A 108288-nucleotide genomic window follows, 5' to 3' on the forward strand; every position below is an offset into this window, starting at 1 on the left:
TCACATACTTCAACGAAGATCAAAGATTCCACAGGCTACAACTAAGACCCTGCAGAGCCAAACACATAAATATGTTTTAAAAACCCGACAGTGACATTGGTGTTTACTGCACCTGTTGGTTGTGTGTTAGTCACTCAGTCATGTCTGACTCTTTGCCACCCCATGGGCTCCCCACTGGGTTCCTCTGTCCTTGGGATTTTCCAAGCAAGAATACTGGAATGGGCAGCCATTCCCTTCTCCAGGGGATCTTCCCGGCCCAGGGATGGAACCCGGGTCTCCCGCATTGCAGGCACATTCTTTACCATCTGAGCCAGCAGGGTTGAGGCTACACTGTCCACAGAGTGGTTCGCCTGAGCCGTGGCATTTTCCACATGGGGACACGTGGTAGGTTACACTGCCTGAGGCCATACTATGGGGCCACACTGTTCACATGAAGACTCCCGCTGCTGCTTGAGGTGACCCTGTCTACATGCTTACCTGCACCATACATGTGAGGTTTACCCTGGGATGGGAACTGACCCTACTGCTAGAGGAATTCACACCATGTTAAGCAGGTGATGCTGCCTCTGTGGCAGCGCATACTGAAGAGGGAACAAGTCATTTGTACGGAGTACACCTGGTTTATTTGTTTCCTTACCATCTGTACGGGGCTCACACTGTTTATGAGGGTTACACTGTCTCTGTGGGGTTTATACCATTTATGTAGGTTGCCCTGCTATATGGGTCCACCCGGTTTACAAAGTTTGGATGGAATTGTTCGAATGGAGTTCGGATCACTTTATGAAGGTGAGCATATCTGGACAAGGCTAACAAGGGTCATGCTGTTTAAACTGGAGTTCATACTGTTTTTGAGCATTACAATGTTTATTGGGGCTCTACACTGTCTACGCAACAGTCGTACTGTATATGTGCTTTACATCTGTCACAGACACTCTGTATGGGTTCTGACTGTCACCTTATCCCATCTGTTTTCGGACTCAGTTCACTTCAGCAAGTACATATTACCAGCCTACTCTATGACTACAGCCTACTCTTTAACGGTGACCACAGCCATGAAATTAACAGACGCTTACTCCTTGGAAGGAAAGCTATGACAAGCCAAGACAATGTATTAAAAAGCAGAGACATCACTTTGCCGACAAAGGTCTGTACAGTTAAAGCTATGATTTTTCCAATAGTCATGTACACATGTGAGAGTTGGATCATAAAGAAGGCTGAGCACCAAAGATTTGATGCTTTTGAATTGTGGTGTTGGAGGAGACTCTTGAGAGTCCCTTGGACAGCAAAGAGATCAAACCAGTCCATTCTAAAGGAAATCAATTCTGAATATTCATTGGAAGGACTGATGCTGAAGCTGGAGCTCTAACACTTTGGCCAGCTGATGTGAAGAGCTGACTCGCTCGAAAAGACTCTGATGCTGGGAAAGATTGAAGGCAAAAGGAGAAAGGGATGACAGAGGATGAGATGGTTAGACAGCATCACCAACTCAATGGACATGAATTTAAGCAAACTCCAGGACACAGTGGAGGACAGAGGAGCCTGACCTGCTATAGTCTATGAGGTCGGAAAGAGCTGGACGTGATTTGGCAACTGAACAACAGCTCTGTGATGGACCTTGGTCTAGGCACTGGCTTAAGACTTTGTGGTTCCCGTGCAGGGGGTGCGTGTTGATCCCTGGTGGGGGAAATAAGATCTCACATACCGGATGGTACAGCAAGAAAATAAAAGGAACCCGCAGGGTCTGGGAAGGGGCCTCCAATATAATAGTGGTCAGGGACTTCCCTGGCAGCTTAGTGGTTGAGAATCCATGCTTCCAGTGCAAGGGGAGTGGGTTCAATCCCTTGTGGGACAACTGAGATCTCCATGCCACACACTGTGGCCAAAGCATATAGACATACATATAGGTATATATCTGGGTTTCCCAGGGGGCGCTAGTGGTAAAGAATCTGTCTGCTAGCGCAGGAGATGCAAGAGGTGCAGATTCAATGCCTGGGTCAGGAAGATCCTCCGGAGTAGGAAGTGGCAACCCACTTCAGTGTTCTTGCCTGGAAAAATCCCATGGACAGAGGAGCTTGGTGGGCCACAGTCCATGGGGTCGCAGAGTCAGACACAGCTGAGTGCACTCACACAGATAGTTACGTATCTATATCTATGTAGTGGTCAGGCATAGTACTGGGAAGATGGTGTTTGTTTTTTAATATTTTTAGTTTTATTTAAAAATTTTTGGCCTTGCTGTGCGAGTTGCAGGATCTTAGTTCCCTGACTCGCCCTCAGCAGTGAAAGCTCAGAGTCCTAAACACTGGACCACCAGGGAACTCTTGAGAAGGTGGTTTTGGCGTAGAAACCTGAACGGAATGAGGGACAGAGCTATGCAGACTTCTGGTGGAAGAGCCCTCAAAGCAGATAGAAGAGCATGGGCAAAATCCCCGAGGGAGGAATATGCCTGGCAAATTCAAGAAATAGCAAAGAGGCTGGAGCTCACTTGGGAAAAGGGCATTGCAGGCAAGAAGTTGTTAAAGCCTCCCAGGGAGTGGAGGGGCTGATGGAGGGTTTGGGGCGGTAAAGGGATGTCATTTGGTTGACTGGAGCACTTCTACCTGCCAGTGGAGCACAGACTATGGGGACGAGGCAGCAGGGAGACCAGTGAGGAGTCACCAGACCAGGGGGATGGTGGGGGATGTGTGTGGGGGGAGGGTGACTGAGTCTGAAAAAGCTGAAGGAAGACCTGATGGGAGGAGTTCCCTTCAGACTGGATGTCAGAGAAGAGAAAGGAGTCAAGGATGACTCCGAGGTATTCTACCTGTGCAACCAGGAAAATGGTGCTGCAATTTCCAGAGATGGGGAAGATTGGGGGTGAGGTCACTTTGGGGGTGCTCTGCTGCTACTGCTAAGTCGCTTCAGTCGTGTCTGACTCTGTGCGACCCCATAGACGGCAGCCCACCAGGCTCCCCCGTCCCTGGGATTCTCCAGACAAGAACACTGGAGTGGGTGGCCATTTCCTTCTCCAAGGCATGAAAGTGAAACCTGAAAGTGAAGTCACTCAGTCAGGTACGACTCTTAGCAATCCATGGACTGCAGTCCACCAGGTTCCTCGGTCCATGGGCTTTTCCAGCCAAGAGTACTGGAGTGGGGTGCCATTGCCTTCTCCGTGGGGGTGCTCTAAGAGATCTTTTTTACTTGGAAAACTTGAGAAATCTAAATGGAGATACCGATGAGGTGGTTCAATGTGTGAGATTGGAATTTGGGGTAGAGTCCTGAGATGGAGACAGAAATTTGGGTGTAATCAGCATAGTATATGGTGTATAAAACCATGGGCCTGGTGGAGATTGTCAAAGGAATGTGTGTAGATGGAGAAGAGAAGAGGACCTAGGACTGAGTCCTCGAGTCCTTCAGCATTTCAAATCAGAGAGACCAGCAAGGGTGATAATCTAATGGGGTTACATTTTCTGTCTGGCAATGGCTACACAGTTTAGGTGGCTTCACTCTCTAAACAGGGGTCTCCTACCTCTGGGATCCGTCTAATGCCTGATGATCTAGAAGCTGATGTAATAATCACAGAAAAAAGTGCCCAATAAATGTAATACGCTTTAATCATTCCGAAACCATCCCCCTCTCCCCCATCCATGGAAAAAATTGTCTTTCATGAAACCCGTCCCTGGTGCCAAAAAGGTTGGGGACCGCTGCTCTAAACAGTGTGGGTGGGGCCCGCTATTTCTAAGGGAATGGCAATGTTCACAGAGTAATGGTGGTTCGTCACTGTTCATAGGGGCGATGGGTGGGCGATGATTATGATTTTTATCATCCACACGGTCTCCTTTCCAGGCGTGACTCTGTGAAGGGTTGTGACTTCTGTAGGGGTAGGTTCTGTAGGTTCTGTCCATGCCTTTGCCTGACAACAACAGGATAACTGTTTTATCTGTGTCAGGACAGTAAACTGGAACGAGAACTACTAGGTCCACGGGAGTGGGGTGTCTCCTCACTGTCCAGACAGAGGTGTTTTCTCCACGGAGCGTTACCCTGTTCATCCCGGGCACCTCTGAGGTCTGGGAGAGGCTGTGCTTTTTACCAGCCTCAGGGGCATTTGTGAAGGCTTTCTGGGGAGAGTCGGGGGAGGGGTTGGATCCTTGTCCACTGGAGTTCACACGGTCTTGGTTGCATAGTATGTCTTCAAGGATTGACCAGCGGTGAGAGTTCTCATCACAAGTTCACAACCTCTGGGTGTTTCACACAGTAATTGTGGGGTTCACCATTCCTGGGGGTGGTTTCCAGTGTTCACAAGGCAACTGAACTATCCAACACAGTCCACACTTCCATGGTGCAGTCGTGTTATAATATCTGTGGACATGTCATTTTCATCAGCGGTTCCCATTCTCTGTGGATGGTTGAAAGTCTCCCCTGAGGCACGCCCACCATCCATGACTGTGTTTCACAGAAACTGTGGGATTGAATTATCCAGCTGAGTCAGGGTAGAATTCTGCCATTAACAGGCAATTTCACTGTCCATGCTTGTGTGTTTGCTGCCTACAGTTGGAATCTCTAGGCTTACATTGTCTACAGGTTATGCTGCTCACTTCTGCTAATTATCACCAGTATTTATTGCCTACTTATCTCAAATCTCTGATTTCTCATAATAACCTAATCATTAATACCCCCATTTTACAGATGATGAAGCTGAGGCTTAAAAAGATCAGTTCACTTGCTCTATACAATCTCTCTCACATACAGGAAATAGCAGTTTGGGTTGCCACCCTGGTCTCCGTCTTCTGGTGGGAGTATAGAGGTCTCTGAGGCTGTAGTTTGGATCTATTATCTTTTAAACTTGGCGTCATCTTTTTCTGAGGGGTGGGGCAGTAAAAGACATAATAAACTATACTGGTTAAGGGTGGTGATTTTGAATTGGATAGACTGGATTTGAATCCTGGCTCTGACAGTTTCTGAGCCTTGCTTCATTAATCTGTAAATGGGGCTAACAATAGGAATTCCCTTCTTTGGGGTTTTGTGAGGCTTCAATGAGAAGATGTCCCGACAACGCTTGGCCCAGCGCCTGGCACATCATGAGCGTTAGCAATTCGGGAGCTGTTATGATAACAATGATGATGGTTATTATTGCTGGACCACACTGCTCCCAGAGGGTTACAATATCCATGGGGGAGCTGCACTGTCCGTAGGCAAGGTTACATAATTCCCCAAGGGGGTGATGCTTCCTGGGAGGCCCTGGTCTCCCCAGGAAGAGGCCTGAGACTTCTTCTGAGGCACTGCTCAGGGACTGCCCTAAGGCCTCTAGGAACCCACCAAAGGAGGGTGGGCTTGAAGCCCTAAGCACCCATAACCTAACCCTTCAGGCCTTTCCTCTCTATTCACTTCTCCCTATCTTGGTTTCACTCTCTCTGAGCATCTCCTCCCCAACCCCCTTTCCTCTCTTTTGGTACCTCAGAGTCTTTTCTGAGATTGTTTCTAGGATCAGCCTGTGAATATAACTGCTATTTGCCCTCTACTGTTGGCCATCTGATCATTGCTGATTTCCTGTTTCCCGAAGCCTCAGGCTCCATCCATTCCTCCCAGCTGCAGAGAACAGACTTAACACATCCCTACGCACTGGCCTTCATCCTTAAGCCCTGCCTTCCTCTCTCCTGGTGACCCCTTAGTGTCCCTGGGGAGCACATTTGTTCAGACTTTGGTCACCCCCTCGCATCCTGGCTCCACCCCCGGAACCCCCCTGCCCTGGAGGTGGAAGTGGGGGTACCTCCGGCGCCAGCGTGTTCCCAAGACAGCTGCAGTCGCAGATGGGGGGGCGGCTCTTGCGTGCTTTCTCTCTGGTCACTTCCTCCCCAGATGGGACTGGGGCTATCTGGAAGGCCAAGACCCTATCCCTGGAGGAGCGGAGGAGGCAGCCGCCTCCCCATTTCCGACACTGGGAAATGCTTCCCACCCATTCCACCCCACCCCTGGACAGCTGCCCCCAGTCAGGCTCAGGGTTGGAGGGGGTGCGCATGGTAAGGCCAGCCTGGGAAATGTGGTCTGGATCATCCTCCGAGGTCTTGACCCGACGCCCCCCCCCGCCCCCCCCCGGCCTCCTGCAGAGAAAGTTCTGCCTCTTCCGAAAAGGTCCATACTCCTCACAAAAGTTTCTGACACTCATCATAAGGTATCCCCCAACCCCTCTTACAGGCTTTCAAAGAAAATGTGGACCCCGCAGTGGGCAGGAGAGGAGGAGGAGGGGCGGCAAGTCGCGGATCCTGAGGACTTAAAGTTATCTTCAGACTTGGAGCCTCAGAGAAAGGTCATGACCCCCAGGACCCCATCCTATCCCAGTCTCTCCTTCTCTCCTCCCCCGTCGCGCGGCCCCTTTAAGCCTAGCGCCGGCCGGTCCTCAGTGGCAGCGCGCCGGCGAGTGTGTGTGTGTATGTGTGTGTGTGTGTATGTGTGTGTGTGTGCGTGCGCGCGCGTGTGTATGTATGTGTGCCTGTGTGTGTCTGTGTGAGTGCGCTGGGAGGGGGCGGGCACAGTGTCTCCATGGCGACGCGGCGGTGACGTCGCCGGCCGGGGGGCGTGGGCGTCCCGGCCCCGGAGTGCGATATTAACCCGGGAGGCGGCGGCGGGGAGGGGAGAGGCTCTGAGAGGCGAGGCCGGGTGAATCGGCGAGGGCGGCCCGACGTGCTCGGGACGGGACGGGGCAGCGCGGGCGCTGGGAGCTGCGGCCCGGAGTCGGGGCGCCTAGCCCCGGGCCCCCCAGCATGAAGACCCCGGCGGACACAGGTGGGGGCGGGGGCAGCACGTGTGGGGGAGACTTGTTGCCCCGGGAAACCAGGCGGAGAAACTTTGGGGGGGCTGAAGGGTTCTGGGGGAGCCCGAGTGTTCCCCAGTTGCGGGGGACCCCCCAAGCACTCGAGACCTGTTGCTTCTTGCGGTGCGAGCGGGGGTGTGCACCGGGCCCCCAATTCCTGGTTCTGGGCGCAGTGGTTGGGTGCTGCGAGTCCTGGTTCTTTCCTTGCCTGGACCCCAAAACCTGGGCTCTCCCTGACACCCGGGATCACGGGGGTGGCTGGGTTCCTCCCAGCCGCTCTGTCACGTTGCACTCCGGGGGCCGGGACGTGTGCGGGGTGTGTGTGGGGGGGCGCTATCCACAGGGCCCGCTATTCCCGGTTCCGCGCTGCACGGTCCGGCCCTTGACCTTCACCGCGATGCGTGCCCCGCACCGGCTTAGAGGGGGATACGGGATGGCCTCTAGGAGGAGGGCGTGAGTGGGGAGCCCGGGACTCGGGGTCCGGGCTGCGCCGCCCCTCCCCCGCCCGTCTCCGCCGGCTCCTCGCTCCCCCGCCCGCGCCGAGTCGCAAAGTTCCAAAGCGCAGCCCGAACGTTCGAAAAAGGAACTTTTTGTTTCCGACCTTAGAACGCGCGGCTTTAAGGTCGCTCCGGAGAGACCTGGGATCCCTCCTCCCTCGCCGCGGGGGACCTGGGGTTGAGGAGGGTGGGGAAGGTGGGGGGGACGCGGAGGCTCCCCCCCCCTCGTTCCCCCTCCCTCATCCAGCTCTTCTCTTTCAACCGGCCGTCTCTTCCCTCCGCCCCCCTCTTCCCCGCCAACTTGCTCCTCCTTAAGGGACCAAGGTTCCCCTCCCCCCCCCCTCGGTCGGCGGGCGGGGGGCAGCAGGATTAACCCCCCCTCCCACTCGGACTTTCCCCCTTCCCCTCCCCCGCCGCCCCCCCCCGGGCTCTCCCAGGCTGGACTTTGCGCCCGGGCGCGCTGGGGGAGGGGTCCCAGCCGCCCCCTGCCCGTCTACCCCGTCGGAATCCGGCCCGGGGCGGGGACGGGGGAGGGGGAAGGGGGCCGGGCGCCGCTGTTCAAACTTGTTTCCTTCCCCCGGCGGCGGCCGCGGCTACGGCTCCTGTGTGCGGGTGTGTGCCCCGACCGGCCCACCCACCCCGCCCCCCCCTCGCTGGGCGGGTGGGGGCGGCTCTTAAAGGGCTCCGAGCCGGGCTCGGGCGCCTGGGGATTGGGGGCCGAGGAGGGGGCTGGGTGTGGGCAGGGGCTCGGAGTGCAGTAGGGTCAGTCACGTGCGTCCCACATACTCTCTGGCTCCTAAAGGCTCCAGGGCCGCTGGGCCTCGGGGGCAGCCGGAGCCTCCCTTCGCCGGAGGAGGGGGCCGAGGGACCGAGACAACCCCGCCTCGTCTTCGCTCCCTGCTATGGGCCTTCGCCTGGTGGGACCGGCTGGGCCGCTCCCCCATCCCAGTCTTGGGGCCGCGCCGTGTGTGGGTTCTCTGGCTGGGGGAAGGGGCGGGAGCCTCTTCTGGCCTCCCGATGGGTCCATGGGTCCATCTGCCTCCTGGCTGGCCGCTGCGCGCCCCTCCATCCGATCCTCTATCCCGGCCCCACTCTCCTCTGCCGCGGCTGTTTCCCACTTCCTGTTTTCTTCCCGGCCCTGGCGCCACCGAGGGCTGCCTGGAGTGGGGGAGGTGGTGGGGCCCCCCAGGAGGCCGGCGTGTTCTTCCTCTACCACTGCTCCTCCCTTCCGACCCCCATAGTCCTTTTGAAAAAAGTTTGGGCAGTTAAGGTGAATTTGAGGGGTGCCCGAGAATTCTGCACCCCGCGCCCGCCCCCCCACGCCCAGGTTTCCACAGTCTGTCTGGGAGATTCCCTACCCCGCCTGTGTGGGATCCAGGTGTGTCTTCTGGGGCCCCGCCATCCCAGCCCTTCCTGTCTGCTGCCTCTTCTCCACCCTGTCTGGCAGTGTCTTCAGTTCTTCTGTCAGCTGCTCTGTCTCTGCCTCACTGTCCCCCCCCCCCCCCCCCCCCGTGCCCCGGAGGTCCTGCATCCCCAGGCTTTCTTGGTGTAGGCCGGGTGGTTCCCTGTTTTAAGCACGTGGACTCATACACAACACACACTCACACATGCTCCCCTTGCCCGTGCCTGGCTCCTGGCTCCAAAGCCTGGGGAACAGAGCCCCATTGAGACACCCTGACGTCACCCCCCATCTTCCTTCTCCCCCCAAAGCTGGGAACAGGCCCTCATGTATGCCGTGTCCGATGAGGAAAGCTGGCTTTGGGGTTGGCCTGGGAAGGCGGAGGGTCCCTGCCATGAGTGGGAGCCAGGGTCCTGGCCCCGGGGTGAGGTTGTTCAGGGAGGGGGCTTAACTAAGGGGGCCTGGGTCAACCCCCAGAATGCAGCCTGAGGCCTTTCCAGAGCCCCCACCTCCCTTCTGAGTTCCCTTTGTGTTGCATGTAGTCTCTCTCACTCCTTCTCTTCTGCAAAGTTTATTTTTAGCCTCCTGCTCCCCCGCTCCCAGGACTGTCGCTGCACACACGTTGCCTGGTTACCGGGACAAGGAGGCTGGGGCGGGTGGGCTGGGAAGGGTGGCTTTAATTTTGGGGGGAGGGTGGAAATCAGTACACCCTCCCAACCCTAGACTGATGTCTCAGGGGCTTCGGCCCCCGCCCTGAGTCCAAGAGCCAGATTGGGGCTTGTTGGGGGTGGGGGCGGGGGCGTGAAGCTTGGTGCCATGAAGGGAGACAGGAGTTTTTTGGAGAAGGTTGGCGGGTACATGAAGCAGGCGGTCTCTTGGGTTCCCAAGAGCCTCTGGGCCCTGAACAAGACTGTTGGACCTGGTTCTCTAGCAGGGTGAGGATCAAGGGGTGAACACCTGGATTCCCAAGAGAGGGATGGGGCTGTGGATGTTGGGGTCCGTGGAAGGTGCTGTCAGGGGCTGTCACTTGTGAATGGAGCAGGAACTGCTGGTACAGGACCCTGGGTCTGTGACCAGCTGAGGTCATGTGGTCATATCCCTGGAGCCCTGAGGGACTGACTGGAGGCTGGGATTTTTGAATGGGGCAGGGACCAGGTGGGGAATGCTGGCCATCCCAGTCTGCCCAAGGCCAGGGGTCAGGGTTTAGAGTCAGCTCTGATTTAGAGGGAGTGGTCCCTTTGGGACCAGGAGCTGCTGATCCCCAGCGTCCCCATCGGGAAGGCTCCCCTGTTGGATTCCAGACTTGGGTGGGGGCTTTCAGGGAGATTCCATGTTGCCTCAGGTTGGGGTGGTGCTGTCTTCAGCTGGGGTTTGAGCCAGGGCCATGGAAGAAGGCTGGCCCTTGCAGCCTGACTGGGACTTGGGGACCCACCCATCCTTAGCTGTCCACCTTGGCCTTCTCCCTCTAGTGGCACCAGGGCTCCTGTCCTGCCTCCCCCCTTCTTCTCTTCCTCCCTTTTCCCTCCTCCCACCCCTCCATTACCGGCTGCCTTGTGCTGAATTATTGATGGCCCCTGATTACCCGGGGGTTTGGGAAATGACAACAACCGCAGCCCCCCCAACTCCCCCCACTCAGGCTGCCCACCCCCTCTAGGGACATACCAGCCCACCACCAACCTCTACCCAAGGTTAATGCTGGGGGCGGGTAGGTAGGTGGGCAGGGAAAAAGCTGAAGATGAGAAGGCAGAAGGGGGAATGGGTTGCAGCGAGCGATGCCTGTTCAGTGTTGAGGCCCTCCAGCCAGGTTGGGTCCATGTGCCCGGGTCTGGGTAGGGCAGTGCAGCACAGAGGGTCCCGGGCTTGATGGGGGGGCGCTCTCTCAGACAGTCTGGGTTTCACTCTCCAGGGAAGACAGAAGCCTCTGTGTGTGCAAGCGCTGACCTCATCGTCAACCAGCCACCGCACCCCTCCTGGTCCTTTTAAGAAAAAGAAAAAAAAAAAAACCTTCTCCTCTTGGGGGCCTAGGGTGGGAGTAAGGGCTCCGGTAGGTCTTGGGAGGGAGACAGTGTATGTTCCTAGGAGGGGAACAGAGGAGGTTGGGGGGGGCAGGGGCGTGGTAATGACTGACCCTGAATGGGAGTCAGGGTGGGCTGGGGGTGGCTAGCCCCAGCCTGCCTGGCCACGTGTGCCCCTTCCTGCCCCTCCCCCACTGGCAGCCCTGCCCGTCGGCCTGGCCTGGTGCCTGGCCCCCTGGCACTGGCCCCGGGACCCGCCGCCGACGGTTTCCTGTTTCTCCCGGTGTCGCTGGAGCAGGCTCCAGCTTCCCCTCCCCCCAGCTCCTGTCTAGCCCCCCTCACACACACAGACACGCACTGTCTCCCTCTAACCAGGTCTTGGCTTGGCAGAGGGGAGACGGGTTTCCCCATGGTAAGGGCGGGGATAGGAGGTGGACCCTGGGATGGGCCCCAGGGCCCAGACTCGGCGCCCTGACCCGGGGCTGCTCTCCTGCCTCCTGTCCCCAGGCTTTGCCTTCCCGGACTGGGCCTACAAGCCGGAGTCGTCCCCTGGCTCCAGGCAGATCCAGCTGTGGCACTTTATCCTGGAGCTGCTGCGGAAGGAGGAATACCAGGGCGTCATCGCCTGGCAGGGGGACTACGGGGAGTTCGTCATCAAGGACCCGGACGAGGTGGCTCGGCTCTGGGGGGTCCGCAAGTGCAAGCCCCAGATGAACTATGACAAGCTGAGCCGGGCTCTGCGGTGAGGAGGACAGAGGCCCTGGGGCAGACGTGGACAGCCCCCCCAACACACCAGTTGGGAGCCCCCTGGCCCGTGGGGGTAGGCACTGGGTTTGACTTCTGGCTGTGCCACATGGTAGTTGTGTGACCTCGGGCCAAGTTCTAACCCCTCTGAGCCCACGTGTCACACCAAAGCGAGAACGTGGTCATGGATGTGGCCTGTAGTCTGGCCCCAGAACTAAGGGGAGAGCTGGTCCCCACCCTCTGGACCTTGATTCCTCCCATGTGGCCCACGTTTCTCAGTCACCCTTTGCAAGTAACACTAATACAGGTCAAGGTTTGGGTTCTAGATTCGGGTCCCCTGTGACTGACCCTCTGGTGAACGGTGTTTCTGCACCCCCAGCTATTACTACAACAAACGCATTCTGCACAAGACCAAGGGGAAACGGTTCACCTACAAGTTCAACTTCAACAAACTGGTGCTGGTTAATTACCCTTTCATCGACGTGGGCTTGGCTGGTGAGTACCACGGCTGGTGGGTACGGCCTTAGAGGGAGCGCAGGGTCTACCCGAATGTCCAGGCGAGGCGGAGCGGGTGGTGGGGGGGGGCTTGACATCACGTCTTCCCTCTCCCGTCAGGGGGTGCGGTGCCCCAGAGCGCCCCGCCAGTGCCGACAGGCGGCAGCCACTTCCGCTTTCCTCCGTCGACGCCCTCCGAGGTGCTGTCTCCCACCGAGGACCCCCGCTCACCGCCGGCCTGCTCTTCGTCATCGTCATCCCTCTTCTCGGCCGTGGTGGCCCGGCGCCTGGGCCGGGGCTCGGTCAGTGACTGTAGTGATGGCACGTCAGAGCTCGAAGAGCCCCTGGGAGAGGACCCCCGGGCCCGACCGCCCGGCCCCCCAGAGCTGGGTGCTTTTCGTGGGCCCCCACTGGCCCGCCTGCCCCATGACCCTGGTGTCTTCCGTGTCTACCCCCGGCCCCGGGGTGGCCCTGAGCCCCTCAGCCCTTTCCCCGTGTCGCCTCTAGCCGGGCCTGGCTCCCTGCTGCCCCCGCAGCTCTCCCCGGCTCTACCCATGACCCCGACCCACCTGGCCTACACCCCATCCCCCACGCTGAGCCCCATGTACCCCGGTGGTGGCGGGGGCCCCAGCGGCTCGGGGGGAGGCTCCCACTTCTCCTTCAGCCCCGAGGACATGAAACGGTACCTGCAGGCCCACACCCAAAGCGTCTACAACTACCACCTCAGCCCCCGCGCCTTCCTGCACTACCCCGGGCTGGTGGTGCCACAGCCCCAGCGCCCCGACAAGTGCCCGCTGCCGCCCATGGCCCCCGAGACCCCACCGGTCCCCTCCTCGGCCTCGTCCTCCTCTTCCTCCTCTCCATTCAAGTTTAAGCTCCAGCCGCCCCCCCTGGGACGCCGGCAGCGGGCTGCTGGGGAGAAGGCCCCGGCGGGCGCTGATAAGGGCGGCAGCCTGGCCCTCGGCGGTGCAGGCGGGTTGGCCGAGGGTGCCGGGGTGCTGGCCCCGCCACCGCCACCGCCACCGCAGATCAAGGTGGAACCGATCTCCGAAGGCGAGTCGGAGGAGGTGGAGGTGACTGACATCAGCGACGAGGATGAAGAAGATGGGGAGGTGTTCAAGACGCCTCGTGTGCCGCCTGCACCCCCAAAGCCCGACCCGGGCGAGGTGCCCGGGGTTGCCCAGTGCATGCCTCTCAAGCTGCGCTTTAAACGCCGCTGGAGTGAAGACTGTCGCCTCGAAGGGGGTGGGGGCCCCGCTGGGGGCCTTGAGGATGAGGGTGAGGACAAGAAGGTGCGTGGGGAGGGACCTGGGGAGGCTGGGGGGCCCCTCACCCCAAGGCGGGTGAGTTCTGACCTCCAGCACGCCACAGCCCAGCTCTCTCTGGAGCATCGAGATTCCTGAGGGCTGTGGGCAGGGGACCCCCATTCCCCCCACCCCCATGCCTCTTTTGCTGCCTTAACCCCCCCATTACCTGGAGGTGAGGGCAGCTTTTTAGGCTCGCTCTGCCTCCTCCTCTTTCCCGTCCCCCATGTTTTGTATAAAACTTTTAATTTTTTTTTTTTTTAATGGTGAGGGTGGGTGGGTGCCCAGGGTGGGGGGCCATCCCCTTTCCCTGTGGGTTTCTAAGCTCCGGGCAAAGTGGTGGGGGTGGGAGGGAGGGGGGAGTTAAGGGGGCCACCTCCATTCTGGGGAATTTATATTTGAACTGAGGCTCCGGCCTCAAAGCCCAGGAACTTTTTTATCACAATCGTTTAGGAAGTAAAGCCTGTCTCCCTCCCTGTCCTCTGCCTCTGGTACTTCTCTCCCTGTCTATCCCCGGCTGTCCTCAGCCCCAGTCCTGCCTTCCCCGCCCCTCCAGGGGCCGTGAGTGCCTGGGTTTCTCATAGCCCCACAGGGTTGCAGCAGAGGAGGGAGGGACATTTTATGATGAACCAAAAATTCCGTGTTGGGGGGGGTTGGGGGCGGAGGAGGGTGAGGGGTGCCGCCCATAGGCCACAAATCTCTACAAGTGCCTGCTATCCCTCTCCTGGTCCCCACCCCAGTGCCAGTCCAACCCCTTCACCCCCGAGCTGCTCCTAGGACTTGCCCCATAGGCAGGCGGGTGGGGAAAGGGGTGCCCTGAAACCAAACTGGAAGCCCCCTCTGTCTCCCAGCTGGAGCCCCTGGGGTGGGGGTCTGTGGTCAAGCCTTATTCTGTATTGGGGATGGAGGGTGGGTGGGGAGGGAAGTCGGGGGCTGCTGGAGAATGTATTCAAAACAATAAAAACTTTGGACCTTTGGACGCAGTGATCTGAGTGTTGCACGCAGCCACCTCAGGGCCACATCCTTGGCCCTGAGTGGATCCATGGCCAGAGGGCCTAAGCCCATCTGAATGGGTCAAGTCCAGGCCTGGAAATGAACTGACCTTGGGGGGCACTAAACCTCTGGGCCTGGTGGTGAAGGTCTTGGGCATTCTCTGGCCCTCCTCTGGGGATCCACTCTTCCTGGGAGCACTTTTCGGCTCTTCAGTGCCAGGCCATGGCCCTTGTTCTTCTGCCTGAAATGCCTCTCTTCTCTGTGAAGTACTGTTCATTCCTCCAGGCTCTGGTGAAGGCCTGGTGCTCCTGCACTACCTTTGGTGTCCTCTCACATATCAACTCTTAGAGGTGCTTATGAGTTCATCTGGTAGTCCTTTGGTGACAGGCTTGCAGTGTCTTGCAATGTAGATCTTTCAAGGCACTTTAGTGATCTTCCCATCAACCCATGGGAGCACTCTACTAGTAAATTAAGAAGAGACTGGCTTAATTGCAGTTGCTGTTCACCTACTGTGTGCCAGGTACTTAGGAGCTGGAGTTCTTTATCTCCAAGGTGGGAGCTAGCGGCTCACTTAAATGACTTGCCTAAGGCCTTAAGCCCAGCTGGGACTTTAATGAAGTCTGTCTCTGAAATACATGTTCTTTCAACAACTTAGTTCTAAAGCCAGGATGGTTGATTCTAGACCAGGATCTCAAGTTCCTAAGATCTGAGAGGAGAGGTCATAAAGCCAGAAGCCCAAGTTGGAGAGCTTGAATCAGAGATGAAAGAATCAGGAGGAGGTATCCAAGCTGGAGGTGCTTTGAGACAGCACAAGCCATCCAGTGCAGGTGAGGTGCCTGAGGCCCAGAGAGGGAAAGGAATTTTCCAAAGGCCACACAGCTGCTAAGATAATTGAGGGCCCTGGTCTTGCATGGCTTCACCATGAAACCCCACCCTATGCAACTCGGGGGGAAGGAACTGGAAACTCCTACCCACTCATTTCATCCTCATTTCAAGCCAGCCCTGGGTGGGTGGTCCCTGATGATGCCCGTTGGCAGTGAAGAAAGGATCCAGGGCTGGGGTACTGTGAGGCTCCCGTGGAGGCCTGCAGGCAACTGCTCCCTCTCCTGGGTGATGTAAGTCACTCCCTTGGGGTGGGGGCCACTGGGCTATTTCTGGAAGTAGGGATGAGGCGTGTCTCCTGGCAACATGGATGCAGCTAAGTTGGTGGTGGTGTGATGGAGAGAGGGGGATGTCATCACTGAGGTAGGAGGGAGGACCCTGACTAGTGGTCTCAGCACCTGATTCTAGTGCCTTCAGAGCACCTCTAAACCGGATCTACCATGGAGTCAAAGGCGCTCAGCTCCAGAACCCCTCTCCAGATCAGATCACAGCGCAGCCAGATTTCTTTCCCCAAATTCTGGCTGAGTGGGATGTCACAGGTGGCCTCTGGTCTTGAAAACTCCAGCAGCTCCTCTCATCTTTAAAGTGGCCCATCTAAATCTATTCAGTTTCTGCAAGATCATACCCTTGCTCCCTTCCACATCTTTCAGGATCTCTGATACCAAGTAAAAGCTCTTTATAGATCTCAAGACACTTCCATCAATTAATTCATATTGTCAGAGACCCTCTCCTTACCTATAATCCCCAGCACTCCCTCAGTCCCCAGAAATTCCTTTCTTAGACTTCTCAACCATCCCTCACTTCTTCAGGTCCCTCAGAAATACCCTGTCACCATCAGTTTCTCACAGTCTCCCACAGACCTTTTACAGACACCTCAAGTCCTTTCTGACTTCACTCCTCTCCAGGAAGACCATTTTACCTCTTCACACCTCTGAGCATCTCTAGACACCCAGAGGTCCCTCATAGCCACTTACAAACCGCTCTAGCACCCCTCAACAAACGTTCTCATCTCGTACAGACATTCGGATAAGATTCCTTCAGACTGACTCCCTCAGACTCCCACGGACCCCCATATCCTCTGGCGGTTGCACACGTGCGGCCCACTCCGCACTTCCCACGGGTTCTGGCCGTTAAGTAACCGCCACTATTCCGCCCTGTTCTCCTGCCCTTGTAAGCCTTCTTGGTCCAGGTTAGAATTCCCCAGGATTTGGGGTTTGAGTCAGATTTTTGCTTTTGGACTCCGAGCCGCCGTCAGAGGGCAGCAGGAACTGTTTGACTGAGGGATTACTACAACTCCCAGAAGCACCCGCTCTGGACTATGCAGTGATGTAGCCGAATTCATTGCGAAGAGAGCGGAAGTGTGACTGTGCTTTGCCTTCTGGTTAATGTAGTACGAAAGGCTTCAGAGTTACTATCCGTCCTGCCCCAGGAGTCCGCTGGGAATTGCACTCAACTACAGCTTGGACGAGACTTTTTTCAAAGGGCAGGGCAATTAGAGTGATCACAGGATCTGATTAAAGTGAAGCCTAGAACTCCATTTCCCGTCATTCCACGAGGCAGGAGAAGAGGGTGACTTCATTTCAGTTACAAATACTTCCGGAACACACAGACGACACATTCACATGAACTCTTATTTCCCAGCACACACTCACACGAGCTCTGTATACACACACACACACACACACTCAAACGAACTCCGTTTCCCAGCGCGCTTTGGACTGCCGTCCTTCCGGGTATTAATCGATAAGTGGTGGCAACATAATGCGAGCACAAAACGCGAGGCTACTCTTAGCAGCCGGCTTCCTTCTTTTGGGCCTTCCAGCATCCTGTAATTTAGGAAGCCTGCGGATTCAAAGAGCTTAATGGGATGTTCAAGATAAATTGTGTTTTCATTTTTTTCAACCTTCAGTTCAGCCTCCAGGTGCAACGTACATTGTTAGGAAAAGCTAGACAATATCCGAAGACTGTATTGTCTTGAAAATCCACCGGAAACTTTGTTTCCTAAATCGTTGGCGGGGAGGGTTTTCCTTCCGGATTTGTGGAAACTTGGGAGTGTTTGCACTCCATTTTCCAGTAGTCCCTGATTGACTTCGGCTCTTTCTTGGGACCTGGCGTCAGGAGAGGAGGCGTTGAAACTTTCCGCAGTCTCTTTTAGGCGACTGCCTTTCTCCTTTCGCTCACGCTCTTTCCGGCAAACCTCAGCTGTCTTCTCACAAAGGGTCGGGATCCGGTCTGGACTATTCCCCAGCATGCTTCAGGATTACGGTGGACCCCGCCCCCTCAGTCAATGGTAAGGCCGCCTTGAACTCCATTTCCCAGAAGACACAAGGCTCGCTGTAGCAACTACCCTGAAGCCTCGGTGTTGACTACATTTCCCAGCAGGGATTGCGGCCTAGCGAACGAGGGTGGAGGAATGCTCTGCCTCTCCATTTCCTAGCCTATCTCCGGAACTGCAATATCCACTTGGAGCTTAGGAATCACATGGGACTCCATTTCCCGGCGTGCTTTGGAAGTAGCTTTATACCCGCAATGCGGTGAGGGCGTGGCGACGACTACATTTCCCGGCTTGCCTCACAGCCCGATAGCGGCGGGTCCACCGACTCCGACTCAATTTCCCAGAGTGCACTTGGCACCAGTCGACATACAACCAATAAATTAAGTGAGCGATTGGACTCCGTTTCCCGGAGTGCATCGGACCTATACAGCTCACTGACGGAGTTGCCTGAGACTACATTTCTGAGGCACACCTAGGGACGCGCGGTTGCCGCAATGGAGTGAGTGTGCGACTCTGACTCTGCTTCAGAAAGTGCTTCAGAGTCCGTTGTGGGCAATTGTCCAACTTATTGCCCGGGACTCTATTTTCCGAGGTGCAGCGAGACTCATCATCGCCGCAGCCATCTCTGAGGTCTTTGTGGACTCCATTTCCCAGCGTGCCACGCGGCTCTCTGTGAGGGCCTAGAGCGGCGACGGCGTCGCGTAGGGCCGGCGGACTGCATCTCCCAGCGTGCCCCGCGGCGGGCGCTGGGCCGGAGCCGGAGCCCGAGCGGCGCGGCCTGGAAGAGGCCGGAGCCCGGGGGAGGCGGCGGCGGCGGCAGCGGCGGGGGCAGCCCGGGCAGCCCGAGCCCCGCGGCCTGGGCCTGCGCTCGGCGCCATGAGCGGTGGCGCGCCTTCGGGCGGCGGCCCTGGGGGCTCGGGCCGGGCGCGGACCAGCTCGTTCGCGGAGCCAGGCGGCGGAGGCGGCGGCGGCGGCGGCGGCCCGGGGGGTTCGGCCTCTGGCCCAGGCGGCAGCGGCGGCGGGAAGACGTCAGTCGGAGCCATGGGCGGAGGCGTGGGGGCCTCGAGCTCCGGGGGTGGCCCCAGCGGCAGCGGCGGAGGAGGCAGCGGCGGCCCCGGCGCGGGCACCAGCTTCCCGCCGCCCGGAGTGAAGCTGGGCCGTGAGTACTAGCGGTGCCCGTGGCGGGTGGAGATCGGATCCCTGAAGCCACTCAGACGTCGATCAGGTTCTTCTTTATGCTCAGGGAGGAGCTCGAGGTCACTGTGCCTTCCCAAACTGGGATCTGAGATCTACCCCCTCCCGGAGAGAGGGATTCGGGGGGGTTACCATCACTTGGAGTGTAGAATTAGAATTAGTAATCCTCCAAAAGACAGGGTCACAGGTTCTTGTTCTTCCAGTCCCGAAGTCTTGGGTCCGTGAACCTTAAAAACAGGAATCTGATGTTCCTATCCATTCGAGAACAGATCAGGGGTCATTGTCGCTTGCAAATGGGGCTCAAGGGTTATTGTTTCTCAAGAGAACACGAATAAGATCACCACCACCCAGAGAAGGGATCTGAATTTGCTCCCCTTTAGAGCATGGGGATTTGAGTATCACTTAGAAGCAGGGATTTGGGCTTGCTGTGGCCTCAAAGCCAGGGCTTTCCAAATCTGATATCCAGATTCCCTTTTAAAACACTATCTGCCCATAATATGTAGAATTGTACACCCAATGGTGGAAATTAATGATTCCTGCTTCTTGAGGACAGATTGGAAGTCAGCATACCTTTCAGACCAAGTTCATAGTCACTAATATTCAAGAAAAGATGTCTTTCTTGAAGGGTTTCCTTTCACAGAAAACGCAATGGGGGCAGGGGCGGTTACCAGTCCCTCCCCTAGAATAAGGATGTGAAGTTATACCCATTTCATTATTCTGATGTATGATGTCATTGACTCTGGATAAATAGCTATATAGGATCCTCTCCCTCACTGGCCCCTCTGAATGGATCTGATTCATCACTGACTTCTTTTCTTTGGGGAACCTTTCACCAGTTACCGCAAGAAGAGGGATCCCTGTCCTCCAAGAATGCCACCAACTTTTGCTGCCATCGCAGAATGTTTTGGGAATTTCCTTTAAAGGACTGAGGCTAGGATAAACCCTTGATGATAGAGATCAGGTTCACCATTCTCACTATTAAGTGTTCGTCCATTAGGGACCAGTTACATACACGATGGGGTCTGGGGCTCTGAACCTCACAGGTGAGGTCAGGCCAGTGCTTTTTTCTAGCCCCAGAGTATTTGGGTAAGAGCTAATTGTCTCCCAAAAGTGAGAGTTAGGGCGCTGGCACTCCCTACGGGAAGAGTCATTCTTTTCTGTCACCAGAAACCAGTGGTGAAGTTACCAGCTGCACTTAGGGAGGACTTAAGAGATCACTGTCCCCCAAGTTGTGGGAAAGGTTAGGGCTTTACTGACATAGAAGTACCTCAGGGTTCCTGCTCTCAAGTGGAAGAGGTTAGGTCAGGCTCTCCCTAGAGAGGAGGGAGCAGAAGGCAGTTAGCTCTCATCATGGATGGATTCAACATCTGGGAGTGGTGGTGCCTCCTCACATCAGGAGGGACCAGTAATTTGCTGCTCACCAGAAGTGGAAATTAGAGGTTACCAACCCTGGCACAGCAAGAGGTTTTATGTGTCAGTATTCTCCCCTGTGGAGGAGTCAGGATTTGGGGTTCCCTGAAGGGAAGAGGGGGAAAGGAGACATCTAGGAGCCACCTTTGAAGATGGGGGAGGGACAAAGACCGTCCCCCGCCCATAAGCTTCCTGTAGAGACTCCCTGCCCTCTCACAGCCCCAGGATGGGGTGGTGGCCCGAGGGAAAAGGTCAGTAGATTGTGTGTTCCCTTTGCTCCCCAGGTGACAGTGGGAAGGTAACCACAGTGGTAGCCACTCTAGGCCAAGGCCCGGAGCGCTCCCAGGAGGTGGCTTACACAGACATCAAAGTGATTGGCAGTGGCTCATTTGGGGTCGTGTACCAGGCACGGCTGGCAGACACCAGGGAATTGGTGGCGATCAAGAAGGTTCTCCAGGACAAGAGGTTCAAGGTAGCTTGCGGGGAACGGGGATCAGGAGGTTTGACTGCACATGACTGGTGGGGGAACTCCAGCAAGAGTGCTGGACTTGGGTTTGTACAGGGGGTCTGAGCATGGGCCAGAGGAGAAGAGAGTGAGCTGTGTGGGGATGTGGATTCCAGGAGAACCCAGAGCTGACTTTTATTGGGCTCTTGTTCTTCGTAAGTGCTTTGTAGGCGAGTTTAACAGCGCAAAGATTCTCTGAGGGTAGGTGCTGTTGTTACTCCTATTCTAAGCAAGCAGAAGCTGGAAACTGAGATTCAGATAAGAGAATTGCACAAGGTCAAGTCTAGAATCTGATTCCCAAGCACTTCACCTTAACCACTGAGTTACTCTGCTACCCAGAAGAGAAAGGAAGCTGGTGGGGCTGATTCTGTCTGCGAAGGTCAGGCTCTGCCCCCAGGGTCTGGCACTTGCTGGGAGAAATCCCGCCTGTGCTGCAGATGCCTGGGTATGGGGCCCAGGCACCCCTGAGGAAGGGGTCCTTTTCCTCATTCATATATAGTGCCCTGTGAGCTGGTAGAGGCCCTTTGGATCCTGTATAGTCGGGACGTAGGAGAAACTGAGCCTGGGCTGAAGAAACCAGGTCAGAGTTTAGGTCTCGGGCAGTGAGGACTCTCAGGGGCAGGTCTTCCTCCAGGGCGCCGGTCAGAATTTGATTATAGGTAAGTCCCGAAAGTGAGAGGAGTCTGAGGATGGGGGCCTCTGAGGCCCCAGGGGGGAACAGGAGAGGCAAGAGCGCTAAGACTGGTCTTGTGGGAAGAGGCTGAGGCTGGATCTCTACTGGGAAGGTGAGGATGAGAAGCCTGGAGGCCAGGACTCGGGATCCGAGCGCCCAGATGCCTTCCGTGAAAGCATGGAGCGGCGTGGGGACTAGGGGCATCTGGATGACCCCTCCCTGTCTAGTGTTGCTCTTGCCAGGCAGGGAAGTGGGCCTCATGTGGCCACATCATGTGATTTTCAAGAGAAGCTGAAAAACTTAGATTTACATGTGAAGTCATTTGCTTTGTAAATCTGAGCAAAAAATCAAACATTTTTAAGAAGTAGGCTGCAGGAAGCACATGTAAGTGATCTGACTTTAGTTGTGTGTGAGGGGAGCTAGGGGTGAGGAATTAGGGGCTGCTCCATATGGGGCCTTGGAGCTAACGCACGGAGTGGCTGCTTGGCCCTGCCGGCAGGAACGGGAGTAGAGCTGTGGTGAGGGGTGCTCGGGAGGGGAGGTGGGGAGAGTGGCTTGTCTACTGAGGCTCTCTTCCCTTGCCCCCCAAGAACCGAGAGCTGCAGATTATGCGTAAGCTGGACCACTGCAATATCGTGAGGCTGAGATACTTTTTCTACTCCAGTGGGGAGAAGGTGAGACCTGGGTGTGGGGATTCCTCCTCCGCTTGGGCTCCACCCATCTGCCTGCCTTTCTCATGGCTGCTCGTCTCTTCCCCTGTTATTCCCCACACCTTCCTCCCCCTCTTCCTTGCCCATTTCTCATGATGCCTCACACCTCTCCTTTGCTCTCTGCAGAAAGATGAGCTTTACCTAAACCTGGTGCTGGAATACGTGCCCGAGACAGTGTACCGGGTGGCCCGCCATTTTACCAAGGCCAAGTTGAACATCCCTATCATCTATGTCAAGGTAGGCAGGCTGGCGGGCTGCGGGGGTCCCACCCACCAAGTCAGGCGCTCCAGACAGACTCTCCCGTCATTTCCAAGTTTACGCGTTGGTCTCTAGAGGCCTCACGTGCCTTGCCCTTGTCCCTACATCCCCAGAGATGGAGCTCCCCAAAGGCAGGGCATCCCAGGCCGAGGCCTGATGCAGTCAGGGAGGCAGGCTGACCAGGGCTGGGGAGGCTGCACGTTACCGGCTCGTGTCCACCCCAGGAGCCCACCGGCACCAAGCGGTGTTGGTGCGGTCAGCTCAGAATCGAGGTGGGGACTTAGAATGCAGAGGCACAATGAGGTCAGAGGCCTGGCCCGTGGAGCCCTGGCAGAGGGGGATGGGAAGGAGGCAGGGTTGGAGGAAACTTAGTGTCCATGGCACCAGGGACTCAGGCATCTTCATGGCCTGCGGAGGCTCATTCCCCTGGTGCTGTGCCCTGTGTGTTACTGTCCCTAAGGACGGATTTGAGTGAGTGACTGGGTGAGTGGGCGGGCTTCGGGATGCTGTGGAGGACAGGACCCGGGCAGCCAGCTGCACGGCGGGAGGAGGGTGGGCTCGCGTTTGCGGAGGTTGCATGGGCCGACTTTCCTCCCATTGACTTTAAGGATCCCAGGCCTAGGGGGGTGCTGTGGGACTGCACCTTCTGGGGGGGGCGGGTGGTGGTGATCTGGTCTGTGGACTGTGTCCTGGACCCAGCACTGAGCAGCTCTAGGGGTCCCACTGACTGCGACGCAGACTGCTCCAGAAGAGCTCTCAGTTTAGCAGGGTAGACAGGCGTCATCACAGAGAACTATAAAACTACCAACATTGGCTGACCCGGAAGAAGCACAGGGATTCTGCAAAGAGGAGGCCCCTAGCCCTGCCTGCTTTGGGAGTGAGAAGGATTGAGGAAGGCTTCTGGGAGGAGACTGGGCACAGGGCAAGAAGTTGGCATCTCTGGCCACAGGCACTGGGAACAGAGGAGGCGGTGCCCAGGAGGCGGGCCTGAGCAGTTACACATGCCGGGCAATGGACGAAGCCCTGGGGCCCCAGGGCCCCAGGAGCAATGGAAACACTGAGATCCCTGCTCTTGGCACTTAACGTCCTAGTCAGTAGGAAAGAGAATAGCAGAAAAATCCAGGTGGAGAGGGGCTGGCCTGAGGGTGGTTTTGACTGCTGAGTGAAGGAGGCTGAGCCCTTCCTACAGCCAGTGGGTTCCTTGGTGAGGCTCCCCAGCCTGCTTTAAAACAAGGCCTTCCTGATGTACCTGTCTTGTCCATCAGGCTTCTGCCGAAGTGTGTGTTTGAAGCAGTGGTTTCCAAAGTGTGGACCGGCACCAGCACTACGGGGCTGGTTGCAGAGCTTTATCCTGATCTACCGAATCAGAACCTCTGGGAGTGGGCCCTGCAGTCCTTGTTTTAACATGGCCTCCACGTGATTCTGGTGCTCACCAAAGCTTGAGAACCAAGGGGCAGCGGAAGTGTTTTCAAGACAGGGAGAGTGGGCCCGGAAGGGCTCTGCAGGCCGAGATGGTGGAGCAGGGGTGTGCTCTGCGGGGAGAGCTGGGCTGGAGTTCTGCTGTCCCCTGCCCACCCCAGGTGTACATGTACCAGCTCTTCCGGAGCTTGGCCTACATCCACTCCCAGGGCGTGTGTCACCGCGACATCAAGCCCCAGAACCTGCTGGTGGATCCCGACACTGCTGTCCTCAAGCTCTGCGATTTTGGCAGGTGAGCCTCACCTGGGGTGGGCTGGGTGGCTGAAGGGGCGAGGAGGGATCCCGACCCTTGGCCTGTGTTGACTCCTGCCCATATCTTCCTACAGCGCAAAACAGTTGGTCCGCGGGGAGCCCAATGTCTCCTACATCTGTTCTCGCTACTACCGGGCCCCAGAGCTGATCTTCGGAGCCACCGATTACACCTCATCCATCGGTCAGACTTGGCGGGGGGGAAGGGGGGGTAGCAGTCATGGCAGTTTTTGAGGTCCTTCTGTGTGTCTGCCAGGCTCGGTGATAAAGCGTAACACTGTTCCTTTAGCTGGTCCTCACAAATTCAGGAAGGTGACGCTGTCACCTGTCTAAGCTTTAAGTCTAAAGCTTAGAGTGGTGAGGTCACCTGCCCACAGTCAGGTGGGACTGGGCAGGGCTGGGCTTTGAAAGCGGACCTGACTCCAGAGTCCATAGAGCCCTGGAACCTCCCAGGAAGTCCTTTCTCCTCAGTCAGCAGGAGGGGCTGACAGTGACCTTGGGGGAATCGGGAGGTGAAAGGCTTTGCCACCATGAAGGTGTGACCTGTTCACAGGGCCTCGATGTCCTTCCCTGTTGCTGGGGGTGAGAGTGTCAACTTCCAGGCATGAGGAGAGGGTGTGAAAGTGTTCGGAAGAGAAAGTTCATCAGCTTTGCAAGGAAACGTTATGGTCCCTAGGTGTGAACTTGTGCTGTGGGGGTCAAGGTACAGGACTGGAAGGGGTGACTAACCAGGCCACGGCTATTTCCAAGTGCAAGAGAGAGGCCAGAAGTGAGTAAGGCAGCTCATTTAATGCTTTCCCTTCCTGAGGCCCAGAGAACACAGCTGTCTGTTCTGGGCCTGTTGATGTGTCCTCTGAGGCTGCAGAGAAAAGGCTTACTGGGATCAGAGTGGAGAGAGGCGATGGAATCCTCTAGATTGGAGAGTACAGCGTAGTCAGGCAGACTTGGAGGTTCAGAGTCAGGCTTCTGTGTTCCTATACTGTGTGACCTTGTGCAAGGTCCTTTCTCACTGAGCCAAGAAAATGGGGCTCTTGGCATCTCTCAGGGTGATCATGAAGGATAGAAATGGTTGCCCGGGGATGGGCATGGTAGCTCTGACCCTCCCCTGTTCCTCTTCAGATGTGTGGTCGGCTGGCTGTGTACTGGCTGAGCTCCTCTTGGGCCAGCCCATCTTCCCTGGGGACAGTGGGGTGGACCAGCTGGTGGAGATCATCAAGGTGAGGGCAGGGCCAGGGCGGGCAGGGACTGGGCTCAGGGCCAAGGACCTTGGCTCAGACCCCTTCCTTTCCCTACAGGTGCTGGGAACACCAAGCCGGGAACAGATTCGCGAGATGAACCCCAACTACACGGAGTTCAAGTTCCCCCAGATTAAAGCTCACCCCTGGACAAAGGTGGGGCAGGATTCGGGGTTCAGGCAGCGTGGCTGAGGTCCCCACTGGAGGCCAACTGGTCTGGGGACCTGGCTACAGTCATGGCTCAGTAGGGGGTCAGTTGACTTTGATCACATGGCAAAGTTTAAAGCTGAGAACCCCCAGTAAATCCCAGAGGCATGATTTCAGATGGGGAGACGGGCTCACAGCACAGCAGGGGCCAGTCATGGGACCCGAGCGGGTTGCTTATCTGATACAAGCTCACCTCCCCTCAAGAGGCTGCGTGTCAGTTTCCTCATCTGGAAAGCGGGGTTGTGGGGGCAAGCAGGAGCACTCCCGTGCCCAGGGCCTCAGCCATCTCCTCTGCACCCCCAGGTGTTCAAATCGCGGACGCCGCCCGAGGCCATCGCGCTCTGTTCCAGCCTGCTGGAGTACACCCCCTCCTCGAGGCTCTCGCCGCTGGAAGCCTGCGCGCACAGCTTCTTCGATGAACTGCGATGTCCTGGAACCCAGCTCCCCAACAACCGCCCGCTCCCCCCCCTCTTCAATTTCAGTCCTGGTGGTGAGAGCCCAGCCTGGGATCTGGGGTGCTGGAGGGGCAGCCGGAGACAGTGAAGAGCTTGGTGTGGAAGACCGGAGAGCTGAGGGTGGGCTGCAAGGCAGTCCTGGGGCTCAGGAAATAAACCCCTGAGGCAGGGACACCCCAACCCACCTCATCTGAACTCTGCAATCTCCCGTGTTAGGCTCCTTCCAGTTTTAAAGTGTTCGGTGGCTACATCTATCCTTATCTGGTGCCCCTTTCTAACCAGGACTGGGTCGCCAGGTGCCCTGTCCCTTGACTAGACATGTCCATTCCTGTCTCTAGAACTCACCATCCAACCATCTCTCAATGCCATCCTCATCCCTCCTCACTTGAGGTCCCCGGCGGGCACTGCCTCCCTCACCCCATCCTCACAAGGTAAGTTGGAGACCATCTCTTGTGCAGTAAAGCTGCATTTCTCAGTGTATGGGGGAGGGCGCAGTTGTTTGCACAGCACCCCCAGTTTACTGCAGAAATTGTTGACAGGATGTTTCCCATGTGAATGGCCATCTTTGTAAGGCATTATCGCCTGTATTTTGTGTTCAGATGCAGACTGGAAAACGAAAGACATACATTTGGCCTGCACAAACAGTTAGATTTGTTCCTCCCATTGAAAAGTGAGATCTATTTTATGTGCAGATCCAGATTTCCTGTTTCTCTCGGGGAAGAAATCAGACTGGCAGCAGTGGGCCTGCCTCTGCTCAGGGCGGTCCTGCCAGCTGGAGCTGAGGTCCGGCTGCCCCCTGTGCTAGGGGGGCTGTGCTCCCTTGTGAGTCACTTAGTGACCAACCTGGCCCTTTGGCGTCTGAGTTTGAAACCCTCGACCTAAAGAGACAGCTTTCGGTTTCTAATGTAGCATCTCACACCAGCTTCCTGCCTTGGGGTGGCGGGGTGGGGGTGGGGGTCCAACAGGCCCAGGTTAACCATCTGCTCCTTCTCCCGCTCAGCTTTAAGTGAGGCTCAGACCAGCTCGGACTGGCAGTCGACCGATACCACAGCCACCCTCACTAACTCTTCCTGAGGGCGCCACCGACTACCCTTCCATCTGGGAGCCCTGTGTGGGGCTGGGAAGGGGGGCCATAGCCCACCAAGCTCCTGCCCTGACTGGGCCCCTAGACCAGAGGGCAGAGGTAAACAAGTCCCCACCCCACCCCCCCAGTCCCTCCCTCACCAGCCTCACCCCTGCGGTGGGCTTTTTAAGAGGATTTTAACTGGTTGTGGGGAGGGAAGAGAAGGAAAGACAAGGGATGGGGGGCATGAGGACCTTCCACCCCCTCAGCCTCCCACCCTCCCCCCAGGTCTCCACCTCCTCCAACCCCCTCCCCTACTGTGTCCCTTGTAAATAGAACCAGACCAGCCCCTCTCCTCCTCTTCCCCCCCTCACCCCCCGGGTGTAAATAGATTGTTATAATTTTTTTCTTAAAGAAAATGTCGATTCGCACCGTCCAACCTGGCCCCTTCCCCTTCTACAGCTGTGTCCCTGCTCCTGTCCTCTGCCCCTAAGGCCTCCTCCCTCCTCTCCCGACCCTGGAGGGCAGGGGCAGTGGGGGAGCTCCTGATGTCTTAGTTTTCACAGTAAGGTTTGCCTGTGTACAGACCTCCGTTCAATAAATTATTGGCATGAAAACCTGCTTCCTGTCTAGACACCTGTTTTCACAGAGGTGAGGGAGGGCCTGCGGCAGGGTGGGCTGGGACAGTGGGCTGCGTCTCAGGCAGGGGAGCAGGGTGGAGTGAACCCAGGCGGGCCCAGGCCTCCTGTGCCTCAGCTCCGTGCACGTGGTGAGCGGCCTCTGGGTTACCCACTGCAGCACACATCATCTGCTTCCACTTAGGGAGGGAAGTACCGTCATTCCCAGGTGACTGGTGAAAGAGCTGGCCATCAGATAAGTCAGGGCCACAGAACATAAGTAGCAGAGTCAAAGTTTGAATAAAGGGCTCCCTATATCATAGCCTGAGCCACCTGCCGCTTAAGGGGGACACAGGATGATGAGGGGGGTCACTTGGGCCAAAACAACCTTGATACAGACTCTTGGTGGGCATGGATGGGGCAGAGGAGCCGTTTCCAAACCCTAGCAGACAGCCCCAAGCCTTCATTGCTGTCTTAAACAGGACCCTACTGTGCCCACCTCTAGGGATGGTGGAAAGTGACAACTCTGGGAAGGTTGTTGCAGAGGGCCGGATTTTTCTCCTTGCTTTGTAAACATGCTGGGGCCAGATGGTGGGGCTGTGGCAGAGCGAAATGGCATCTCCTCCACATGGTGCCAATGGCAGTGAAGGCAAGAGGCCCTACAAGTAAAAGGGGGCCTGGAGAGGAGCAACTGAACTATCCAGTACTGGACTCCATTTGTGAAATGGGAGAGTTCTGAACATACCCCTGAGGGTGTTCAGGGACTGTTCCTATGGTATCTGGGCTCTGCTATCTCATGAGGTGAGCCCTAGGGCATCTGTATACTGACGGCCCAGAGCAAACCCTGCCCCTCCCTGCTCAGCACCATCAGCTGTCACCTTGTTCGTAGGATGAACACCGAGAGCAGGTGGACTGGATGAGGGAAGGCAGGCTCTGGATGAGGGGCTGACCTTGGGTTCCTGGGGAACCCTGCCTGCTGCTCACACTAGTGGGCCATGAGGTTCCCAAGGGTGTCCCTACACCCACCTCCCTGGCCTCTGTCCAGGTCTGGCCCCATCCTCTCCTTCCCAGCCCATCTTCAGCTTCCTCCTTGCCCCACCCTGATGGATGCCAAAGAGCCCCCCTAACCCCACAGAGAACCCTTACTCCATCCCATCCCCTGCACTTCCCTAACTTCTGAGGCTGGCTTTCAAGGCCTTCCCAGGTCTAGACTTCCCCCAACCCCCTACCTCATCACCCCTTCCTTTGGGCAGCCTCCCTTCCAGACACCTCAGCCACAGCCTGTCCTGCCGTACATGTCCGAGCACCTTGGTTTAGAGGCCCGAGAGGAGCCTGCCCCATGGGCCTGCCACAAGTGATCTGCTTTCATCTGGAGAGCAAAGGACTGTCAGCCCGACATAACCTCCGAAAACGGGGATTCCTTCCTGCTCCTGAGACCTTTTTCTCTTTCCTGGCCCCTTAAGCCCAGTTCCTTTCCCTGCAGTCACACTGACTCCTCTGAGCCGCTGCCTCCTGTGCTGGTTTCAGGTCACACTCAGCACCACTGGTTACAGATGCGGGCTGAAAGCACCACCTGGACTCAAATGCCGGCTGACGCCTCTGCCCAGCTGAGACCTTGGATGAATCTGTCCCTGTTTTCTTGGGATAATACTGAGATGGCCTCACAGGCCTGCTGGGATCACATACACGCACAGTGCTAACTGCAGCGCCTGCCACGGCTGCAGCCGAATGTCTGCTGTCACTGTTGTAACTGGACAACCTCTGAGTGCACCGAGAACACAACGCCTTGGGGTGGTGTCTGCCTGTAGTATTGCCTTCCTCTTCTACAAGGAGATGTTTGCCTTTTCAAGGACTACCTTCTCTAGAAGCCTCTGACCCCTGACCTACCACGGAGTTTGTTTCCTGCTGCGGGCTCCTACTGCCCCTACACCTCCCCACTGCCGCCCTGAGGACCCTGGGGCTGACGTGTGCCTGCCCCGCTTCAGGCACCAGACACCTGACTCATCTTTGGGCCCAGCACACACAGGGTGGCCTTAGGATACCCAGGCTCAATAAATCAACAAGACACTCAGGGAACAAGGCCATCTGTACTTGGGTTCCTCCAACCCCTCTGCGTGGCTCTTGGGGCGTAGCCCCTGTCTTGACTCATGCCTGGGTCTCCAGTATCACCCATCTGCAGCTGAATACCCATCTTTCAGCTGGAAGTGAGATGAAAGAAGCCCAGAGAAGTCAGGTGCCTTCTTCCATCAGGCAGAGCCAAATGCAGGGAGCCCAGAATCCAGGGAAGGCACGGGTAGGGGCAGGCGGTGGAGAACAAGCAGAGGACCTGAAGAGGTATGTGACACTGCCCAGGAGAGACCTGGCACATGGTCGGGGCTCAGGAAAGGTTACCTGACGTTGCTAGGCACCAGGGTGATGCGGAGCAAAGAGTCTTGGAGAACCCCACTTTGCAACACAGTGGGGTGACTTGGGACACGTTGTATGGTGTCTCAGAGCTTCAGTGTCCCCCCAGGCAGAGAAAGGTGACACCTGGTGGGGCTGTTCTGAGGAGTCAGTAGGGAAGAGGCCAGGGTGGATGCTGGCACTCCGTGGGCACCAAAGTGGCTTGTCAGGGGGTGGTCCCCTTCTCCCCAGAGGTGCCTGCACTTGTTTTGCAACCAAATTTTTTTTATTGTTGCTCTTTAACTGTGTCACATGAAGGCTGTGTCCAACTGCAACAGCCCGCTAGCTTCAGAGGCCCCCAGGGCCGCCTGGCACAGCTGCAGTGTGTCTGCAAGGGCCAGCGGCTGGGACGTCTCAATGATGGCAATGGTCTCCCCAAGCTCGGTGCACATGATCGTCTGCTGAGGCTCGGAGGGTGGGGGCGGGGCAGGAGGGGGCGACCGAGGAGGCTGCAGCGTCAGGGTCCGTGCCTGGGCGTGGACCCGCTGATGCAGTCGCAGGCCCGCCATGGCCCGGAACCAGCGGCCACAGGTCCCGCAATAGTAGGGGCTCTTGTTGTAGAGTCCAGTGATGGGAAGGCGAGGTGCGCGGGCAAACGCCACTGGCCGCAGGTGCAGTCTCCGGTGCTGCTGCAGGTTAGAGCTCTGTGTGAAGCGCTTGCCACAGTCCAGGCACTGGTAGGGACGCACACCTGTATGGGTCAGCTGGTGGCGGCTGAGGTTGGCCAGAGAAGCGAAAGTCTTGCCACAGGCGTGGCACTGGAAGGGCCTCTCGCCCGTGTGCGTCCGGAGATGGTTGCGCACGTGGACCAGCTTCTTGAAGCCCTTGCCACAGACGCCACAACGGTGCCGTCGCTCAGGGGGCCCATGGACGGCGCGCCGGTGCCGGGAGAGCCGGGAGGCCGAGGCAAAGGACTTGGGGCACTGCGGGCAGGGCAGCTGGGCAGGCGGGGTGGGAGGGGTTGGGGGGGGAGGTGTGGGCTCAGCTGGAGCCAGGGAGGCCGCCGCAGATGCTACCGTGGGTGGTGCTGCTGATGGGGGTGCCCCACTCTTGCCTGCATGAGTGCGCCGGTGGTAGAGAAACTTGGTCATGTTGCTGAATGTTTTGCCACAGCGGCAGCGATGCAGTGGGTTGGCAGTATGGGCCCGCCGATGGGCCACCAAAGTGAGCTCCGTGCCGAAGCCACGGCCGCAGTCCACGCAGAGGTAGCGGGCTTCGCCACGGTGCAGCCGCAGGTGCTGCTCTAGGGAAGCTGCTTTCTTGAAGACCTTGGAGCAGGTCGTACACTCGTGGGTGCCACCCACATGCGCCCGCCCATGAGCCAGAAGCCGGTTTGCAGAGCTGAAGCTGCGCTGGCACTGGCTGCAGTAGAAGGGGTGAGCTGCTGAGGACGGGCCGTGGGATGCCCGCCGGTGTCGCCGGCGCGTCCCTGCTGAGGTACAGTGTGGGGGACCATCCCCACTGCCCTGGGCCTGGCCAGCTGCAGACTTGTCACCTCCCTTTGTATCGTCACCAACCTCGGCTGCTGCCTCTTCCTCTTCCTCTGTATCTTCATTGTCATCTTCATCATCTTCCTCCTCCTCCTCTAGCCCATTGTGCTCTTCTTTCTCTAGGGAGTCAAAGTGGGTGCCTTGATGCTCCAAGAACTCCTCGGGGGTGGTACAGAGGGTAGAACACTCGGGGCACTCGTAGGGCTCCATCTTGACTTCGGGTGGAGCCGGGGGTGGAGGTGGTGGTGTGACGGGAGGCAGAGGCGGCGGCACTGGAGGTTTAGCTGCTACAGTAGAAAGGTGCTGGGCCTTGCGGTGAGCCACCCACAGCTCAGGTGAGGGAAACAGCTCCTGGCAGTCTCCACACTGGTACTGGATCTGGCTTGCAGACTCCCGCAGGTGGGCGTCTTGGTGAGCAAGGAGCTCCCTGGGGGAGAGGATGAGCTGGCTGCACTCACCGCACTGGAAAGGCCCTTCCTCAGTGCCTGGCACCAGCTCCGGCTCCAGGCCAGTGTCCTGGGTGGTCAGTGTCTCCTCCTCTGTGACAGTGGGCACATGCTGCTCCTGGTGTGAGAGGACTTCTTCTAGCGTGTTGTAGAGGTTGCCACATTCAGAGCACATGAACTGGAAGAAGAGGGAGGAGGCAACGGCCTCCCCAGGTGTCATCTCAGTCAGCTCCGTTGACATCTCCATCTTCTCTCCTAATATCGGTGCTGACATCTCCATTACCCTTGGCGACATTGGTGTCGGCATCTCAGCTACCTCAGCCACTTCAGCCACCACCTCTGCCATTGTGTGGAAGGTGGTGCCTGGAGAAAGGAGGGGGGCCTAATGAGACACCAGGAACTCAAGGGGAGGGGGAATGTCTCAGGAGTTCCCTTGCCCACGTCATCACTCACCAGTCTCTACCAATCAGCAAGTCTGGATCCAGTGTTTATACCTCAGTCTTCAGTGAGCCCATGACTCGGTAGCTGAACTGCACCCCATGGCGCCCAGGTATCTGCAAGAGGGAGACAGCCCTCCTCAGTCCGGCCTCTGATGCCACGCTCCTTACCCAGAGGGCTAGTCACACCCTTTCCAAGAACATAATGTATCTTTGGGGGACTCCTGGCTTTTGCCTGTGCATTTCCTCTCTGTGCAGCATCTTTCCTCCATCTATGTGTACACACAGAGATGCAGCAAAGTTTAGGAGCACAGGCTCTGGAACCACACTGCCCTTGGCTTGAATCTGAGCTCCACCACTTACTTTGTCTCTCTGAGACTGTCTTCTCACCTGTGAAATGGGCTAAAAGTAGTAATGACCACAAAGTCCCTGGTACTTGATCAAGGTTAGATAGAATCATTACTTGTAATTCTCCAGAAATGCTTTTCTATCCTAAGTCTTTGATGCTGCTATTCTTTCTGGCAAGAAAGTTTTCTCTTCTTGTCTAACAAACTCCCACCCAGCATTTCCTTTTGTGAAGTCTTCTAAAATAACATATCTATATCCACAGGGTGGTGGCCACTCCCTCCTCCTTGGGGTTTTGTTTTTTTTGGCTGCATCTCTCAGCATGTGGGATCTGCCCTGACCAGGGGTTGAACCTGTGCCCCTTGCACTTATAACCACTGGACCACCAGGGAAGTCCCTGCTTGGGGTTCTTATAGTATTCTGTGCCACCTCCATCATAGCAAATATCATGAACTTGAGATAAACTCATCAGACTGAGAAGGCTGGCAAGGTAGATGTGATTCATTGTAGGGGCTGCTGTCATCAACAAAACCACTGATCAAGTGCAGGGATTTTAACTTTCGAACTTCCCTCTATGTGCCCCCTATCTCCCTCTATTGGTGTGGCCTCATCCCAACCCAGGCCCCTTCACAAAATGGGGGTTCAGAGTCCTTCAGACTGCCCCCATGCACGCCTCAGTAGTAATTTTCCAAATATAATCCCCACCATCTCCATTTCTTCTTCAACTCAACTGTTAGTGTCAGAGTTCAGCTTACAGCTCTGCACACAAAAGTTTCTGCACCTTTCAGCATGTGGGATCTGCCCCTGACCAGGGGTCGAACCAGTGCCCCCTGCACTAGAAGCACGGAGTTATAACCTGTATGGCCAGGGAAGTCCCTCCTTGGGGGTTTTTATGGTCTCCTGTGCCACCTCCATCATCACAGATATCATAAACTTGGGACAGAGTTAAAACTGTTAAGCTCCCAGAGGTCTCATCACAATAGGCACTGAGTATATTTGCTGAATGAATAATGCTCCTTTCAGGAAGTGAGGCCCTGAGAGTTTAAGGGTCTCTATGCACATTCCACTTTTCCCACCAGACCAGCCCTCCTAATAAACTGTGAATTTCCACAATAACAAGGCCCAGCACTGGGCCTTGCTATCAGCTGGTGTCCAATAAAAAAATTCTCCTTGCATAAATGATTCATTAAAAGCCCAAGAGATAACTTTTTGACTCCTTCCCTAATTTTTGAGTTGCCCGGGGCCCTGGCACACAAAAGACATTCAACAACGGATCTTCCAGGAAACCAGGGGCCTGAGAGTTCAACTTTTCATTGTTTACAGCTCTGCTGCCAAAAGAGAATTCCCCTTTAGCGAGGCCCAGCGCCTGGTGCAAGGCTTTCACACAGGAGGCACCCAGTAAATGTGTAGAACATGGCCTAAAAGACCTGAAGTGTGGACTTTCCTAGTCAATATTTCCCATTTCCCAATCCTGGATTGTGAACTACTGAGGAGAAAAATGGGTTTATTTAGGAGATCAACAAAAGTCCTTCAGGAGAGAGCCCACCAGGGGCTTAGAAGTTCAACTTTTCTAAGACACAACCCTTTTCTCTGACCAAACTTATCAACGCCGCAGCCTGAGAGAGCCCTGCAGTGGGGGGCCTGCACGCCACAGGCGCTCAGTCAATGCTACAGGGCACCGAGGAAGGAGCGCTCTTTCCACTCCGCGCCGCTCCCGCCCTAGCGCAGGCCCCAAAGCTCCTCGACCCTCGGTGTCCCCTTCGTTCTCCCTCCGCCCTCTCCGTATGCCCAGCGTTCTCTTCCCCGGCCCGCCCCGGGGCGCCCTCACCCGTCTCTCTCACCTCCTGCAGCCCCCGCCGCTCTTGACACAGACCCTCAGTTCTAGGCGTGCGGGACCCCTCACTATTCACACCTCCCATTGGGCGGCTCCCTTACCCCTGACAGCCAATCAGAGCCGAAAGCGGAGGGCACGCGCCCTTGCGCCTGCGCGCGGTCGCTCGGGCGGGGCTCGGCGAGTTTCTCCACGCACGCAACTGCGCCCTCTGGGCGGGGCTCCGGGCTCGGAGAAGCGCCTGCGCAGTTCTCCTGGGTAGCTCTACCGCCAAGTCTGAAAGTTGAATGGAAAGAAGTGGGCATCACTGGAAAGCAAGGGACCATGGAGTGGACTGGGTGGCAACAGACCTTAACAGAAGTGTAATTTTATAGCTGAAGAGACCGAGCATCTGAGAGCACAACTTTGGAGTCAGACACACTTGGAGTATTTCCCTTCTGTGGGCCTCACTTTTACTCCTGAATAAAATGGGCTTGAATCACATCTACCTCAAAGGCTGTTGAGGGGGTTGGATGAAATCAATCAGGTAGAAGCACTCAACACAGGGCCTGATACAACGCGGATGCTCACTATAACCCATCTAACCTGGACATAGTCCTCCCCTGTTTGTAAAATTGCTTTTCCTTCCCTCCCACTCTTCAGTCAATTTAATGATATTCACTTATTGGACGCCTACTGTGTGTCTGGCCCAGGACTGGGTTTCAAGAGGTGACAATTGCCATAAAAGAGGGGATTCCCTGGTGACTCAGAGGGTAAAGAGTCTGCCTGCAATGTGGGAGACCTGAGTTAGATCCCTGGGGTGGGAAGATCCCCTGGAGAAGAACATGGCAACCCCCTCCCCCCCCAAAAATAAATGAAAAAAAGAAAGAAAATGGCAACCCACTCCAGTGTTCTTGCCTGGAAAATCCCACTGACGGAGAAGCCTGGCGGGTTACAGTCCATAGGGTGGCAAAGAGCCATAAGAGAGAGGGGAAGGAACTCTTCCGAAGTTACTGCTATAGCCAGTGTGAGGCAGGACCCAGGAGTCCCAAGGGGATGGGAACCGGTCCCAGAATCTGTCCCGAGACACTTGAGGGCCCTCACCTTGAGTCACCCAAGTGGGGAGCGAGCAGGATGGCCACAATGTCCAGGGCTCTGCCGCAGGGTTGGGGTGGTGGTGGTAGTGCTTAGACATGCAGCCTTGACACCAACTCTCTTGATAGAGACCTGCTTTTGCCAGAGTGAAATTGGTAGGTGCAGATTAGAGAGGGGTATTGAGAGTTTCCTGTGACCTTGGAGGTCAGAGATTTTAAAGGATTTTGGGGGCAGGGCGTTAGAGTTCCTGGATGGGATTCTGACTGTAACGGGCGAGTCATGACGGACACCATCCGGAAGTGCACAATCAAGATGTAGGGGCCTATTGCAATCAAGAAGGAGGTACTGGCTCCTAAAATGAGACGGAGAGTCCTAGCCTTGATTGAGAGGAATTTATAGATGGGGAATGTCTCTTCGATGAGGTGGGATTCCAGTCAGGACCACGAGATGGCACAGATGGGGTATAGGTTGCCAGTAGAATTAAGGGGTAGTCTAATGGAGGGAAGTCCAAGTCCTGATCATAAGGGGTCTTGGCACTACCCAGAGCCAGGACGGTTGTGATTATGGTCCTTTGCCACCGACAGGTGAAAGCAGTGGTAACGTGGGCTTCTAGGTTGTGATTAGGAGGGGGTTGTAGTCCATGACATGAGTAGTTTCAGCAGGTCGTGATGTGGGGCAACAAGGACACTATAGCTAGATTCGACCCTGCAAAAGGGTACCACCAGCTCCAGCCCAGATGCGGCGCCACTTTCGCTCTGCGCAGGCGCAGCACAGGCCTGCCAAACACTACGGTTGGGGGCGGGCCCAGGGGAGGGGCCTGGAAGCTCACTCTGCGCTTGCGCGTAAGGGGCGTGGCGGTCGCACCTGCGCGAGTTGGGCGAAGGAGGAGGGGCGAGGTGACGCAGGCGTAATAATAGAGAAGGTGCCAGAAAGATCCTAAACAAGTGGCTGCGGCCGTCGCCTGGGAGTCGTGGGACGCCGGGATTCGGTAAGTCCATAGAGAGGGCCTACAAGCGACCAGTGGCGGGTAGACGGGACCACCTGGGTGCTGGGGAGAGGGAGGTACCGCCCTTCCAGGGCAAGGGGGTCGGATTCGGACAGCGCCACCTGTGTGGGGCGAAGGGCGGCTTTGGTCGGTCTCACTGTAGGGGACAGAGGGTCACTTTCGGGCGGTACCACTTATGTTGACCTGTATGGCCGATCGGACAGTACCTCTGGACGGAGCCAAGGAACATGTCCAGACAGTATTGCTCACAAAGGGCTATTGGCGGGGTGCCCCGAGTTGGGCCCCCAGGCTTGTTCGGACCGAGTCACTTGCTCGGTTGGGAGGCTTGTTCGGAACATACCACCTAGGCAGGGGCCCTCGGGTCTGGCCAGTCCGAGTGGTAGGAGGATGAGCGGGGTCTGGCGTCTGGACCTGTTACTAGGGGACCTCGGGCGATACCATTCTCCTGTGGCAGAGGGGGGAGGCTCCAAGGTCTGGGACTGAGGGTGGCCCTGCCTGGCAGGACGCGGCTGGGGACACGCACTGGCGGGGGTTGAGGTCTGGGTCCCCGCGTCGCTGACCGCTGCCTCCTGCTCGCTGTGTGGGTTCTAGGCCCTGGTTCTGAGCTTGTTCTGCCCCGCTCCCCCGGGTATGGCGCTGACCGGGTCGACCCCGGCCCCGAGCTGGGAGGAGGATGAGTGTCTGGACTACTACGGGATGCTATCGCTTCACCGTATGTTCGAGGTGGTGGGCGGGCAGCTGACCGAGTGCGAGCTGGAGCTGCTAGCCTTCCTGCTGGACGAGGTCCCGGGTGCCCCCGGCGGCCTGGCCCGCGCCCGCAGTGGCCTGGAGCTGCTGCTGGAGCTGGAGCGCCGCGGGCAGTGCGACGAGAGCAACCTGAGGCTGCTGGGGCAACTCCTGCGCCTACTGTCCCGCCACGACTTGCTGCCGCACCTGGCGCGCAAGCGGCGTCGGCCAGGTATGGTGGAATGGGCGGGCGACCGACTTCCACTGGGGAGAGGGCCTTGCTTTCGCTGGGCCTCCTCGGTGCCTGATATGAAGAGAGCCATATCAGACAGTATGTGTCTCATCGCACTCTTTCCTCCTCCCAGGGTATCAATGAGAAACACAAGAGGGAGGAGGCATGGCTTTGGGAGGGGTGAGCTTGTGAAATTTGGCCACGTCAGTAGTGATGTTTGTGGCCACTGTTTACGGAGGGCTTACTTCATGCCGGGCATAGCAGTAAGTCCTCCTTCATGTGCACTATCACCTTATGACCGCCGCCCCCCCCCCCCGCCCCCCGCCCCCCGCCTCCCCGCCACCAGTAATCCTAAGTGGAAGTCCTGTCACTGTCCCCACTGTACAGGGAAAGCACAGTAGGTTCAGAGAAGTTACGCAGCTTGCCCACATACAACAGTAGGATCCTGTGTGTCCCTGGGAAATAGGGAACAGGAGGTACAGCTTGATGAGACTGACAAAGTGTTTGTTCCCTGAGGTTTTCATTTAGTGGGGGTATCAGACTATAGAGGGCTTCCCTAGTGGTTCAGTGGTAAAGAATCCGCCTGCCAATGCAGGAGACACTGGTTTGATCCCTGGGTCAGGAATATCCCCTGAAGAAGGAAATGGCAACCCACTCCAGTATTCTTGCCTGGGGAATCCCATGGAGAGAGAAGCCTGCAGGGCCACAGTCCATGGGGTCACACGAGAGTTGGAGGTGAGCAGCGATTAAACGATATCAGACTATGAGACAGATGAATGACTTGTTATCACTGTTGTTATAGTATGTGAAGATGACTTTATTTAAATGATTCGCTTTTAGATGTGGCTATGGAAAGACTGAAACAGAATAGTGGAGCTGAGAGAGTATGAAGTGTGGAGTGTTTGAGAGTGAAAGGCTGCCCCCTGAAGTTTTTATAACCAGTTAAGTCCTTTCCTTCTCAGAAAACATTTGAACTGAGGCTGCTGTACTGCCCGAGTGTCTAGATCTCAAGAGGGAAACATTCTAGGGAAAGACAGACTGTTTAATCCTGAGGTAGGACTGAGTTTGGCACTGTCCAAGGCCAGTGTGGCAGGAGCAGAGATGGAAGTAAGGGCAGAGAGTAGTTGAGAAGCTGTGTCACACAGGAGCTTGCAGATAACACAACTAGAATTCAAATCCTGCTAGTTTGTCTCCAGAGTTAATGCCCTTAACCCTTGTAAGGGAAGGACTCCTAGAACAGTCCCGAGCAGGTGAGGAGCCCCTTGTGTGCTGAGGCTGTGAGCTGTTGAGCCCTTGGCTGGGTTACTGGAGGTGCTGTGGCTAGTTTGGGGAGGGCGTTTGTGAGCTTCCCTGTCCAGGGTAAGCCCATGGGGTTTGGATAACCAGGAGAAGGGTAACCTTAAGGCCTAACTGACAGCATTTTGGGAAAAATGTGTCTGGAGGTCAGGCTCTGGAAGAGAAGATTTGGGGAGCTTGCAGGGGCCTGCCTACTCCTTAGGGCCTCAGGGAGACCCAGGGGTGGTTGGGGGTGGGGAGCACGTAGGCAGCATTGCCTGAATCTTGACCATAACTCAGCTTACAGAATAGCTCTGACAGTTGGTGCTGCTGTAGACGTGGATTGGGTGGCCCCAGGAGGTGATGAGTGTCTATCCTGGGAGGCTGGAGCAGTTACTGGGTTGGAGGTGTTTGAGGAGGAGTGGCTGTCTGGGCTTTGACCTCTGGGGAACTCAGGTACCCTGTGGGGCAGGCTTTCATCTTTGCGGGGAGGGGTGAGGATTGGAGGCTGGGCCTGGGAGAAGCTGGAGGTTTCAAATACTTTTTTCAATCCCCTGCCCCATCCCCAGTGTCTCCAGAGCGGTATAGCTATGGTTTGTCCAACTCTTCAAGGAGGATGGAGGGCAGCTGCCGTCGCCGTCGCCAGTCAAGCAGTTCTTCGAATGCTGAGCAGGGTCAGTGGGAGACAGGTGAGTGTCCCTTCTGAAGCCTCATGAACCTGCCTCATCCTGACCCATCAAGAAAGGAGCCTGACGGGTGATTTTGTCTGTTTCTCTTTTAAGTGTATATATTTACTTTATTTTTGGCTGTGCTTGGTCTTCATTGCTGCGCTCGGGCCTTCTCTAGTTGTGGCAAGTGCGGACTGCTCTACTTGGGGTGTGCAGGCTTCTCATTGTGATGGCTTCTCTTGTTGCAGAGCATGGACTCTAGGACGCATGGGCTTCAGTAGTTGCGGCAGATGGTCTCAGTAGTTGCAGCTCGTGGGCTCTAGAGCACAGTCTCAGTTGTGGTGCATGGGCTTAGTTGCCTCAAGGCATGTGGGATCGTCCCAGATCCAGGATCAAAGCAGTGTCCCCTGCATTGTCAGGCGGATTCCTAGCCACTGGACCACCAGGGAAGTCCCAATTCTGTCTCATTTTTGTTTTGTGTTTGTGTGTGGGGTTGTGTGTTTATTGCTGCAAAAGCCTGGGTCCAGAAGTAACCTGTGCAGTTGTTTCTTGTGGTTTTATGTCATTTAAATGGCATCACATTGTAGGTGTTATCTGTCACATGGCTGTCTTTATTGGATGTGTTTCTGAGATTTATTCACATTGGGTTTCTAATTGGTCTTGTTATATTGCCATGGCAGTGAATTTATCTATTCTCCTCCCCTCTGCCAAGTTTTTAATCATTCAAATGTAATTTCAAATATACAGAGAAGTTGAAAGATTAGTACGGTAAACTTGTTCATATCTTTCACCTTGATTCAGTAATTTTAATGTTTTGCCAGTTTTGTTTTGTGTGTGGGTGTATAACTCTGGGTTTTTTTTTATTGAACTCTTTGAAAGTAAATTATAGGCATCAGGACACTTTACCCCTAAATTAGCAGGCATCTCGTGAGAATCAGGAGATTGTCTGATACCACTTCAAGACCACTATCATACCTGAGAAAGGGCATGAGCACTAATCCTCTGGTATCCTAATGACCCTGTTTCACATCTTCTCAATCCTGTCTGGACTTTAAGGATCCACTCATAGATGTGTTGTTGGGCACTCCGTTGTTAGTCTCCTTAATCTCTACTATAGAACCTCCCCACCCCCTGCCACCAGGTACCTTTTTCTTTATTTTCTCAAGACATTGATCAGGCCACTTGTTTTTTAGTGTCCTGATTATTTCTGGATGTGTCTGATGATTTCCTGACGGTATCTTTTAACTTATCCCTCTGTCCTCTGTATTTTGGGAATGGTGTTTAGCGAGTCAGTTAGATTCAGGTTATGTGGATTTGGCCAGGATGTTCCTTGGTTGATGCCATCAGCTTCACATTGGAGCACATGAGGAGGCCTGGTTTTCCTTTTGTGAGCGAGCAAGTTTGTTTACCTGGTTATCTAGTGTATTTGCCCTTAGTACAGAGGTATTTTTCCCTTCGTGGTTAGTAGCTAATCTGTGGGATGACATTTTCACTCATCCTGTTCCCCAGCAGCATCCCCAGTGGGTTTATCAGCCATTGGAAATCTTTGCCTGAACCAGTTGTTATACTGGTGTTCTCACAGTGATTTTCAGATTCTCTCCTGTGTCTGTTACCTGGCATTTTCTCAAAAGGAGTTTTACTTTTCTCTTTGCTTCTATCCATCCCTCCCTCTCTTTTTTAAGTGAGGAGTGTCACCGTGGACTCAGGTATTCTTATGTGTTTAATGTGTTAGAATCAGTTATTCTTCCTGATGTTCAAAGTGGCTAGCTCCTGTGTCTTTTTGATGTGTCTGCCTCGTTCTTTGAATGCTTCTTGGTTTGTAGGTAGGACTGCAGGATGTCCTGGGTTCCCTGTATTTTCCTTCCCCAGCCCTGGAATCAGCTGTTTCCAGAAGCCTGGTTTCTCTTAGAGGCAGTGGTATTTAGAGACCAAGATTCAGGGGCTGAGTAGGCGCATTGTATCTAGGCTGTTACAGTGAACCAAACTAGAAACTATGCCTTTAAATAAAAATTCATGTGAGTATTTTCAGTTCAAAATTAACATTACAAGAACCTTTTTTTTTGGTTTGTGTTCCTGACTGCACTGAGCTGGCTTGTGGGGACTTTAGTTCCCTGACTAGGAATTGAACCTGCATCATTGGGAGTGAAATCAGAGTCCTGACCACTGGACTGCCAGGGAAGTCCTTACAAGGACATTTTTATCTTACGCTGAAAATCTTGGTTCTTGGTAACATTAAGACATGGACTTAAATTTGCTTTATTTTACAATAATAATAAAACATTTTCAAATTTGGAAAGTGCTAACCATGTCTATTGAATGAAACATAAGATTTTTGTGTGTGATTTTTAATTGTTTTCAGAGTATATCCTACTAAGAGTGTATGGTCACAATATTCTTCCTAGTTACTTAAAATCCTTTTCTCCTGCTGTGTATTACTTATTCCATGTATGTTTAGATTCATTTGTTTCTGTTTAATTTTATGCTCTATTTTGCTGCCTTAAATTTTTTGAGTATGTCATAAAACAGTTACATGATTCCAAAGTCAAATCTAAAGTATGCAGAAAAGATGTTCTTAGAAGTATCATTTCTTTTGTTGTCTCTTTCCCTCCCGGACTTCCCTAGTGGTTTAGAGGGTAAAGCATCTGCCTGCAATGCAGGAGACTGGGGTTTGATCCCTGGATCAGGAAGATCCCCTGGAGAAGGAAATGGCAACCCATTCCAGTATTCTTGCCTAGAAAATCCCATGGACAGAGGAGCCTGATAGGCTACAGTCCATGGGGCCGCAAAGAGTCTGACGGAACTGAGCGACTTCACTTCACTTCACTTCCCTCCCAGTAGATAATCAATTTCATTTCCCTTATAGCTTTATGGTGTTCCATCTTGCAGAAATAGCAAAAAATGTATACATTCTTGTTTCCTCTCCTTTTTTATATAGAATGTAGCAAACTGTAGCTACTTGCTTTCTTTCACTCAGCAATCTATTTGGAAACTCCTGTGTGCACTTTTTGTCAGACATTTACCTTGTTTTCAGGTTTACATGGTTAGAAACCATAAACAAAGCTCCAGGCTCCCATAACTGTTGTCCTGCCTGTTTGCTGGTGTGAGTAGTCAGGGTTTCTCTAGGGTCACATCTGAGGGCGGAACTGCCGGGTGGGGTGTGCTCACCTGTCCTACCTGATGCTCATTTGTCTGTACTCTCTATCTTCTGGCCCAGGAAGCAGAGGGGCTCACCTAGGGTCTCCCAGCCCAGAATCCAGACTTGAGCGCTTCCTTGGGCTCCCATCTTGGTGTTCCACCTGTCATCTGGTCCTTAGCCTACCTCATCTTTGTCTCCTCAGGTTCTCCCCCAACTAAGCGGCAGCGACGGAGTCGGGGCCGTCCCAGTGGTGGTGCCAGACGGCGGCGGAGGGCGGGTACCACCACCCCCCAGCAGCAGCAGGAGCCAGCCCGGCCCACCTCAGAGGGCAAAGTGACCTGTGGTAGGTGTCTGTGTGTGCCTCAGGGAGCGCATGTACAGTGTAGAGCTGGAGGCGGGTGAAGCAGCCCCCTGTCTGACACCCAGGGGGCAGGCAGCGGCTTGGGCACCTGTTCAGCACAGCAGAATTCTTGCCCTTTCTGTAGCCATCTTGGTGGTCTACCTCCCACCCATAGTCCAAAGATTATGTTGTGTGCAGCCTTCTCCAGGAGGCCTTTCCTGATAATCCCTTACCTTCATTTTCATTTTTTATTGGAAGAGCCAGGCAGAGCCTGAGAGGTTGGGCCTGGCAGGCCTCAGGGCAGATGGGAGTTAGATTTTTTACTAGAGGTCAAGTCTTTCCAAGGGATTTTTTATTTTAGCGTGGCAGTGAGGTGAACTCTGGTTCCATCTAGAAAATCAGTCAGTAAATGAGTTAGAATGTGCAGTGTTAGAACAGTGCTGCACAGGTAGCCCATGCTTTCTCAGGTGCATGGGAAATAGAGGCAACAGAGTGGAAGCAGGGACCTGAGTGGAGGGGCTTCAAGACTAACATGGATTGGGCTGAGGTCTGGCCCAGGGGAGTGGCGTTGGAGAGGTGAGAAGGAGGTGAACCTACGGAAATAAACCATAGGGCTGACTGGACCTGCAGACTTGTTGGGTTGAGTGGGGTAGGGGACTCTGCTGTGCAGACTCATGAAGACCTTCCTGTGAGAAGTTCTCACTAGTCGCGAGGAGAGGACTCACTCTCTCACACTCCCACACGCTGCTCTGGTATCCCTTCCTCTGAGTGGGACAAGGCTCAGTCACAGAGGGTATCAGCTAGTGAGAGGCTCAGGCTGGACTGGATTGGGGTGGGATCACAGGCAGGAAGATTGAGGGGGAGTGGCGGCAGCTCTGCATTCCCCAGGAGACCTCAGCCTCCGGTGGGGGCGGGGGGCCTTCCTCCTCACCTGCAGAGCCTCCACCCCTCTGGAGCGCATACTCTGCCTCCTCCCGGTGCCCATTTCGGCCCCCCAGGCCCTGGGCACCAAAGCCACCCCATGGCCAAGGCTGCAGATACCTGTCCTGGGTGCCGTCAGGAGGAGCAGACCAGCAGAACCAGCCGTGACCCCAGACGGCCCCCACGTGAGGGGGTGGCTGCTTGGTTGTGACTCTTCCCTAGTCAGGTGGTAATTAGGGCCACCCCCTGGCTGGGGGGCCCGAGAGCCTCTGCCTCCCTGGAGCAGGCCAATCTGAGGCCAGGGAGGGGTCCTGCTGGTGGAGGCTTCAGCGTCTTGACTGAGGGTGGGGTGGTGGTTAACCTGGGTGTGACCGGTTCCTGATGTGGGAGATGAGTGAGCAGGTCTGACTGCTGACTCACCAGGCAGGGTGGGGCCGGCGTGAGGCTCTCCCCTGTAGGGCCCGGGTTTTCTCCCCTGAAAATGGAGATGGCTTAGTCTCGGGGTTGGAAGGAGGCCCCTCCAGACCTGAGGAAGGGGGCCCCGTCCTCACCTGTGCCACCCGTGGGGTTGGACCCCCCCAGTCAACTGCGCTCCGTTGAGGGATTGAACCAAAATGAACTCCTGAGGGCCCCAGAGTGTGAGGAATGGGCCCTGGGGGATCCTGGACTCAGTCACGGGACCTCTGAGTTTCCTCATCCCTCGTCCACTGTGCTCTGTGCTGAGTGTGCTGCTCCCGGACCTTGAGTCCTCAAGACGGCCCCTGAGGTAGATATCGTCCGCCCTGTGTGGAGCAGGCAGGCTGGGCGAAAGCCCAGGTTTGTTCATTTGGTTGTCACACGCGTTTATAGAGCGCTGACTGTGTGCTCACATCCCATAGACAGGAGGCCCTGCCCTCACACGGCTTGTATTCTGGTGGGAGGAAAAAGCTAAGAGAAGGAAGAGAGAGACTGACGATGTCAGCTGCGGAGAGAAACCAGCAGGGACAGGGCATATAGAATGATGGGAAATGCAGTTCTAGATGGATTTTCAGGGTAGGGTGGTCTGGGAATGCCTCTCAGAAGACAGGGAGAGAGGCAGGTGGGTGTGGATGGCTGAGGAAGGGTGTTTCCGGCTGAGGGGATAGCAGGAGCGGAGACCCGAGCGGGGACATGTCAGTGATGGAGCGGAAGCTGGCGAGCCTGGAGCAGGGGATGTGCGGGGGCAGTCAGAAGGCCAGGGGCCTGTCCTGCAGAGCCCTTGAGCCTCAGGCCAGGCCTTTGCGTCTTTTAAATGACAGGAAGCAGTTGGAGGGCTTGAATGACAAGCTGAGCTTTGCTTCCGTTTCCCCCCCGCCCCCAATCTGTTTGCTCCTCCCCCTATCTGTTTCTGGATAAGAAACAGAAGCAGACAGACTTGCATTAAGAACCTCCACCCTCGGCCGCCCAGCACCCAACCTCTGCCACTGTCGGGCCATGGTTTCATTAGCCACGTTGTTGTGAAGTCAGTTCCAGGTGTCCTGTTGTTTCATGGGTAGATTTTTCACTGTGTATCTCGAGAAGATAAGAATTGAGTTCCCTGGTGGTGCAGTGGTTAGGACTCAGACTTCGCGCTTTCGCTGCAGTGGCCCAGGTTCAATCCCTGGTCAGGAAACTAAGATCCTGCAACCTGCGCAGCTCAGCATCTTCCCCCTGCCTTCCCCTCGCCAAAAAAAAACTCACAAAGAAAAACCCAGTAATTTCTTACTCTCAAATGTCTTCTTGGTGCCTAAATGTCTAATTATTCTAAATATTGGTGCTCTTGAGTCTTTCCTAATATATCGGATCCACCCTCCCTGCGCCCACGCCCCCAGCCCCATCTTGTTTCTCCCCCACCCGCCTTGCATTGTATTTGTTGAAGATAGTTGTGTGGTTGTGTTTCCCAGAGACAAGATTTTGCCAGTTACATTCTGCGATAGGATTGACTGACCGTGTTCCTCTGTTGTCTGTTTTTCCTAAAAATTGATAGTTGGGTCTGGAGAGGCCTGATCAGATTTGGGTTTGATGTTTTTTTAAAAAAAATTTTGGCTGTGCTGTGCGGCTTGCAGGATCTTAGTTACCTGACCAGGGATCAAACCCCCACCCTCAGCAGGGAATGCGTGGAGTCCTAACCACTGGACTGCCAAGGAAGTCTCTTTTTTTCCCAAGCTCACTTCCTAAGTGCTGGTGTGCTCTTCTTTCCGGAAGCAGGCCGGAGGTTGTTACTGCCTCAGTGGCCGTGTGTCCCCGCTGTCCCTCCCTGTCCATTAGTTCAGGAAAGTTGAAGGACTTCTGCCTGTGCCTTGGGGAAGAACCTGGAGCCAAGGCAGGCCGGGCTGTTGTCCAGAGGAGGTGCTGGCATTGGGGGCAGAGTCTGTCCCTTAGCGCTGGCTGGCGGCTGCTGTCTGCTGGGTACCCATCCTGTTGGTCCCCAGACTTTCCTGTTACTAACTCCCGGAGGGGAGACCTGAGTGAGAGTTGTCCCTGGCCTCCAGCCATATGCAACACATGGTCCGGCATGCATGGTGGCTTACCTGCTCTCCTGTGGCCTGTGTCCCTCAAACCTTCCCTGATTCCCCACTGGAAAGCCCCTCCCATTCCCCTCTGGGGCCCATTTTGCCCCCAAAGAGAGACTGATGAGGTGTGGGGTAGGGAAGCCAAGGGGGCGCTGGTGCCCACTTGAGTGCAAGAGGCAGAAGCAGCTCTCCTCTCCAAGAAAACCTGGCCCTGCCCTCCACCCTGGCGGCAGGCAGCATTTCCTACCTGTGGAGAGGGACTGCAGGCAAAAGCTCGGTGTTCCTGGCCCGAGGAAAGTATTCAGCTACCTCTGGCTTTCCCCCAGTGCTCCCTGGCTCTGTTCCTGACCCCCTTGCTGCTTGCTGTCCTGAGGCCACTTCCTTCCTGCTGCTTGCAGGGGACTCATTACCTGCCAGGCACTGACCTCAGTCTGCCCTTTACCTGCATCCAGCCTTGTCATCCTCACAGTGGCCCCATGAGAACAGGTGCTGGGGTGAGGTGGTTTTATGGAGGAGGCCACTGAGGTGCAGAGACGTGCGGTCAGCTTGGAAGACCCGAGACTTTCCGCCTCCCCGGCCTGCCAGGGCGCAATCAGCCCGGCCCCTCCTGGTGTCCCCTTGTACCCTTTTCCAGTGTGATCCGCTCATGCTGCCCCCCAGCCTGTGGATGCCCCAAGTTCATGCTCTGCCTCTGGGCTTTCACAAACACTGATCTCTCTTCTGGGAAAGCCGCTGTTCTCTTTTCACTGCTTGCTTGCCTCGACCTCTTGTCCTCCTTCACGTTGCACTTCCAATAGCATTTCCTGGAGAGGTTGTCTCTGATCATTTTGATCTAAATTACAACTCGCACTCTATAATTTTCTCTCCTGACCCTTGGAATGTCTTTTAATTATAGACTTCTGTGTATGGTTGTGTGAGAGGCAGCACACAGTTTAGGGATAGTTGAGAGCTTGGGCTCTAGAGGCAAGCATCTAGGTTGGAATTCCAGCTCTGCCATTTCCTGCCTGTGTGGCCCAGGGCAGGTGACTCTCTGCCTTAGTTTGCTCATCTACAAAAAGGGGACAGCAGCACAGCCTCATAAGGTTGCAGGCATCATCAAAAGGGTCACCAGGTGTAAAGGAGTATTTGGTGCAGTAAGTACTGAATATCACATGTGTGCTGTGGCCTTCCCAGGTGGCGCAGTGGTAAAGAATCTACCAGGCAGTGCAGGAGATGCAAGAGATGCGGGTTCAGTCCCTGGGTTGGGAAGATCCCTTGGAGTAGAAATGGCAATCTGCTGCAGTATTCTTGTCTGGAAAATTTCATGGACTGAGGAGGCTGGCGGGCTACAGTCCATGGGGTCGTGAAGAGTCAGACATGACTGACCACAGGAGAGCACACAGGGTGTGACCCGCACAGAGTGCTCCTTGGTTGCGGCTCACAGGTCTTCCAGTCCTACTTGTGTCTCCCCAGCGCTCCTGGCACTTAGTAAATACCTGTCAAACAGAAGAATGAAAGGGATGTGCGGGTCCCCCCGGTCCAGTCCTCCTTCCTCCCTGATCGTGCCCGGTGGGCTCTGTGTGAATAGACAGGCTCTCCCACAGGTCTAGTAGCTGGCTGTGCTTAGGGGAAATGCCAGCTAGGGGGCGGCTGCAGGCCCCAGGCTGCAAGTGAGCCAGGCCTTGGTGGGTGATGGGCATTCTGGGCAGTAGAGATGGCCAGCTCATTCTGTGAGTAAGGCTTGTGCTGGGAGCACTGCCCTTGTGACTGGAGGGCAGCGTATGGAGGATGGAGCTGGGATTGCAGGAGGAGACGAGGGAGGACACTGGCTCGGGCCCAGGTGAGCGGGCGCAGGGCCTAGGCAGGGGCCATGGGGGTAGAGGGGAGTGTCGAAATCACAGTTCCTGTTTTTGGGGTGCCTTCTGTGCCTAGGCTCTGGGTCGAATGCTTCATGCGTTGCCTAATTTGATCCTCATGACCCCGTCGTGCAGCAGGGACCTCTTGTTTGTTTATGTTTTTCAGATGGGGAAGCTGAGGCTCAGAGAGGTGAGGTCACATGCCCAAGGCCCCACAGCTAGAGAGTGGCAGAGCCGGGACTCGCCTCAAGGTCTGTCATTCTCCGCCACCTGGCTCTGTGCCTCTGCTGCTGAGCACCCCCGTGTGGCCTTGGACAGGTGCTGCTCCCCCCGGTCCCCTGCTTCCCAGCTCATGCCTGTTGAGGGCCTGGTCAGACACTCAGAGGTGTCAAGGATGTGGGCCCAGAAGTCTTGTCTGATCCTAGGATGGAGGGAGCCAGGCCTGCATGTCGTGGGAAGTCCTGGGGGTCGAGGCTGAGCAGGTTTTCCTAGGCCTCGAGCAGAGAGGGTCAGCTTCCCCTTGAGGCAGAAAGAGGAAGCGTTTGGGGTTTGGGGTGGGAGGAGGAAGTGGGTGGTGCTGAGAAGTTGCCTGGGGAAGCGGGGACCTGCCTGCTGCTTTCTGCTCTGCAGCTGACACAGTCTCTGAAAGGTGAAAGGAGTCAGGGACCTGACACTCCCCTCCCAGAGCTTCATCGGCCTCGTCAGTCAAAAATGGTGAACGTGCCCCTGCATCTGAGCTGCTGGTGCCTGCCCTTCTGTAGCACCCGCTGGCGGACGGTCGTCTGAATAACCCTCTCCAGGAGGGACTGTCCCCTGGTTTAGGCAAGACCCTGGGCTCAAGAGAGGTGGTGACTTGTTTCAGGTCACATAGCTAGTGCCTGAAGGGTCTTGGGGTGGGATCAGCTCCACTGACCTGAAGCTGCTGTCTGGGGCATGGGAGGGTCACTGCCCTCTGATCCTCGCACTGTCACGCTACCATTCCCTGTCCGTGGGACCTTGGGCAGGTCACTTCTCTGTGCTTTCATTTGTTGTTCAGTCGCTAAGTCATGTCTGACTCTTTGCGACCCCATGAACTGCAGCAGGCCAGGCTTCCCTGTTCTTCACCATTTCCTGCAGTTTGCTCAAACTCATGTCCATGAAGTAAGTGATGGCATCCAACCATCTCATCCTCTGTTGTCCCCTTTTCCTCATCTGCCTTCATTTCCTTATCTGTAAATTGGGGGGATACTAGGGCCTGCCTCACAGGGTCGTTTGAGGATTAAATGAATTCATATGACTCTGCTGCTTGTCATTTCCAGCTTACACTTGATCCTCAGGGCAGCCTGTGTTGTGAGTGGGTATCAGTAGTCAGCAGTCAGATTCACAGGTGGGAGTTCAGTGATTCCACTGAACTGAGGGGAAGGGATATGCCTGAGGTCACATTTACAGAGATGGCCTTGGAAGTCCCACGTCCCACCCCCTGCCCAGAGCTGCCATGTCATTTGGGTGGATGTGGGCAGGGTTATAAGTGACAGACATACCTCAGACTGGCTTAAGCAGAAAGGAAATTGATCAGAGCTGAAAATCCAGGTGCTCCATGTACACATGATGAACTCAGGAGTCTTTTCCTGTCTGTCTCTGGCCTTGTATAGGTTTCCTTCTCCCCGCCCCTGGCAGAATGGCCCCCAGCAGGCCTGGGCTCAGAGCCCACCTTCTGGGCAGCCTTTGTGGAACGAGAGTGCCTGCTTCTGTAGAGCCAGCCCAATTTGGCCTTGAGTCTCCTGGGCCTGGTGCCTGCCTTGGTGGGTGGGGGCCTGAGGATATGGTTGGGAGAAGAGGGGGATGGCTGGTTACTTAAAAGCCAATCCATTTACTCATGCGTTGGTTCTTTCACAAATGTGTATTGAGTACCTACCATGTGCCACGAGGCTACCTATACAAGTGAACAAGAAACAAAAATCCCTTCAGGGAGCTCACAGTGGGGGCAGATAGGTGATTAGCTTGACAGTGAATGAAAGCTCGGGGTGGGTTAGAAGATGCTAAGTGCGGGGGGAGGAAATGGAGCAGAAATGGAATGGAGTCTGGGAAGTGCAGAGGCCCGGGGGCGGTGGTAGGTTGGATGGTCGGAATAGGATCATTGGGAAGGCGGCGCTTGAACCTGAAGGAGATGAGAGAATAAGTCCTGCAGACACTGAGGAGAGAACAGACAGTGGGGAGAGACCATCCCTAGCTGGAAGACGGGAGGGCCAGAGCCAGGCGGAACCTGCTGGGTGTTGGGGGGAGGAGCACGGAGGTGGCGTGGCTGGAGTGGGGCACGTGAGGGGAAGCACAGGGCCAGCAGGTCAGGAGGGAGCAGGTCAGACCGCAAGAGCAAGCCCAAGCGAGCGAGGGTGTCACCCACACTTGGGTGTGGTTACCAGGAGGAGGAAGGATGTAGGGCCGGGGCAGTGCAACTCACGCTGAGGCGCAGCGGGGAGGGGAGGGCGGGTGGCGGCCCCTCCCTGACCAGTCCCTCGTTCTCCGCAGACATCCGGCTCAGGGTGCGAGCAGAGTACTGTGAACACGGGCCAGCCTTGGAGCAGGGCGTGGCCTCGCGGCGGCCCCAGGCACTGGCTCGGCAGTTGGACGTGTTTGGGCAGGCCACCGCGGTGCTGCGCTCCCGGGACCTGGGCTCCGTGGTGTGCGACATCAAGTTCTCCGAGCTCTCCTACCTGGACGCCTTCTGGGGCGACTACCTGAGCGGTGCCCTGCTGCAGGCCCTGCGGGGCGTGTTCCTGACTGAGGCGCTACGCGAGGCGGTGGGCCGGGAGGCCGTCCGCCTGCTGGTCAGCGTGGACGAGGCCGACTACGAAGCTGGCCGGCGCCGCCTGCTGCTGATGGAGGAGGAGGGGGGACAGCGCTCGCCCGAGGCCTCCTGATCCTGAATGCGGCAGGACTGACCCCACCTCCTCACCTCTGGGCCACCTTCTCCCTGGGAGGATGTCGACCATCTCTGCCCCTAGAGGACTGTCACTCCAGCAGTGCCGCAGACTCTGACAGACACCAGGCCCCTCGCTAGACCCTCCCACAGGATGTGGGCTCTGAGGCCTAAACCACTTCCAGCTGAGTTTCCTTCCTGGTCTCCCCCCACCCCCTACCCCACCCTTAGGTGTGTTCCTTCAGCTTCAGCAGGCCAGGGGCTCAGGCATGCAGATCTGAAAGGAAGGGAGGCATAGCCCCTCTCACCAACGGCCCCTTGCACATTGTCTCCCACGCCTGGGCTGTGTGTGTGCACTCACATTACCCTCTCTGAAACCACCCCTGGGCGCCTGCCCTGGCCTGCTCCACTTACTTCTTTGGCCTTCAGGCTTCTCTCTCAGGATCTCTGATTATACGGTCCCTCAGCCCTGAGCTTCAGCCACACCAGTGGGCACTGGAGCTGGGGTGCACCAGGGGCCTGCTCACCTTGCCCACACATCTCTACAGCCAGCTGGGGCTCCACCCACGAACCTGGCCTCCACTCTCTCCTGCTCCTTGAAGTTGGACACAGACTTGCACACAGATCTGTGCCCAGGGTGTCACGTGTGTGTTGCAGCCACATCAGACCAAATGTGTTGTTTCCTAGGAGGCCAGGCCAAGGATCCAGCTTCCTTCTCAGAAAAGGGGGAGGCAAAGGCTTGGGGCTGTTGGCCAAGGCCTTGTACCAATGGCACCAATAAAACTGCCCTGGATGGGGCACAAGGTGGGCAGCAGGGCTGTACTCTTTCTTCATGGGCTGGAGGAAGGAGCTGGTGAGAACCAGGGCTGGCATCAGTCCCAGAGTTCCTGGCCTGGTGTCGGGCTGGAGGGTGGGCAGGATGCTGGACCATCATGTGCTGGCTGCTGCCCCAGTCTTGCCCTCCTCTTGGGTTCAGTTTCCTCATCTATCGAAGGAGGAGATACTGCCTTGGAATCACAAAGGCTCTCCCAGGCTTACTCACACATGCTTTGTTCTGGTATGTTCTGGGGAGTGCTGGCATTTTTAACCCTCAGTGAGGAGGGCCAGCTTCTTATCTCCCAAGGCCAACAGAGTTCCAAGGGTTTGGAAACCAAAGGGCTCAGCAGCCGGTGTTCTCTGCCTAGAAAGCATCTCCAAGTGGCTCTCCACTCCTCACACCTTCTAGGCAGTTATCTTAAAACCTGGATCTCTGTTCCTCCTCCTGAGGGCAAGTATTTCTTCCTGGTATCCTATGGCTACAGCTGAGGTTGTAGCTTCTTACTCTTTACCCACTCCTTGTTTAAGACTGTAGGAACTCAAGTTTCTTACACAATATCCAGGGTTTTCCTTCCTAGGGGAGAAGGGGCCCAGGGATGGGGTGGGCAGGGGTTCCCAACTGCTGGCTTTTCCTGGGGGAAAGGATGCGCTACGCATACCTGAGAGTCCCTTGGACTGCAGGGAGATCAAATCCTAAAGGAAATCAGTCCTGAATATTCATTGGAAGGACTGATGCTGAAACTGAAGCTCCAATACTTTGGCCACCTGATGCGAAGAACTGACTCATTAGAAAAGACCCTGATGCTGGGAAAGGTTGAAGGCAGGAGGAGAAGGGGATGGCAGAGGATGAGGTGGTTGGACAGCATCACCAACTGGATGGACATGAGTTTGAGCAAGCTCTGGGAGTTAGTGAAGGACAGGGAAGCCTGGCATGCTGCAGTCCATGGGTAGGAAAGAGTTGGACACGACTGAAGAGACTGAACTGAAATGAAAACCTGCACCTGGGAACCTGTCCTGGACCCCTGACCTGAGTTGATAGGCAGGGATACAGTGGCAAGTCCAGGAGTTGAATCCTGCCCAGGAGTCAAGACCTGGTCCATCCCAGACTGTCTCCATTTATCTTCTCTGGGCACCTAAATAAGATCTATTTAATACTTTGCCACTGTGTAAAGTAGGGATTTTACCATTTGTGACAGGAAATGGGTTCAGAGAGTGAAAGTGATTTGCCTGAGGAGTAGAGAAGTACTGAGATAGAAAACAGCTCTCCTCGCTGTTGCAGGCAGGTTGGGAAGGCAAGTTGGGGTTTCCCTGAGCTTTCTCCTACCCTCAGCTAGAGGGCTCTTGGCTGGGGTGGGAATAGGCTTTGTTTTCACGAGCTTTCAAGATTTGGAGCCCCTGTTCTTGCCTCCCCTGCATTTCACCTCTCCCTCAGGCCCCGAGGAGTCTCCCCTCCCACCCCTAATTTAGGAATTGGGGGCCCCGCCCCTTTACTGGACAAGATTCAGGCCCTGGCCCTGCCCCAACCTCCACGCCTACTCCCATTTCAGTTCCTAGTTAACGCTCAGCCCCACCTTATTCCTTAGGCCATCCCTACAGGCCCCGCCCCATTATTTAGGTCCCGCCTGCTCCACTTTTTTCAGGGGGGGCGTTGGGCGGGAAGTGCGTATTTTGTGGCACGTGCACTCCGGAAGTAAGTGATCCTGACCTCGAGGCCACGCGAGCCTGAGGCCTCTGGAGCTTGCGCAGGCGCAGTGCATGCCGGGAGTCCATGGTGGCGGGAACCTCGAGGCAGTGTCTCGCACTTCCAGAATGTCCCCGAGCGCTGGCCTGGGCTTGCTGGAACCCGCGTCTAGTGTTTCCCAGAGTCCTGAGGCTGAGAAGTGGGTCATACTTAGGTTCTGAGAACAACCCGGGGAGTTCAGAGAGCTTCGGAACTCTAGGATTCTTTGGAGCGGGACGTAGACGAGCTGCAGCCAAGGGAAATAGGGGCCTGTGGGAGCTCAGAGGAAGGCGGGCCATGATTTCACAGAGGAGATGAACCGGGACCTGGCTCTTGAAGGACGAGTAGGAGTTCAATAGACTGACAGAGAAGGGCCATTTCAGGCAGAGCGCATTCCTCGAGGAGGCCTTAGGGAACGTTCCTGAATGGGATGTGACGAGACAGAGTCAAAGGTAAGTGGTTATGCAGTCAGCTCCGCCCTGTTTCTGTCAGCAGTCATCAGCTACCACAGTGCCGGCCGACACCCAGGGGCCCCCGGCGGTGTGAGGTGGTTAGGGAGTCAGGCTTGGTGTGCCTGGAGCTGGGCCTCACATGTTCCCCGAGGCCTAAGGGGGCCCGGCCCTGGGGCTGGCTGACCCCTGCTGGGGACCCTGAGAGGACTGTAGCTTCAGGGTGCTGGCTCTGGACCGCTCCTCTTCTGGTGGGGAGCCAGACAGGACACCGTGGGTCACAGCCCAGAGTGGCCAATGACTCAGATGACCCCCAGGAAGGCTTCATGGATTAGGAAACTCCCTGTTCATTTGATTAAAAGTTACCAGGACTTCCCTAGTGGTCCAGTAGTTAAGATTTCAGGTTCCCAATGCAGGGGGCCCAAATTCCATCCCTTGATAGGGAACTAGATCCCACATACCACAACTAAAGATCACATGCTACAACTAAAATCAAGTGCAGTCAAATAAATAAAATATTTTTAAAAAATTACTGCCACTAGCACCAAGATACTTTTTAACTGTGAAATATAACATTCAGAAAAGTGCATAAAACATAAATGTACAGTTAATAAGCTGTTGTAAAACACCTGCCCCATGAGAAGACATCCGTTAGCACCCCAGTAGTCCCCACCCCCTTTCTGTCGGGTGCTCCCTCCTGATCACATCCCTCCTGTTTCCCTAGCTAGGAATACTATCCTGGCTCTTACAGTAATAATTCCCTGCTTTTCTTTAAGTTTTTAGCTTTGTGTCACTTGATGAAATAGTTAATTTTCTCTTTTTTAACTTGATATAAATAGAATTGAACAATATGTGTCCTGTTGCCTTTGGTTTCTTTTGTTCAGTGTTGTATTTGTGAGATTCTTCCATGTTTTGTTTATTTGTAGTTGACCCGTCTTTATTGCTGTGTAGTATTCATTGTGAGCTTCCCAGGTGGCTCAGTGTTAAAGAATCTGCCTACCAATTCAGGAGATGAGGGTTTGATTCCTGGGTCAGAAAGATCCCCTGGAGGGGCATGGCAACCCACTCCAGTATTCTTGCCTGGGAAATCCTGTGGACAGAGGAGCCTGGCGGGCTATGGTCCATGGGGTCAAAAAGAGTTGGACACAACTTAGCAACTAAATAGCTGCTGTAGTATTCACTGGATGATTATCCCACAGGTAGTTCATGCATTGTACTGTGGATGAACATTGGGTTTTTAGCAGTTTGGAGCTGTAATAAATAATGCTGCTGTGAACATCTACACTTTTTTTTTGGAGGGGGGGGTGAACAAATGCTTACATTTCTGTTGGGATATACTTAGAAGAATTGGAGAATTCCTGGGTGTGGACAAGGGTTTGGTTGACACTGCTTAATTAGTTTCTTATGACTGCTGTAACAAATCATCACAAGCCTAGTGGACTAACTCAACATAACTGTGTTTTCTCACAGTTTCGGAGGCAAGAGGTCTAACAGTCAAGGAGTTGGCAGGCCCATATTCCCTCTGGAGTCTCTAGGTGAGAATTTGTTCCATGCTTCCTCCAGCTTCTGGTGGTTTCCAGCATCCCTTGGTTTGTGGCTGCGTTATTGCAATTTCTGCCTCTGTAGTTACACTGCCTCCTGTTGTGTCAGTGTTAAATCTCCCTTTGCCTCTCTTTTATAAGGATACACGTGATTGCATTTAGGGCTCATGAGAATAATCCAGAATACCAGAATAGTCTTATCTCAAAATCTGTAACACATCAACGAAGTCCTTTTTGCCACATGAAGTAACATTCACAGACTCCAGGGATTAAGCCATGGACATTTTTTTTCTTTTTTAAATTTATTTTTATTTTGTGGCCCTGCTGAGAGACATGCAGGATCTTAGTTCCTTGACCAGGGTTCGAACCTGTTTCCCCTGCAGTGAAAGGGCAGACTCCTGGGATTTTCCTGGTGGCCCAGTGGTTAAGAACCCACCTGCCAACACAGGGAACATGGGTTCAATCTTTGGTCTGGGAAAATTCTACATGTCTCAGGGCAACTAAGCCTGCGTGCCATAACTGCTTATACCACACTCTTTGCCCAAGAACTGCGACTGCTGAAGCCCGGAAGCCTAGAGCCCGTGCTCCACAACAAGAGAAGCCACCGCACCGAAACTAGAGAGTAGCCCCCACTCGCTGCAGCTAGAGAAAGCCCATGCACAGCAACGAAGACCCAGCACAGCCAAAAAAAAAAAAAAGGCAGATTCCTAACCACTGAACCACAAGGGAATTCCCTTGAGGGATGTTTTTTGGCCTGCTACACTAAAAAACTTCTGTCTAATGTGTTTATAGCAATTTACTATCCCACCAGCACAGTTAGAATTCTCTTTGCTTCACATCCTTGCCAATACCTGGTACTATCAGATACTTAAACAAAATTTTTAATTTATTAATTGGAGAATAATTGCTTTACAATATTGTATCTGGAGAAGGAAATGGCACCCCACTCCAGTACTCTTGTCTGGAAAATCCTATGGATGGGGGAACCTGGTAGGCTGCAGTCCATGGGGTCGAGAAGAGTCGGACACGACTGAGTGACTTCACTTTCACTTTTCACTTTCATGCATTGGAGAAGGAAATGGCAACCCACTCCAGTGTTCTTGCCTGGAGAATCCCTGAGACGGAGGAGCCTGGTGGGCTGCCATCTATGGGGTCGCACAGAGTTGAACACAACTGAAGTGACTTAGCTGCAGCAGCAGCAGCAGCAGAATTGTATTGTATATACAATATATCAGCATGAATCAGTCATAGATATACATATGTCCCTTCCCTCTTGAACCTCCCTGCCACCTGTCAGACACTTTTAATTTTGCTAATCTGATAGACATGTGGCAGTATATCATTGTGGTTATCTTTCTCCTCCCTGATAATTAATTTCTGCTTATTCTTGAATGAGGAGTAGTAGATATTTGGGTGCATAGAATGGGCTATTATAGACAGGTGGAAGAGCGTGTATGAAGGTCTCAGTAGTCATTTGCTTAAATTGAGTAAGAGGTTGTTTTTTTTTTTAAGCATTAAGTTATTAAAAGCAAAAAAGTATGCAGAGAGATAAATGGAACAAAATCAAAGATAAATAAGATGGTTCAGTATGAGGCTCTGGCTGGGCTGGTCAGAGAGAGGAACCAGGAAGGGGTCTGGCCAGCTGGCAGAAAACAGAGGGATCAAGGGAATGGAGCTTTCTCTATGAATTTATGACAGCAGAGGCCTGCCAGACCTGGAAGGCAGGTGCTGGGATCAGAGCCCAGGGTACTGGATTTTGAACATGGAAGATAATACCGTGGTTCAAACCAGGGATTTTTTAATTATTTTTAATTGAAGTGTAGTTGATTTACAGTTTCGTGTTAATTTCTGCTGTATAGCAAATGATTCAGTTATACATACATATACATTATTTTTTTTATATTCTTTTCCATTATAGTGTAACATAGGATATTGAATAGAGTTCCCTGTGCTATACAGTAGGACCTTGTTGCTTATCTGTTCTATACATAATAGTTTTTGTCTGCTAATCTCAAACTCCCAGTCCTCCCCATATGTCTTTGAGTCTGTTTCTGTAAAACCAGGGGCTTTTAATTTGGGATCCAGAGAGTCCTGTGTTACTATCGTGGCTCTGTCCCTTTATTAAATGTCACCCATGACTTTTTTCCTTCCCTTATCCCCCAAGTCATTCAACAGTCATTTACCAACTTGTACTTCTGTTGTAGGGCAATGCCATAGAATGTTCAAACTGGCGTACAATTGTGCTCATTTCACGTGCTAGTAAGGTTATACTCAAAATCCTTCAAGCTAGGCTTCAGCTGTGCGTGAACTGAGAACTTCCAGATGTATGAGCTGGGTTTAGAAAAGGCAGAGGAAACAGATATCAAATTGTCAGCATTCGTTGGATCAAAGAGAAAGCAAGGGAATTCTAGAAAAACATCTATCTTCATTGACTCTGCTAAAGCCTTTGTGTGGATCATAACAAACTCTGAAAAATTCTTTAAGAGATGGGAATACCAAACCACATTACCTGCCTCTTGGGAAACTTGTATGCAGGTCAAGAAGCAACGGTTAGAACCTTACATGGAAAAACTGGTTCAAAACTGGGAAAGGAGAAAGACAAGGCTGTATATCATTACCCTGCTTATTTAACTTCTATGCAGAGTACATCATGTGAAATGCCAGGCTAGATGAATCACAGGCTGGAATCAAGACTGCCAGGAGAAATATCAACAACCTCAGATATGCAGATGATATGACTCTAATGGCAGAAAGCGAAGAAGAACTAAGAGTCTCTTGATGAAGGTGAAAGAGGACAGTGAAAAAACTGGATTAAAACAAAGCCTTCAAAAAACTAAGATCATGGCATCGAGTCCCATAACTTCATGGCAAATAGAAAGGGGAAAAGTGGAGACGGACAGATTTTATTTTCTTGGGCTCCAAAATCACTGTGGATGGTGACTGCAGCCATGAAATTAAAAGATGCTTACCCTTGGAAGGAAAGCTATGACAAACCTAGACAGCATATTAAAAATCACTTTGCCGACAAAGGTACATATATTCAAAACTATGGTTTTTCCAGTAATCATGTGTGGCTGTGAGAGTTGGATCATAAAGAGGCTGAGTGCAGAAGAATCAGTGCTTTCGAACTGTGGTGTTGGATAAGACTCTTGATAGTCCCTTGGACTACAAGGAGATCAAACTAGTCAATCCTAAAGGAAATCAACCATGAATATTCATTGGAAGGACTGAACGTTGAAGCTGGAGCACCAATACTTTCGCTACCTTATATCAAGAGCCGATTCACTGTAAAAGACCTTGATACTAGGAAAGATTGAGGGCAAAAGGAGAAGGAGGTGGCAGAGGATATGCATGAATGTGAGCAAGCTCTGGGAGATAGTGAAGGACAGGAAAGCCTAGCATGTTGCTGTTCGTGGGGTCGCAGAGTTGGACATGGCTGAGCAAAGGAACAACAACTTCTGTTGTAGCTACTACAGGATGGGTCAGATCCTGTCCCTTTCTTGACATGCTCTGGCTTTGTGGGGGATGTGACATTTGTGGGGCATTTCCTTTTCTTTTTAATGATTTTAAAATATTTATTTATTTATTTGGCTGCATCAAGTCTTAGTTGGGTCATGCAGGATCTTTCGTGGAGGGGACTGTGATTGTGGGGGGCAGACGTCCATGGTCTCCAAGCCCGGGTTGTGGAGCACAGGGACTCAGTAGTTGCATTGTGCAGGCTTAGTTGCCTCATGACATGTGGGGTCTTAGTTCCCTGACCAGGGATCGAGCCCATGTCCCCTGCATTGCAAAAGGAATTCTTAACCACTGGGCCACCAGGGATGTCCTGAGAGCATCTGAAAGGGACATTCAAGGGGCCATGGGAACTCAGATGAGGCAGACGCCAACTCTAATCTGACTTCACAGAACCCAGGCTTCCTTGAGCCTTATGTCCTCGGGTTCTTCCACCCTCTGTTCCACTTCCTCATTGGCATCTGTGGACTCCTTCATTCCTTCTCCTTCCTGAAGACTCTAGCACATCATCACAGACCTCCTTTCTACCCCAGCTGCTGCCGTTCTGCTGGGATCCTTAACCTCTGTGTGATGACCCATCCTTCTAATTATCTGGTCTCTTGGTCTCTCCTACTTCATCCTCAGTGACGTTCCCATGGCAGCCACGCCCATGACCACACCTTGGCCTTAGTCATTACCCGGAAGTGCAGGGCACATAGTGAGCGTTTACCATGCACTTATACCACGTGCCAGGCCCTGTGCCAAATGGTTTACATGTTTACTCCTCACAAAAACCTGTAGTGTTGGTATTTTAAAGATGAGGATACACACTCAGAAAGGTGAAGTCACTTCCCTGGGTGACACATTTAGTAAAAGGCTGAGCCAAGATTGTATTAGTAACACAGAACTCTCTGGGTCCCAAATTAAAAATCCCTGGGCCTTAACCACAACCCTGTTCTGTCTTCCATGTTCAAAATCCAGTACTCTGGGCTCTGATCCCAGCACCTGCCTTCCAGGTCTGGCAGGCCTCCACTGCCATCACATCTGTAGCACCAACTCAGAGAGAGAGCTCCACTGCCTTGATCCCTCTGTTTCCTGCCAGTTGGCCAGATACCTCCTGGCTCCTCTCCCTTCTCTGCTCAGCCAGGACCTTACATTGGACCATCTGATCTCTCTGGCTAGCTCTCTAGCTGCCAGGGTCCTAGCGGGAAACAGAGGGCTCCTACAGCTGGGATTTTGAAGATAATTTAACGAAGGGACTTTTGCAGAGAGTGTGGGTCAGGTTGAGAGAACCAGCAAGGGAGGTGAAGGCAGTAGGATGTTGGGGCCCTTCTGTGGTCTGCAGGGCTGAGGGAAGGAAAGGGTGTTACTGGAGCATGGTGAGACCATGGAGCATACCTGAGCGGTATAGAGGGTATGGCACTGATCCAGAGCTGGGAGCAGGAGATGAAATATCCAGAACAATGCTTCTCTACCACCCCCCCCCCCGCCCCACTCTAATGTCCTGCTGGTGCTGTCCCTGAAGGACTCAGTTAGAAGTTAGGGGGCGAGGGAGCCTGGATAATGCTGTCCATATGGGCTGAGAAGGGTGGAGGTGGGCCTGGAGGGGCAAAGGGGAAATGGCCAGCACGCTCTTGATTCCCGTGCACCCTAGCCTCTGCCTCATCTATCAGCACACCCCTACCCTTGCTTCAAGATTGGCTCAGAGGAGAATGGTGGCACGTCCAGTGGTTAAGAACCTGCCTTCTGATGCAGGGAACACGGGTTCAGTCCCTTGTCTGAGAAGATTCCACATGCTGTGCAACAGTAAGCCTGTGTGCCGCAACCACTGAGCCTGCGCTCTGGAGCCCATGCACCGCAACTAGAGAGTAGCGCCCACTCTCCATAACTAGAGAAAGCCCGGGTGCAGCAACAAAGACTCTGTGCAGCCAAAAAAAAAAAAAACAAATGATGACAAATGATACAAACAGGTGCCACTCTGACTTCTTAGCCCTCTCTCTCAGTCACCACTCTCCCATGAGCATCCCCCAGTGCTCCCCTTTCAGTCTCAACACATAAAAGTAAGGCCGATCAGTCGTGCATTGCCTTCAGCTTCCTATATACACCTACAGGAATTCACACCCAGATTTACTTCACTGCTCCATGCTCTGTGGAAGCGCAGCCTCTCCACCCATGCATCACCTGTCATCATGACTCCCAGAATATCACTCCATCGTTCTTCCCTTCTCAGCTTCAACAGTCCTTCCTTCCCTCTCCTCCTTCTTAGCTATAAATATGTGCAAATTTTTACCATAAAAAAAAGAACTAAAAACCTTTCCCTCCCTTTACTTTGTGCTCCCTCTAGTGCCTGTCCTTTGTGTTTCTCTTCATCCCTCCCAAAATTATTATTCTTTTTAAAAATATTTATTTGGCTGCACCGTCTTAGTTGCAGTATGAGGGAATCTTAGTTTCAGCATGTGAACTCTTAGTTGCGGCAGGTGGGATCTAGTTCCCTGACCAGGGATTGAACCTGGGCCCCCTGCAATGGGCACCTTAACCACTGGTCCACCAGGGAAGTCCCCCGCTAAATTTCTTGAAAGAACAAATGTGAGTTAGGGTTCTTTGGCTACAAACAATAGAGACTGACTTGCTAATTTAAGCAAACAAGGAATTTATTAGAAGGAAATGAAGGTGACACACACAGTGGAGGAAAGATGGAGAAAACAGGCTTTGGAAAAGACTGGAGCCAGGGCAGGGGCAGGAATCAAGAAAGCAGGAAAGAATGGCTGTATGATTCAGCTCCAGCCAGCTTCAGGCATCCTGTCACGTCAGCTCACCATTCAAATTCCGGGGAGTGCTTCTGATTGGTACAGTTTGAGTCATGTGGCCCTCTCTTTGGCCTGTGGAGGGCTGGGCACCTTGACGGACACAGCCTCATGAAATCCTATCCCGTAGGCCATGGGTGGTTGCTCAGACAAAAATCAGGGAGCTGTTGTAGCCGATGGGGAAATGGACACTGGGCAGGCAGAACTGACGGATGTCCACTGCTTGCCAGCCCCAGCTTTCACCTCCCATTTGAGTCTCCACTCACGGAAACCATTTGCACCAAGCGTGTTAATGACCTCTTGCCAAACCCAAGGACATTTTTCAGTTTTTATCTGCAGTTTTTAATTCCATTGACCAATGCTTCTCTTTTGAAAAATTTTCCTCCCTTGGCTTCAGCATAAGAAATCAACCCGAAACTTAGCTTCTCAAAATAACAAACATTTGAGGACTTCCCTGGTGGTCCAGTGGTTAAGAATCTGCCTTCAATGCAGGGAATGTGGGTTTGATCCCTGGTTGGGGATCCACATGTTAAGTGGTAGCTACTGAGCTCACATGCTCTAAAGCCGGTGCTCTGTAACAAGATGAGCCTGTGCACCACAACTGGAGAAGCCCCGGGGCACTGCAGGGAAGGCCCAGCACAGCCCCACCCTCCAAAAAAACCCTAACATTTATTATCTCATAGTTTGAGCAGGTCAGAAATCCATGAACAACCTAGCTGAGGGATTGTCGTCTCTTCTGAAGGCTTGGGTTGTGTGAATGTGGATGGATAGCGTGACCTAGGAGAGAAGGGGAAAAATAAAGACATGCACACATGCCAGGAAGCTGTGCATGCTAAGTCGCTTCAGTCATGTCTGACTCTTTGCAACCCCTTGGACTGTAGCTTGCCAGGCTCTTCTGTCTGCGGGATTCTCCAGGCAAGAGTACTGAAGTGGGTTGCCATGCTCTTCTCCAAGGGATCTTCCTGACCCAGAGATCAAACCTGCATTTCTTTTGTCTTCTGCATTGGCAGGTGTGTTCTTTATCATTAGCTCCACCTAGGAAGCCCACAAGGAAGCTGTGGTCCTCTTTTTTTTTTTTTTTTTTGGCTTGCAGGCTTTTAGTTCCCCGACCAGGGATTGAACCCCGGGCCGTCAGCAGTGAGAACAGGGAGTTCCTCACCAAGGAATTCCCAGTGTGATCTTTTTTAATAGCCTAATCTTGGAAGTGACACCCCCTCACTTCTGCCATATTCTATTTATTAGAAGTGAATCACGGGGCTTCCCTGGTGGTCCAGTGGTTAAGACTCTGCACTCCAAATGCAAGGGGTCCAGGTCTAATTCCTGGTCAGGGAACTAGGTCCCACATAACACAAGTAAGAGTTCATATGCTGCAGCTAAAGATCCTACATGCCGCAACAAAGATCGAAGATCCTGCGTGCCACAACTAAGACCCAGAACAGCCAAGCAGACAAATGAAAATAAATATTAAATGAAAAGAAGTGAGTTGTCAGGTCTAGCTCACACTCACAGGGAAGGGATCACAGAAGTGCACAAACACCAGGAGATGGGGGTCACTGGGGGCCTCTTAGGGGCTGCCTACCGTAGTTTCCCTGGTGCCTCAGGTGGTAGAGAATCCACCTGTAATGCAGGAGATGCAGGTTCAATCCCTGGGTCGGGAAGATCTCTGGGGAAGGGAATGGCTACCCACTCAGTATTCTTGCCTGGAGAATTCCATCCACAGAGAAGTCAGGCAGGCTACAGTCCAGGGGTGGGGGATACAAAGAGACGGACACAACTTTCACTTTTCACTGTAGCTTCCATGATGTAGTGATTCTCCTTCCTTCCCGACAGCTTTTCTAGTCCAGGTAGGGGTTCCTCTTACTCTGCCCACCTTTGAAATATGGCTCGTCCCCTGGGCAGCTTCCTTGGTCCATAGCTCTCAGTCTACATGTTCTTCCTGAGAGGCATCATCCATCCTCGTGAGTTCAGCTATCACCTGTCTGCTGCCGATGCCCAAATCTTCAGTGCCGACCTGTCTCTATGATACTGCACATAAATATATCTTGATGTTGGCTGCAAAGCCAACGCCGACTCATATCCCATGAGCACCTCGGACATAAGAAGTTCCATAAAGAACCTCATTGGATAAGTTCTGTGCCACCTTTCATTTTCTCCCCAGTCAGCAAATGGGACCTCCACACACTCAGGCATCCAGCTGAAGAGTGAGGCCCTGACACCATCTCCCCCTTGCCCTCATGTCAAACACGAAGCCTGGCTGATTTGGTTCACCTCGGGGTTTTTCCAGCCCATGCCCTCTTCTGTGTCCTTGGTACCATTGTCGTAATACCAGCTTTTAGCACCTCTGGCCTGGGCTATTGCAACAACTTCCTGATTTTTCAGGCTTCTTCCTCCTTACGCTTGCCCCCTCTCAAAAACGCAAAGCTGCCCTTGAAACAAACTCCATGGCCTCTGAGATCAAAAGATGCTTAATGCCCGGGCCCCCTCCAGCCCTTCCAAAAGCATCTTTCCCTCACAGCTTGTGCTTTAGTGATAGCCCTGACTGCCTGCACACAGCCTGCTCTGCTTCATGCGTCTTGTTGTCGCTGTTGTTGTTCATACTGTGTCTCTCAGTTTCATGCCACCTCCAATTCAGGAGAACGAGTTCCCCTTGAAAACTGAAGAGGATTTGAGCTCTTTAAAGTATATATATTTGTTGTCTTTATTTGTCTGAGCTGGGTCTTAGTTGCAATGTCTGAACTCTTACTTGCATTCCATGGGATCTGGTTCCCTGACCAGGGATCAAACCTGGGTCCCCTGCTTTGGGAACACAGAGTCTTAGCCACTGGACCACCAGGGAATTCCTAAGAATTTGAGTTCTTGAGGGCAGGAATTTTATTCTCTCCCGCTTTGCATCCCTAGCAGGTTTCACGGAAGTCACACATATAGGTCCCTCTGTGTACTGAATGGAAGCATGTATAAACTGGAAATGCACAGTAGCATAGGATATGGGAGCTGGCTCTTCAGGTCTAATAGGTTAGCCAGTGGGGAGAAGAGTGGGAAGGACATCCTTTTTTTAAAAAAAAAATATTTATTTATTTGCACCAGGTCATTTTTAACAGATTTTTAAAAATTACTTCACTAATTAGTTGTTTTCGGCCGTGCTGGGTCTTCATTGCTGCCTACAGTTTTTCTCTGGTGGCGGTGAGCGGGGGCTGCTCTCTGCTGCTCTCTAGTTGTGGTGCTTGGGCTTCTCACTGCAGGGGCTTTTCTTGAGGAGCGCAGGCTCAGTAGTTGTGGTGCATGGGCTCAGTACTTGCGGCACTTGGGCTTAGTTGCTCCGAAGCATGTGGGAACTTAGTTCCACTGGGGATGGAACCCATGTCCCTTGCACTGCAAGGCAGATTCTTAACTACTGGACTACCAGGGAGTTTCTGGGAAGGGTATTCTAATTATAGGGAACTGCATGTACCAAGGCCAAGAGGTGAGAGGAGGCAGATTCAAGGAAGTGGTGGTGGTCTGGTGTGGTTGATAGGATATGTGGTAGGAACTGGAGGGGACCGGAGCCAGATATTGCAAAGGTCATGGAAAGCTGGCTAAGGGGGTCTGGCTTTTGTTCTGTTTGCAACAGGGACCCCTGGAAGAGTCTGACTCAGGAGGCGGTCTCATCGGAGTCATGTTGTAGAAAGATCACCCCAGGGGTCAGACTGGACACTGGGAGACCAGTTAGGAAGCTGTGCACCGGCCTGAGCAGGAGGTGTGGAGGCCTGAACCAGGACGGGAGGGGCAGGGGGAGCAGAGGAGATGGACTTGAGAAACAGCAGGTTGAAGTCTATGAAACTGCTCATTTGTAAGGAAAAGCTGATGGATGATAGGTAATTTTCGTATGGTTCATCTTTTTTTTTCTTTTTAAATTTATTTTTAATTGGAGGATAATTGCTTTACAATGTTGTGTCGGTTTCTTCTGTACAACAAGGTAAATCAGCCATAAGTATACGTATGTCCCCTCCCTCTTGAGCCTCTCTCAACACCCATCTTTTTTTAAAAGTTATTTTTTTTCAGTTGGTTTTTACATTGTATTTATTTATTTTATATTGGAGTCTAGTTGATTAACAATGTTGTGTTAGTTTCAGGTATACAGGGAAGTGATTCAGCTATACATGTCCAAATTTTCAAATTCTTTCCCCATTTAGGTTATTGGAGAATATGGAGCAGTGTTCCCTGTGCTGTACAGATACCCTGTCGGGTATCTGTTTTAAATGTAGCAGTGTGTACATGTCAGTCCCAAACTCCCAGTCTATCCCTCCCCTGCCCCCTCAGTTTATCTTAATATTAAGGAGGTAAATGAACCGAATTGGATTTTGAGCCCTATTTGGATGTGAGCATGAGGAAGAGGCTGTCAGGCTTGGGAGACATTTTTCTTGTTGGTTGCCAGATCAAATGGAGGTGCTAATACGGGGAGAGGGAATCCAGGTGTGTGTGTGCGTGCATGTGTGTGGGGGGGCGTGATGGGGAAGAGGCATTTCAGCTTGGACTTGTTGATTTTGAGGTGCCTTTGGGACCCCCAGGAGGTGGCTGGATATCTGGTCTGAAGCTTAAGAGAGAGCAACAAGCTGGGGACAAATTTGGGGTTACCAGCAGAGAGAAGACAGTTTCTGGGAGAAGAGCCCAGACTGCAGGAAAACCAAAGGAGTAAACTTTCTTAGATGTGAAGTGAAGTTGCTCAGTCGTGTCCGACTCTTTGTGGCCCCATGGACTGTAGCCTACCAGGCTTCTCTGTCCATGGGATTTTCCAGGCAAGAATACTGGAGTGGGTTGCCATTTCCTTCTCCAGGGGATCTTCCCCACCCAGGGATCGAACCCGGGTCTCCTGCATTGCAGGCAGATGCTTTACCCTAGATGTGAAGAGAAGGATTTTTAAAAGATAGTTGTGTGCTGCAGAGAAGGAAAGTCCCCTAGGATTGAAAAGCGCCTGTTGGATTTAGCAAGGAGGAGGCCATTTGCGAGTGGGGACACTGATGGGCTTGGCCTGGCCTGCCTGGGCTCTGGAGTGGCAGACTAGGGCCTGGCCTGGGCACTGTCCCTTCATCCTCAGTAAATATGACTCTAGCCACCAGGGGGCAGTGGCCACACAGAATCCAGGTCAGAGGGATCCACTGGGACCTGCAAGCTTGCAGAGATGTGAGCTGTGGGCACAGACGGCTGGGAGTGTTGCAGGCCCACTGCGAGGGCTGTTACCTGGTGGGGAAGGATGTTCCCACATGAAGGGAGCAGGGAAGAAGTTCCAGAAGGGCAGGGGAAGGAACCATTTTTTTGTGGGGGGGTGGCCTCGGGCAGATTACTAATTCCCAGTTCTGTCTTGCATGCAGTGGGTCTCTGGGGGTGCAAGAGGGGTTCATTCAACCTGGCACACCAGGGGTCACAGGATTTGCATTTTGGACTCTGATTTTCTCTACCCTCATTACTTGATAGTCCTACTTTGCATTCTGTGTTTGAGACACACTGAACTTTTCTCAGTTCTCACCTGCTTTCATGTGAAAGTCCTGCTTCCATGGAAATGTCTTATCCCCATCCCCATCCTTAAGGTCTTATCTCAGGCGTCACCTCTTCCTGGAAGCCCCCCTTCACTGCCCCTTCTTTGACTTCTTGGTTCCTCCAGAGCACAGTCTTCACTATCTTCAGCCTTAATATTCTGGTGCATAAGTTTTTGTTTATTTATGTATTTTTGGTCAGCTTTATTGCAGTACAGTTTTTTTTTTTTTTTTTGGCCACACTGCATGGCATGTGGAACTTCTCTGACCGGGGGTTGAACCCATGTCCCCTGCAATGGAAGCACAGAATTTTAACCACTGGACTGCCTGGGAAGCCTTATTGCAGTATAAATACAATAAAGTACTAGTCGCTCAGTTGTGTCCAACTCTTTGCAGCCCCATCAACTGGACTAGAGCCTATCAGGTTCCTCTACCCATGGAATTCTCCAGGCAAGAATACTGGAGTGGCTGCCATTCCCTTTTCCAGGGAATCTTCCCTACCCAGGTATCAAACCCTGGCCTCCTGCATGTCAGGCAGATTCTTTACCATCTGAGCCACCAGGGAAGCCCCAAGAATATGGGGTGGATGACAATAACATTTGCCAGTTTTAAGTTTACAGTGTGCTGGGTCTTCACACACAGGGCAGAGCCATGCAACTACCACCACAGTCAGGATGCCAAACCTTCTCAGGACCCCCAGAGTTCCCTTCTGTCCCTTTGCTGCAGTCTCTCCTCCCAGTCCAAGCCCCTTTCCACCACGGAGCTGCTTTCCTGTCACTAGTTTCGCTCTGTCTAGAATTTCGTGTAAATGGAACCCTACCGCCCGTAGTCTTCCTGTCACAAGGCTTGTTCACGGTGCTTTTCGGGTTCATCTGTGCTACTGTGTGTCTCAGTAGCCACGTATTTTATTGTCTGTTTCTGCCCCAGTCCCAGGTCTCTACGAGCGCCATGTCCGTGCCTTCACGCTGCCCCTCCACTTGCCTTGGCCATTTCAAGCCAGTGGGCTCTCTCTCCTTGCCCCTTTCTAAGCTTCTTCTCCCTGGTTCCTGGTTCCTCATACCTGCCTGCTGGTTTGGACGCCTCTGTATCGCTGAGCCTGGGGCTCCTTGAGTCCGCCAGCCCCTCCTCCCGGGACCTGCCGGCTACAGCTGCCTCCACACTGTCTTCTGCTTCCTGCCATCCCCTTTGTGCCCCACTCAGACATCTTCCCATGGGAAGACCTTGGGGGAATCTCTAAATTTTGTACAGGCCAGAAAAACCTCTCTCTGGTTTCCTTCCCTCTCCTCCTTCTCTCCACCTCCCATTTCCTTTCTTCTCTCCCCAGTCTGTGTCCCTCTTCTTGATGCCCTCAGCCTGCTCACTTTTCTCTGGTCTCCCGTTCGTCCCACTCACCTCCTTTCTCCTCTGGCCTCCCCTCCGTCCTCATCCATCATTACCTGCTGTCCTTGTGTTCCCCCTTCCTCGTCCACTGTCTCCCATCTCCTTCTGTCCTCAGGGCCTCCTTCCTTCCTTCCCTAGGTCCAATTCCACTTTCACTTCTCTTTTCCCTCCCTTTTATTTTTGGCTATGTTGTGCACCATAGGGGATCTTAGTTCCCCAACCAGGAATTGAACCCATGCCCCTGCAGTGGAAGCGTTGAGTCCTAACCACTACACCACTAGGGAAGCCCCCCAATGTCTGTTTCTTCTTGTACTACTTCCCTCCTCCTTCTCCCAGCTTTCTTCCCTTCCCCTGTGCTCCCATTTTCCATATCTTACCCCCTTTATCTTCAGGGGTATAAGGGAGATCCAAGACTTGTGACCCAGACACAAAGATACGCACATACGCGCGCACACACACACACAGGTGGCCGCATATGCGTGAATAGACACGTTGCATTAGTGATCATGTGCCTCTGTCCAGAGGTGCATTCAGATATGCAGACACCATGACAAGTTACGACAGCTTACAACGTGGTGCATTTAGTATACACCAGGGACTGTTATTTTCACACGTGTTTTTGTAATATGAATGAGCAGGCCAAGGAGGGGTGAGAACTAAGCATCCAAGCTGACTCACACAGGAGGGGCCACGTGCATGCACACCTGTGCCCAGACACGGCCCTCACTCAGACCCACATGCACACGCTCCTCAGGGGAACCCGGAACTTCTGGAAGTGGGGCTCTTTCAAAGCAGAGAGAGCATGCACACACATTTTCCCAGCGTCATGTGCCATGTCCTGCACACATCTTTGTGTGTGCCTCGTGGCTGCCTCAACCCACCCGGGGTTATGACTCAGGACGGGGTGGAGTCCTCGAGATCATTTAGGACCACCTGCACTCAAGGCTCTCCTCCTGGCTGAGGCATGGCAGCTTCTGCTTAGGGTGGATATTCTGGATAATTAGGGGTTATGACTCAACTCACCATTCAGCACCCTGTCCAGTGAGCATCTGAAAGGGTCTCCCACGTAACAAATCAGTGTTTTGGGATCCTTAACACTGGTCCTTGTGTCTTTAGTGTATATTCATCAGTCGCTTGTCCAGGGGATCTTCTCAACCCAGGGATAGAACCCAGATCTCCCACATTGCAGGCAGATTCTTGACCGTCTGAGCCACCAAGGATGCCCATATCCATCACACACAGAATTATCGCAGACTTGGTCATTCGTGGGAGGGATGAGCCCCCACCATGTGCATCCTTTTAGGATGCTGGGGGCAAGGCAGAGCACAGCCCATCCTCGTCCTTGGCCCCAGCCCTGGCCCGTAACCTCCCTTCTAGCAGTCACACTGTCTGCTGTGCACACACCTGGGTCAGTTGGGTACGTTCATTGCGGAGTCCGTGTTCCTTCCTGCTCCTTCCAGGGTGGGTCGTTCCTGTGTTGTCACTGTTGTTGTTGTTGAGTTGCTCAGTTGTGTCTGACTCTTTTGCAACCCCATGGACTGTAGCCCTCTAGGTTCCTCCTCTGTCCATGGGATTTCCCAGGGAACAATACTGGAGAAGGTTGCCGTTTCCTCCTCCAGGGGATCTTCCCAACCCAGGGATGGAACCCGCATCTCCTGCATTGATCGGCAGGTGGATTCTTTAACACTGAGCCACCTGGGAAGCCCATGTAGCCATTACACGCACCCTTTTTGGGTGTTTCCTTCTTACCAGTGGGACCCATGTACCTTGGTGTGCAAATAGAGTGGGGGTTTCTCATAGGACCTTGCGATATACTTATGCTGTGGCGCTCCAGGCCCTGCTTGTGGGCGTCTGCCGTGTTCGCACCAGGGAGCCCACTGAGTCCCTGCGCCTGCTTTACCGGCCGGGGCCATCCGGCACTCCTGCGCCCGTCTGTGCTGTGCATACGCTGTGTGGGCTCTAACCAGCTGCTTGGTAGGTGGTTCCTCGTCCTTGATGCTCATGCCTTGTAGGTCTTCTGTGCCTACTCTGTGTGCAGGTGCGGCCCGCAGTTTCTGTATTTGTGTCCTGAGCAGGTAGTGTGGGGCCTGGGGGCATGTGCTGTGTAGTGGGTATTAAGTCTCTTGGCTGCGAGAGTCCCTGTGCCTACTTGCATTTCTTGCATTTATTTGTGTTGTATACACAGGGTGGGTCCCAGGAGACGGCTGCACACGGGGCAGGGGGTTGGGGGGCAATAGGTAGTTCCGTGTCTGTTAAGCGCGCTGCGCAGTCCCGTGTACTTACTTTGTACGCCCGCGGGGTAGGTGTTTCCTGTATTTATTTCTGTTACGCACTTGCAGTGTAGGTCCCGAGAGCCCTCTCGGTGCACGTGGGCAGTTGGTGATTCTCATGTTTCTCTCACGCACCCGACGCGAGGGTCCTGAGTGCCCATTCGGTCTGCGCGGGGCAGCCGGACGGGTAACAAAGCGTCGGGCGGCAGCTGAGCCCAGACCGCGCAGCGCGCGCCCGCGCCCTCCTCCCCGAAACGCCTCGCGGCCTGGGTGCCACTCGCAGCCCCGTCCTCTTCTCTGCGCCGCAGCGCCCCCACCGGCCGGGGCCGGCAGACGCGCGTCCTCCTCAGACCGTGCGCGGGCCGGCGCAGGGCCCAGGGTGCCCTCCTCCTCAACCTCCCCAGCGTTACTGTGTCCCGCACAGCGGAGGTGTTCCGTGACCAGGCCCTGCCCTCCTTGCTCCCCTCCCCTCCCTGCAGCTCTCCCCCCACCCCCTCTCTCCCCTTGCTGCTCCCCTAGACCCTCTTGTCACGCTCCTGGCCTCTGTTCTCACCCCAGCCTGCATCTTCCCACTTTCTCTCGGTTCTGTCTCTTTGTCCCCACTCCCCACCTTTTCCAGTTCCCATTCTCTATTTCGGACTCTCCATTGATCTCTTGGTGTCTCTGTCCACCAGGGAGCTTGTTCCAGTATCTGTCTGCTCCCATCCACCATCTCTCTCTCTGTCTCTTTAGATGTCTCCTTTCCCATCTCTTGCAGTCTCTGTGTGTCTCTGCCTGCACTTCTGGCTTCTCTGCATCACCACTCTGACTCTCGATCTGTCTTTGCTCTCCGTCTCTCACTGCCTGTGTTCCTTCTTGCTCCTCTTTCTATCTCGATCCCGGTGTCTCCTTTTGCTGTCTCTTAGGCCCCCTCTCAGAATCCTCGTTTCTGTTTACCTGTGTTTCTGCCTGCACCTCACGAATCCCCTGCCCCGTCTCTCTGCCTGCCTCTCTCTGTCTCTGACCCGTCTCTGTGTCTTTCCGTCTCTGCCAGTGTCTTTTTGGTATTGCCTCTCTCTGGCTCTTCATATCTCTGACTCTGGATGTCTCTCTTATCTCTGGGTCCATCTCTCCATGCCTGTCTCTCTCTGTGTGTCTTCCTATCTGCATCTCTCCAGCTCTGTCTTGCCCCTCTTGCTCTGAGTGTGGCTCTCTCTTCTCTCTCTGATTCTTGGGTGTCTCTCTTATCTGTGTCTCTGTCTCTGTATGACTGTTCATAACTGCTGTCTGTCTGTCTGCTTCTTTGTGGCTGTTTTTCTGGCTCTTCGCCGTGCTTTGTCTCTGCCTGGATCTCTTCTCCTTATCTCTTTGTCTCTGAGTGTCTCTGTCCTTAGTGCCTCTCTCTGCTTTCCTGTTCCCATCTGCTCTCCCCACTCCTCTCTCCACCCCCCCCCATGCCTGTGTCTCCATGCTTCTCTGTGTCTCTGGCACCTCTCTGCCTCTGTTCGTCTCTCCCTGCCTCCATATCCCCTGTACTTCCATCCTGTCCCTTTCCTTCCTTCGTTCTGTGTCTCTGGTATCTCTCTGAGCCTCTGGCTCTTAGCGCCTCTCCCTGCCTTTGAGTCCCGCTCTGCTTCCCACCCGTCTCTGTCTCTGTGTATATGTTTCTGTGTGTCTCTGTGTCTCTCTGACTCTATGACTGTCTCTGGGCATCTCTTTGTCTCTATGAGTCTTTCCCTGCTTGAGTCCTCTGTGCTCCCTGCCTTATTCCCTCTCCCTTCTCCCCGCCTTCTCTGTCTCTGGATGTCTCTGTGTCTCAGGGTGTCTCTGTGAATCTCTGAGCCTCAGGGTGTCTTCCTGCTCTTGCATCTACCTCTCCTTCCCGGCCCCCCCATTTCCCCTCTGTCTCTTTCTCTGTGTCTCTGTGTATCTCTGTGTGTCTCTATAGGTCTCTGTGGGCTTCTTGTCTCTGTGTCCCCCTCGACTCCCCACCCCACCCTCCTCTCTCTGTTACTGCATCTCTGTTTCAGCCTGTCTCTGCGTGTCTCTGTCTCTGCGTGTCTCTGTGTCTCTGAGTCTCGGGCCTCTCCCTGCCTCCGTGTCCCCTGCGCTCCCCGCCCTCTCCCTCTCCCTCTCTCCCCCCTCGCTCTCTCGCTCGCGCTCTCTCTCTGAGCATCCTTGGGCCCGGGGTTGCCATGGGGACAAGGTGGGAGCCGGGGATGGCGCGCGCCTGGGCTCGCGCCGGCAGCTCAGGCGAGGAGCAGCGGCCAGAGCAGCGCCAGCAGCAGGCAGCGAGCGGGCGCGGGAGCGGGAGCGGGAGCGGGGGTAGCGTTGGCGGCGGCGGCTCCTCCTCGGCCATCCCCTCGGAGCCGTGCAGCTGACGCGCATGGCGAAGACAGCGGCGCCTACCGATGGGAGCAGCGGTAAGGCAAGGCGGCGCGGCGCAGCCGGGCGGGCGGGCGGCGGGCAGCCTCCTCCTCTCCCCAGCTCGCCTGCGCGCCGCCCGCCCGCCCTCCCTTCCTCCCTCTCCCCTCGCAGCCCCTGCCTGCCCGCCCGCGCCGCGCTCGCCCTTCCATTTAAAAATCTTTAAAACTTTGCATATTAATATCTGCGCTTTGCATAATCTGACCCGCGCTTTATTGATTGCAAGAAGCTTAATGCAGCCGGCTCGGCCTATTGCAGAGAGCTCTCCGGGCGGGAGCCGGGCGGGCGCCGCTCGCTCCGCACCGCGCTCCGGCTGCCCGCCGCCGCTGCGGCCCCGGCCCTCTCGCCTCCCTCCCGGCGCCCGGCGTCGGGGCTTTGCCCCCTGGCTGGGTATCTTTATTATTTGGGGGCGAGGTGTGTGTGTGTGGTGGGGGTCGGCTTACTGTCTGTGGCAGCGAGGGAACCAAAGGAGAGATGTGCGTGGTGGGGGGGTGGGGAGGGATGGGAAGAAATGGGGACGAACAGGAGGTGAAGAGGGAGAGAAAAAAGGGGAGAAGGGGCAAGAAGGAAGGGGAAAGGAGAAGCGTGGAAGAGGCGGCCGTAGAGAGAGGAGACAGCAGTCGGCTGAGGACGGAGCTGAAAGGACGGAGGAGCCGAGCGGAGACAGAGAAGAGAAAGGAGGGAGGCAGAGGAGCGCAGACTAGAGAAAGAGCGACCTGCCCGGAGCCGGTGGAGGGGACCGGGCTGTGGGCGCTTTCATCGCTGCTGCCCCCAGGCCAAAAAATAAAGAAAAAGGGGAGAAAAAATAACACCAATAAAAAGAAAATAAAACACACCGCGGCTGGGGCCATCATATACAAAAAGGAGAGAGCGCAGAGAGGAGACAAGGCGGCATGGGCGCCCGCCGGCTTCGGCGCTTTGGAGAGGCTCCCCGGGCTGGGCGGGATCCCCATTTTGGACCCTGCATCTGGGGAAGGGGCGACTGTGGAGAAAATGAAGCGAGAGGGGGTCATGGCTGGTGGCGGTGCCGCCTGTTGTTTTTTTTCCCTTTGCTAGGGGTGTGGGGGCCGCTGTAGTGTGATGGTGGTGAGGATGTCGGTTGGTGATGCTGTCGGAAGCTCGGAAGCAAGCAGGGCGCTTGGGGGGGGCGAGGTAAGAGGGCAAGGGGAAGCAGGAAGGGCTGGGGGTGGGAATGAGGGCAAGAGAAAGAAACGGGGTGCTTCGGATTGCCGGAATGGTGGGAGCTGAGACGGAGAGCAGCTGGGATGGGATTCTGAGAGGTGGGCGGCAGAGCTCCAGGGCCCGGGAGCGATGCCGGGGAGCCAGGTGTGCCCCTCAGCTCTCTGGGCAAAGTCTGTAACTTGGGGAACCCCCTGGCTGTCTCCTCTTGCTCCTCTGCTCCCTGCTCTTTTCTTTCTCTTGTGTCCTTCCTCGGGCTTCTTTTTCTCCATCTCCTTAGCTCATTTCTCTTTCTCCTGTTTTCCAGTTTCTCTGTCTCTTCCTTCTCTCCATAAAAACTACCCTCCACCCCCTCAGGTTTTCTTTCTTTCTTTTTTTTTCTGTCTTCCTTTTCTCCACCCCTCCCTTTCTTTTTCTGTCTTTCCCATTTCCCCCTTTCTCCTTTTCTCTCATTCCCCCTCCCTGCCACTCATTTCCCCTGTTGCCCTGTCCCTTCTGCCCCCTCCCTCAGTTTCATTTATTCTTCACTTTTGTATCATTTGCCCTGAACAGCAGGCCAGGGAGAGGGTCTCTGTGCAGAGACAGGACTCTCCCAAGTTCCCTGCAGAGCCTAACCCCTATTCCACATCCCTGTTTGTTCCTGCCCTCCTTTTTCCCAGCTGGGGGCCTGGGTCTGCCCTGGGGAGGGGGGCTATAGGGCCACCCTCCTGTTTTCCCTCCTGGAGAAGTCCCGGTGGGTGCCCACTGGGGCCATAGGAGGGGGAGGGGAGGACTGTAAGCGAGGGCTCAGGGCTCTGGACTCAGCCCCACTGAGAGAGAAGGGTGTGGACGAAGGAGAGAATGACACGAATCGCTAGTGGGAAGTGGAAAGGGGAGGCAGTCGGGGCGGGGGTCCATCTGAGAGGGTCCTCAGAGCTCTTGCACCCCAGGTAAAAGATCTGAAGAGAAAGCCTCTGGCCTGCCAACCACTCCCCGCTTTCTCCCTCCATCCTGGGGCCTGTGGAGTTGGGGAATAGGTCTTGGATTTCAAAAAAAACCCAATGAGATGCTTAACTTGGTAGGTTTTAGTCTCTTACCATTCTGCCAGGCGAATTTGCCCCCTCCCTCAGGGCAGGAAGGGAGAGCATGGCGTCAGTGGGTGGTGGGGGGCTGGTGTGTACAGTCAGACCATGGCGGCTGTGTGCGTGTGTACATGGCCTGCGTGCATTGCAAGAGGCATGCTGGACAGACTGACTGTGTGTAGGGCTTGGGAGCCTTGGCAGAGTGAGGACCCAAAGGGGTAGAATCGTGACACGTGTGTCCAGCGGGGGGCCAGATATGGGGGCTTCCCACTGTGGACGAGGCGTGTGTAGGAAGGAGTCGGCGCGAGTGTTTACCCTGTGAGGCCCTTCCCTTGTCTCGATGTTCATGGAGCCCTGGCTGCGTGTGTACTCGGGAGGCACTCTCTGGCTCTGTGCGAGGCGGCCGTCGGCGCGTGTGCAGGTCTGTGTGCCAAGTCCAGCATCGGCGATGGGTGCATCCATCTGGACAGGCAGCGTGGTTGGCATAGAGACTGCATGCAGGTACTAAGTCTGACTGTGGTGTGTGCCCCGAGAATACACGTGAAATAAAGTCACATATGTGAAAGTACCATGTCGACGCAGAAAGAACTGTTATTACTGTTGTGGTTATTCTCCTTAGGTGTCTCTGGGTCTCTGTGGCTTGGGTCGGAGGGAGGCTGGGTTTGTGAAGGCAAGTTGGTGCAGTGATGAGAAATGTGCGCAGAGGTTGCGGGCGTAGGGGTGAGCTTAGCAGCAGGCTTGCACGGCAGCCTTGAAGCTGGGTTCAAGAAAACAAAACAAGAAAAGATTCCCCCCTCCCTGAAGTCTGCCAGCCCACAGAAACCTTCCCTGGCTCTTCCGTGGTAACAGAGCGTCGTCCTGTGTCAGGGGGTGGCAGGCTGGCCAGGAGGGAAGTGGATCAAGGCCGCGGGCAGCGTCTCCAGTTGCTGGTAATGTGATTCCGCGTCTACTTCCTGAGTCCTGGGTGATGGTGGACAGAGGCCCACCCATGTCCATCGGGAAGGGCCAGATCCCCAGTCCTGTAGACTGCTGGCCCACCCTCTGGCTGGTTCAGTGCCATCCTTGGGGGTCTTAGTCGCCCTTACTTCTGTCAGTCTTTGCAGGGAAAATGGAGGGTGTCTGCTTCAGGGATCATGATATGAAAAGGACGCAGCCACAGTGTGTGTGTATGAATGTGTGTGTGTGCGCGTGCGCCCACACTCATGCTGAGTGTGTGATGGAGGTTAGCTTGTACACCCTTAACAGCATGCCAGCCAGATTTTTTTTCAGCGGATCCATCAGTGGTCACCCCAGGACACCTGCATTCTGGTTCACACACTCTTGCTCCTTGCATTCAGGGGCCACAGGCCAGAGGCCCTTCCCCCACCAATGAGACAGCCACACCAGGGGCCCCGAGCAGGGGAGACAGATGGGCATGGCAGAGGCTACTTGGACTTCTATGCAGATCGGGAAGCAGTTTCCCCATCTAGCACGTTCTGGTTAATTTCCAGTATTTTTTTCAAGATTGAAATGGTTGAGAATCCTGGGTGTGGAGAATTGTTGGGAGGAGAGAGTAGGTGTGGGGGTCTTCTCAGACTGGTCTGTTCTTCTAAATATATAGCACTCATTGTTATTCCCATGAGCCCAGCACCTCCTGATCTAATTATAATAAAAATAATATCAGCAATGATGACTCCCCTTCCATCCGCCTAGCTCTTAGGGCAGCCCTGGTGGTGCCCCTTTCACAGATGAGGGTTTGAGGTCCATACGGCTCTCTCAGCCTGTGAGTAACCAAGCAGTGCTAGGACTGAGGTCTTTGGGCTCCTGGTACCGAGCCTGGCCTGTCTCCGAAGGTTTGTCTGTCCCTCTCCCCATAGCTGTCCCAGTGCCGTTTGTTTTCTCTGGCTTAGCCCCTTCCCCCCTTCCTCCCTGCCCCCTGAGATGTCTGTCCACAGGCCCATCTCCCAGGGCCTGTCAGGTGGATGGATGCCTTATAGGGCTCAGCACAGGCTTGGAGGACCTGGGCTTCGCATTGTGTCCTGAAGAGAGAGCCAGCAAATGAGAGAGGTTGAGAGCCCACTCTGTGGCTGACAGTTTGGCGCTGGGCCTCTTCAAAGGCAGGATTACTGATGAGCTTCCATCCCCTCCGCAACCTCTGCTGGTAAGCCCTGTGCTGCACAGCCTACCGGCAAGCTGGAGGTGGGCTTTTGAGGCAGGACCCCATTCCCTCACTCAGCACAGCCCCACCTTCTTTAGCTCTTTGGGACAGGCAGTTTCCCCAGCTCTGGAGGCTGGAGGTGGTGGCCCCACGTCCCAGGTCCCTGAATTCAGTAGGCATTTACTGAGTGGCATGCCACCCCCCAAGTGAAGCACAGTTAGTGTCCTGAGGAAGTCAGGCGCTGGTAGCGTGGCCACTCCTTACCTGAAAACGACTGTCACGGGCTCTGAAGTGAAACCGGGGTACCGGGGGCACAAAGGGAGCTTCTGGGTCCTGGGGAATCTGGAGGAGGGAGGTGTGGGTTTAAACAGGAAGTGGGTCTTGGAGGGTCCTCAGGCACTGAGGAAGGGGGCAGGGTGGGAGGGCGGGAAGATGGGCGAGGGAAGTGGGGAAGAAGCGGCCTAGGCTGGGGGCACGGCCCTCAGAGCAGAGATGCACTTGCTGCCCCGGGCCTGTCCGTGGAGGTTCTGAGAAGTTTGGACTTGGTCTCTCTGTGGCCCTGGGGAGCTGTCACGTGTGTGGTCTGGCACACCCATGTGCATCTCGCGACAGTGTGCCTTGGACAACATGGAATAGTGTGTGAGTGTGAGTGAGCGCCCATGTGTGCGCGTGCACACACACAGAGCCCTTCACCCTGGCATCCGTCCGGATACACGCTCCTTCAGAGAAGCTGGAATGTGGCGCTTTAGTCCTCATCCCCAGGACCCTACACTGTGGAGGGCCGGGGCCCGCAAACCTGAGTGTCAGCGCAGGCCGGGGACCCTCCCCCACTGGGGTGCGGACTCATGTGGCATTCACAGACTTAATCCGCCGCAGTGAGGCCAGGGCGGCAGCATCTGTCACTTTCACAAACACAGGCAGTGGAGTCTGGGAGAGACACACTCCACTTGCTCACAACCGCCTGAAAGGCAGATGCCTGTACCGCGCCGACCCCCATGGCCGAGACAGAAACAGCCCCTCACATACCCGCCCCAAGACCAGACCTGTACCCCTCATGCCCCCTGCCTTCAAGCACACGCACATGCGCACATGCACACACACACGTGTGGAGCACGTCCCGACATCCTAATTCCCCACAGGCACTATCACACTCAGATACTCCTTGACTCTAAGCACAGCTGCTGGCACTCTAACCCCTTATTCACACGCGCGCGCGTGCACACACACACACACTCTCATGCACATACAGTCCTTTTGACTTAAAGCACAGCTGTAGCCACCCCACCAGCCATACACACATGCCTCTGAGCGGACTCACACACACACATGCTCAAACACACAGGCTTGAGACCCACCAGAACCACTGTGGCCAGCGGTCATTGAAGAATGACCGCCTGAGCGTTGTGCCGAGGGGAGGGGGTCACCCCGAGGCCTAGGCTGGGGGTACACGACAGGGGGCCTCAGAATCCCTTGGGGAAAGGCCCAGGCAGACCCTGAAAGGGCTCCGTGGGTCTGGACGATTCTTCCAGGTAAGGAGACTCGACAAACACAGGCCAGAGGCGGGAGCCGAGTAATGGCCGAGGCCGCTGATGGCCGAGAGGGCTGGTCAGAGAGGAGGGAGGCTCGACAATTGATGTGACTCAGGGCTGGACAAATGGTGGCGCATCTGGCTGGGGCTGGCTGGGGGGCCAGGGACCAGAGACTGGGGGGGTGGTCCTTCTCGCCTCAGTGGGGAGAGGGCTGGAGCTGGCTGGATTGTGGCAGGGTGCATTTCCCAGCCCGGTTTGGCCAGCATCCTGCCTGGTGTGCGTGTCTTGGGGTCTTTGTATGTGTGAATGTGCGCGTGTGCATGTGTGTGTGTGTATACTTCAGTGTGCACCTGCCTTCATAGAACTTTGTGTCCTGGGGCCTCTCGTGTGCATCTTTGTGTGTGTACTGGTGTGTGTGTGTATATATAAACATGGCCACCCACAAAGTGGATGGGGCCCTTCTTATTGCGCCCCGTGTACCTTTGTGCTCACATGTGCATATGTGTATGGAGTGTGTAAGAACGTTTCTTTTTGTGAGATGCCACGCACTCTTGTGTGTTGTGTTTTGTGGGTTTTTTGGTGTTGTGTGAAGGTTGGGGTGAGGGAGAAGGGGTGTCCCTGGACTCCGGCTGTCCAGCATCCGGTGGCCCGTAAGGCCGTCTTTGTGCGTTCGTCAGAGCCTGTCCGGGCGTCAGCGGGTGTGGGCTTGTGTGCCTGCCTGCTCCAGAGTCCTAATATCTGTGCGTCCACGACAGCAGGTCCCTCTGCACGTGGCTGTGGGTGGGGTGGGCCAGGCTGGACGAGGGGGCAGCCCCCTGAGTCTGTGTCTCATCCCTCCGGAGCAGGTCACACGACCCCGCCGGGGCCTGGCTGGGACCCAGCGGCTCCGCGCGCGGTGCAGACCACCCCTCCTCCTCCCCACCATGACCTTTGAGCACAGCAGCCCCAAATACATATTTATCAGAGGGGCTGTGGGGACCAGCCCCGCCCCCACCACTCCCCTCAGGGCCCAGCCTGCCTGGCTGCAGAGAAATTAACCCTGTGACACAGGAGCTCGCGGACACCCCGGCCCCCTCCCTCCCCGCACGGCACATACGAGCACGGGTGGGTGTGAGAGACGAGGCAGAGAAGAGAATAGGTCCTCGTCCAGGCCAGGAAGGCAGCCGCAGCCGGGGGAAGGGAGATGCACAGGTGTGCACGTGTCCGTGCCAGTCCTCACACTCACACACACACACACACACGCACACTCAAAGCTACAGAGTATAGTTGAAGACTGAGATTTTGAAACACATCTACTTGAAGACACATGGAGTGGTTCTAAACTGGACACACACACAGATTCTCAAGTCCACGATAGACTCATGCACCTGTGGGTCCCAAGACGCCGGTACGGATACCCTCGGTCAGAGATTCTCTTAGGAAATGCACAGCTCCTAATGCCTCCAGATTCACGCAGACATTTCTGTCCACGTCTCTGGACGCATTGAAATGGACATACCAGGTACAGAAACAAGGATAGGCACACACTCACACACAGGTGTGATAGTCCAGACAGCCACACAGGCACGTGGGGACCGAGACACCAAGACAAATACTGAAACACCAGGGTGCTCCTCTTGTGGAGAGTTTTTTCCAGCAGCAAAGGTACAAACACAGTAACTATGGCCGCACCCCAGGCCACACGCCCAAGGGAGCACACAGGCCACGTTCAGACGTCCCAGGGGAAGCCACGTGCAGTGACCAGAAGGGATGTGGCCTGAGTTACTGCACACACACAGCCCCCCTGTAGACTTGTCCCCTTCTAGCAAAATGGACGTAGGTAGATGCTCAGGTCTGAAAATGTTCACAGGATGAGTTTGTTCGTCACATGGGGACTGGGCCCAACATGAGTCAGGTCTGTCTTAGAAGTTGGAAAACTGACTTATAAGACAGACCTGGGCTGTGCTCTTGGAGAGCTCTTGGGGCCAACAGGAGGACCACTGACTGGACCTCCGTGTGCAGTTACTTATAAACAGAGATAATGTCTTGGAAGGAGAGCAACACAGGGCTGGGGAAGGGATCACGGGAGAACCCGGTTTAGACTGGTGGGTCAGCTCTTCCACCTCTGCCAAAGTGACATTTAAGCTGAGCATCAGACACAACATATCAATTCTAAATGCGCGCTCACAACCCTCCCCAAACTATCTGAGGCGGCACGGGCATGGATCATGCAGGACCCAGAGGCCCCACCCCACTCCTCTGTGCCTTAGTGACCCTCTAGAAAACTCCTGTGGTGGGAAATGGGGTCCCCCTGGCTGGGGTCCAGATGTCCAGGCTGACAGAGGTGGGCAGCGTGTACCAGAGCCGTGTTGCCTGGGAGGGTCCAGGGGCTTCACTGAGGCAGTGACATGGAGAATGAGGGGCAGGGTCTGGAGGAAAAGGGAAGGCGGAGAGCTGTTCAGGCATGGCACTTCCAAGGGACCCCCCGTGGCGGCCCAGGGGTTAAGACTGCGTCCCTGGTGGCTCAGATGATAAAGAATCTGCCTGCAGTGCAGAAGACCCGGATTCGATCCCTGGGTCGGGATCAGCTATCTGCTCCAGTATTCTTGCCTGGAAAATTCCATGGACTGAGGAGCCTCATGGGCTACGGTCCATGGGGTTGCAAAGAGTCAGACACTACTGAGCGACTAACACTTTCCACTGTAGGGGGTACAGGTTTGATCCCTGGTTGGGGAACTAAGATCCCACGTACTGCATGGTGCGGCCAAAAAAATAAGTAAAAATAAAGAAACAAACAGAGGCATTCTCTGTGCACAGGCATGGAGGTGTGAGCAACTGTGGACATCACTGGACCCGTGGGTGTGTAGGGGTGAGAAACAAGGCTTGACACCACTGGGAAGGGCTAGGAGGCTCGGATTTATTCTGGGCGCACCGCACAGACAGAAGGGGTTTGAGGAGGGACTTGACAGGATGTGAGCTGGGTGCTAAGTCAGGGATCTCAGAGTCTGCTGCGGAAGAGGGACGGGAGGAGGACGGGAGGCCCTGGAGGGAGTGAACTCCTGCCCTGCTGGTCCATGCTGGGAATCCCAGACAAGGCCTGGCCAGGACGCGTCTGCCTTCCCTTGCTCCAGCCCCTTCTGTCTCCCACTGGAAGAGTTGAACAAGCTACAGCTTGCTCCCATAGGGAGATGTGCTGAGGGGTAGAGGTCAGGGATTGCAGTTCCTCTTAGTAACCATTGACACCCTGCTGTTTTCTTTGGCCTCCTATTGCTGGGCCTGAGCTGGGTGCCAAGGGGCGTGGATGAGCCAGTCCCTGCCATGACCCACTCACTCCAGTGTTCTTGCCTGGAGAATCCCAGGGACGGAGGAGCCTGGTGGGCTGCCATCTATGGGGTCGCACAGAGTCAGACACAACTGAAGTGACTTAGCAGCAGCAGCAGCAGCTCCCGTGACCCAGAGGAGTCCCCAGGTAGGGGAGGTCAACCCTACCTTGAAGGCCTTATCTGGGACTAGGGGTTCACTGAGGGCATCTAGAGCTTGTTCTTAGAGAATGAATGGGTCACATGTGGTTTGCAGGGAAGTGATGATGGAGCTTGGGTTTTGAAGGTGAGACCAACTTTCAGAGAGGCCAAGTGACTTACCCAGGGTCACACAGTGTTTTGACCACTGCATAGAATCTCCCACAGTGAGGGAAAGCCTGTCATTCCCCCATCACACTTAGAGCATCCTCTTTAGCCCGGAAGCCCTGCAGGAACAGGAACCCACCTGCTTGTTCAGTTTCCACTCCTTTCCTCCTGCCTCCAGAGGCTCAGGCCACTCTGGCCTTCCTCAAACACATCGACCTTTTTCCTACCTCAGGGCCTTTGCACCTGCTGTTTCTTTTGCCAGGAAAGCTCTTGCCTCCAACACTTCATTCAGGCTGTCAGTTCAGTTCAGTTCAGTCGCTCAGTCATGTCCAACTCTTTGTGACCCCATGAATCGCAGCACGCCAGGCCTCCCTGTCCATCACCAACTCCCAGAGTTCACTCAGACTCACGTCCATTGAGTCAGTGATGTCATCCAGCCATCTCATCCTCTGTCGTCCCCTTCTCCTCCTGCCCCCAATCCCTCCCAGCATCAGAGTCTCTTCCAATGAGTCAACTCTTCACATGAGGTGGCCAAAGTACTGGAGTTTCAGCTTTAGCATCATTCCCTCCAAAGAAATCCCAGGGCTGATCTCCTTCAGAATGGACTGGTTGGATCTCCTCGCAGTCCAAGGGACTCTGAAGAGTCTTCTCCAACACCACAGTTCAAAAGCATCAATTCTTCAGCTCTCAGCTTTGTTCACAGTCCAATTCTCACATCCATACATGACCCCTGGAAAAACCATAGCCTTGACTAGATGGACCTAGTAATGTCTCTGCTTTTCAATATGCTTTCTAGGTTGGTCATAACTTTTCTTCCAAGGAGTAAGCGTCTTTTAATTTCATGGCTGCAGTCACCATCTGCAGTGATTTTGGAGCCCCCCCAAAAATGAAGTCTGACACTGTTTCCACTCTTTCCGCATCTATCTCCCATGAAGTGATGGGACCAGATGCCATGATCTTCGTTTTCGGAATGTTGAGCTTTAAGCCAACTTTTTCACTCTCCTCTTTCACTTTCATCAAGAGGCTTTTTAGTTCCTCTTCACTTTCTTCCATAAGGGTGGTGTCATCTGCATATTTGAGGTTGTTGATATTTCTGCCGGCAATCTTGATTCCAGCTTGTGTTTCTTCCAGTCCAGCGTTTCTCATGATGTACTCTGCATATAAGTTAAATAAGCAGGGTGACAATATACAGCCTTGACATACTCCTTTTCCTATTTGAAACCAGTCTGTTGTTCCATGTCCAGTTCTAACTGTTGCTTCCTGACCTGCATATAGGTTTCTCAAGAGGCAGGTCATTCAGGCTACTACTACTCAAAACCCACCTTCCCCAACTGGTCTTTCCTGACTTCACAGTCTAAAGTGACATCATCTTGTAACCCACCCTTTCACCTGCTTTATTGTCTTTCTTAGCTCCGAAGTATATATTCTCATCTATCGTGTCCCTTTCTCCACTGAAACGTCAACACTGTGAGGGCGAGGGCTTTGTCTTGTTCATGGCTGTATTCCCCCACCCGCCCGGCCGCCTGGAATGATGCTCAGCACACTGAGTGCTCAGAGGATGTTTGTCAGGTGAATAGGAGCTGGGCCCTTGTCATCCTATTGCCCAGCATAATGGTGGAGCTGGGTGTTGGAGGTGCTGAGCAAGGGTGGAGTGATCTCACTTTCTGGGGGAGAGGGGGGCACACCTACCAGTGTAGGGGCGTCAGCAAGCCAGGCCACCTCCTGCCTGAGCATCGATGCAGCCGGACTCCAGGCTCATCATCCGGGCCCATCCACTCCACTCCATCTTCCTGACAGTGCTCCCCTCACCCTAGCCAGTGCATCCTTGCCACCCTGCCCCGCCCCGCCATCCTCACCTCTGCTTTCCCCACTACTGTTTCCCTTCCCCCACACCCCACGCCATAGGAAAAGGCAGACCCCAGACTGTGGGGTCGCACACACCCCGCTTTGACTCCCAACCGCGGCCGTGGGCAAATCACATCACTCCTTTTAAATCTCAACTTTCCTCGTCGGCAAAATAAGGTTTTTGTGGGGATCAAGAGTGATCTGGTGTGTGATGATGATGCTAATAATAGCTACTATTTATCGAGGACCCTGCCAGGTGTTAGGCATTGTGCTCGGCGCTTTGAACATTTCTTTTTCCATTAAAAAAAAAAAAAAGAGGAAAAAAAAATCGAGCCCAGCTTGTCCCCAGAGTGTCAGGCTTGGTGCATGCGACTGTGAAACACAAAGATGGACACAGCCCATGTGCACAGAGCTTACTATCCCTCTGTGTGTGAACACACATCCCTGAAGTACACACCGGCCTCACACTCCTGCTCAGCCCCTTTCAGCCAAAGCCTCAAGGGACAGTTTGGAGGCCTCTAAGGCAAGCAGCTCTCACAGATGAGAGAGCAGCCGGGCCACCCCCAATTCCTCTTCACTATCTCAGTGGGAACTTCCATTGTTCACGTCCGGATTGCAAGGCTTGGCACAGGGTCTCACCTAGAACTGGCCTCAGGAAATGTTTACTGAATGAAAGAATGAACAAAGGAATATCTTTTTTTGGCCACGCCAGTTGGTATGTGGGAATCTCAGTGCCCTGACAGGGGATCGAACTCGTGCCCCCTGCAGTGGAAGCACAGAGTGTTAGCCACTGGACTGCCAGGGAAGTTGCCAGAGGAACATACTGAGCCAGGTGTCTTCACTTCATTTGTTCACCCCAAGTCAGAGTACCAGGACAGACCTTCCTCCTTCCCACTTCCCACTGCATTCCTGCCCTCACCCTGCACATTCTTCTCATACACATCACCTGTGATAATCGTAATATCGTTTCCACCATTCACTTGCCCCTTTCTCTGTCAGCTCTCTCCTAAGTTCATTATTAGCATGGTCTTGTTGACTTCTATCACTGGCTCTGTGAGGCAGGGGTTATTATTATCCTTATTTTGTGTTTGAATAAACTGAGGCTTCCCTGATAGCTCAGTTGGTAATGAATCCACCTGCAGTGCAGGAGACCCCGGTTCAATTCCTGGTTGGAAAGATCCACTGGAGAAGGGATAGGCTACCCATTCCAGTAGTCTTGGGCTTCGCTTGTGGCCCAGCTGGTAAAGAATCCGCCTGTAATGTGGGAGACCTGGGTTCGATCCCTGGGTTGGGAAGATCCCCTGGAGAAGGGAAAGGCTATCCACTCTAGTATTCTGGCCTGGAGAATTCCATGGACTGTATAGTCCACGGGGTCACAAAGAGTCGGACATGACTGAGCGACTTTCCCTTTCCCTTTCAAACTGAGGCTCAGAGAGGTGAAGTGGCTTGCACAAGGTCACACAGATTTTGGACCACCATGTCTTCTGCTCTGTAGAGTTGCATACCCTTGCACTAGTCCTTGGCCTGCATGCACATTTAATTTTGCAGATTTTCCTCATCTCAGAGGCGGGATAGTGCAACCCAGGAGCCAGCTTGGGTCCTAGCTCTGTCACAAACAGCTGTGTGATGATTCGAAAATCTGTTCCCTCCCTCTGGACCTTGGCTTCCCCTCCAACCGTCCCCCCCGCCACCCCCCCCCCCCCCCCCCCCCGCCTGTGAGCCCTCAGTCAGATTCCTGAAGCAGGGACAGGGCATGGAATTTGGCTTGGTCCTACCAAACACAGGAGCAAGTATTTCTGCACTTGGCAGATTTCAGATTCATTGACGTTCTGAGGGGCTCTGGGCGTGGCTGGGCTTGGACACAGGGGGCGCTTATGCTGGGACATAAGCCAGCCAGCCAAGCCTGGCTGGGAGAGGGAAGGGGCTCAGAGAAACACCGCCCATTGTGTGTTTCCCAAGAACATCGCCACAGTCCCGCCAATGCAGGATTCGTTAGCCCCACCTTTTGCAGTTGTAAGCAAATGTCAACTCATGTGATACATGTTCGCTGTAAAAAAGTAGAAAATGCAGATACTCAAAGAGATGATCACCATGATCATCTAGTTACATGAAAAAAAAGTTTTTTGATGCCTATCTTTCTAGATAGCTTTTTCTCAAACGGGAATATGTCTGCGAGTTTACCCAAAGTTGGCTCAGCCCTAAAGAATCTGCCTGCAATGCAGCACACGAGCCTCAGGGTCGATCCCTGGGTTGGGAAGATCCCCTGGAGAAGGGAGTGGCTTCCCGCTGCAGTATTCGTGCCTGGAGAACCCCCATGGACAGAGGAGCCTGGCGGGCTACAGTCCATATGGGTCTCAAAGAGTTGGATATGACGAGGCACGAGCATGGTTTCACCCAAAGAATATATTAAGATTCAGAAACCTGGAACCAAATTCAGAATATTGACTTCTGGGAATTCCCTGGTGGCCCAGTTGGTAGGACTCTGTGCTTTCACTGCTGGGGCCCAGGAATAGGACCCAGGTTCAAGCCTTGGTCAGGGAACTAAGATCCCGCAAGCTGTGTGGTGCAGCCGAAAAAAAAAAAAAAATTCTGACTTCTGGTCTAAACCTTTTTCTTTAGGATAAAAAAAGTGTTGTGTGTGTGTCTTTCATAAAAACGAAACCGTCACCTACATACCAGTTCATAATCTGCCTTTTATTCCTTTCTAACAATGGGTTATGAACGTCGCTCCCTTGTCAATGAATTTATTTCAAGCATATTTTCTACAACTCTGCAGCCCTCCTTTATCAGCCTGCTACACCATCATGTATTGTCCCAGTCCCCAGTCGTCAGATATCTAGGTTGTCTCCTGGCATTTCCTATTATAATTATCACCAGTTGGCAGAACAGGATATTGAGATTCAGAGAAGTCCCTCCCATGTATGAGAAGCTAAGGTACAAGCCAAGAGGACCTGGATGAGCCTGAGGAGCCCTGACCAGAGGGAGAGGCTTGCATAGAAGCCCCCACATATGGGACTTCCCTGGTGGTCCAGTTGCCAGTGGTTAGGAATCCACCTTCCAATGTGGGGGACATGGGTTCGATCCCTGTTGGAGAACTAAGATCTCACATGCCACAGAGCAGCTAAGCCTGCATGCCACAGTGAAGACCCAGCATAGCCAAGGGTAAATAAATTTTTTTTTTTTTTAAAAAGAAGCCCCTGCAGAGAAGACACGTGACTTGTCAGAGGGGTGGCAGGTGGGGGTGCCTGAGGAGGAGACCGCCCTCTCTTAGGCCCCCAGACTCGGCACACTGCCCATCCAGCTTCCCCCAGCCCTCTCCCTGCCTTCCTCCTCGAGCCCACTCGCCGCCTGCTCCATCCTTGCCAGCTTATCAATAGGTTAAGTGGTCAGGTCAGCGATATTGACCATTTGATTAGGACCTTGTCAGATCAATCCCTGGCTCATCTCACGGGCCTCCTCACTGGCCCACACCCCCGCCCTGCTGCCGTGCTGGGAGCAGGTGGCTGTGGAAGTCTCCCCTTGCCCCCACGTGGCACCCCAGAACCCAGAGCCCTCAGGCACGTTCAGAGAAGCTGAGAGCTAGCCCTGGCCTCCTGGCCTCGTGTCCTCGTCCTGCCAGGTCAGGAGTTCCCAGCGTGTCTCCAGGTCTGGCCCTGCCCTGCCCTGCCCGCCCCACCCCTGCCTCCTGGGCCTGTGCCGAGCCTCTCCTGGTCCCCATCCAGGCGCTGGGTTCCTGTACTCCATACTTGTAAGCACCCTCTTGCTTGCAGTCATTGGATCTTGCTTGCCCTGTGTCCTTCTCCCCTCAGAGACTGGTCAGACTGAGCTACCCACCCCCTACTCTTGGCTGTGTGACCCCGGGCAAGTGGCTTCACCTCTCTGAGTCTCCATTTCCTCATCTGTATCGTGAGAACGATACTCACCAAACGGTTAAGACTGCAAGATCACACCTGCAGAGCAGCTAACCACACCTGACACATACCTAGCACCCAGGAAATCCCAGCTGCTCTCACTCAGGGCCGCTCTGCTGGACTAATCTGAGCTGATGTATTTGTAGGGGACAGTGGTTCCACCGCGTGTTCCTCAGCAAAAATGTATGTGGGCAGTCTTCTGTGAGGCCAGTGGGCACTGTCATCCTCACTTGTCTAAGCTCAGGGTCATACTCTGGCCTGGGCAGTGCTGGGGACCCCCAGAGAAGCCAGCCCCCAGCCTGCCTGCAGGAGAGTCATCCTGGCTTCAAGGAGAGCTGAGGGGCCAGGACTTCCTTTCCTTCCCCTGTGAACATCAGACACTTCTTCCCCTTGTCTGCAGTGCAGCTACAAGGAACAGAGATTCTGGAGTCGGAGAAGTCAGGGTTCTAGTCCTGGCTCCTTAGCTTCCTCTGCCAGGTCACTATGGGCCACTTGCTTTCCCTCTCTGTTCCTCAGAGTTCCCGGCTGTGAAATGGGGAGAAGGCATCTTCTACACAGCTCCCATTCCTATCTTTCAGGCTCAGGGCCCTGCTGGGAATATGGCTGCGATTGCCACAGGCTTGCCTGCCTCTCCCGAGGGGAGAGGCTGTTTACTTGGGACAGGGGTCTGTCAGGCAGGGGAATGGGGGGCGCGGGGCCCAGAGAAATGCCGCGAGGAGGAGAATTGGAGGCAGACAAGCCGGGGCGGTCCTGCCTGTGGGCATCGCCGCTGAGGGTGGCAGAGGGCAGAGACCAGGTGGGGAGGGGGCCGCTGCTAGAGGGAAATCCCAGCCAGGGGCGCTGCCTTGAGGGAAGACCCCAGCCCGAAGGCGCCGTCGACTCTGGGCCCCTGAGAGGCCCGGGGATTCCCCCTCCCGCCCGCCATCACTTACACCAATATTGACGGTTAATGCCGTGTCGCCACCGTGTTCAACACTCAGCGCGGCTAATTGTTTTGACTGGGAATCGGCAAGGCGATTAAACGCCATCGATTTTGCCCTGCGCGCTGCATCGATTTTTAAATTTCCTATTGATCCCGGCCCTAAATCTCCTTAACCAAGACCTCACGGTGGAGATGACAGCCGCTGATTAGCTCTGGGGGCGGGGGCGGGGGTGGGGAGCAGCCCTTGAGTGGGGGGAGAAACCCCAGCCCTCCCTCCCCACAGGGAAGGAGGGTCCGGGTCTCCTCTGCCCCAGAAAATGGGGGCCCAGATAGAGAGAGGGGGAGGAGTTGGTCAGACCCCTTGTTCCTTTGACACCCCTTTATTCATTCCTATTTGGGCTTCTTTCTGGTCTCTCTGCTTGCGTCTACCTCCACTCCTCACCTCTGTATGTCTGGGTCTCCCCAACTCTTTCCCTTCTAACCAGCCATGTATCCATCTATCTCAGTTCATCTTTTTCTCTTTCTCTTTTCTCCTTCTGAACTCCAGTCCTGCCTTCACCAATCCCTTGTGTCCTTGGCTGGTCCTGGGCCTCAGTTTCCCCATCTGTGCTGGCAGACTTGCCACAAGATAGCCAAGCGCCTGCCAGACATCCAGGCCCGTGGCCATCCTTCCCGTCCCCCTGAAGTTCCCCCTCTGGAGACGCAGGTGTCAGGTGGATGTGAGCCTCTTGGCTCTGTGACCGCCCCCCTACCCAGAGCTCTCCCTCTCTGAGCCCCAGCTTCTGAAGTTGCCCTCTGTCCACTCATGGGGACCCGCCTGGGAGGAAGGTCTCCCTGAGACCCTGTCTCCTTCCGCCTGTCCTACAGTCCCCGCCCCTTCTCTGACTGCCCGCGACAAGGGTGGTCTTTGTACAGGTTCAAGCAGCTTTTTCAAGAAGGCAGGAAACGTGGGTTTCAGTAGGAGGCACTCAGGCCTGACCTTGATAACCAGCTCCCCACCTTGCCAAGCTGTACAGGATCCTAGGAAAGTCATTTGCTCACAGCCTCGCCTGCCCCATCTGTAAAGTGGGGATGACACCAGCCGTCGCTTTGCCTTCCTGTGGGTCAGCGGAGAGGCTCAGCCAACACTCCTTGGAGAGGGTCTCCCCATTTCCGGTCGACCTCTCTATCCTCCTGTCTCTTACACAGCAGGCAGCGGGACTTTACCTGAAGACAGATTGCATTGTCTCCCAGCTGTTTGGACTGGGTCCTGCCGGCTGCAGCCCCAGTCATCTTTCCCAGCCCTCTCACTGAAGCCTGGGGGACCAAAGGCTTGACATTGTCTTTCCTCCCACCCGGTCCCTCCACCTGGCTAAAGTGGGTTTGTTTGCCAGGCTTGGCTCGGAGGCCACATCCCCCCTGAGTCTTCCCTGACCTCCCCTAGGATTTCCGCCTGCATCCTCTGCTTACACCGGTGTGTGGGCTTCGGCTTTTTTTTTTTTTTTTCAAATTGGGTTATAATTGCTTTGGCTTCCCTGATGGCTCAGTGGTAAAGAACTTGCCTGCCAATGCGGGAGACGCAGGAGATGTGAGTTCCATCCCTGGGTCGGGAAGATCCCCTGGAGGAGGAAATGGCAACCACCTCCAGTATTCTCGCCTAAGAAATCCCATGGACAGAGGAGCCTGGTGGGCTACAGTCCATAGGTTTGCAAGGAATTGGACACTAAAGTTGGACACCGAGCTACTAAACAACAGTTGTTGCTTTACAATTGTTGTGTTAGTTTCCGCTGCACAGCAGAGTGAATCGGCTATATACATACATCTCTCCTCTCCCTCTTGGACATCCTCCACCATCCCACCCATCCAGGTCATCACAGAGCCCTGAGCTAAGCTCCCCGCACTATAAGCAGCTTCCCACTAGCTGTTTTTGCCTAGCAGCGTACACACGTCAGTCCAAGTCTCCCAATTCATCCCACCCTTCCACCCTCTCCATGGCCCTGTGTTTGCATTCATTCCCTATGTCTGCGTCTCTTCCTACCCTGAAGATAGGTTCATCTGTACCATTTTTCTAGATTCCACGTACATGTGCTAATATATGGTATTTATTTTTCTCTTTCTGACTTACTTCAGTCTCTGGCATCAGCTGTTCATTTGGTCTCCCTAGCTCACCTTCAGGCCCCCGGTGGACAGGGCAGAGACCTGGTTTGATCCATCTCCCCGTCTCCCACACTTGATCCAGAGCCCAGACGAGCCTCCGTATCTGCTGCTTGTTGTTTGTTGCTTAGTCGCTCAGTCGTGTCCGACTCTCTGCAACCCCATGGACTGCAGCCCACCAGGCTCCTCTGTCCATGGGATTTTTTTCCCAGGCAAGAATACCGGTACGGGTTGCCATTTCCTTCTCCTGGGGATCTTCCCAACCCAGGGGTTGTATCTGGGTCTCCTGCCTGACAAGTGGATTCTTTACCACTTAGCTCCCTGGGAAGCCCAACTGCTGATTAACCACATGAATAAATGAGTGAACAAATACACCAGTCAGAAGCATCGTTGTGGCTTTTATTCTCATCTCCCCACGGCACATAGGCACCTAATAATGAGTAACCCTTTCACATTTCTCATTTGTCTCTCCCTGCAGTTGTTGTTTTTTTTTATATATATTTATTTACTATTTATTTTTGGCTGTGCTAGGTCTTCGTTGCTACTCGGGTTTTTCTTCAGTTGCGGTGAGCAAGGACTGCTCTCTAGCTGTGGAGCCTGGACTTCTCATTTCAGTGGCTTCTCTTGTTGTAGAGCACGGGCTCAAGGGTGCAAGGGCTTCAGTAGTTGCAAGGGCTTCAGTAGTTGCAAGCTTAATAGTTGTGGCACATGGGCTTAGTTGCCCCACAGCAAGTGGGACCCTCCTGAACCAGGGAAGGAACCCATGCCTCCTACACTAGGGGGTGTATTCTGTACCACTGAGCCACCAGGGAAGCTGCCCAGAGTCCTTTGAGACACATAGTTGGTCAATTAGTTACTCCCTCTCGCCATCCATCCATTCACTCAAATCATCCATCATGTCCTTCCTGAGTATCCCACGTTTGCCAGGGCCTCTGTCAAGGGCTGAAGGTGTAAGACACAGTCCTTGCCCGTTAAGGAGGCTCCAGTCTGATGGAAAAAACAGATGTTCAACAAGGGAAGGCATCACAATGCCCATTCATGAGCTGGGGTTTCTAAAGCTCAGAACCCGGAAATGCAGGTAGCCAGTGGCTGTCAGGACCTGAGTCTACAGTCACCGACTTGTGACTCCCGATGGTGCGACAAGAGCAGGGTCCCTCTGCCCGAGGAGGGCCCCCTCCTGCTCGAGGTGGTGACGCCTCTCAAATTCCCCAGCATGCTGACTTCCTTCTCTTCTCTCTCCAGGTTCTCTACTGGACCGGGTTGGTGGCCTGAATGTATTAGCTTCACTGCTTCTGCCCAAGAGGTAAGGGCTGTGGCTCCCCAAGCTCTGCTAATCACAGAGTCTTGTCTCCTCTCGGAAGCCCTGGCTCTCCCATCCTTGTCCCCGGCCCACCCCCGGGGGGGCTGCCCTTCTTCCTGCTTCCGTGCTCCACGTGCTCAGTCTGAGTGATGTGTGTTTTCATCCTCTGCGCATCCTGCGGCTTCCTGGCCAAACCCGTGGTTCTGGACATTGGCGACGGTGGGAATTTCAGCTGATGAGGGTCGGGGCTCAGGAGGAGAGGTGAGGGTAGCTTGGTGGCTCAGATCACAGCTTGGGGTCAGGCCCTCCTGTGTTGGAATCTCTTTTCTGTCCCTTCTTAACTGCAAGTGGCTTGGGACAGTCAGAGCCTCATCTGTAAAGGGGTGTAGTAACAGAACCCATCAGACATGCTGTCCTGAGGACGGAAGCCTAGGAAGGCCATTCAGGTTCCAGTTCTGGAGCCAGGGAGCACTTGCCCTGCCAGCGGCCAGCTGTGCGAGCCTCAGTTTCCCTGTCTGTCAAAAGAGTGTGATAACAGCACCCCCTTCCCCCCCTCGCCCCCCCACACATACGTCAAGAAGTGAGGGCGAAAGAAGTTAACTTGATGAAAGCAGGAGGTTTCAGGAAGCAGGGGCTTGAGATACGTCTGGAAGCTTCCCTGGACAAGTTGGGGTTTGTGAGACACCTCCTTGGATACCACTGAGACCCTGAGTTGGAAGCAGGGGTTCTCCAGCCACTCAGCTTGCAGGAAGCAGAGGCTTTGGGCATCAGCTCTGGGATTTGCTCCACCAGCTTGGTGAGGCCTCAGCAGTGTGTGTCTGGGGAGGGGTAGGGACAGGGCCTCTGAACTGGAACCCGCCCCATGCTGCCCCAACCAGAGCAGTTTAACTTACACATCTCAGGACCCCAGGGAGGCCTCTGCTTGCTTCATAGGCTCCTTGCTCTTGGGGGGTGGGGTGGGGTCACAGCCTGACTTTAAGAAACAGAGAAAGCTGTAGCCTGGGGTTGGTGATCTGGTGTGGTAGGGACCGCACCAGACTGGAAAATGCATTGGCAGGAGTTGGGGTGCTGCTTTTCAGCCCCACTGACTGTCCCCCAGCAGAAACATGCCCCCCATTTGTCAGCTTTTTGGATTTCTCAAGAGAAGCCAGAAGTCCAGACTGTTACGTGAAATCTCTCAATTTTAAAATATTGGTTGCTGCTGCTAAGTCATTTCAGTCGTGTCCGACTCTGTGCGACCTGATAGACGGTAGCCCACCAGGCTCCCCTGTCCCTGGGGTTCTCCAGGCAAGAACACTGGAGTGGGTTGCCATTTCCTTCTCCAATGCATGAAAGTGAGGAGTGAAAATGAAGTCGCTCAGTCGTGTCCGACTCTTAGTGACCCCATGGACAGCAGCCCACCAGGTTCCTCCTTCCATGGGATTTTCCAGGCAAGAGTACTGGAGGGGGGTGCCAGTAACTCTCCACAATTTCAAAAATCTCCTTGTGGTTCGAACCACATGTTTCAGGCAACCTTTGGTCCATGGATTTCCAGTTTTGCAATATTTAGTATAGACGTTCTCCCAGGAAAACGCATCCCTACATCTACTCAATTGTGCTCTGATCTCAGGATGCTCACAGACCCCTCAAGGCTCATCCATGGACCCCATTCTAGCTGGTAAGGAATGTAGGAGTCTGAACTACTTTCTCCAAGAACCAAAAGTGTAGCTTTCCCAGGAACTGCTGTGTCTTCTGCTGCTCTTGATGTTGAAAAGAAGGTCAAGGAGCTTCCAGGCTGTAGAATTCATCTGGGGGCTAGAGGCTGGCTTTGAGGAATGCCCGAAAGTTGGGCTAAATAGAGATGTTTAAAAAGAATTCTGTGTCAGAGTTGGTGGAGGTTACAGTCAGGGCTGTGATTTTAGTTCTTTGTGTTCAAATAGATGTTTGCTAAATAGTTAAGGTTTCAGGGACAGACACATGACAGATTGGATAACACGTGCCAGAGAGCTGTTATAGTCTAATGGGGAAACTGATATTTATCTGGGGCCACCTCTATGCTAGGGCCTGTTCTGGGCACTGGCTGCCACTCTGTGAAGTGGGCATGAGTCACCTGTTGTGAAAGAAGGAAACTGAGCCACAGACAAGAGATGCCACTGGCCTCAGGTCACCTAAGGTTACCGTGGTAGCCATGATAGGCTCTGAATGTCTACCTGAACTTGACACTCTCATTGTTCCATTTCACCAACACCTACCCCAGGTTTGAATCTCCTCAAGGTGGCCAGTCTTTGTGCTTCGGGGATGAATTTGATTTGTGGGATGGGGTGCAGAGGGGGATACCTGAAGTCTTATTTGGAACCAACTCTGATCAATTTGGGGCTTCCCTGGTGGCTCAGATGGTAAAAATTCTGCCTTCAATGCAGGACACCTGGGTTCAGTCCCTGGATCGGGAAGAGTCCCTGGAGAAGGGAATGGCTACTCACTCCAGTATTCTTGCCTGGAGAATCCCATGGACAGAGGAGCCTGGCGGGCTACAGTCCATGTGGTCCCAGAGAGTCAGACATACTGAGTAATACTTTCACTTTTCACTTTTCTGATCAATTTAGCAGTGCTGATACTAATAACGGATGATACTGTGACTGCTTGTCTGTGTGTTGATAGAAACTAGAGACAATTATATGGTAGAGATGTTTTTGCTGATGGAGTCTGTGAACTAAAGCAGACTTCAAGGCTGTTGCCAAATTACCTGAGTGGTTTGAAGATAAGTTCAACCCCCCCCCCAGAGAGATTTTTGAAGGGAGCCACACCCTTTTAAGTCTATAATTTTGTTAGAAAACAATGACAGCAAATGGCGTTCCCATCCCCCATTGTTTCTTGGGAGGTGACTAATTCCCCAAACGTGTCCAGAGGCCTCCTCAATGCCCCGGAAGGAACTGGAGCGCTGGGTCAGCCTCTGGCACCCACGCAGCTCTCCCTCCTTCACTCCCTCTGGCCCTTCCTCTGGCTTGCCTCCCATCTCAGCCCAGGGCCTTGTCTCCACTCTTGGTTGGGCTCACCTTTCCACCCTTCCATCTAGGGCTCCCCGAACCCCCTGGCCTGGCCAGGCCCCTGCCTTGTTCTTCCTTCTTGCCCACTGTCCCTGCATCTGATCGTATATCCTGTGTAGTGTTTCCCCGCCTTAAACTTCATGGAGGGGACGAGAGAGACATCTCTACTTATCCAGCACGTTGACACCCAGCCCTTAGCATAGTGTAAGTGTTCAGTTAAGTATTCATTGAGGGGGCTTCCCTGGTGGTCCAGCAGTGACACTCCATGCTCCCACTGTGGGGGCACGAGTGCGATCCTTGGTCAGTAACTAAGATCCTGCATGCCTCATGGTGCGGCCAAAAAGAAAGGTATTTTTTGAATGAATAAATGAGTGAGCACATAGACATTTAAACCCACATCCATCCATTTATTCCTTCAGCCACCATCTCCTGGGGGTTCTTGTGTGCTAAGCCTTGTGCTGTGATCAAGTGACGATGCAGAGGGGAGGCAGCCCCGTGTGGCCTCTGGGGGGCTTCCTGGCTGGTGTGCAGCGGGTGGAGATAGGCCCAAACGCTACTAACCTGAACCTGGGGCTCAAGGAGGGGCTGGACCCTGAAAGAAGGGGGAGTCTTTGGCAGGAGGAGGTGGGAAGGCGTCTCCTGATGGTCTTGGAAGACAAAGGGGATGTTTCAGCCCAGGTCGGGGGTGGTCACTTGTGGAGACTGTGGATGCTGGCTTGGCCTGCGTCCCCGTGGACGTCTGAGGCAGGAGCAGGGCTGTGGCCCTGCCTTGCCTCCCTCCCTCCTGTCCTTCCATCCTTCCACAAAAAGACACGGTGGCCTTCAGTGTGGACTCAGGCCCTGGGGGCCCAGAGATGACTCTGACCCGAGCGCCAGGGCCCACCTGGAGTGCCCGCACACCCCACAGGGGCCCAGAGTGCCCTGGAAGCTGGAGCTTAGTGGCGGGTGAAAGGCTTCTGGTGCTGGTCTGGTGGGGTGACTGGGACAAAACCCAGGACTGCATCAGGAGGAAGACATTGAGCTGTTTGGTGGGCAGGTCCTCTCTGGAGGGTGCCGGTGTGGCCTGGGACACTCCAGGATCAGAAATACCAGCCCACGTGGCCGCACAGGTGTTCTGAGAGCCAAGAACCAGAAAGTGGGGCCGGGAACTTGCTCTGATCCCTCAGGCCCGGCTAGCACCCAGGGAGAGGGCTCTGGTTCCAGGAATGGGGTGTGTGCTGTTGCAGATGTGGCCTGGGGGTTAGGGGCTGGGCCAGGCTGGAGCTTCATGGCCCTGGCTGTCTGGACGCTACTGCTTGGCTGGCCCCTGGCTCGTGCACAGGGTGCGGCTGGTCTGTGCTGGTGCAGGCAGGCCGGCTGGGCCATGGGTGACGGCGCTCCTTGTTGAGTGTAGAGTTGGGTTCCCTGGGGGGCTGCTGTTTGTCACTGTGGGGTGCCGTGAAGCAGCAAGAGGTCCCTTTGGTGCCTCTGCCGTCCCTGGGTTGGTGGAGACGGCTGTCACCCACCCAGGACTGGGAGTATCTCAGGTGGGGCCTTACAGACGTGGAGGAGGTGAGAGGGGCTGGCCCTCTTAGCAGTTTCAGGGACCGATGAGTGCCTGGCGTCCCTGACAGTCCCAGGGCAAACAGAAGCTGGAGTGCCTGCCATCCAGCAAGCGTGGAGGCCCTGGGGCTGAGGGCACACACCTGACCCTGACTGCATACCGAGGGTACCGGTGAGGGCGCGGCGGCAGCAGATGCGCCACAGAGTCTGACCTCAGACGCTGCCGTGAGCGCCTGCCCCCACCAGGGCACCGTCTCGCTCTCGCTGCTCCATGACCTCTGCTCATCTCCCAGCTCCCTTCTCTCCTCTTGCTCGCCCTGGGGCTCCACCTCCGTCCTCCTCTTCTTTTTACCTTGTCTTGGTCTCCATCCATGTCTGGTCTCTCCATCCCACCCTGGTGGCCTCCTTTTCCTCTGAGCTTGGATTAGCTTCCAGTCTTGAGTGCAGGGTGCGTATGGGTCCCTGTATAGCTTTCTGTCTGCAGCGAGAACCACGGTGGGGATATGGACCTGCTGCCGGTGGGGAGAGGGGCCAAGAAGAGAGAAGGAGAAAAGGTACATGAAGGAGAAGCAAGACAGGAGGGGCGCCCCCAACTCCAGGACAGCTTCTGAGGCCCCTGAAGGGCCAGCAGCCCTCCTCCTCCTCCCCTTGGGGCACGTGTGGACGGGAGGGCGGGAGAAATGGGGTCCAGGCATACGCCAGAGAAGAGTGGGAGAGAGACTCGGGGAGACTCAGAGTGTACCCCACAACAGAGAAAGGCCTGGCGAGAAGGGGCAGTGAAGAGCAAGTAAAGAGCCACCGAGACAGCAGGAAAGTCAGCCGGACAGAAAGAAAGCTGAGCGCGTGCACGTATGAGAGGGACAGCACGCGCTGCTGAGGCCGCCAGGCTCGAGGGGAGGGGGCAGCAAGAAAGATGGGGCCTCGGGCCGCAGGAGAAGGTAGCAGAGCCGTGGGGCAGGAGGGACACGCTTCATGCCCACCCCCCGCTAGCCTGCTGAGCCCTAGGTGAAAGGGACCCACCTGAGGACCCTGTGTGCGTGACAGGGAAGACCCAGTGGCCGGGAGCGGGCAGGTGGGATGTGCCGCCGCTACCCGCTCTGCGGTGCTGAGCCCAGTCTGCCCCGTGCCGTCCCTGTCCATTCGGCCTGTCCCCTCCCCAGCGCCTCCATCCCTGGGGTTTTGGTTCTGTTGTGTTCTGGCCTACATGGAGCCCAGAGGGCCGTGACCACAGAGAGCGCTGGGGCATCAAGGACTTCTGACCTGGGGGAGGGGGAGAGGCATGTGTGTGTGTGTGTGTGTGTGTGTGTGTGTGAGAGAGAGAGAGAGAGAGAGAGAGAGAGAGAGAGAGGGAGAGAGAGGGAGACAGAGAGCTGGAGTCTCTCTGGGCTTCGCCGCCCTGGGCTCAGCTCCAGCTGTCTGTCTGTCTGTCTGTCTGTCTCTCCTGCCGCGTCACTTGCCCCCACCTCTAGCTGCCTGTGTCTCTGGAGCCCCTCTCGCCGGCCGGCGTCTCTCACTCGCGGTCTCCTCTGCCCGCCCCTCTCTGTCTTGGCCTCATCTCAGGCCCTCACTGGCGGCCGGTCGCCTCTGGTTGGCTTCCATTCCCCTTCTCTGGCTCCCTGTTCTCTGGCTGCCCGTCCTTCTCGCGCCTCCGTCCCTGGCTCTTGGGTTCTGTCGTGCTCTGGTCCTCTGTCTCTCTCTACTGTCTCCCCGCTCTCCGTGGTGGCGTGGCCCTCCATCGGGCCCTCCCATCTGCCCTTCCCCGGCTCTTTCCCTGCCTTGGCCTCCTGTGTCTGCGCCTTTCTGGTCCCTTTCATGTCCTGTCTCTCCCCGTCTGTCTCTCACTCGCTGTGGGTCTCTCTCGTCCCTCGTCTCTGCGGGCCTCTGGCCGTCCATCCCTGCCTCTGTGTGTGTGTGTCTCTCGCTCCCCCTCCCTTCCCCCCTTTTTTTTCTGTCTCTAACACCCACACTCACATCTACCTCAGGAGTAATTGCTTTTGTCTGGGTTGGACTGGACTTGTGGTGGGGGGAGGGTGGGGGGAGCGGTGGTGCTGGGGGGGTTGGGAGGGACGGAGGTCGCTTGGTGGAGTTGAGGTGGCCTCTGCCAGAGCAGGGGCTGCTGAGGGGCAGAAGTCCAGCCACCCAAGGGGGCTGGGGGAGGGGGCCCTGGGCCCATGCTGGCAGGGGTCTGGGGCTTCTGACGGGGAGGGGAAGAAGGCAGACAGGTCCTCACGTTCGGATTTGGAGACAATGTAGTGATGAAACAGGCTAGCCAGCGTCACAGTGGTCTTGCCTCGAGCCCTCCCCCACTCAGATACCCACACTTCCCCCACCTCCGAAACGCCATCGTGTGCCTCGAGTCACCGTGACACACGTGGGGACACACCCAGAGCCTCCAGCCCACTCGTGGAAACACACGCGGCCATTGGCACGCAGGGACACGCCAAGTCATGTAGATACACAGGAAGCACACTGGGTCTCTGACACTCACAAAAAGGAAGCCGCCAACATGCCAAAGACAAACACACCTACAGCCACCCACCAACACAGGCACAGAATCCACACACACGGACACATGAGGACTCGGGTTCTGGTTCCCAGATGCTCACAGATCCATCCACGCCCAGACATACTCAGCAGGGGTCGAGCACACACCCCAGCTCCCACGGGTTTCCTAGAACCCAGGAACCCGCAGGCACCACGTTCCTAGGCCCCGGGGGTCACTGCGGTGCCCGTGGGCACACACCCACACTTCCGGCGGGGACAGGCGGATCCACATGCACACACTTACACATTCTGGGACACCCAGGTGGAGGAGACTCTGGCGGAAGCGCACGCCCACAGGGCCACCGCGCCCCCTGGGACACACCCGCTGCCTCGTGGTCACATGGGGTGACTCAGTGGCTGAGACACACGGGACACACAGTCCTGGAGTCCCAGCACCAAGCCAGAGGACTCACAGACTTGCCTCTCCAGGCACGCCGGGGATGCACGCATGCCCTACACACTTGGCCGCTCGGCCACTGCAGCCTCCCCTGGAATCCCCTGTCAGATGCCTCACAAGCCTTCCCCCGCACCCCACGGTGCAGGCCAGGCCTTGGGGCGAGGCCAAGGTGGAGCTGCCCACAGAGACCCCAGGAGGGAGCAGCCAGGACTCTGTGGGTGGGCACCAGGCTGCCCGGGGGCAGCCCCACTGTCCTTGGTATCCACTCACCCAAGCTTATCCCAGCACCCCCCACCCCATGAGCTCTGGACAATCCCTCCCCAGCCCCCAGGTGCCCACTGCCCACCTCCCAGAGGTCCATCCCTCTTGTACCTTCAGAGGGTTCCATCTCCCTGAACCGCTCCCAATTGAGCAGGGACCTGCTTTATCCCAGGAGCTCTGTCCCTCCATCTCTTCCAGCCCCCTGACCTGCCAGTGGGACCCCCGTCCCCACCTGCTACCCTGCCCACCCCATACTCACCCCCTCTCCTGGCTGTCCAGGCTCTCCCCCTCCCGCTGTAGGGGGCTGGCACCGGGTGGGGGCCCTGGCCCCTCAGAGGCGTGGGTAAGGGGTCCATGGGGTGGGGGGTCTGGGTGCGGTTCTGGGAAAGGGAAGCAAGGCAAGCAGGGGAGAGAGAGAGAGGCAGAGGCAGGCAGGCAGCCAGCCGGCTTTATATCCCTGCCGTATTGATCTACCATGTCACAGACCCGGTCGATAGCCAGCCAAGAAGGAGAGGGAGAGAAGGGAGGGGAGGTTTGGGGGAGGGCAGTGGAACCCCTATAGTCCTTGGCCCATCTGGGCCCTTCCTGGCAGGCTGCAGGGGGTCTGTTCCAGCTGCCCCCTCCCCAAAAGGGGCCGGTTGTGTCCTCCCCGTCTCCCTCTTGAGTGCGGCCCTCTTTCCCTGAAAGCTGCCTTGGTAGAAGACTTTCAGCACAGGAGATCAGCACATTTCTTTCTGTCTCTGGCGGCTCTCTGTCTCTCTCGTGGGCACAGGGAATGGGGGTTTGGGAATGGGGAGCTCTGTGTTGTTCACTGTCTCAGCTCCCCTTGGCCCTGGGTTGGGCTGGGCAGGTGGGAGGCCCAGAGACAGTGTGGGCTTAGGACAAGGATGGGCGGAACTACAGATCTTCGTTCTTTGCTGTGTGACCTTGTGCACGCCAGAGAACCTCTCTGAACACACTCTTCTGAAGCCATCTTTAGCGGCCCTCCCACCTTTAGCACAGGCGGGCTCCATCCTCATTGGTTTTCTGCCCTTTTTGACTTGAAGTTCCACCTCAAAGCTGTACTAGGCCAGCGCTAGAGACAGATGGTGTTTAGAATGTCTTTCTCCTGGTCCCCCCACCCTAGCAGCCTGAGAGGAGAAAACAGCCTCTTGCTCACCTCAGCCTCCTCTTCCCTCTGAAGAAACTGCTTCCACCTGTCCCCCACCCCATCTAGGGTTCCCCTGATGGGGTGGGAAGGGAGGGGTGTCTCCCTAGACAGGAAGCGGAGAAGAGGGGGGCTCCATCTAACGGGACAGCACTGAGAACCCTGGGCTGTGCCTCCCTTCCAGATCCAGCCCTGCCTCTGTCTCCTTTCCGGGCCTCAGTTTCCCCGCCAGCCCCAAGCTTGCTCTGGGATCCACAGGGGTTGGTGCTGCCGGGAGGCAGGGCCACCCTCCGGGCCTCGGTTTCCCCGCCAGCCCCAAGCTTGCTCTGGGGTCCACAGGGGCTGGTGCTGCCGGGAGGCAGGGCCACCCTCCGGGCCTCGGTTTCCCCGCCAGCCCCAAGCTTTCTCTGGGGTCCACAGGGGCTGGTGCTGCCGGGAGGCAGGGCCACCCTCTGGGCCTTGGTTTCCCCGCCAGCCCCAAGCTGGCTCTGGGGTCCGCAGGGGCTGGTGCTGCCGGGAGGCAGGGCCACCCTCCGGGCCTCGGTTTCCCCGCCAGCCCCAAGCTGGCTCTGGGGTCCGCAGGGGCTGGTGCTGCCGGGAGGCAGGGCCAGCCGGAGGTTGAGACCAAGGCGGAGCCCCGCCCTCCACCAGGAGGGCCTGGGTCCCAGGTGCGGCCCCCTAGCCTCCAGCTCCCCGGGGCTCCAGCTCTTTGTCTGTCCAGACCCTCCTCCCCTGCCAGCCCAGCCTCCCCGAGAGGTTGAGGAATCACCTTAGCCTTGACCCGAGGGGGAGGGCAGCAGAGGGGCAGGCAGGCCCCACCCCGCCTCCTGCCCACGGCCATCCCTACAGCCTCCTTCTTGCTTCCCCGAGTTCCAGGCTGCCTGCCGCCCCCCCAAGCGACAGGCCGCTGCTCCCTTTGTTAGGGAGGGGGAGGGGAGAGAGCTGAGCTGAGGGGACGTGGCTTGACCCTCGACCTCTCCCCTTCCCTCCTCCCATCAGGGTCCCCAGGGGCTCAGAGCCCCCTTGACGGACAGTTCTGACCATCAGCCAAATGGCTCTGGGAGTGAGCAGGGGGCCAGGTAGGGGGGAGGGGAGGAAGGCCTGACTTGGGCCCTGAGCCCCCCAGAGGGGGGTGTCATGTCATGGGTGGTGGGGAGGCCCTTAGGATGAGGGGCAGGGCATGATAGGCACCCATATCTTGGGGGGAGCCTGATTTGACTGGGGGCTGTGGAAGCAAAGCGGGGCTCAGCCCAGAGACAGCAGCTCTGGACTCCCGATGGGTAGGGGCCTGGCCGGGCAGATGCCCCCACCCCACCCCCACCCTGCCTGCGGCTTTGGGAGTACAGCGAGGTTTTTAAAAAAAAAAATTAAAAGAAAAAAAAATAACAGGAGCAAGAGAAGCTGGGGGAAAAAATATATAAGAAAAAATATAATAAGAACTAAGCGGTGGCTGCAGGAGAGAGAAAGGGCAGGAGGCGGGGAGGGGGGCGCAGGAGGGAGGGCGGCTCGGGCCCTGGTCGCTGCGGAGGCCCGGCCGACGGCCTCCGCGCTGAGCCCTCCGCGTCCCCCCTGCCGGCCCCCTCCAGCCCCGATCGATCCAGTTTCTTGGCAATAAAGCATTTTTATTGTCAGCTGCCCTGAATGCCAAATGTGAGCCTGGTCCTGCTCCCCCCTCAACCCGCTTCCTCGCCACCCCTCCCCCAGCCCTCCTCCACCCCCTCTCCTGCCGCCCCCCACCGCAGAATCCGCCTCGTCCATCACCGCGACCCCCTCCTCTTCCTCCTGGTCCGTGTCAGCCGCAGTCCTGTACATGCTCAATAATCCACCAAGCCCCCTCCCCAGCTCAGCCGCTGGGCACCCCTCCCTGACCCCAAACCCAAACAGGAGCGGAAAGGTGGGCTCTGGTGGAGTGGACTGGGGGGCACAGAATGGACAGGAGGCTGTTGGGGCTAGCAGGTGGGAGCTGGTGGCCACAGGCTGAGGGAGCCCCAGCAGGAGGGAACAGGTGGGGGCGCAGGCCCGGCCCCTCTGGCTCCTGCCCCTGTCTCGCTGTTGTGATCCCCCAGGGCCAGTTCTGCTCCCTCCACACTGAACCTGGGCCCCTGTCCATCCGGCCCCTGCCACTGCGGGCAGGGAGACAGGCTGGGGTTGGACACCCCTCGCACACACGGCCGCCTCGGCCCCTTCAGGTTCTGGGGACAGCGCCACACACCCCACAGGACCGCGGTGTGAGGGCCAGAGGATCGGGCGAAGCAGTTTGCAGAAGGCCCTGGCGGCCCCGCCGCTGCCGCCCTCCCTCCTGCTCTCTGTCCTCTCTTTGTCCCTCTCTCCGCTTTCCCGTCTCTGTCTCTGTCTCTTTGCATCTCTGTCTCTGACTCTCTTTTCTGCCACCTCTCCCCCTGGGGATATAAGCACACGCACCCTTCTCTGTCCCCTGCCCCCGTCAAGTCTGGCGGCTCCTCTCCACACCCCTCTTATTCCGCCTGGCTCCCTGCTCTTGCCTTTCTCGTCCCACCTGACCCCTCTCATTTCAGTCTCTCTTGGGCTACCTCCCCTCCCACGGCTGAGAAAATAAACAGAGGCCAGGTCCTGGAGAGGCAGGAGAAGGTGGGGGGGAACAGGGCTCAGCCCTATCTCTTTGCAGGGAGGCTGGCCCTGTCTACACAGGCTGGCCCTGTCTACACCTGCAGAGATGGAACTGGAGAACCTGGTTCTCCAGAGATGGGCTGCAGAGACGGCCTGTGTTCCAGCCACTTACCTGCTCTGAACCTTGGTTTGCCCCTGAAAAACGCTGCTCAGAGGGCACTATGGCCCTTCCTGTGGAAAACCCGTGCCGCAAAGGCCTGGAGTTCTCTGGGGAGGGCATGGGGTGGGGGACTGAATCCTTCCACTGAGGGCATGGTCACCCCTCCACACAGGTGCCCCCAGATGGCATCTCAAGGCTGCAGGCCTGCTCTCTCCCTTCTTCTGGCAGCTGGGGATGGCGAGCTGAAGAGAACCTGGGTGCCAGGCTTTCCACTCTCTGGGCAGGGAGGTCGACTGCATCAGGGTGGCGCTTTAGGGAGCAGTGTAGGGCGTGACCGCTGCCCACCTCCCCTGTCAACTCTGGTGGCCAGGGGCTGCCTCACTTGTCCCCAGATCCGGGTCTTCCCACGGAAGGGTTCCGGAGATCTGTGTGGAGCCAGAGAGGAGGTGAGGAAGGACCTGCACCCTGTATAGACCAGAGGAGAGAGGGAGGGAGGGATGGAGGGGAGATGGCCGGAGGCGGGGCAGAGTGGGGGCCAGGGCTACGGGTGGGGGGAAAGAGCAAAGGGGTTCAGACACCTGCGGGTTGCATCCATGGGAAGGCGGGGGACTCTGGAGACAACCCCTGGTCTCCTTGCCAAGCTGCCACCCTCCGCTGAGGGCTCGGTGACCCGCCCTCCATCACATCCCTACGTTAGGGCATTGCTTACATCACCCCCCCACCCCCGACCCCGGGGTCTCGCAGCAACCCCGTTTGCCAAGGGGAGGAAGGAGCTCGCTGTCAGTCCCTCTGGCACGTACCAGGCGGTTTGGTGTAAAGGGCTTTGTATGCGCGCATGCACCTCCTCACACGTCACGTGCTCACTTATGCCTAAGACACCTCTTACTTTTCACCGTGATGAGTTATTTGGTGTTATCTTCAGATGCTAGTTTCCCGACTAGTAAAGAACCTCCCTAACAGGAGAGGGGAAGATCCCTGTGAGGGAGGCCAGGCTGCCCTGGGCTGGAGCCGGCCTGGGCCCTGGGATGGAGATGAGGCTCACAGGTGACTGAGGTGTGAAGGCCTGGAAAGCCTGGAAGGAGTTGGGGGAGGTCTGGGGGTGGAGGGTGGAGAGGGGCAGAGCGAAAGGCCCGCCTCCACAGCCAGCGCAGACTTGGGAGTCCAGTTCCAGATGCCCCTCCTTTGAGAGGACCTTTCTGGTGACCTTGTCCCCACTGGCCTCTCATCATTTCCCACATCTGCCCCCAGGCTTTGCTCACACGGTCCCCTCACGTGGAAGAGCAACCAGGTAACAGCTGCTCATGGACCACATACTGCGTGCTACACACCTGGCCTTCGGGCTCTTGCCGGATCCCCATGAGATGGTGGGGCATGATCATTATTCCCATTTTGCGGATGGGGACACCAAGGCTCAGGGAAGGGAAGTGGCTCACCCAAGATCACCAGCCAGTGAGTGGCAGAGCCAGGACTGCCATTCAGACCTTCTCCATTGGTCCAATCCCACAAATGTTGGTCAAGAACTCACTGCAGCGACCTCCCCGCCCCAGTGGTTAGGATTTCATGCTTCCACGGCAGGGGCCATTGGTTCAATCCCTGGTCAGGGAACTAAGTTTCCACGTTCCTACATGCCCTGTAGTCCAGGCAAAAGGGAAAAAAACAAAAACAAAAAAAACACTGAGGGGGTCAGGTTTTGTTGGAGTTGCGTGGGCAACAAAACAGCCTTGATGTGAGGGACTCAGGCCCCAGCCCTGCCATGGACTTGCTGTGACACCGTGGGAAGGTGGTTTCTCCTCTCTGAACTTGGATTTCCTCCTCTGGGTCGGAGCCACCATCTCGTAAGAGCCAGAGAACGAGGAGCTGTAAAGCGCCTGGCAGATAAGGTTACTTGACAAATGGCCCTGCCCTCCTCTCTTGTTCTGCCCATCCCCTAGGTTCCAGCTCTTTCAAGCTTTTATATTTGAAGGGTATTTTCCCAGGTGGCTCAGCAATAAAGAATCCGCCTGCCAAGCAGGAGACGTGGGTTCGATCCCTGGGTTGGGAAGATTCCCTAGAGAAGGAAATGGCAACTCACTCCAGTATTCTTGCCTGGGAAATTCCACAGACAGAGGAGTCTGGCAGGCCACAGTCCGTGGGGTCGCAGAAGAGTCGGACTCAACTTAGAGACTAAACAACAACATCTCATGCCCAGTTTTGTCTCTTTTTTTCCCCAAAAACACTGTCAATGTTTTTTGTCTCTTGGAATCCTCACCACTACCCTCTAAGGGAGGCATTATATATATATGTATACACACACATATATATATATACACACAAAAAGGTATATATAACTTTTTGGGGGCTACATTGCACGGCATGTGGGGGTCTTAGTTTCCCGACCAGGGACTGAGCCCTTGCCCCCTGCAGTAGAAGCACGGAGTCTTAACCGCTGAGCTGCCAGGCAAGTCCTGGGAGGTATCATTGTATTGATTTGACAGAAGGAGAAACTGAGGCTCAGAAGACTCAAGTCTTCTGCCTCAGGTCCTTGTCCCCATAAATGACTCATTTGAGCACTTGCTCTGTGCCAGGCCCTTGGAGATAAAGAAGTGAACAAAACTGGCACAGCTGACGTCCACAGAGTCGACAAACAAAGAGAGGAGGCCGATCTTTAACTGTAAATATTGGTTAAATGCAAAATCAGAAATTGTGATGAAGGCCCCTAAAGGAGAAACAAGAACAGGGAGCCCGCACAGAGAGAGCAGGATGTTTAAGCTGAGCCTTGAAAGATGAATAGGATTTAACCAGGCAGAGAGCATTCGAGGAGGAGAGACCAGCACATGCAAAGGGCCTGGGGTCAGGAGGAGCTTGGTTTGAGGAGCACAGAGGAGGTGGTGGGGCTTAGAGCAGGAGAAGAGAAGGGGAGAGCGGTGGGGGGAGAGGGGAGAGTGGTGGCAGAGGCCAGATCACGCAGGACTCTAGGCTGAACTAAGGGGCTTGTTTTCTGGTTCAGGCTTTCGTTTTTGTTTTGGCCTCCACGGTTGGCTTGTGGGATCATAGTTCTCTGACCAGGGACTGAACTCACGTCCTTGACAGTGAAAGTGAGGCGTCCTAACCCCTGGACCGCCAGAGCATTCCTGGACTAAGGGGTTTGGGGTTTATTTCCCAAAGGAGAGAGGTCTCTGAAAAGCCTGAAGCAAGGGGGCAACCCAGCCTGATTAAATTTCAGAACGACCCTTTCTGGGTGCAAGGGGGCAGATGAGACTATCAGGGTCCATTGTGGATGCCCAGAGACCAGCAAGAAGGAGGCTGCTGATGTCACCAGGGCCAGAGATGGTGGCGGCCCAGGCAAGTGGAGCAATGGGGAGAACCTTCGAGACTGTGCTGATGACAAGGCTCAGAGAAATGGAGTTGCTGACCCGAGGTCACACAGCTGGTCAGGCAGAGTGAGGGTCTGACCCAGCACACACCTGAGATTTCCTCTCACCAGACAGGTGCTGCTTTCCTTTGAGGAAGCCTCTCACAGGCAGAGACCTAGAGTGTATCCATTTGATGTTCTCTACACACACCTCAAAGTGCCTGGTGTCGTGGGCATTGA

At 55.0% G+C, this 108288-nt stretch overlaps 4 protein-coding genes and 1 long non-coding RNA gene across 5 annotated transcripts; 3 read left to right on the top strand and 2 right to left on the bottom strand.

Annotated features, from left to right (window-relative positions):
- Positions 1 to 3565: 3565 nt before the first annotated feature.
- Positions 3566 to 8767, bottom strand: LOC138418939 (uncharacterized). The gene is made up of 3 exons (XR_011248795.1): positions 8640 to 8767; positions 5744 to 5848; positions 3566 to 4435 (listed from the first exon to the last, which is right to left on the bottom strand). It is a non-coding gene; the product is annotated as an uncharacterized lncRNA (long non-coding RNA).
- ERF (ETS2 repressor factor) lies at positions 6574 to 14214 on the top strand. Its single transcript, XM_069550894.1, has 4 exons — positions 6574 to 6756; positions 11203 to 11437; positions 11819 to 11934; positions 12055 to 14214. Exons 1-4 carry the CDS (start codon positions 6735 to 6737, stop codon positions 13335 to 13337), a joined length of 1656 nt encoding a protein of 551 aa, XP_069406995.1. The 5' UTR covers positions 6574 to 6734; the 3' UTR covers positions 13338 to 14214.
- Positions 14215 to 17533: 3319 nt separating this feature from the next.
- Positions 17534 to 27443, top strand: GSK3A (glycogen synthase kinase 3 alpha). Its single transcript, XM_069550895.1, has 11 exons — positions 17534 to 18547; positions 20277 to 20464; positions 21761 to 21844; positions 22007 to 22117; positions 23719 to 23849; positions 23944 to 24050; positions 24986 to 25083; positions 25162 to 25257; positions 25612 to 25798; positions 26102 to 26194; positions 26764 to 27443. The coding sequence occupies exons 1-11, from the start codon at positions 18265 to 18267 to the stop codon at positions 26835 to 26837; spliced, it is 1452 nt and encodes a 483-aa protein (XP_069406996.1). The 5' UTR covers positions 17534 to 18264; the 3' UTR covers positions 26838 to 27443.
- A 2068-nt stretch (positions 27444 to 29511) lies between these two features.
- Positions 29512 to 34545, bottom strand: ZNF526 (zinc finger protein 526). Its single transcript, XM_069550867.1, has 3 exons — positions 34445 to 34545; positions 32275 to 32375; positions 29512 to 32184 (listed from the first exon to the last, which is right to left on the bottom strand). The coding sequence occupies exon 3, from the start codon at positions 32165 to 32167 to the stop codon at positions 30134 to 30136; it is 2034 nt and encodes a 677-aa protein (XP_069406968.1). The 5' UTR covers positions 32168 to 32184; positions 32275 to 32375; positions 34445 to 34545; the 3' UTR covers positions 29512 to 30133.
- Positions 34546 to 36327: 1782 nt separating this feature from the next.
- On the top strand, positions 36328 to 51864 carry DEDD2 (death effector domain containing 2). The gene is made up of 5 exons (XM_069550932.1): positions 36328 to 36496; positions 37106 to 37472; positions 39317 to 39436; positions 42754 to 42894; positions 50663 to 51864. The coding sequence occupies exons 2-5, from the start codon at positions 37145 to 37147 to the stop codon at positions 51052 to 51054; spliced, it is 981 nt and encodes a 326-aa protein (XP_069407033.1). The 5' UTR covers positions 36328 to 36496; positions 37106 to 37144; the 3' UTR covers positions 51055 to 51864.
- The last annotated feature ends 56424 nt before the right edge of the window (positions 51865 to 108288 follow it).

This window comes from Ovis canadensis, chromosome 14 (assembly GCF_042477335.2).
Source record: "Ovis canadensis isolate MfBH-ARS-UI-01 breed Bighorn chromosome 14, ARS-UI_OviCan_v2, whole genome shotgun sequence".
NCBI classification, from domain to species: domain Eukaryota; kingdom Metazoa; phylum Chordata; class Mammalia; order Artiodactyla; family Bovidae; genus Ovis; species Ovis canadensis.

Bases quoted from the DNA above. Each gene is read 5' to 3' on its own strand.
- ERF (XM_069550894.1), top strand. From the start codon at position 6,735: ATGAAGACCCCGGCGGACACAG. The intron at 11,438-11,818 runs GTGAGGAGGACA...CTGCACCCCCAG, and splicing joins AAGCTGAGCCGGGCTCTGCG to CTATTACTACAACAAACGCA. The intron at 11,935-12,054 runs GTGAGTACCACG...CTCTCCCGTCAG, and splicing joins CATCGACGTGGGCTTGGCTG to GGGGTGCGGTGCCCCAGAGC.
- GSK3A (XM_069550895.1), top strand. From the start codon at position 18,265: ATGAGCGGTGGCGCGCCTTCGGGCGGCGGCCCTGGGGGCTCGGGCCGG. The intron at 22,118-23,718 runs GTAGGCAGGCTG...TGCCCACCCCAG, and splicing joins TCCCTATCATCTATGTCAAG to GTGTACATGTACCAGCTCTT. The intron at 24,051-24,985 runs GTCAGACTTGGC...GTTCCTCTTCAG, and splicing joins CGATTACACCTCATCCATCG to ATGTGTGGTCGGCTGGCTGT.
- ZNF526 (XM_069550867.1), bottom strand. From the start codon at position 32,167: ATGGCAGAGGTGGTGGCTGAAGTGGCTGAGGTAGCTGAGATGCCGACA.
- DEDD2 (XM_069550932.1), top strand. From the start codon at position 37,145: ATGGCGCTGACCGGGTCGACCCCGGCCCCGAGCTGGGAGGAGGATGAG. The intron at 37,473-39,316 runs GTATGGTGGAAT...CCCCATCCCCAG, and splicing joins GCGCAAGCGGCGTCGGCCAG to TGTCTCCAGAGCGGTATAGC. The intron at 39,437-42,753 runs GTGAGTGTCCCT...TTGTCTCCTCAG, and splicing joins GCAGGGTCAGTGGGAGACAG to GTTCTCCCCCAACTAAGCGG.